This window comes from Sander lucioperca, chromosome 16 (assembly GCF_008315115.2).
Source record: "Sander lucioperca isolate FBNREF2018 chromosome 16, SLUC_FBN_1.2, whole genome shotgun sequence".
Lineage (NCBI taxonomy): Eukaryota > Metazoa > Chordata > Actinopteri > Perciformes > Percidae > Sander > Sander lucioperca.
Genome location: NC_050188.1, coordinates 19,340,074 through 19,461,969, shown reverse-complemented (window position 1 = coordinate 19,461,969; position 121,896 = coordinate 19,340,074). Strand labels below are relative to the sequence as shown.

The 121,896-nt window shown below is 40.5% G+C and overlaps 5 protein-coding genes and 3 long non-coding RNA genes across 28 annotated transcripts; 6 read left to right on the top strand and 2 right to left on the bottom strand.

The window, feature by feature from the left end:
* The first annotated feature begins 1,373 nt into the window (after nucleotides 1-1,373).
* LOC116067032 lies at nucleotides 1,374-50,262 on the top strand. 6 transcript variants are annotated; one of them, XM_031323316.2, is made up of 50 exons: nucleotides 1,374-1,656; nucleotides 19,097-19,165; nucleotides 22,646-22,670; nucleotides 22,767-22,784; nucleotides 23,541-23,558; nucleotides 24,239-24,304; nucleotides 25,417-25,553; nucleotides 25,631-25,747; nucleotides 26,119-26,176; nucleotides 26,269-26,316; nucleotides 26,572-26,640; nucleotides 26,993-27,132; nucleotides 27,407-27,535; nucleotides 27,626-27,683; nucleotides 27,795-27,875; nucleotides 28,136-28,191; nucleotides 28,351-28,419; nucleotides 28,530-28,554; nucleotides 28,645-28,665; nucleotides 28,923-28,994; nucleotides 29,081-29,220; nucleotides 30,067-30,186; nucleotides 30,938-30,995; nucleotides 31,198-31,242; nucleotides 31,341-31,397; nucleotides 31,485-31,633; nucleotides 33,449-33,550; nucleotides 33,648-33,696; nucleotides 33,783-33,860; nucleotides 34,204-34,806; nucleotides 34,884-34,958; nucleotides 35,235-35,368; nucleotides 36,534-36,635; nucleotides 36,781-36,838; nucleotides 36,990-37,090; nucleotides 41,059-41,848; nucleotides 41,951-42,072; nucleotides 42,161-42,283; nucleotides 42,415-42,472; nucleotides 43,510-43,644; nucleotides 43,845-43,937; nucleotides 44,023-44,199; nucleotides 44,427-44,690; nucleotides 46,419-46,493; nucleotides 46,595-46,728; nucleotides 46,841-46,987; nucleotides 47,714-47,771; nucleotides 47,865-47,924; nucleotides 48,049-48,141; nucleotides 48,550-50,262. In XM_031323316.2, exons 1-50 carry the CDS (start codon nucleotides 1,630-1,632, stop codon nucleotides 50,190-50,192), a joined length of 7,146 nt encoding a protein of 2,381 aa, XP_031179176.2. In that variant the 5' UTR covers nucleotides 1,374-1,629; the 3' UTR covers nucleotides 50,193-50,262. The 6 variants fall into 6 exon arrangements, with proteins under 6 accessions (XP_031179176.2, XP_031179177.2, XP_031179175.2 ...); XM_031323317.2 differs by having other exon boundaries at nucleotides 35,235-35,371; nucleotides 44,430-44,690; XM_031323315.2 differs by having other exon boundaries at nucleotides 35,235-35,371.
* On the bottom strand, nucleotides 11,394-13,447 carry LOC116067036. The gene is made up of 4 exons (XR_004109094.2): nucleotides 13,177-13,447; nucleotides 12,715-12,885; nucleotides 12,294-12,428; nucleotides 11,394-12,189 (listed from the first exon to the last, which is right to left on the bottom strand). It is a non-coding gene; the product is annotated as an uncharacterized LOC116067036 (long non-coding RNA).
* Nucleotides 14,142-16,210, bottom strand: LOC116067034. Its single transcript, XR_004109092.2, has 6 exons — nucleotides 15,937-16,210; nucleotides 15,378-15,843; nucleotides 15,163-15,254; nucleotides 14,965-15,081; nucleotides 14,316-14,391; nucleotides 14,142-14,216 (listed from the first exon to the last, which is right to left on the bottom strand). It is a non-coding gene; the product is annotated as an uncharacterized LOC116067034 (long non-coding RNA).
* A 2,986-nt stretch (nucleotides 50,263-53,248) lies between the features above and the next one.
* LOC116067035 lies at nucleotides 53,249-68,273 on the top strand. Its single transcript, XR_004109093.1, has 3 exons — nucleotides 53,249-53,259; nucleotides 61,126-61,145; nucleotides 67,742-68,273. It is a non-coding gene; the product is annotated as an uncharacterized LOC116067035 (long non-coding RNA).
* On the top strand, nucleotides 58,356-68,273 carry LOC116067033. 2 transcript variants are annotated; one of them, XM_031323322.2, is made up of 12 exons: nucleotides 58,356-58,441; nucleotides 61,712-61,758; nucleotides 61,848-61,925; nucleotides 62,014-62,156; nucleotides 62,242-62,364; nucleotides 62,462-62,519; nucleotides 62,655-62,942; nucleotides 63,621-63,757; nucleotides 63,872-63,988; nucleotides 64,117-64,174; nucleotides 65,610-65,675; nucleotides 65,776-68,273. In XM_031323322.2, exons 2-12 carry the CDS (start codon nucleotides 61,734-61,736, stop codon nucleotides 67,107-67,109), a joined length of 2,427 nt encoding a protein of 808 aa, XP_031179182.1. In that variant the 5' UTR covers nucleotides 58,356-58,441; nucleotides 61,712-61,733; the 3' UTR covers nucleotides 67,110-68,273. The 2 variants fall into 2 exon arrangements, with proteins under 2 accessions (XP_031179182.1, XP_031179181.1); XM_031323321.2 differs by having other exon boundaries at nucleotides 58,377-58,528.
* A 1,630-nt stretch (nucleotides 68,274-69,903) lies between these two features.
* Nucleotides 69,904-82,222, top strand: LOC116066979 (regulation of nuclear pre-mRNA domain-containing protein 1A). Of its 2 annotated transcripts, XM_031323228.2 has the most exons (7): nucleotides 69,909-70,324; nucleotides 72,866-72,995; nucleotides 73,826-73,932; nucleotides 74,145-74,239; nucleotides 78,328-78,454; nucleotides 79,132-79,307; nucleotides 81,135-82,222. In XM_031323228.2, the coding sequence occupies exons 1-7, from the start codon at nucleotides 70,174-70,176 to the stop codon at nucleotides 81,231-81,233; spliced, it is 885 nt and encodes a 294-aa protein (XP_031179088.1). In that variant the 5' UTR covers nucleotides 69,909-70,173; the 3' UTR covers nucleotides 81,234-82,222. The 2 variants fall into 2 exon arrangements, with proteins under 2 accessions (XP_031179087.1, XP_031179088.1); XM_031323227.2 differs by lacking the exon at nucleotides 81,135-82,222 and having other exon boundaries at nucleotides 69,904-70,324; nucleotides 79,132-80,175.
* Nucleotides 82,223-82,359: 137 nt separating this feature from the next.
* Nucleotides 82,360-92,883, top strand: si:ch211-13c6.2 (uncharacterized protein LOC100000125 homolog). 4 transcript variants are annotated; one of them, XM_031323136.2, is made up of 13 exons: nucleotides 82,361-82,714; nucleotides 83,140-83,208; nucleotides 85,698-85,722; nucleotides 88,584-88,670; nucleotides 88,982-89,121; nucleotides 89,216-89,335; nucleotides 89,440-89,485; nucleotides 90,025-90,988; nucleotides 91,109-91,229; nucleotides 91,382-91,447; nucleotides 91,551-91,652; nucleotides 91,779-92,037; nucleotides 92,283-92,883. In XM_031323136.2, exons 1-13 carry the CDS (start codon nucleotides 82,658-82,660, stop codon nucleotides 92,537-92,539), a joined length of 2,313 nt encoding a protein of 770 aa, XP_031178996.1. In that variant the 5' UTR covers nucleotides 82,361-82,657; the 3' UTR covers nucleotides 92,540-92,883. The 4 variants fall into 4 exon arrangements, with proteins under 4 accessions (XP_031178997.1, XP_031178996.1, XP_031178999.1 ...); XM_031323137.2 differs by lacking the exon at nucleotides 91,551-91,652 and having other exon boundaries at nucleotides 82,360-82,714; XM_031323139.2 differs by lacking the exon at nucleotides 85,698-85,722 and having other exon boundaries at nucleotides 82,362-82,714.
* A 296-nt stretch (nucleotides 92,884-93,179) lies between these two features.
* On the top strand, nucleotides 93,180-116,985 carry nfyc (nuclear transcription factor Y, gamma). Of its 11 annotated transcripts, none has more exons than XM_031323378.2 (11): nucleotides 93,180-93,301; nucleotides 103,705-103,814; nucleotides 106,566-106,634; nucleotides 107,998-108,111; nucleotides 109,768-109,863; nucleotides 111,804-111,974; nucleotides 114,043-114,111; nucleotides 114,579-114,731; nucleotides 115,090-115,194; nucleotides 115,300-115,359; nucleotides 115,595-116,985. In XM_031323378.2, the coding sequence occupies exons 2-11, from the start codon at nucleotides 103,716-103,718 to the stop codon at nucleotides 115,712-115,714; spliced, it is 1,056 nt and encodes a 351-aa protein (XP_031179238.1). In that variant the 5' UTR covers nucleotides 93,180-93,301; nucleotides 103,705-103,715; the 3' UTR covers nucleotides 115,715-116,985. The 11 variants fall into 11 exon arrangements, with proteins under 11 accessions (XP_031179238.1, XP_031179237.1, XP_031179241.1 ...); XM_031323377.2 differs by having other exon boundaries at nucleotides 106,563-106,634; XM_035993472.1 differs by having other exon boundaries at nucleotides 93,217-93,301; nucleotides 103,708-103,814.
* The last annotated feature ends 4,911 nt before the right edge of the window (nucleotides 116,986-121,896 follow it).

The window sequence follows — 121,896 nt, the reverse complement described above, 5'->3', positions numbered from 1 at the left end:
TATTTCTGGACAGCAGGGGAACATTCTCAACATCTATCAGTGCAGCAATAGGTATGTGATCAGAGATGGCAAGTTCATAACAAATCTCCACATTACCCAGTGAGGCATGAGCATCAGCTGTGGTCACAATATGGTCTAACCAAGATGTTGTGTGCCACGCTTCACTAACGTAGGTAAAACTTGTGTCAAGCAACAGAGCTTTACTCGATAAAATTAATTTAGACTCATTACAGAACTGCTGCAGGTGTGCTGCAAATAAGGATTTGCTATCAGACATGTCAGCATTAAAATCACCCATAACATAGACACAGGATGAGCTGTTATCCTCTATGAATGAATGAATAAAAGCTAACCTGTTCAGAAATTCATCCTCATGCTCATATGATTCATACGGAGTATAAACATTTAAAACAGTAAATTTCTTTCCATTACAGTTACACTCTAGTCCAACGGCCCAGTCAACATTTAAACGCACCACCTTCACCATTGAGTCATATTTAATGTTCCACAGTATAGCTACACCACCAGCTATCCTACCACGAACCAGCCTCGTACTGAGGTCGGTAGTGGACTCTCCAGCCCCATGGAAGTTCATGTGTATAGTGTTCAACTTATCTAAATCTTGTTTCGCCAGCCAGGTTTCTTGCAGGCACAGAATATCACATTCGTCCAGTATTGTGTTCACAGCCAGTCGTCTTGATCTATCAGAAGCAGAATGTCCTACTCGCAATCCGCGAGTATTGTAAGACACAACACGCATTTAATGTGTATTGTTTTTGTTTTGTTATTTAACATTATAACAAAATAAGGAATGTAAAATGTTTCTGTTTATTACAGTGTTTCTGTTTCTTAAACTTAAAACAAACAGTGGGTATTTGTGGCCATCGGTATTTTGCCTACCTGTTGTTCTTTGCTAAGCCAGTAGGCTACACTGTTGGTTCCATTTAAGGCTCTGGTAAACAGGATTTGGTAATCCTGAAATTTGGTATTTGGATCACAGTGATCCAATCCAATGTTCCTTTAAAAAACTGGCATAAAAGTAAGATGGATCAGGTGATCCTGGATAGCAAAACATGGGATTTCCAAATCCGGATCAATTTGATCCAGATTACATTTTTTGAAAAACTGGGCCCAGGGGATCAATAAAGTCCTATCCTCATTTGTAATCATGCATAAAGAAAATACAATCCCTCTGAAATGTGGTGGGGTAGAAGAAGCATGACAAGTATTTCACTTGGCTCATTTTCCTACATGTTTGTGTCCATGCAGCACAGACAGCATGTCTACTGCACGGTACGGGGACCCTAAAATCAGATGAACTGAGAGGAGGGAGGAGTCACTCCACGACCTCTCTCAATACCACCGTCCTCAGCAGCTGCTGCAGATCGCAGTTCGATCATTTGAGCACAAACATGGACGCAGGGCACCTGGGAGAACAAAGAGAAGAAAACAGACTTTTGTCCGGTTAATTTTCACTTGGACTCAAGCTCGTGGTCGACGGTTACACATCGGAGTAGTTTATCTTTTTCTCTGTAGCCATGTTTGCTCTTATACTTCTGCAAATGACAACTTACTATTAATTTCCTGTTGGGACAGAAGTTTTGCTAACGGCGGCTGTAACTTTGGATCATGGAGCAAACCAGCTTCGGCTGCCAGGTATGTGCTTATGGTTTCAACCGCGCATCAGACTCACTTGTTGTTGCACCATGTGCATCAGGGAAAAAAACGTCAAAGCTGCTCAATATAAGATTATTTTGTTGTGATCATGGTAAGAAGGCTAAAGCATTTAGATGTTGATAACTTCACACCTACATGGAAGAATCTGCATTATACAAGTAGATCCGACCAGGCAATTTGATTAGTCAACTTAACATTTAAAACGTTCTCAAAATGGCATGCTTAATTTGTAAAGTGGGAGGTCCCGGAGCGCAGTGGGGGTGGTGGATCCGGCGACTCAAAACGGGGGTTGGAGGTAACAGAACCAAATCAAATTACACTGCCTACGTAGCTTCTCTGACTAAAAAAAACTAAACAACGCTGTGTGTACATCAGGGCAATGTTTTTTTTTTATTTCAGAACGTGCACTGCATGGGTACGAAATGTAATGTCTCCACATTCTTAATTGGCGGAAACGATTTTTGCTTGTTTGGAATCCGACTAGCCAGCGTATTTGAACCGTTCTCTTAATACATCCATGATTTGAACAAGTTAAGGAAACTTTGTCTTTTTCACATTTTTCCCCTGAGTGAAACCATAGACCAGGGGTGACCACACCTTTTCAGCTTACGAGCTACTTTTAAAATGAACAAGTCAAAATGATCTACCTACTATAAAAATGCAAAACATATATTTATTTATACATTTATTTATAAATATATTAAATTATTTATATGTACAATATAAGTTGGTGTACCCTGCATAACTGCATTAACCCATATTGCACAATACATTTTTTTTTTGTGTCATCACCTCACTCTGATGACTTACACCGAATGGAATCAGCCAGGGATGCATAGTCCGGACAGTAGCTGCTGATAGCCAGCCTCAAGCACATTTCCAAATGATCATCAGTCATAGTGGAACGGTATTTGGACTTAATAATCTTCATGTGGGAAAAGGCTGACTCGCATAAATAAGTGGAGCCGAATAATGCAGTCAAGGAAGTAGCACATTTCTTCATGTTGGGGTACTTTTCCTCTGTGAGTAAGTTCCAAAACTGTCCATGAGCCCTGGACTTGAGCTCAATGTCAGCTTGTAGTGTTAGGATCTCGTCCTCCACTTCAGACGAGTTCAGGTGAAACAGTGTTGCAATTTTTGATGCAAGTAAATCAACCTCAGCATCTTCCCAAAAAGGGTAGCACATGAATGTAGCGACTGGCTCCAATAAAGCAAAGTCTTGAAACCGTTTGTTAAAGTCTGACAGACAGTTTTCAATCTGCTCTGTGTAGCATCCAATGTCAAGTTGCGCACATGCCTTCCCTTGCATCTCCAGTTCTGATACGAGGTTCTGGAAGTTTGCCAAATCATGGTGCTGCAGCTTTGAGGACAGATGTTGCATTTTTCATTTGAACGCATTAACTGAGCTGATCATATTGACCACTGTTTTCTTTTCCTTGCAGCTCAACATTAAGGTCATTCAACATGTTGGTTTAATGTTGGTGATTAAAAATGCTAAGTCTAGTAGCCACTGATCGTCATTTAGTTGGTTGTATTCTGTATGTTTAGATACAAGGAAAAACTCTTTAATCTCCGCACAGAGCTCTCGAAATCTTTGCAGGAATTTCCCTTGACTAAGCCATCTTATGTCAGTGTGTAGCAACAATTCAGTGTGGTCGCAGGCCGCCTTCTCCAGATGCACATGGAACAGCCGTCTTTGAAGAGATCTGGCGCGAATAGAACAGGCGATCTTCATTGCCACATCATTATCTCTCATGTTGAACATTTTTGCGCATAACGTTTGTTGGTGTATTATGCAGTGGTAATTGAGGAAGTCGGAAGGTATCATTCTTGTTACGGAACGGCACAGGAGGTGGAACCCAAAAGCAGACGAAAAACACAATAATCAAGATTAAGTGTTTTAATGAGTGAAATATATATACAATAATTGTGCTGGTGGCAAAAAGGAGGGTTGTGTCGAGGGAATCCAGTGGTGAGTGGTGGGTGCAGTGCGCTCTCCAGAGCGTACCCAGTGAAGTGGTGGCGTTGACCATGTGCTAAGGCCTCCTCCAGAGTCCAACAAACAATTGAGTTTGAGTCCAATCCTTACAGAGAGAGAGAGGAGCAGGCGGGGTGAGCAAGCAGGCAGGCAGGAGTACGAGCAAGCAAGGCAGGCTGCAACAAGAGGTAAACACAGAAAATACTTTAGCTACACAAGCTAAAACACCAGGATAACAAATAACACAGGGAGCCAGGAGTGCAACTATACCACACTGGTAGATGGTACGATCTGGCGACGAGTGGATCACAGAGCCAGCCTTAAATACTGCAGGAGGTTGATTAGGGAATGAGCTTCACCTGGTGCCACCTGCCAGCTAAGCCGCGCCCACAGCTCACAGTAATTGTCACAGGAGGGAGGGACATGAGAGAAAACAAACAAAAACACAGAACCAAAAAAGAAGCACGGGCTGCCATGATAACATCATGACAATTCTCCCTGCACTTGGCAATAAATCCATTTGAGCAGCCAACCATTGCGGGCGCACCGTCCGTGGTGATGGACACCAATTTGCACACTGGGAGCTGAGTTTTCTCAAAGTTTTTGAAAGACTGAAAAATGTCCTCACCGCGTGTGTTCTTTCATGGGCAGTACTGTTAAGAGCTCCTCTTTTGCAGTCATATCGGTAAACACCATACGAATAAAAATGCACAACTGGGCTGTGTCACTCACGTCTGTAGACTCGTCCAATTGCAGTGAGAAACACTCGCAGTCCGCGATATCCCTTCTAAGTTTCTCGGTCACATCCTCGGCCATTGCTTCACAGCACCGTGTAACTGTACTTCTTAACAGCTGGAGAGATTTGAGTGAAGATACTATGTCTGGTTTGTTTTTAAAGTCTTCAAACAACGATTCAGCCGCTTCAACGAATGCCTCTTTTAACATCTCTCCGTCTTGGAAGGATTTCTTGTGTTTAACGATGACGTGACTCACCCAGAACGATGCTTCGGTGGCGGTCTTCGCTTTTGTGGTAAGCCGTGAGAAAAAGGCCTGCTGTCCGGACAACTGGGATTTTAGTTCTTTCACCTTTCTCCTTCTCAGTTCGCTTTTCGGAGGGAAGTCAGTGTCGTAGCTTTTATGAACAGTCCGAAAATGCCGCTCCACGTTTCCCTTCTTCGGAATAGCAATGGTAGATTTGCAGATGAGGCAAACGCACTTCGAATAGGACATTGTGAAGAAAAAGTCCTCCCATTCTGTATGGAAGTGGTAGGTTTTTGGCTTCTTACTTGGTCCAGCTCCCCCACTCATTTTTGTACCCTTTCTTAAGTTTAGTAGAAATAACTTAGACTAACTGGGCAACTTGCTAGCTTGCTGGAATTTTGCCGCTGTTGTATGCACATGCGTGCTGACCCGTGTGTCAGAAAAGATCAGACGTTAGACTGGTTGTCCTGTATGTCAATCAAGTGACAAATGTCATAATGAGGATGGATGATAGGCTGACGTCTATTTTTTTTTTTAATGCCATGCGATCTACCCACACTACCTTTGCAATCGACCAGTAGATCGCGATCGACGTAATGGGCACCCCTGCCATAGACAGTATATAAACTGGACCAACAGATCCCGTTGCTCTGGACGGAGACCAGTGAAGGATATTAGAAGCACTTTTCCGGTGAGCGCTGAGTGTTACTGCGCAGCCTCCAACTGAGAGAGATGACGTGAATGTGACGTGAGCAACCTGTCTGAAAGTTGTAAGTCTTCTGGTAGCTGTACCAAGAGAAATCTCAATCATTCCCAATTTTGCAGAGATGGAGAGCGTAGGTATATGTAAGGAGATAACATGGGCACAGGCTAATTATTGCTAACTAAAATGCTAGTTAACATTAGTAATTAAACTTAAACAGCTAATATAAGTCGAAACTGCCTGCGAGCTTCTCCTGTACTATACGGTAATTCCTCTACTATGCGACAGTAAGTCGCGTGGTTATGACACACTCACCAAAATGAATGGCAGTCAATGGGATGCTAACGGCGGATGAGTGCTTGTTAGCATCAAAATGGCACCATAGGATCTACGGGTTGTTGACAGATGCTTACCCCCTTGAGTGAAAGGAGGCTAACAGCAATCTCAACAAGCACAAGCGCATGTGTCACTTGAAGTGCCTCCCCTCCCTCCGTCCCTCTCCCCCCTCTGTCTTACCCTGAAAATTCACCTCAAAACGCATCGAAAATGCAAACAAGATTTTTGTGGCACTTCAATGGAGAATAAAGACTAACAAGACAGATAACAAAATTGAACACTACACAAACAGTAATTAATTTTTTTCATTTAGGCGATTCATTTTTCATAGTGTCACTCGAGGTGCCGGATCCAATAAAAAAGGTTCCGGATCCAACGTTGGAGGTTCCGGAACATGTTCCGCCGTGTTCCGGCTCAAATTAAGCCCTGATGCTAACGTTAAGTTACATGTGAAGTTCGCAAGCGTAGCTATAGAAGCCAAAAAATGACATAACAAAACGGATAGAAATTAAGGACAACGGCTGCCTGGTAAAAGGAGCTGTAGAAACAGCAACTCTCCTTAACTCTTACTTTGTGAACTCTGTTAAGGAAATAGTAAACTGTAATTATCCTGCACCCCAAGATTTACCATCTATAGATGTCTCTCAACCGGTCTTTTCCCTAACAGATGTCTCTGAATCTGTAGTAAAAACAACTCTGAACTCTCTTAAAAATTCCAAATCAAAGGATGTTTTTGGACTGGATGCCATGCTTATAAAAAGTCATACAGATACCTTTATTAAGCCAATAACAAAGTTAATAAATGCTTCAATTACAGAAGGGAAATAAAGATTGGAAAGATTGGAAGTCAGCCATAGTTGTCCCAGTCTATAAAACAGGGGACCCAACTGATGTGAGCAACTACAGGCCTATTAGTATCTTACCAGTTGTCTCAAAAATTGCAGAGAAATGTGTTGCTGAACAAATGACCACTCATCTCAACACTAGCCCTTACACACTGCATCCTATGCAATTTGGTTTTAGAGTAAATCATTCCACTGAGATGGCAAATTGCTTCCTCCTGGAAAACATTAAACTTAAATTAGATAAAGGAGGTGTTGTTGGGGCTATATTCCTGGATTTTAAAAAGGCATTTGATACTGTGAATCATCAAATACTTATTTCTAGACTAGCCAATTTTAATTTTTCATCTAACGTGTTGAATTGGATTAAGTCTTATCTTCCAGATAGGTTTCAGTGTGTAAGAGTGGGTAATGAAACATCACCCTTTATGATCAATGAGATGGGTGTGCCCCAGGGTTCTATCTTAGGATCTCTGTTGTTTAGCTTATATGTAAATGACTTACCATCAATTTGTACAGGGTGTGAAGTTCAGATGTATGCAGATGATACTATAATATACGTCCATGCAAAAACTAAAAAAGAAGTAATTCGTAAACTTAATTTAGCAATGGAAAATGTAACTACATGGCTTCAAGATTCTCACCTGTGTCTAAATGCTAAGAAAACTATGTTCTTTTTCTAAGAAACACTCTACTGCAGATTGTGACCACAAAATCTATGTGTCTGGTGAGAATATTAAAGTTGTCTCTCATGTCAAATATCTTGGTATCATCCTTGACTCCAACTTGTCTTTCAAAAAACAAGTGAAAAAAGTAATCCGAATAACTAAATACAATATAGCCAATTTTAGATATATAAGAAGCTGCCTAACAACTTCAGCAGCAAAATTATATTTGGATTCAATGATTATCCCTCATCTACTATATTGTATGACAAGCTGGACGCAAGCAAAAGATACAACCCTTAAGCCTGTTCTTTCTTTGTATAAACAGGCCCTCAAAGTGTTAGACAGAAAACACAATACTTATCATTATTGTAAAATTCTTAACAAACATGGCATCTTTAGTTGGGAAAATCTAATTAAATATAATGACACCTGCCTAATGTTTAAAATCCTGAATGGCAAAGCTCCTCCACCACTCAATAATAATTGTATAAAACAAAAAAATTCTAACAATAGAACCACTCGGTCTGTTCTGAGAGGGGACTGTGTAACCCCTTACAGGTCCAGCTCCTTCAGTCAATCGTGTTTTTCTGTTAGAGCCTCTAATAGGTGGAACACTTTACCAAATGAAATAAGAAACTGCACCACCTACCATCATTTCACACAAAGTCTCAAGGCCTGGCTCTTGCATAGTCAGAGTTGTGAACATTTTTAAACCAGTATTTTTTTATTAAAATATTATATATTAATATAAATTTATTATTGTTATTACTGATAAACTGCTGCTAACATGTTTGATGTGTTGATATCTTGCCCGGTATCAAATTTAACTCGCCCTGCATTTTTTTTGGGGATGTATGAAAAATTAAATTGTATTTTAAATATTTTACCGTCTTAACAATCAGTGTAATATTAACGCATACCTAACGACTGATGTAGCCTAGTATCATCTTTTCATTACTGCTGTTACGGCTTTGCATGGTTGAGCGGTGTTAGAAGATGGATTAGGTCTATGTTACTATGTGTTCTGATGTTTGCATGGCTTCCTATGCTGAAGGTGGATACTGTTTGATGTGTAGCTGTGCTGGGGTTTTGATGCTTCCTGTGGCACTGCATGGCAAGCTGAGAAAGCTTTTCTGTTGTTTTAGCTGTCTGTATGGTGTCTTGACTCTTGCTTGTGTAGTTTAATCTGTACTAATGTCTCGTTGACTTCTGTCTGTGTAGTTTAACCTGCACTAATATCTTGCTGCTTCCTGCTGCTCTGGTCTAAAATCATCTGGCCAAAGGACTATAGTTGAAAATTAGCTGGCTGGCTAACACTGGCACATTTACAGAAATGTTGATTAATGTGTGTTGTCCTTTTATAAATAAATAAATACAAATACAACTCTGTCGATGGACAGTCTGCAGATGTTTTAGTTACAAGATTGAGCTAGCAAAGCAGTTTTGTGTTTTATATGTGCGGTATTTATTCAGTTTGGGAAATCCCACGATCTCTACAAAGCTCACGTTAGCTTAAATTGGCTGGCTGACTAAAACGGGGAGGGATTAGAATTTTTTTATTTTTATAATTAATCGCAACATACACTAGAGGGTGTGATTTAACGTCATATTATTGGTTACGAACCTTGGTGCAATAAAGCCCCATTGGTCCTAGCCGCATCACTGCAGTGCCAACAGGGGCGTCGGACTGGGGGGAAAAAGGGGACTGAGTACCCAGGGCCCTCATGTGAGGAGGGCCCAAAAAGATGCTAGAATGAATAGCCGTGGATGCGGGGGAGGGGCCCATAGAAAATGCCTTTCTACAGGGCCCAGAATTTTGTGCTACGCCCCTGAGTGCTAATAATGACGTTAAAACCTGATTGGGGAAGTGGTGGCAATCAGCAGCTTGCGTAAACAAACCACACAGGAACAGCATTTGTTCACTGCTGGGTTTCAGCTCCTTTTTTATTTGCAAGGCAAAGTACTGTGTAAGAAGCGCACATTTTCTTGCAGTAATATAACATTGGAGACTTCATCCTTAAAGAGCAACATGCAGGTTGGACACTCATATATAGTATAGTGTACATATTAATGATAAACAACTAGATTTTTAAAACTGGAGAAATATATAACTATGCCATAAACGATATTTTGAGATAAAATTGTGATAAAATAACTTCCTCACCTATAAATCACAGACCGGAAGTGAGTCTGGTAAGTTCAAGCTCAAATTACAATGGACGTGGATGAAGAAACCGAGCTCTCCAATGGCCTATAATTATGAGCCTCCTAGGCGAGATAGAGGCCAGGGGGAGATTAGGGGGGAGATCAGGGGGAGGAACAATGGGCAGAGGAGAAAGGTAGAGTTGTGGTGTCAACAAAAAACAGTGGTGAATCGGGCAAGTGACTTGGTGAGTTACTGTAGCACGGTGGCTAACGCTGGTTCATCTAGGGCTAGTACCTTGGTGTTATGCAATAAATCCGCTTTAGCAAACATACTTTCGACCTTGTACTTGATTAAACATACATGTAGATTGTCTTAATTTAAGCCAGCAACGTTTTGTCTTCTCATATTCTACAACCTAAGATTTTAACGCTGAGACAGGGACTGTGCAGTCCATCCAAGCGGGTTAGCACTAGCTACAGTGACTAATGACCATGCCATAACAACATAAATAAATAATGTCAATACCTAAGCTACAATAACAACAGTCTAACAGTCATCTCACGGTGTCTACAAAAATCCAGTGCAAGAGGGAGGGAGAAAGGGGCAGATTAGGAAGAGAGGCAAGGGTTTCTCTGATGGCTGATAATCGTTTTGTTGGCTAGGTGCTTGTGCGGACGTTGTGAGGCTATGGCGTCGGCGGTGGACAGCATGTGTTGTCGAGAGGTGGATGCCTACTAGGCACTAGTTGAAGGTTTAGTCCCGGCCACGGACATTACCTGCCTGACCAGGGCATGAAGTTAACTTTTTTGACCACTGGATTTAAAAATCCACCTGCCACAGGGACTTTTTACCAGCCAGTTTTTTTTTTTTTTTGCGTCATAAAGGTGAAAAACAGGAATTGCTGTGTCTCTATGATCCTATCCTGTCCTATTGATGGTAGCCTACTCGTGGACATTGCGCCATCATCACGTGCTGTAGTAGGGGGGCCCGCCTTGATAATCCTGCATAGGGGCCCGGTGTTGGCTTGTTACGCCACTGAATATATGAGATGACTGACAAAATCAGGAGTAGCCTACGCGCACCACAACAACAAAACACTGGTGAATGTGCACCATAACGCATGAATTTTTGTATAGTTCTTAAAAATAATAAAAAGGAAACTTGTTTTGGGGAGAATAATACTTATTACTATTAATTAATTACTCTGGGCTGAGATTAGGAACCTTACCAAAAAGGCTCAGGATTCTGCAAATGTTGGTAAAATATGAAAAAGGCCGGTGGATTTAAAACACAAAATAATAATTTATTGAATGAATCAAATATGAACATATCTGTCACTGTCGGTGGCTTTTTGATCTATACATTGTTAGTTAATTTCCTATCCTGGGCTGGGACACACATTCATATGGTTTAATAAAGTACTTATTGGACTTTAACTTATCATTGCACTTACAATAACGAGCGTAGTCATCCTGTAGGCCTCATCTGCGTTTTTTTTCCTGCATCCACCGCGCGTGCGCGTCAGTCGCGGGGGAAATGGAGCAGCCCAGCCCGCTGCAGAGAGCCGACAGATTGAAACAGCAGGCGCTGACTTTAGAGTGAAAAAACGTTACAGCGTACATTGATGTTAAAATGTATAGAGGTTGGCAGGACGGTCTGAAATGTTTTGCATGGTCTTTCGCTGTATGTTTTGTTGGTAAATGTGAGATGTTCGAGTCACACACACGTCTCGTCTTCATATCAGAAACTAGGAAATTAATTTCCCGTTCTCACTCCCGCTTGGTCAGTGGCTGCACGTGGGACTGCTGGGATTGTGTGAGTAATGAAAATGCGATAGGGGGCCCCGGCTGTCAATCAATGTCTTCCAGTGATGCGGGCCCCTGATTGGACCAGGCCCGTAAGCAACCGTGTACCCTGCTTACCGATAGTTACGCGTCTGAATCACTCAATTGTCATTGGCAACCCGCCAGTGTGGCAGGTAGATTGACAATGTTACCTGCCAATTGCAAAATTCACCCGCATTTGGCGGGTGGTCGGGTGTTAATTCCATGCCCTGTGCCTGACGCTCCATCCCGGCTTTGATGCCTGCTGCCTCAACCCATTCTCGCTGCAGGTAGCATACCTCAACTTCAGGCAGGAGCATAGCCCTCTCCAAGCCAACATACCAGAGTATGTTTAGACAAGACTAATTTATAACACTATTATATTATTATACACTTCTATTATAGTCGTCAGTTTTCTACACAAATAACATAAACTTTGTGTCAAAATTATGTGCATTATTGATGCTGAGGGTTTAGCAGATTTTTAAACTCCGATGTGCATACATACCTTTTATGGAATAGAATAACAGAAAATGTTACATCAAATACTTCTATCACTCTTGATCGTATTGACTATGTTAACAGGATTATCAATATCAAGATTGCACCCCTATCATTACTCTAGGCAATTCCGATACACACACAGTTTCTGGGCAGGGAGATCAGGAAGGCGATACCTGCTTGTGTTGTGGCCGCAATTAGGAGGCAGTTTTCAGAGGAAGGAGGGACATACAGAGGCTTCCAATGGCCCCATATGGGAGGCAATCAATAAAAATATTTTTTTTTACAAAATGAACACACAATCACACAAAGTGTGTTGTATAAAATGTATTTATAATTTCATTGGTAGTAACTAGGACTTAAAACGTGAATGACGTTCAAGATGGTGACCGACTGCCTCATCCTTGACGATCTTGTGATGCGTGGAAAGAGGGGCAGGTGCAGCTGAGGACAGGATGGTGCTGTCTTCTTTGAGAGCCTGTGGTGACCTTATGTATCCCTCTTTCAGTGAGATCATCAGGGTCGATGCATATTCTTGATGAGGGAAACAAATATTGAGATCACATTCAGTGAAATAGTTAATTCATTGACTGAGTCACCTAAAAATGATCTTTTAGAAACTGAATGGAACTGCTCACCGTATGATGGTTTCTCTTTTATGGGTGGAATGACCCAGCCACCCTTACGAAACCGGGGGTAACGAACTGCATAGCGTGCCTCACCATTATTTGTTTGGGCTACGTCTGTGGAAGTGGAAGGACGCTAAGAGAAGTCTGTAGGAAAAAGGTACACTTTGAGTATTATGTACCACAACTAAACCAATGTGGTGTGATACACCAGCAACACATTACATTCCAGCATGAGGTTAGTAAGGTTAAAAATGTTTCAAGAGGCGATGATTCGATTTCATGATTTTTTTCTTTTTTTTTTTCTTCTTTTCTACGGACAGTAGGCTATGTGATGCTGTTGTAATGATGCTTTTTCAATGAGGTTTTGGCTGCCGTGTTAGACTGCATTAGCTGTAGCCATATTCATCCATTAACCTTCATCAACATTTACCTGCTGTACATTCCAAGAAAAGAGTAGCCGGTGTGCTTTGGCGCAAAGTGCAGGATTAAAGAATGGAATGCCTCCAAGGAAAATGTTTGGTGTTCCTGTGAGAGCCGTTGAATATCCTTCAGCAGGGCATTCTGGAAGCAACACTTTCCAACTTCATCGCAGCTGTTGATCCTGTATAAAACAGTGTATTATTATTATTATTATTATTATTATTATTATTATCACAAACACTGGCAAGGCATGATTACATTTAGTTCACTTTTTTTTTTTTACTTTTCATCAGGAATAAGGTTGTTGAACAAATTTAGAATTCAGATGTGATGGGACCTGCAGAATTTGTCATTCTTCCTCTACAAATGGTTATGCGTTACATCTCTAAGGCAATTGGTAAGCATACTCAAACAAATCTTTGACACGCACAATGAAAATTTGACCTCTGACCCCAATTGTACACTATTGTACCTGGTTCAAGCCACTGCTTGTTTCTTCCCTCTCCTTCCAGAGGTGGGTGTGTACATTGCGGAAATGAAGGGTAGCTGTGTTCATGTATATCCTGAACATGGTTCAGCATGCTCTGCCACTTGGCCTCCATCTTATCGGGATCGCCATTTGGGGTGGAAGATGCAGTCCAGTATTAAATGGTTTATGGTGGCGGGCAGGGCTTAATTTGAGCCGGAACACGCCGGAACACGCCGGAACATGTTCCGGCACCTCCGACGTTGGATCCGTAATCTTTTTTATTTACCTTCCGGCACCTCCTGTGTCACCATGAAAAATTAGTCGCCTAAATGAAAAAAATAAACTACTGTTTGTGTAGTGTTCAATGTTGTTATCTGTCTTGTTAGTCTTGATTCCCCATTGGAGTTCCACAAAAGTCTTGTGTTTGCATTTTCAATGCGTTTTGAGGTGAATTTTCAGGGTAAGACAGAGCGGGGAGAGGGACGGAGGGAGGGGAGGCACTTCAACAGCGCGGCGCTGCACTTCAAGTGACACAAGCGCTTGTGCTGGTTGAGGATAAAAATGTCAAAAAGACAACAAAGTTTGCTTAACTTTTTCGAATACGCCGACTGGCCAAGTCGGATCCCAAACAAGCAAAAATCGTTTCTGCCGATCAAGAATGTGGAGACCACGGTGGGTTTTATGTTTTAATTGTCCGATGGATAGTTGCTGCTTTTGAAAACGATCGTTGCAGTGTATTTTTAATTTTTTTTACATTTCGCACCGATGCAGTGCACGTTCTGAAATAAAAATAAACATTGCCCTGATGTACACACAGCGTTGTTTAGGCTTTTTTAGTCAGAGAAGCTACGTAGGCAGGTGTAATTTTTGTTTTGGTTCCGTTACCTCCAAGCCCCGTTTTGAGTCGCCGGATCCACCCCCCCCCCCCCCCCTGCGCTCCGGGACCTCCCACTTTACAAATTAAGCACTGGTGGCAGGTCTCCATAGCTTCAGGTCCTCGCAATCCTTCTCCTTGGCCACAGTATCCAGTGCTTTTTGTAGACCTGTTCCAGAGCAGAAACATGAAATATCGAACAAGCTAATAGAATCACAAATAACATCCAAACTAAGCAAAACTACGGTACCAACATTACGTTACATACTTTTCCCAATATGCCAGATGTCGTAGAAATGGCTTGTTCCTTCTGGACACAACTCCTCACGGACCCACTTAGCAAACTAAAACATGCAACGCATAAAGAATGAGAATATTTATGTACTTCAAGTGATTCTGTGCAAGTCAAGATTGTCGGGTGTAAATGTTGCATGTTTGTCTTTTTTTACAGTAGATGTTATGGTATAGACGTCTGATAGGTTGGGTATTTCAGCAGGCAGGTGTTAAAAGGTTTTTCATCTATTCTAAGGAGCTTCCATATAAGGATTAGTTTTGAAGGTACCAGTGTTCCACAGAAATAACTAGACTGGAATGTGTGAATCTATTAGAAGTAACTTCCATATAAGTATTAGTTTGAAGGTAAAACTGTTCCACAGGAATAGATAGATTGGAATGTGTGAGGACAAAAGAGTATAAAACGGAATTATTCTGGTGTTCAAGTCAGTCATGCTTGTGCACGCAGCAGTGTGTTAACAAAAGGTGTCTCCTTGTCATGAGAGTTTGTTTGCTGTTTGAATAAAGCTGCATTTGATCTAAAATCCTCGGAATCGTCATCTGTTGAAGTCTCCACCAACATTTCCATATCAGCCCGATATCGAAATCCATCTATCTATATTGGTCTGTCCAAGCATCTTTACCTGGCGATTTCTGTCGGTTATTAGGGCTGACACCTGCATGCCTTGGTCCTTCAGGAACCGCACACTGCGCTTCAGACCTTCTATCTCACACCAGTTGCTGCTTGGGACTTCTGAGCTCTCTAACAAAAAAAAAAAGATTTGGTCATATCGGTAGCTTTTAAACCTGACACCTGATTTGTGTCTAGGATATTAACCTACCTGGACAAGTTGAAGATCCAAAACCTTGTTTATTTGGTCTTCAATCAATCAAATACGTTCCATATTTGGCACAATGTCCTGGAGAGTCTGATCTATGAATGTCAAAGACAGGTATTTTTAGGTTAATGGAAACAAAAATCACAGACACTTTATGTATCCGTTAATACTGTTTTGGCCTGTTTTCTGTATCAGCAATAGACGCTGAATCGTACTACCTGCAGTCACCAGAGAGGATCAGTCCACCCCCAATCTTCTTCAGCTCTCTGATGATCCCTCTCTGCTCATTCTGCCAGGCCTGCATGATTACAGGAATTGTGTAGCGGTGCTGTTGGCGGAAAAAAGAGCTTGCACTGATGCACTGCAGGCCAAACAGCTTCAGTGTTCTGATGGTCTGAGTAGCCATGCAGCCCGAAAAGTGAATGGCACCGCCGAGTAGAAGATTGCAGGCTGGCATGTTTCGGTGCAGCATATTTTGATTCTGCTATTAACGCTGATAGCCAAATGCTGTGCAGGCCTGACAATGTATATGAAACAGGAAATGAATACAACTACTAATACCAATATTCCTCTGGAGTTGAATCATGGCCTTCCTGGTACTCTATTTGTCCCTGGGTTTTCCCACAACAGACCGAGCAAATGGTGAACAGGTGGCTTAGGCAAACAATGAACTTGTCAGCCACACTGGAAAAAGAAAAGGAGAATGCTCATTAATGCTGACTATGACACAATTTGTGGACACACAATCAAAATAAAAATAGGTATTCATTGTTTTACTTGGGGTCATTGAGAGATTCCTGTATTGGCTCTTCTGGATTCTCCTCATCAGATGACTCACTACTCATCTCCTTGTCTGGGATCCATGACAGATCAGAACATGACATCAGAGGATGATTCGTCCTCACTTTGGACAGGACTGGGCAGTGGAGTTGATATTTGTTGCTCAAACCATTCAGTCTGAGTCCCCACCCTAACCATTTCAGCCTTTACCTGAACAGCAAAGATAAAAATAGATTCATGTTGACAGTTGTACAACATCATAGTCAGTGGTCACAACCAGTGTTGGGGAAGTTACTTTTAAAAAGTAGTGTTTACTCGTTACTTCTTAAAAAAGTAATCCGTTACTTAGTTACCTCCTATGGAAAGTAACTTTACGTTACTCGTTACTTTTACGTTACCTTTTAAAGCAGGCGTCTCTGGCAGAGACTGAAGTTAGTTATACAAAAACTATCTTTGACCATAAAGCCAATCTCTGGTTTATCAGTGAAGTGTCTGAACTCCACTGCAGACTGGATTCTCTACTCACAGAGTGACGGCTGACTCATTATGAACGAGTCCAGCGCGGGTCATCGGCGTTACACGGTGTTAGTGTATGTAATGTCTGTATCGACTTGCACAGCCACGATGGTCCGTGCATTGTCGTAGACACATGCAGCCTCTTTTCTTGCATGTCCGTGCAACCGACACAAGTCCACAGCGGTCCGCTGCGTGTATGTATGAGGCCATCTCCACCGCATCCATCTGTGAGGTTGTCAGCTTTGTGTCTGCCTGGCTCAGAGCGCCGTCCAGCAAAAAGCCACGAAGCCTAAAACGCTCTCAAAAGTTAGCTTTGGCTGCTAACTCGCTTGCCATGATTACTCTGCTACCAGCCTCTGTCACGTCCCGTGTGGAGCTTGTGAGCGCGCAGCTGAGAAGGCTGTCGCTGTCAAATCTGTCCCTGGGAAAAGTAACGTTGCGCCGAATTGAAAAAGGAACTACGTTTCATTACCAAATTTTCAGTAGTAGTACACTACTTTTTACCCGAAAAAGTAGTTGCGTTACTGTAACACGTTACACCCAGCACTGGTCACAACGCATGCACAACCTAATACAGTCCAATATAAAATGTCTTCTTTCTACCATTAGAAGTAATTTGTAAACGTTTATGTGTCATATACAGCTAATGATAAAGTTACACTACCTGATGAATGTTGCACTGTGACCCACGATGAAGCACTAATGGTCCAGGATCCTGTAGAGAGAAGCCCTCTGTATCTTCAAAATCTACAGTGCTAGGTGAATCTGTCCCTTCATTGCTGGCTGCACTCCAAAATCTGAAAACACAGAGGTTCAAAATCACACCCAAAAATAGGATAAAAGCTTAGTTACCAACTGGATCAGTAATAAAAAGAGAAATAAAACCAAAGCAGACTCCAAGAAATCTCCAGGTCGATAACTCTCCAGAGTGAAATGAGCGCCACAAATGACGGAGTGTGTGGTGACAGATGCGGCAGCGAAGTCTGCTTCTCTTCACCTGCACAAAACGCACCCAAAAAACCGAAAAGCCTTGCTTTTCCTACAAAGAAAATGATGGACACAATGTCCTGACAGGCTGGAATTTGTGCAACCAGCACAAACAATAATCTACCATTATGGCTTCTCTAAAACTTCCTCTATATCTCGCTCTGTATCTCACCACTGCTCTAACTACATCCACAAAGAGAGTAGAGCGCGAGCTCTTATTTGCCTCTGCCTATGTCGCGTGACGCGTTGCTAGCGGGAAAGGCGTATTTCAGAGCCTAGCTTAAATGGTTTTAGGTTTTGTGTAACATTAATTTCTACATACAGTATGTATTTTTAAAATACCTCTTCAGACAATATTAAGTATAAATTCAGTTATAAATTCAACCTGCATGTTGTTCTTTAAAAATGAAACTTCCTGCCCTCTAACTAGAGCCATTGCCAATTAGACAGAAATCAACTGTAGTATTGTCAACCCTAGTGCAAGAAATGAAGGTAATTTTGCAAATGAATACATCAAAGTCAGAATAATGAAATGTAATTATTTTTATTCAAAAAACGCCAGAATTTGAGTAGAGTGAGATCTCTTCCTTAAGCTCATCCCTCTCCCCTCTTTGTCGCCCAGGCAGTGCATGTACAGAAAAAACAATAGGAACTCTTTCTCTGAAATGACCCGTCAAGGCTAGATTATCTAAAGTCCGGAAACCGAGCTAAGAGGAGGTGCAGACACCTACTTTTCTCTCGGACCACTTGAATTACAATATGCTGAAAGATTATTACGGAATTTTTGCCCAACAATGCCAAAAAAAGTGCCTACCACAGCTTTAAGTGGGTACTCCAGCAACTTAGTATCACACTTCCATGAAGTTAAGATACTCACGAGAGACATCTTATAACAATAGTCAGAAGAATCAGAGCAGCATAGCTGTCAGCTCCACCCTAGTCTCACATTGCCAGACCTTACTCCACAGTGCTGTGGAGCCTAAAATTCTAAAGTGAATACATTTGAAAGTCACATTTCCACATTTCTTTTTCATTTACTGGGCTGAGACTGAAAGCCATGTGAAAGACCAGCAAAACCAACTTCCCCCCTCCCTTCCTCTTTTTCTACTTTATCCTATTGTTTACCCACACACACACACACACACACACACACACACACACACACACACACACACACACACACACACACACACACACACACACACACACACACACACACACATACACACACACACAGTCTGCTTTATAATGAAACGTACACAAGTTGAAACTTGGAATTTAACATTTACAATTGTACCTCTTTAAGTGTGACACATTTGTTTTTGAATTTGGCTTTTAATTGGTTGTTCACTGACTTCTTTTAACTCAATGGATGTAACTCAGTGTTCAGATGTAGCAACACTCTACTGTGATGGGCCTAGGGTTTCACTGGACCTTGAGTTTCCTAAACAAAATAATAAATAAAAGTGTAAGGCTATTGGTTATACTGGTGGAGGTTTCCTGGTGTGCAGTACCAAATAACAAACATTTATCCATTTTGAAGTGAGGTCTGGAAGAATATTTGTTTACATGAGCCAAGATTTGTGGATCGTATTTATCCACAAATGTCCCTTATTCTGTTTCGCAATGCTGATGCACTTTTGTTGTCTTCTAGGTCTGCCTCACCAAATACAACAAGGTGTGTAATTTGAAGAGTCATGTGCACTCAAGCCAACATCGACAGGTGAGCACTTAACCTGGTTATTCTCAGAGTAGTTTCTGGACACAATTCCCACTCTGCACTATTCACCAACCAAATTAAACACAAGGATTTTGATGAGGAAGGAAGTTTCCAATTTTCTTAAAGAGACGGGCGCTAAAACGGAGCGTTTCAGACAGGGTGAATACAGTGAGGAAAATAAGTATTTGAACACCCTGCTATTTTGCAAGTTCTCCCACTTAGAAATCATGGAGGGGTCTGAAATTGTCATTGTAGGTGCATGTCCACTGTGAGAGACATAATCTAAAAAAAAAAATCCAGAAATCACAATGTATGATTTTTTAACTATTTATTTGTATGATACAGCTGCAAATAAGTATTTGAACACCTGTCTATCAGCTAGAATTCTGACCCTCAAAGACCTGTTAGTCTGCCTTTAAAATGTCCACCTCCACTCCATTTATTACCCTAAATTAGATGCACCTGTTTGAGGTCGTTAGCTGCATAAAGACACCTGTCCACCCCATACAATCAGTAAGAATCCAACTACTAACATGGCCAAGACCAAAGAGCTGTCCAAAGACACTAGAGACAAAATTGTACACCTCCACAAGGCTGGAAAGGGCTACGGGGAAATTGCCAAGCAGCTTGGTGAAAAAAGGTCCACTGTTGGAGCAATCATTAGAAAATGGAAGAAGCTAAACATGACTGTCAATCTCCCTCGGACTGGGGCTCCATGCAAGATCTCACCTCGTGGGGTCTCAATGATCCTAAGAAAGGTGAGAAATCAGCCCAGAACTACACGGGAGGAGCTGGTCAATGACCTGAAAAGAGCTGGGACCACCGTTTCCAAGGTTACTGTTGGTAATACACTAAGACGTCATGGTTTGAAATCATGCATGGCACGGAAGGTTCCCCTGCTTAAACCAGCACATGTCAAGGCCCGTCTTAAGTTTGCCAATGACCATTTGGATGATCCAGAGGAGTCATGGGAGAAAGTCATGTGGTCAGATGAGACCAAAATAGAACTTTTTGGTCATAATTCCACTAACCGTGTTTGGAGGAAGAAGAATGATGAGTACCATCCCAAGAACACCATCCCTACTGTGAAGCATGGGGGTGGTAGCATCATGCTTTGGGGGTGTTTTTCTGCACATGGTACAGGGCGACTGCACTGTATTAAGGAGAGGATGACCGGGGCCATGTATTGCGAGATTTTGGGGAACAACCTCCTTCCCTCTGTTAGAGCATTGAAGATGGGTCGAGGCTGGGTCTTCCAACATGACAATGACCCGAAGCACACAGCCAGGATAACCAAGGAGTGGCTCTGTAAGAAGCATATCAAGGTTCTGGCGTGGCCTAGCCAGTCTCCAGACCTAAACCCAATAGAGAATCTTTGGAGGGAGCTCAAACTCCGTGTTTCTCAGCGACAGCCCAGAAACCTGACTGATCTAGAGAAGATCTGTGTGGAGGAGTGGGCCAAAATCCCTCCTGCAGTGTGTGCAAACCTGTTGAAAAACTACAGGAAACGTTTGACCTCTGTAATTGCGAACAAAGGCTACTGTACCAAATATTAACATTGATTTTCTCAGGTGTTCAAATACTTATTTGCAGCTGTATCATACAAATAAATAGTTAAAAAATCATACATTGTGATTTCTGGATTTTTTTTTTTAGATTATGTCTCTCACAGTGGACATGCACCTACGATGACAATTTCAGACCCCTCCATGATTTCTAAGTGGGAGAACTTGCAAAATAGCAGGGTGTTCAAATACTTATTTTCCTCACTATACATTCAGACAGTATGAGAAAAGACAGTGTTTTTTTGAACATTAAAGCATGTAAACTAGGGCTGTCAAAATAACGCAGATTAATCCATTCCAGCCGTTCTAGCCACCATTGGACTGTAAAATGAAGGAGGGAGACGAGAATGTGCTGCCTGGATCATTGATTGGAACATTTACTTGTAAAAATCTTCTTCCTGCCAACCCTGGCTACCGAAATCTGGTGCCACTGATATGTCTGCGCTTCTCTCTGATGCTCTGAAACAGACGGCAACACAAACACCGCTGCACGTGACGCTAGTTAACACTACTCGACAGCAGCTAACGTTAGCCTACCGCTAGCTAGTAGCTGGATTAAAAACGGTTAAAATGCTGACAGAATCAGAATCAGAAAAGCTTTATTGCCAAGTACGTTTACACACACAAGGAATTCGTCTTGGTGTTGTAGGTGCATGTCACATTAAAGCAACACGCACAGACACACCGAGTCGCCATATGCGGCGCCATCTCAACTCTCTAATGCTAAACGGTGTAAAGTTTGACTGTGTTTTAGCCATCGGAAAAACAACACAGACATTGTGTTCATTGAAACTGGTAAACTACAGCCTCGTGGTGCATTTGAAGTTATTGTAAATGTCCTTTTCCCACCTGGTGGTTGTTTTTGTCGTTCAACAGCAATTTACTAGTGAAATAAGTTATTGTTATTGTTATACATTATTATTAAATCATTTCATTTTGACCATATGGCCTTAGCAATAAACAAGCCGTTCTTTAATGTCACCAACTGTTGTTTAGTACCCTTTTTTTTTTCTTTTCTTTTTTTACTTTCTTAAAAAGTATCGGTCCAGGCACAGTCAGTTATGTATGCGATTAATTTCGATTAATTAATTACAGAGTATGTAATTAATTAGATTAATTTTTTTTAATCGATTGACAGCCCTAATGTAAACATGTTCTAGTAGAAACCCCAAAATACACGTAGACCTTAAAATGAGCATAATATGGGACCTTTGACCGCATGTCTTTGGCCTGTTGGTAAACAACATATGTAGAACAGGCAAACTCTGTCGTGGCAATCAGAAAACCTAATGCTGTCTAGTGTTGGTGAGATGATGGTACTGAAATACTCAACACAATATCTGTCTTTGTCCCTAATTCCTGAGAATACTTTTGTATCGCCTGCAAGCAAGAGTCACTGCATAAGCATGTGGGAAAGACTAGATACGTGAGCACTTAACATTACATTTTATAGTGTGAAATAAACAAGTCACAAATGTCCCCACCTTCTGCCATGCCCCATCCTTTTTGCTTATCTAGTGGAACAAGTTTAGCTTTTTTTGTTTTCTACCTTATCAGGCATTCTGCCACTTCCCTCGTGGGTTAGACTTCCGCTCACACCTCACGCTTTTACATCATGGCCAAGATTGTCATGTGGTGTTATGCAAAATAGGACACAAAGGAAAAGTACTTCTCCAGGCTTTAGGTCAATACTTCTGTCTAGATCTGTCTGTAGATCGGTCTCATGAACCACATTAGAAGTAAGCTGGCTAACTGTTTAGTTAAATCTGGAAGCCATTGGAGAGAAAAGACCAGTCCTGTGTTTGACTCAGTTAGTCCAGTTTCCTGTATCATAAGGCAGTCTCCATATTTCTTTTGCTACATTTGCCTCAGCAATAATACACCACCTCTGCATGTTTCCTCTGTTTTTTACCAACAGAAAATGTCAGAGGTCTTCCAGAAAGGTAATTCATATTTATATTTCTTGTTTCCTGCATGAGGAAACGTGTTACTCAAAATTATTTCCATTAATCTTTTTTCCCCTTCCTATTTCTTTTTAGATACATTCAAGGGTCGGGGTAAGCCTGCTTCTTCTTTTCCCTCCTGTTTGTTTGGCAAAGGATTCAGATTCGATAAAATGCTATCAAACCCCAACCCTGTTTAGCATCACCTGTTGATCACTGGAATATACTGAAACCACCTTCATGGGTGTCCTAATACGCAAAACGTGTGTCGGAAACTTGTTCCTCAGATTAGGTCAAGTTAATTGAGCGTCAGCGTCAGTTCTGGCAGGCCAAGTAGTCAAGACGCTGCTAACCGCTATTGGCCAACAACACGGTCGCATCAGCTGAGCTGCAACAGCTGATCTGCATCAGCGCATCAGCTGGTCAACTCCCCTCCCTACTAAATAGCTACACTCAAACAGGGCGCCCTACTTAAGCTGCTTTAGTTTGCTCCTAACTGCTTGCTGCTCGCATCTATGCTACCCACCTCCTCCACTTCTCCACCTTGTCGTGTATAATGTGGCATTTGCTTCTATGTCATCGTTGCTGCTCTGTTCATATGGGGGAATAGTTTAGCTCTCCCAGTCTTAAACTGTGTGAGCGTCCCCTAATGCTGCTGCTGCTGCTGTCCCCCTGACTCTCTGCTTTTTCATGGTGCTCATGAAAGGTCAGGGGACTCCTGTGAACAGAGCCATACCGCCGAATTTAATTTGTAATTTATTCAATAAAATTTCCTAAAGCATTTTTATTGTCTGTGTTCTTGACTTTAATGGACCTGACAGAATTAATATGAATCTTCTTTTTTTTCTTACTTGTTCACTTCTTCTTTAGATACATTCAGGGGTCTCGGTAAGCATGCTTCTTTGCACCCTGGTGCTTGCAAACAAAACTCCTGTTTACATTCAGTGTTTTTTTTTTTTGTTTGTTTTTTTTTTTGTTTTTTTTTGTTATTGTTGTAAATATTGAAACCTGCATTGTTTACATTGATATTTTCCTTGCTAACGGCCTTCTTCTTCCTTGCCTTTGCTAACACATTACTGCATTGTTTCGCACATTACCCCTAACGATGGGTTCTAGCAAAATACCTGGATTCGTTAATGAATCTCATGTTTAATCGTTTATCTTTCCTTGTTGTTTTTTTCATAATATCGTTGTGTAGCATTATAGGATTGTCTAGCAATATATTGATTATTGCAATTGCTGTATTGTGAAATTATCGGTACCGTGAGCCATGTATCGTATCGTGAGGTAACCTGTGATTCCCACCCCTAACGGTGGCTACATCCACTTCTTTTATATAGTGTATAACTTAGGTTGTTGTAAGCATTCATATACCTTTGGCCTATTATTTAGACTGAGAAGGTTAAAACACAAATAAAACGCACAAATTAACAAATTCGAATGTCACATCAATGGCCAATGTACATCACTGGACCCATTTATTTAAAGTTAAGATTGAAGTAATGTAGGCTGTCCTGAGTAGCTCAAGCGTAATCATCTTTCCTTCCATTGTTATGAATACTCTACAGGCTTCTTTCCCTACCTAATTATGATCCATCCACGTGCCAGGCGTGACATCAAACAACCCGTCATAGGTTAGTAAAATGTATTTGAGTTTGCTGGTAGTTTACCCTTTTTTCTCATGCATCCCAACAGGAGACCAACCACTCCTTTACTGTTGCAGAGTATGATTGACAGCAATATGAGAAATATGGCAACATTGTGCACCTGATGAGTAAAATTTCTGTTCAATTTTAGTCTTAGCTGAATCTTTGCTTCTATATTAATGTGGCAACATACTTATATTGTATACTCTACATTTTAAAGCACAGTCTTTTATTTAACAAACTAGAAATCTATGTTGACACAGTATTACATAAGTTATTATCATAGCTGAAGGGAAAAAGGACACATTATTCTCTGTGCTTGTCTTTATGACTTGTAAATATTTGTCTTACTAATAATATTTTTTTTTAGTTGGTGGCTCATAAAAATGTATATCATTTGTAGCTTAAAGCAGTGTATCAGGCATCAGATGGACATTGGACCTATAGGATTGTTCTCATTAAAACAAATGTAAACCTGTGACACAATGTATATTACTGCTGAAGATTGATAGGTTGAACATTAAGTCTGCATGCTTTCAAAGATATCTTATACAATATATTATATAGGGTTATTATGTGTGTGAACCTCACTTGCCAACTGATGTTGATGTGAGGGACCCGAGTGGTGATGATCATGGGAAACCTCTGGGTATGACACCATGACGGTATCGAATGCCATGAGAACTCATATTCTCCAGGTGTAATTATGTTTCGTGCGGAGAGCTGAAAAACAAGATATGTAATCTTCACCTAGGACCTTAGAGGTGGTCTAACTGACATCAGAGACCACCTTAGGATGGGGCCCTAAGTTGTTATGATTATGTGATTGACAACTGCTTCTCCAGATGTGAGGCCAAACAGTATAAAGGAGTCTGTTAACTTAGTGTTCAGTGAGAAACTGGTCTGTGCCTGATCTGTGTATGAGACGGTTTCTCCCACTTGAGTGTGCGTGTTATCTATCTGAATAAAGCTGCATCTAATCTGAAGACCTCTGAATCAGTCATCTGTGAAGTCTCCTTGATCCATTTTCAGATATCAAAGATGTAAAAGATGAATTATGTTTGAAATAATTATTCTATTTTAAATGTACTTTCTTCCAGGCTTGTCTCTGATGACTCTGTGTTTCAGTCCAGAGACAGACAAACATTTTTACCTGTGCCATGTCTGTGGGGAAAAGCGTCCACCAGACATGATTAAACACCACCTCTCTTCTAATGACCATTTCAGAAACTACTTTGTAAGTGCTGAACATCATAAAAATGAACCAATGCTTAACATTTGGAACCACATTTTAATTAGTATTTTGTATTTTAGAACTACACAAACCCCAACATGCTGAATTTCGGCTGGATACCCAGCATGGATTCGAGAATCTTTCTGAGACCTGAGGTCATAAAGGAAGTGAAAGAAAGGGGGCCCGGACAACTACAGGTTTGTACCTGGAGCTCTGGAATCATACAGTAATTTTGAATGACTATTGAAACGTAAAAGCAGCTATATTTAATAATTTTATATCAACAATGGATCACATAACTACTTGTATGTGAAAGGAGTCGCTCGAAGTGAAAACCCACAAAGAATAAACGCCCAACTCTGCGGTTCCTCTTAACTCTATGGAACGTCATATTTTCTTTAAGCTCATTGTTTTGGTTTACCTGCCCACAATTTTAGTTGAGTTTTTTTTTTTTAGTCTCCTCACTCAAAGTGTTATTTTGGACTACAGCAGGCATATTGTCTGCTATGTAAAGAGACTGTTGCAATATTTGTATTGGTGGGATGAAAGCCTAATTTTATCTCTGCAGTTGTTGGATTTACCTGAAGATCTGTTGAGTAGGCTTGAAAGATGTACCTATGCTGAAGGTAGGCGATTCTAAGATTTCCCTATGCAATATTTGTTTGCGACTTTTATTAAATTGTATGTTTAATGAAAATGATCTGCTCCTACTTTGCAGTGATGCACACTCTCAGTGAAAATGACAAGCTTCTCAAGCTGCTTGAAGGTGTGTGTACATTTTTCTCAGGACTCTTTATTTCTGCTTGTCCGGATATTGGAGTTCAACATACACTTAAGACCCTACCCATTTAATACCCATATACAAAAGCAATGTTTTATCAGTCTGTTACATATAATCAAATCAGCAGCCCTTTGTTTCTTCTACTTGTAATGATACTGTTTATCTGCATATGTTACATTTAATTTTACTTATTATCCTTTTAGTCCATGCTTCATCGCTGCAATCTTTCCCCCCCTCTAGTTACCAAGCCAAAGAGGACAATGATACAAACATACCAAAGAGACAGCAACAGGAAGCATCCACTTCTTGGTCAGTAAATGCCTCACGAAATGCTCTGGATGCAAATTCTGCTGGTAATGAAATGTTCCTTAGTACAGAGAACAGGAAGGGCATGAAAAACAAGACAGACAGGGCAACGTATATTTTGTCTCGTAGAATAATTTAGTTAATAATTTGGAGAAATGTTTTGTTATGGGATTACCTTGTCACTACTCTACAGAGATAATCGTATAATACCAATTCAACAAAATGAATGATCCAAGGAAGGATTTCACCAATCCACGAGATGAAATTCACATCCATACGCTGCAAAGTTAACTACATTGTTGGCCTTCCTCAGCTTTCTCTTCTTCTTCTCTCTTCTCTGGTCATGGTCTTGTAGGCATGCAGCACCTTGTTGAATGCATTTGTGTTGGGCCGACGGAGAAGAGATACTACCTCTGCACGCTCTGCAACCTACCTTTGGCGGCCCACATGATCATCAAACATGTCCTGAGCTTTGACCACATCTTTTGTTACTTTGTAAGTAGCTTTGACATTAAAAGAGAATATTTAAAAAACACAATCCCAGAGACACAGGGAATATCTACAATGCCAGGTTTTATCCAGGATGTAGGTCATTCAGATGGTGCATCTGTGAGGGAATAATGGAATCTGTGTCATTGACTATAAGGTGATTAGCTTGATATCTGCTTGGCTAGATCTAAGTGTTTTAAAGTTTGTGGAAAAAAATGCATAATTCCTTACTTGGTTTTCTCCTTGTGGGGCATTTGTGTGATTCACATAATCTGTGCAGAGAGCGTGGCATCCGTCTACTTTGCTGGCAAAGGAATCCTACATGGATTACAACACGTTTGCCCCCATGTTGCTCAATTTTGCAAAGCAGACGGAGGAAATTCACAGTACTTCAGACACTGATATGAAGGTAATATGGTTCACAAAGTCACTAGTACAGTTGTCCCAAATGTATGCTTTTGTCCGTATTAATGTAAAACCGTATGACTTTTTGTTACAGCAAGTGAGCCTGGAGGCTGCCAAATTCACATCGGTGAATTTCGCTTGTTATGCACAAGGTTGTTTTTTATTTTTCATGTCTCCGTTTATGTTGTATTTCTCTGAATGAACTAGACCTTCAGTTAAACGCAGTATTATGTTTTACTAATTGAACCTTTGGTGGCTTGTAGCATTGAAGGCACTGGAATCCATCAGGAAGGAAAACGATGAGAGCGGCTTGATTACAAGCGTCAAACCAGGGAACAAGCTGGGTGTGTATTATCAGTGTGAACTAGTTAGGCCATTTAAGCTGTTGGTCGTACACTGGTTGTGATAATGTGAAATGTCAATTAAACTCCATTGTTTTTAAATTGCTAAAATAAAAGAAATTAGCCAGACATTTGATACATTCCAGAAAAAGAGACGGTGTATTCAATTTCTTCTTTAAAAAGCAAATCAGATATTCTATTGAACGTGTTTTTACAGTTAAGAATGTGGAATTAACAACTCAATGCTGTTTTTATCTTTGCAGTGTATCGCGCTGCATCTGTACCGTCAGCAGCATTATCGTACAAACTACACTGTCAGGTGATAAATTATAAATATCACAATTATAAATTTCACTACAATAGCCTGGATATCATTACTGTATCTAATACTATCTATGTTGTAGGGAACATCAAGAACACAAGTTTGTTTAATGCAGTGAACTTTGTGTATTTATTTTTTGTTTCTCCCTTGTGGCAGAACTGCAGTATGAGCTTTGACCATATAGGTCATTATTCCTCACATTTGTCTGAGTCGATACACAAAGAGGTATATCAACATTTTCATAACTTCCTACAAGTATTTGTGATTATTCATGATGTGCTACACAATGTGACATTACATACTCTCTAAGATCTGTCCCTAATGTTTTTCCCTAGATGGTCACTAAACTCTTTGGTGAAGGTATTGTGTACTTTCCTCTCATTTCTCATATAATGGTGTTGTATTAGGCTCACTTAAATGAGAGATGACGATATCCCTCCTTTCTTACAGGTGCTGATGGTTATTTCCAAGGTACACTTTTTTCCTGTTACAACATGCTGCAACACTTTAAATCAGTTTGAAACTATATTGGTCAAAAGGTCTGCCAGCTATTTAAAAATATAAACATATAAATATAGAACTGATTTATGTTCACACAGTAAGCTCTGATGGTATCCCTGTCTCCAAAAATTGGCATCCATCTTGGAAAGTTCGAGTTGATGTTCACTCCTGCTCTAACCTAAGAAAAATTGCAATTTAATCTCTTAACCCTCTTTCCTTTACGTTAGGATGGAAAATCAATCTGGGTTTATACCTTGAGTACCTCAAAAAGCGCTCGGGGCAAAATCAACCAGTTATTGGTGAGCGGACCGGACCCACTTGTTATCATTGTCCTATTTTAAGGCGTTAAACTGAAAAATGTAATATTTCTTATTTGTTTGTTTAGGTGTACCCCTGGTTGTGACGTGTATCAGCACTCAGCTTCAGGAGGAACCTATTTATGTGTGCTTTGCTTGTGAGGACTGTTTCCCCCAGTCCTTTCTCAGGCAACACTTTGACTCCCCAAAACATCTCATACACACGTTGGTGAGTTTTAAGTCATTACTGTGGTTTGTGTTCAATGCAGCTGGAGGTCCGCAGAACACCTGATGCATGTGAGGAATTGCAAATTACGTGTTTTTTTTGTTTTTCTTATCACATTAAATAGCTGCCACATTGTTTGATGTCCTTTTTGTGAATTAAAGGGATCAGAATTTTACTAATACTGCTGGGGAGTGACCCACTTTCTAATAAATTATGTACACGTGTTCTTATTAAGTAGCATATAAGTGATCGCTCTATCCTGGGCTACGCTGGATTGGGACAAAAAGATCGGCCGTGTGTGTGTGTGTGTGTGTGTGTGTATATATATATGTGTGTGTGTGTGTGTGTGTGTGTGTGTGTGTGTATGTATATGTGTGTGTGTGTGTATGTATATATGTGTATATGTGTGTCTGTGTGTGTGTGTGTGTAAGTGATGGATAGAAATTTGTCAGAATGCAGAAAGTACCTTCTTCTCGACCTCAACAGGGAGAAAACGATGTGACCTGGGTGGTTTTGATCTTTAATGATTCTCATAGCCTTTTTCTTGCAGCGCCTAGAGTAAATATCCTTTAGGCAGAGTAGGGAACCGCTTATTATACGTTCATCCTTGCGGTTCTGTTTGGTGCTGTTTTCAGGACCCTCTAAATGATCGCCTCAGTATTTGAGGGGATACGGTCATAATATGGTTTACGGGAATTGGAGACACCCCCTCCTGTGTGAAGTTGTGTCCACCCAAAGGAAAGTGGCCCGTCTGTCGGATGGCCAATCCAGCCCTGATCCTGGGAATCCATCACAATGTTTATTTTGTTATGGTGGATTATAATAACCAGCTTTGTCTTAAATTCTTAGCTGTACCAGAATCCCTGGCGGCTGCCTTTTGCGTGGGAGAAACATCTGGATGTGGAAGTCTTGAGGACAATGGCATGGGAAGAGGAAAAGGAAAAAGCACCAAAGCAGACGATGCTGAAGGTAAAATGCCAAAGAACTTGGAACAGACCTGTTTTTATCCCCCTCTCACTAAGGTGTTCACATCTGTTTAGAGATAGTGTTGTGAAAAATACTAAAAAAGCTCAGATTTTAGTCTAGAGACGAGAGTTGGTAAACAAAATGCCAGCATACACAATATTCCAGTAAATTAATCTTTTATTGCTTGTAAGAGCCATCATCAGCATTACACCGAGTTCTTATGATCATTTGAATTAACACACATCATCTGTAACAAACGACAGGAGTCACATGATATCCTTCAGGATGTTATGACATTTCTTAACATGGCTTGAAACTTCTTGGCTTAGGATGCATTGTTCTTCTCCTTCATGTGTCAAAACACCCGCACATCTGTGTCTACCCCTTAACCTCCACACACATTTTCAATTTTCAACAAACTTATTTCTCTATGTATGCATGTCTTCAATTTCTTAGAACACAGTTACACATTTCAGGCTAAACTCTTTTACAATGAGTTTACTTGTTTTTTAGTTTCCCAACAACTAAATGTAAAACATTTCATTATCATGGTCGATACATAAGATGTATACAATTGTAATTGCAAGAGCATGATCATAATTGAAAAAGCAGTATAGCAGGGATTTCCCTCACGGATATATAAATGTCATTCTTGCTCCTTTGCTTGATACTTGTGCCATTATGTCTGGTATCATAGCATACACACTAAAAGTCAGTTTTAGTAATTACTAATTGAGAATCTTTCCTTTCTCAGGTATTTGATATCTCCCACAGGGTGTTTCAGAGCCTCATCCGACTGAGTTACTCAAAAGGTAGGAAACACATACATCGAATTATTCAGAGATAGCTGGGGAGACAAACTTCCCAAAATTGTGAACCCTGCTCTGTGAGATTATTTGAAGTGGTTCTGGTCATACTTGCCACCAAGCCAACTCGAACAACTTTGAAATCCAAAAATGAGACCTGGAGCAATTTAACCTAGTTGTGTTGTCCTATTTTTGATTTTGTCTGCAGTGATGGAGAGACTAGAGCCACACCGCACTCACTTAAAGTGTGACGGTTAGTAACAAAATACTATCTTGGCCCTAAATTAATTAAATGAAATTGATTACCGTCAGCTGACTGGTCCATGTTGGACTGTTTTTATATCTGTGCAGTTCCACAGCGTGAAACTTACAGCAAACTCCAACAAAACGAGAGATTTCCTCTGCTCGGTGAGTACCACCGGAGAGAAAAGGTCTTGCCAGATATCTGAAATGCACTGTGGGAATTTTTGACTTTTCTTTGCCTTATCATGGTAGGTTGTCAGTTCCTGGTCATGCACGACGTGTGTGTCAAACGGGATCAGCTAACAGAAGTGGGATTCCTGTGTTTGCTCTGTGAGAGGCGGTTGTTAGACAATGAATGTTACGCTCATGTGTTCAGTCGGGAGCATGTTGCAACATTTCTGGTAAGTGTTTTTATTCACATATCTTACTGCATTATTTTTCCATTAATGGTGACTGTTATGCTCTTGTTGTCGCATAGTATCTCTTGTGATTATTTGGGGTGTTGGGGTAAAGGCAGGCAAACAGAGGCACAGTTGGAAAAATCCAATGCAAGAAGCACCGTGTCTGCAAGCTGTTAAATTATTACTGTTCTTCTGTATCTGTGAGATTTAGAATTTGTTTGGGCAGTGAAAAGAAATACTTTCAAATGAGAATTAAATGTGGTATTTCTTACTGCAGTAGAGTTATTCTCCAGATATTTCTCCAACTATTTTAAACCTGGAATAAGGTATCGATTTTATTATTTTTTGGTTGCGACTTTTTCTAAATGCATTTAGAATAACGTGACCTTTTTTGCCTTTTAACTTGGCATTATTGTAGAAGCTACAGCAAGTTGCTGTAGACTTGCAAGGTATTCAGGCACTTCCCTTAAGCCCCTGACACACCAACCCGACAGCTGACCATCAGCAGAAAAGGCAGTCGGACTGATCAGTCAGCTCCCCGAGGTAAAAAAAGTGCCTCGGAACACACCGCAGCGACGCCGTCTTGAGCGTATGTTCTGCGCGTGCGCGAGACGCAATACAAAAAATTACGCGTCGCGTGGGTCTGGCTTCTCCATCCGATAGTAATGGCGGCGTGTTCGAAATACAATCTCATATTTTACAAAAATAGTTCACTGAAATGTGTTTCTAAAAACATTTTAAGCAAGAAATAGGCCATGCAGTTGCTGAATCTGTCTTCATTTCAGATCGACAAAGGTCAATTTAAAAGATTTTCGTCAGATTTTGAGAGGTGTCCGTCACTCATCCCGCTCGTTATTTCCGGGTTAGCACTCCACCAATCACATTGGTGGAGTGAGTCCGACTGCCCGCCCTCCGACCCAGCAAGTCAGGTCGGTCAAAATGAAGGCCGACGGCCCCTCTGACTGATGACGGCACGGAACACACCGAACAGACTCAAGTCACCGACCTCGCCAGACTGTCCAACGGACGATTATCGGGTTGGTGTGTCAGGGCCATTAGTCATTTCAGAAAAGGTGCCAGCCACATAATACTCATAGTACCAGAAGCAGCATAATCTTATAATACATAATTACATAATTATATAAAGTTAATACAGCACATCTTGATGGCAGGAATGTGCTGTCAGGTAAAATCAAAACATATCATGCAATTTGTTTCTAATTTGAATGTTTTATTGTTTGTTTTATTTCTTATCACTCATTCATTCCTCATATTCAAATACTTTTTTTTAATAACTAATTACATTAGTTCAACATTTGTTAATCTCACTGTTATTTTAATTGCCACTGATTTAAATCTTCAGTATTTTGTTGCAGTCTGGATAGTACTTAAATATTCTATGTTCATAATTTTCATTTCCACATCCATAGCTGACTTTATAATAATCTGAGTAATGATGATGATGATGTTAAAACTACTGCTTTACTACTACTTAGTTATTTATTATACAAGACAGAAAAAACTACTGTAATTAGTTCTGCAGTCATTTTAAGCATACTTTGAGTATTCACAATTTGTTAAGTAACAAATTTCTACATTGTAATTGTTAATCTGTCTTAAGATGCATCTGTCAATACTGTTCGTTAGCTTTAGCTAGTTCCTTTTCATCCTGGGGACCATGAAGCCACACAAATAAGTACAATAATGTCAAGAAAGGAGGGTCTAAATATTTGGTGTATTAGATATTTTTTACATATAAGTGTAGTGAAAAACAATACCTGTTGGCTAGACTAAACATTTGTGCTTTGTGTGTAGGACCGTTTCCACCCAGGCTCCCAGAATTCAAGCACAGATGCAGAGACCTTATTGGACTTGGCAAAACAGGCAACGCGTTTTCACTCCATATCACATGTACAGGTATTCTATACCAGAAATTAAGTTTCTATACCATCTTCATGTAGCCTCTCCAGCCATGCACCAATGCTTTTGTCTCCATATTTTCTGCCTTTTAAAGGTAATAAAGTTGAACAAGCCCATTTGGGAGCCCTGCTCGTATTCTAAAGGTGAGTCTTTGTATTGCAATGAATGATCCATATTGGCATCTGTAACTGAATTGATTTTTTTGACTGATTATACTATTTTATTCCAGCAACATTCATCCTGGCAGCTGCAACTAAGAGAGCAAATAGATACTATAAACCCCAAATAATGCCTAAAAAGAAGCTGGGTAAGTCGAGCAGAATACTCATTTTGAGAGTAATGTTGATGTTTTATGTGCAGTATGACAGTAGTACCAGTACGACTATGGAAACATTCATATTTGGAGTACTTGATGCTTGGGTTTCCCTGGTGGGAGATTTGTTTGTTGTTTTTTATTTTATTTTATTTTGTGTAGAAGTAAAGAAAAATATAACAAGTGTGCATGTTGCTTTCTGCAAATTGGCTTTTATGTTCACCTCATCCACTATTTTCTTCATCATTTATTGCATTTGTATTATTGCTTACTCAGGTGATACTTAACAAAACAGTGTTGATACTTATATAATCGAATGCATTTTTTTGTTTCTCAGTCCCCAGACAAACCCTGAAAGACGTCGACAAGGACAGTCAGAATAACAGCAGGATGATGGAGGGGGATGAGAAAACGTGTCAAAAATCTACAGACAGTAGTGAGATGACCCTGAAAAAGATTTCAGTAGAAGTTGGTGCCAATACACACAGTGTAGAAACTCCTACACCAAGTGAAAAAGAATCAGAGCAGAGAAGAGAGGTGTTTTCAAAAACTAGTTCAGAGGAGATAAAGAATGCAGGAAGTGAGACATGCCAGGCGATAAAGGTGAAGATAGAAGACCTAAAGGATAAGATGGAAGACCATAGAGTGAGAAAACCAAGTGGACAGACACTAGAAAGCTGCAAGGACACAGACAAGAATTTGAGGACAGATAGCAAAGATGTCCTGACACAGTTGACCCAGAAAAGGAAAATCTCACAGGACACCTGTCCTGTTGAGAATGCCAAGCAAGAAATGAGCCATAAAAGGCAGCGGCTCACCTCTAAAGAAGACGCATTCTGTAAAGAACCGCAAAACTTGCCAAGTAACGAACACGAGGAGGTAACCACCGCAGACAAGAGTGAAAGTGGCAAACCAAGTCATGAAACTGCAAAGGACAAAGGTATGTAAATGCCATATTGAGGTTCTTGGAAGATTTTTTTTTTCTCAATATTTCTATGAAAATGTTTGTTGTTACAGCATCTTCTAACGTGAACCACCAACAAGATCAATTGTGGCAGTATGTCAAGAGGAAGAGCCGAGATCCTGTGATTGGTCAGTGCCTTTTTTTTCTTTTTTTAAAGAATCTATGCTCGAGACCTAATGAAAAAGAGAGTCTTGTGTGATATACTGTATTGTAGAATACTTGGTCAGTTCGGTCTACTGTTAATGTTGTTTTACTGATAACAACTGATCATATTTTGATTCCCCATAACATTTTATTGTTTTACGTTTGCTTGAGCTTCGTTCATTTTCTAATTAAATAAGAAAAATTCTATCCAGGGAGGAGATTTCTTACGCAATATTAATAGTTAACAATATATCTTCTAGGCTTAAGTGCACTTCTTGAATGCCATTGCGATGAGCGTGACCCCATCTACTTTTGTGAGTGCTGCTCTCTGAAGATCCCAGAGAAGGACATCGTCACCCATGTTACTGGACCCTACCACCAGAAGATCTACCTGGTGGTAAGTAAATGTTAAAGGATAGGTTTGGATTGTTTTGAGTCCATTTTAATGGACTTCTCATATGACATATGTACATTGAAAGGCTTAATGGTCATTGTAATCCTTCCTCCTCTCCATACTGGCCATGAAGAGATCCCTTCACAGAGCGAAGAAGTGGGGGACAAAATCCACAGTGCTCGTTCTGTCCGATAAAGGTTAAGTTGAATCAGAGTGGTAGAGAAGTTTTTAAAATAGTTGATATATTATAATATTAGAACATCATACCTCGCTACTACAACTCAACAGCTAACTTACTTTCATAGCTTACCATAGTAATTTAACATCTTCATTACCCATCAGAATGTTTTCTAGGGGCCGTATTACAGAAACTTCATTACTTGCAGATCCTTTCCTAAGGATCATTACTACTACTTTCATAGTTTGTTAACTTGTTTATTTCATATGGCTACTTTTTTAAATTGCTTTTACACAACCAACGAAATGTCGACGGCAGACCCTAACGATGTGTTTTGGTTTGATGAAGAAACGGTTATTAAAAGATACCAGAGATGTTGCGCTTGAGTCGCACACACAGTGACTTCAGACATGACCTGAGACTTTTCCTCGAAAGACTTCAGACTCGACTCTGTAGTGGACTTGTGGGACTTGTGAACAATCTTTATTTTTAGGAAACGTCTGATGAGCTTAATTATTATTCCCCCTACTGCGTAACCTTTAACATAGCTACTTAACATGTAATACGTGACGTGCGCTCAGCTACACGGGAGAGAAGACAACAAACATGACAGGACGTTCACCATAAGCTAACAAGTGAGTACAAGTGAGGGACAAGGACTGCAAATTAGCGGAGGCTAGACGTCCTAAAAACCCTCGCATCTCTCACATTTGGTTGTGACGTTATAGGTAATGTCCCTGATAAATAAACAATAAATAAAACAATTGAGTATTTAGGATTTCCTAACCTGAGATAAAAAGTTAGTTCCCAATTTGGAATTACAGACGCAAATCCTAACTTAGACTCTTCCTATCTTGACTTAAGATTGGAATTTTTCTTTAATACGGCAGGTATTTAGTTTTTACCACATTCACTACATGTGTATATATAAACACGTGATCTGTTTTGTAGTAGTAATGTCTTCTGACAGAGCGTTTCTGACATTAGGGGTTACAGAGACTCCCACCCCCACCATTGACTCACCAGAGGGAGGAGATCAGACGTTCGGCTGCTTTGTTTGAACAAGAAAATGGATATGGAGAGGCTCAGGTTTGGTCCTTGTTCTTTCATTTGTGGAAAATTGTTATAACTGTCACTTCATAAACTGAGATAGAAAATAGAACCATTTTCCTTTGGCCAGCCCTGGATAATGTATAACATAACGTTTTACCAATTGTTGATGTCTGGACTCCAGGTTGTTGATCTGGATGAGGAGATTTACAATAACCTCTCAAAGCAAAGCTTTAAATCAGGTAAGGTTACATCCTACCTTAATTTTGAGACTGTTTTTTTTTTTTCATAGTAGTTTTGGTTGAAGCTAATTTATTTCAATTAACAGGTGAATACGAAAGTCACAAGCTTTACTGTACAGTATTTCTTCTGTATTTCCCATCATCTACACAGCCATACAGACAGTGAAGGCACTTCGGGATCAGCAGCACAGTGGGCGTGAACTTCCTGTGGACACCTCAGTTACCCTTGATGCTGAAAATGAGTTCTGTCAGGTCAGACGATTTGGCATTATACAACACGTAGATCAACCAGGCAATCTGATTGGCCAACTAGACATTGAGATAGTGATCAAATCAGAATGACGGCACACCACGCTCATCACTATAAATATTCCTCTGGCATTTCCATGGCAACACTGTAACTTCCAGAGTTGAATCAAAAACTGTTTTTTAAATGTTTTTATTCATGAAAATAAATCCCAAATCTCTTTTTTTTTTTTTTTTTTTTTCCTTCGAGATCTTAGCTCAATAAAGATTGAGAAGCTCAGATTACACCGATTACCCTAAAAGAGGCGTTAGAATGTTTAAAGCATAACTCTCGCCAAAATGCAACCTAGGGTCTTTTTGAGAATGTACCCGAGTCAAACTTGCAAGTCAAAAGTAGTCGTTCTCCGAATGCAACGTAACAGGGAGGAGAGTAAAGATGGAAAGCTCCTAAAGCTTAGTTCCATATAAATGCACGGATAATTCGTTGTTTTGTCGTTAGTGAAAAACAATATTGACCTTGTAATTGAAAAAGGAGCCTTATATAAGAATGACATTTCCTCCTATGGAGTCCATTCATTCGCATTCGGAGGTCGACACTTTTTGACTGGCAAAGATGGCTGCGAGCGGAAATAACAGCTCAAGGGGGTAATCCTCTCTCCACAACGCATACCTCCTATGGCGCCATTTTGATGCTACCTAGCCCTCACCCGCCGTTAGCATTCCATTGACTGCCATTCATTTTGAGCGTCACTTTGACAGCGAATAACTTTACATCTGAAGCGTTTAAATACTTTATTTGTCCATTGTTTATTTCTAAAGAAACACGACAATGTATAAAAGGCTCCATTACCTTGTACCTCACGTTATGGCTCTGTAGCAGACGTTTTTGTAAAAATAGGCTAACGATTGTGTCATAACCACGCGACTTACTGTCGCGTAGTAGAGAAATTACCGTATAGTACAGGAGAAGCTCGCAGGCAGTTTCGTCTCACATTAGCTGTTTAAGTTTAATTACTAATGTTAACTAGCATTTTAGTTAGCAATAATTAGCCTGTGCCTATGTTATCTCCTTACATATACCTACGCTCTCCGTCTCTGCAAGATTGGGAATGATTGAGATTTCTCTTGGCACAGCTACCAGAAGACTTACAACTTTCAGACAGGTTGCTCACGTCACATTTACGTTGTCTCTCTCAGTTGGAGGCTGCTCAGTAACGCTCAGCGCTCACCGTAAAGTGCTTCTAACGGCCTTCACTGGTCTCCGTCCAGAGCAACGGGATCTGATGGTCCATTCTTATATACAGTCTATGGGCTAAATAGGGAGTGGAACGGCTTTCCGTAGACCGGCTTTAATGTTGTTACCGGCTGACCCTTCCCCTTTAATACAGGTGGTCATGTGACGTAACATAACGTTAGTCCGACGGGGTTTGTTATGGGAAGTGAGGCTCTCCGTGTGTAGAAAAGTACCGTAACTGTAGGGTTCCACACAGCGAAACATACGACGGAGCATTAGGGCCACATCAAAGGAAAAAAAATAAGGAGGAAGATATTTTTTTTATTTATTTTGCATTTCGAGAATAAAGTCGAAATGTCGAGAATAAAGTCAACATGACGAGAATAAAGTTGAAATACTTTTTCGAGAATAAAGTCGAAATGTCGAGAATAAAGTCAACATAACGAGAATAAATTGAAATACTTTTTCGAGAATAAAGTCGTAATGTCGAGAATAAAGTCGACATGTCGAGAAAAAACTTGATATTTCAAGAATCAAGTCGGACTTTTGAGAATAAACCAAACTACTAGCTATATTACCTATAGTATTCTACAAAATGCATGAACTCTTTCTCTTTTAGCACATAAATACAGTATGATGATAAGTATTAGGAATTTGAAGAGATTGTGCCGAAAATTGCGTCTGTTCAGAAGGAGAAACCACACAAACTTGGAAGAGGTGACTAACTGAAATAGCTTGTAATGGACAGATGCGAGGGTATCAATGGTTACACCTACGTATATGTTGTATCACAAGACACAATAAGACAATTGATTTGTCTGATCCTGATGGAGTGGAGCTCAGGCGAGCGCGGCACTCCAAGGACGTAACCCATATCTATGATGTTTCCTACATGGCAGCTGGCATGACGGACAGTCGCTCTATTAAGTGATAAAGGAGCTGAATTTATTCTCGACATTTCAACTTTATTCTCAAAAGTATTTCAACTTTATTCTCGAAAAAGTATTTCAACTTTATTCTCGAAAAAGTATTTCAACTTTATTCTCGACATTTTGACTTTATTCTCGAAATGCAAAATAAATAAAAAAAATATCTTCCTCCTTATTTTTTTTTTCTTTGATGTGGCCCTAATGCTCCGTCGTAGAAACACCTCGCGATTTTCGGCCAGCAAAGTTTTGACTCGGAGGGCGTGGTTGCGAAAACAACACGCAACAGAACCTATGAACAGAACCATAGACAGTTTATAAACAGAACACCGGCTACTAGGCAGCTAGCGGAGAGGGTTGAAGCTAGGTAGCATAGGTTGCTAGTTTGCTAGCAAGCTATCGTTGCTATCGTAGCTTGTGAAATGAACCACTCATGTTATAGGCATGAGGCTCTCCGTCAATTTAATGATCTCCCGTTCATGTTTTCAAACGAAGTATTTATTTAAAAACACTTCAATGGTATAGATCAGTGTTATGTTTATTGGTGTGTGTGTGTGTGTGTGTGTGGGGGGGGGTGATTCCCCATCACCGTCACTTGCCAGTCCTTTTAAATAGCCTGGATACGAGGCTACATTTTTCTTGAATGTGTTGCAAAGTTTATTCTGTTCATATTATGTTCTGTTCATATGTTCTGAGATTGTATGCTGCATTATGCACAAATCAAATGGCCTCCCGCTATTTTACAGTTCATGTGTAGTATCTGGAGAGACGACCGACCTGATCTTCAAAAAGTGTCACTCTCCCGTTCTATTGTTCAGACATGGTATTTATCTGTGCATTTATGTAACATAAGACGTGGTATGTTGCCATACTCCGTGAGACATAGACATCCTGTAGGCCCCACCAAAGGTCATAGGGTCATAGGTTAACTGTGCCTTAAGTTCCGCTATAGAATGACAGAATACATAACTTCTGGACAGATATTTATCATGGCCCCTTCCTGTTATTCTCTTCAGACCCACCATCTGGACCCTCTTCAACTTTTTCATGTATAGGGCCTCTTTACATGTTATTACATCATTCTGACCTTCTACCTAGATCTCAATAACACCACTTCCACACATCGGCAACGCAGCACTGCAACTAAAGATACAACACATGCTATGAATACATTAATTTATACGGAACCCTACCGTAAGCGGCAGCTGCCACTGACACAGTGATGCACATATACTTCCATGGGTAGTGAAGCTACAGTAGTCAGTGTTTTTATGTTCGCTGCAAAGACTAACTAAATCACCTGATTAATGCAACGTAATCACGACATCTCCCGGCCATTTTTCACCGCAGAAAGCTGCTACCAGCCAGGCTAAAGCTAATATAGTTAGCCTAAAGAAACAAGGCGTCTGTCTCAACTAATGTTATGGTTCGGAGCCGCGACACTGGAAACGTACTAATCTACAACAGCAGTCTGTGTTTGATATACCGTAATGTACACTGATTTAAGTGCTCTTGGATTTTTCTATGTAGATGCTCTCCCCTACAAAATCACCCCAGTAGTTGAAAATGATTTAGTATTTCTAAATAGGCAATCTTTTTTTCATATCACAATATATATCGCAGGAAAAATATTTTTTTCCAATATCGTGCAGGCCTATAGGGAAATAAGTTTGAACCCAAACAACTGCATGGTGAGCTGATGAAACGAATAACAAGGAAATGCAGCTTGATGTCAGCCTGATTAGTTGTGTAGCTCGTTGACAGCTGAAAAATGAGCGGTGTACTTAATACGGTTGTTTCATTTAATTTCAAAGGTGGTGAAGATGGAGATTGATGAGGCAGGCACCCCCCTGACTGTTTCAAGTAGTGAGGTCAAAACCGAATTAACTTCAAACACAACCGTTGGACCATTACAAAAATCAACCACTTCCAAATTAAGGGGGCCATCTCCAACTACAGCAAATCTGGATTCTGCTGTAGCTAACTCCACCATAACCATGACGGCCATCTCCAAGCTTCCAGTCAAATCTTCCAACTCTACTCCAGACACCACCAAATCGACAGCACCCATCTCCAAACTCTCAGCCGCCACCTACAGCTGTACTACAGCCACCAACAAATTGAGACAAACTGCCAACGAATGTACAGCAACCACCTCTAAATGTACAGCATCCTCCTCCACCCCTAGTGCCACCATCTCAAGCACGACCTCAACCACAAAATCTGCAACATTGTCCAAACCACCGGAAAGAACTGGAGCTGCAGCCAAAGTTCCAGAGACTTCATATAAAGCTGCCACCGCCTCTAACATGGAATCCACAGTATTGCCTGAAGCTGCCTGCAAAACTGCACCTGTCTCTAAAATGGAAAATGTCTCGAAAAAATCTGTAGCCCCTGCTAGAATGACTAAACCATTAGTTAAATGTGAAAACACTCAAGCCTCTGTCAAGGCTGCACATATAAGGAGTTCTGTGGGATCAACTGTTGCATCAAAGATTCATAAGAGTAAGGCACCTGCAGCTCCCCACCTGCACGCCAGGTCTGAAAATAAGAATCCACTACATACCTCCGCAAGTAAGACAAAGGAAACCTCTCCTAGAGTTGGTAAGTATTATTATTTTTACAGGAAAAATTCCTCAGTAAGTCTCTATGAATTGGTCTCTTTTTGGTTTAATCAGAGGTTTGCATTGTTTTTTTACTTTATAGGCTTAGACCAGCTGATTGTAGTGAGATGTGGAGAAAGGAAGCGAGTCTACTGTCAGCTGTGTTCAGTCATGTTGACGAGTTCCAGTCACCCAATGGAATTCATCCACCAGTTTAACTATGTGGTACGTGCTGGCTGTAGAAAATGTATGTAGCTTGTAAAGCAGGGCAGTATTACAGATGCTAACTGTGTGCCCTTAATGATCTTACTAGAAAAAGCAGCACCCTGGGTGGAATGCCACGAAAGACAAGTCAATCGAGCTGCGGAGCAAATTGGCCAAGATAGTGAGCCACATGGCTGAGGTTGAGAAAGATGTAGGATCCCCATCCAATAAGGTGACACATTCAAAATCACCCAAAATTGACAGTCTGTGTGGTTGTTAATCTGCTTTAAGGGTGTGATGCAGTGTGTACAAAAATTATGGCTTTTAATTGCATGAGTGTTTTTGTGCCTTACTTTCTGCTAGGAAGTGGAGTTGAAGATTGAGGAGTACAAAGAGCTGGCAGATCTTCCAGTGGTCGAAGGTAAAGATATCCTAGTAACTCACCAAAACATGACTTACAATATAAAAAAAAAAAAAATAACAAAGAGCCCTCTGCTGTTTGTTGAACTGTTCAGCAATATTAGCGGAGAACTGTCTGAGGAATTATCCCTGCAAAAGTACAATACTGCAGAGGTTTATTTTTATCTAGAGAAAAACCCTTTTACTGTAAAACTATAATATAAAGTATATCTGTAAGTTAAAGAAAATTGTTTGGAATTGAAGAGAATCTTTAAAAGCATCCAGTTGTATACATGTATAGATAAATAAATATGAAACAAAAACAACTTTCTAAGCATACTGAGGTTTTAGTTGGAGAGGGAATTCCATGTGTCTATTAGTAAGAAAATAACTATCAGAGTAGCACTCAAGAAGAGGGAAGAGTAGGTTTGTAAATGTTCATCAGGTGAAGAAGCAACCAGTCAATCAGGCTGCAAGTTGATCTCAGTTTCAAGGTGGTTTATTGAACATATAATATCCCTGAATCTGCCCTACCAAAATGAAGACACCGTTATATAGCCTAGATAAATGTACGGGAAATACATATGCAATAAACAATAGTTTCTTTGTTCACGTTGAAAAACATGTCATCAGAGATATATGATAGTTATTGTGTTTAGCTTTCCTAAACAGTGGCATCTGCCTTTCTACATCTGTTCTCACACATCCGTATAATGGACATGCTGGACTCTTATACCCCTTTTCCACCAAAGTTTGCATGTATATGTGGGGTTTTTAAACACAGGTTAACCTGAAAATAGTCGATAGACTCCTTTCCCGTGGTCAGTGGACGAGTATGCCTATCTGTAAGATCTGATTGGCTTAAAAAAAATATGGTCTGATATGATAGTGATGTGTTCCGTCTTTAGCATACACCATGTAATTTCATACCATATCAACCGCCTCTATTTACAGTCTTTTGTATCCAGATGAGCGGAGTCACAGTAATCAAACCTGAATAAATGATAAATCATTCATGCCAGTTTATATTCACAATTGTCTTATTATATTGATTCTCAGCTATTGAAAGGCTGAAAGAAAAATTGGAACTGCGAGACTCGCAGGTCTTATCACTCCCCACAGCCAGTACTGCACAGGTTTTGAGACCGCGATTTCCTTCCGCCAGTCCATATGAAGCTTCAAGCCCAGATGACGGTAAATTCAGGTGTCCTTTCTAAACACCATTTTAAATGTATCTGTATTTTTAAGCCACATGGATTTTTGTTGTGGCCCCATCTGAATTTTATTCTGAACTTGAGAAAACCCATGTCTTTGGGATGTTATTAGAAGACCTGTGAATGAGGCCCAGAAGTATGTAATTATATTAAACCAATCACTGCAATTTTGTATCTCAGATATGTACATGCAACAGGAAGAAAAACGTTCTGATAACCAATCGGAGCAGGAGAAAAAACATGAGCTCAAGGCACTATTGATCCAGATTCCAGGTGAGAACCCACACACAAGATTGGTTCCAGAGACTCTACTCTTATAAAATTCACACTTTTTGATATATTGCTGTTCTTCATTCAGAAATTGAATCCAGTTCAAAAGAGGAAGGAACTCTTACTGTGGGTCAGTCGGACAGAGCTCAGAGCGTAAAGAGTTCAGAGCCAGAAGCTAATGACACAATTTCAGACCAGCTTCATTTGTGGCAGATCTTGAATAAAAATAAGCCCAATTCTAGCATTCAAGACGCAGGCATTGCAGGTATGTTGGTTGTGTGTCATACTCATGACATGACATATTTTAAGTCACTATTATCATTTGCTATTTGTGTATCATTTTGTAAAATTAACCAATTGTAGATTCCACTGTTCATACATTTAAATATACAGTGTCTTGTCATTGTTAGTCCTTGCAATCATGCTATTGTTATGTTTTCTCTTCCTTCTCATTTACACAAATCCACCATCTCACTCATCCCTACATCCCAGCAGTCCAAATGCAGAAGCCTCAGGGTGCCGCTGACTCCACGGGCAGGTTTGCCCAAACCTTTGATCCCGAGAAGAGACAACAGCAGGAGAGAAGTGATCCAAAGTATCAGGACACGTGGAAGATGCTGGAAGGCTCTCAGGAAACATCACTTGTAAAATTCTTCAACCAGGACCCGCCCTCTTATGCTACAACGGTGAATACAGAACAACAGAACCAACTAAGACCCAGCGAGAAAGCAGAACGTGTATCAAAACACTCACAAGGTAGGTGTTACACGTACAGTATCTTATTTGAAAGCCGGTAGTGGTCTCTCAAATGAAATCTATAAGAAAAGACGCAGTTGGGTGATGTCATGAAGTAGCGTGCGGTCAGGGGAGTTGTCCTCACCACCACTGCAGTCGGCTTCTCCCGGTTAGGATTCTGGGATCCAAATTATCCACAGAGGTCTCCCCTTCTCCAAAACAAAGGGACCAGGTGATGAAAACTGGTAAAAAAACACTGAATGAAGCAGTTTTGTGTTAGAAATCCGTGTTTCTCTGATGCTCGTCGGCCGAGAGATTGCGAGCCGAGCCGAGCCGCCGGATACATTTGCCCAGCTTGTTTCTCTGATACCTTTTAGGTCCAGACTGTCCGATGACTAAAATCCTTTATTCGGTTAAAAATATAGTTAAAGGCTGAAATACAAAGTTGGTGTGCAAAGGCCTTAATGGACCTTTACCTTACATTTATTACATAATCACATTTTTCTAACAATTTTCAAACCCGAGAAATGCACATCTCAACAAAATTAGAGATGCACCGATTACAATTTTCTAGGCCGATTCCGATTTTTCATTGAGTTTGACCTGCCGATACCGATTTTAGCCGATCATTTTTCATTTCATATTTTCTAACCACTTTACAGCACACACAAATATTTATTTTCTATCTTTTCTTTAATGGAACATTTTACATTTTGCATAGAACATAGATCATTTTTGGACTAGATAATCGATCGTTATAAAATAGAACTATATAAATTACTCCTGGTGTGGGAAATTCACACACCTCTAAAGTGCAATGTTATGGAAGAACCATTTCCTTCTTTTCACATCCAATATCCAACTTAAAAAAAAATAACAAATAGAAAAATAATAAATAAAAATAAAATAAATATAGCCTTGCAGTATAAAGATATAACAGGCCTGTTTGAACGTCAACAGTAACGTTACCTGAAAACAGCATGTAGTTCATTTTTTTTAGCTTAGTTTGCTTTATTTGTTATTGTGCATAAATATGAATAATACTGTTGCTGTCAACGGGCTTATCTGCTAACGTTAGCTACCGACGGTTACCTCGGAAACAATCCAGCAAATCGACGGTACCCTAGAGTGCCGTTACCTGAAACGGATGATTTAACGTCACCGCTCATTTTACACACAGTTTAGCAACAAAACTAAACGCTGAGGGAATATTACTACGTTTATTAATGTTGGTTTTGAGCGGTATGCATCCCCACTAACCTGGTTAGCATTTTAAACAGTAACGTTAATACAGCATGTCGGAGTAATACAGCATCTCCAGCGGGGCGTCAGAGGCAGAGGGACCGCAGCGTTCGCTAACGTTAGCTTCTTGTCTCATCTGGGGTCTGATAAACAGTAAATTCATCAAAGGCAGTGTGCCCATCGCTTATGAGTGCGGTTTTCATGTTCCAGCTGTTCAGCCTCAGAGGAGAGAGAGAGAGCGGCTGACCGTTCGCCTGACATCAGTAGAGCAGACTGCTCTGCAGAGCCGTGTATAATTACGACTTTATGACATTTCATAAACAGCTGATTGAGCGGCGGTGCGCTGATGTTGCGCGATGTTAGATTAATCTAACATCCACATGCCCGGCAGATCACGTGAAAATCGGCCAATTCCGGTCACCAGCCAGTCAATCGGTACATCTCTAAACAAAATATATAACATAGGTGTAGTCATTTTTGGACAATAATTTTGTATGATTTTCACAGGGAAAAGCACACGGAGCTGCAGTAATTTGTCTACATACTTGAGGGTGTTGGAATATGACCTTGAACCAATCATAGGTAGGGTGTGTTTCCTTCCACAGCAAACCTTATTCACTCCCATTAGTTCATGTAATTTCACAAAAGCATACAATATGTTAAAGACAGCATGTCGTCATCAGGTCTGGGATCTGTGTGGGAGTGTCGAGGGATAAAGCAGAATTCGTTCTACCTTTGTGAGAGCTGCAGGGAGACGCTCTCCGTCGGTGACATCTGTCGACACATGCTTAGCGATGAGCACAAGCTCAAATGCACAGTGAGTGTTGTCTCAAAAATGCAAAATCCAGTACAACAACAATACAATATAACGACCAAAGTATTTAACAATTGCTTCCGTGTTTTTTTTTTGTTGTTTTTTTGTATGACAGATGCATGTGTTTCAGTGGAGGCACTACCCTCTGGATCTGCACTTCTGGCTGGAGGAGGATCTGCTCCAATGGATGAAACTGGAACTTTTAAAGGAAGTAGCCCAGATGCTCTCAGAACAGGAGCGTTACAACAAGATAGATGCACAGGTAACATGTTAGGTCCATGTATCATGCATGTTATCTCAAATGCTCATGGGGTAAATTTGGCAAGATATGGTTATTAATGTATCTGTTGTCTTTTTAATAAGCACTGTAAATTGTGTTATTTAGGGTGTGGCAATTCCACTCTGACAAACAGGACAAACAAAAATCTCTTACAGTGTTGTCACACATTAATGCTCAGAGCATGGTATCAACCTTGGCCTTTTTTGGTCATTAATAACTAACTAACCCTCTGCTAGTTCTCCCAAAGGTCAAGGCTTCACCCTTTTTGTTACTTTTCCACTGATGCGATGGGACTGTTCCCCCAGAGGCATCTTAATCTGGTCTTAATTACAGATTTACTAGCCCGCAAATATCTTTACTTCTACTGCGGTGATGAATACTAACAAACATTTTTCTCATGCACATTCCAAGAACCCTCGTGTTACATTTATGATACTCTGGGGAACAATCAGGTTTGCTTGGATTAAAAACGTTACATGGTACAGATTCAAAATGATCAACAGGAGAAGATAAGACATTACTATGCAATAAAGAAAGTCGACCATGATGCAATATGTGTAATAAAGATATTTAAACATGATTATACATATGTGAACTTTCCCTTACAACAAGATATGTTTCTTACGCATACAACTGCTTTATTTGTCTTAAAGTGGAAACACACATCCATCATGCTAATTGTTGCCGTTTGTGTCTTCTCTTAAAAAGGTTATAATCATGAGAGAGGATCTGTATGAATATGTCCGGACAGCTTCGTTCGATGAAGGTAACAGTAAGCTTATTTTGCAAAGTGTACAGTGTGTATGGTCCATGGGAGTATACCATATTTAGTATCAACTGTGCTATTTGCTTTTTGTAGCTTTAAAAGTGGTGCAAAACATCACCAAAGGTCTACACATCTGTACTCCACAACAAAAAGGTGAGTCCCATAAGCCCAGTTACAGGGTTATTTACTTCTCATTCTTATACATAGCCTGACTAGAGTGACCAATACAAGCAGGATATGGGTTACAAGCTATGTGTTTTTGGTTTCTGTTGCCCAGACCAGCAGCCTGAGGCCCAGCAGAGTCCAGAAGAATCTCTTCCCATGAAGATGCAGCCAGCACAGACACCTGAGACGGGCCACAGTGGCACAGGTTGATGTCCACTCTTGTAAACAACTTGCTTGACTGTGCACACAAAATGTATTTTGTTACTAGTTAACCAGAAACTAGTATGACTTGCGTAACACTTGTAGGTTTGTCTTGATAATTATCCGTGTATTATAAATTTAAAATGATGTATTCATGTTTTCCGGTGCCTTAATTGTTTGTAACATAGTGTGTATTTGTGTCTTTTAATATGTTATGTTAATTCTGATGTTAACAAAATGTCTGAGCCTACTTTGTGAATCTGACACCACTTTTAATAAATCTTTTTTTATATATAGTGTATAATTTATCGAGAACTCAGAACTGGTGCTTATCATCTCCTGTCTGTGCTGTAATAAATTCAAGGTTTTTTTTTCATGCGTTTTCTTATTCCTCCTCCATTGTCTCTCTTAGGAGCAAGACAAAAAACTGAGAAACATAATTTGGAAGAAACGGTTGAAGATTTGGATGGGGTCAAACAAAGCACAGTCTTGAGTCTGGATGTGACTAGTATCTCCTCAAAGCCTGCTTCTGTTGTTTCTCATTTCCCTGGGGCTGCAGCATGTCTCAGTCCCCAAGAGCAACCAGAACCCAGACACCCAGTCTCACAGCACCAGAGGTCTTTCCCAGAGTTGCAGGTGAAACAGGCAGAGGTGCACTCAGAATCTCCATCTTCCTCTCTTGTTAGTCCTAAAACAAGTCAAACCCAGTCAGTGTCTCCTAGAGATAAATACCTTCCAACCAGCAAAAATGGAAGAAGAAGAAAAAAAAAAAGAAAAAAAAGGAAAGGACCAGCTGTTGAAACACTGGCCAGAACTTTCCCCAGTAACACCCAACTTGAGGATCCTTTCAGTCAGCCAAACCCCCAAGTAGCCTCTGAGTCCACTTCTGTTAACCCTCCTGCAACCCCCACCCTCCTGTCCCCTATGGACAAAGACACAGGACCTGGATTTGATGAACGGGACACATCCATTGTGGACTGGAAAGCGTTTACACAGCTAATGGCTCTGGTGAGAGAGAAAAAGTCTGAGAAAAATATGTCCTCTTGCACGTCCGCTCCAGGTTATGGTGAGACTAATACCTCCTGCACTAACAATTCATCTGAAAGTGGTATGGAAAGAAGATGGGATCCAAAGTCTGTGCAGACTAAAATGGCCAAAATAACAACAAGATGGGATTTAAAGTGGCATCCATCCTGTGCTAACTCAGTGGAGAAGTTTTCAACAGCAGCTCCTGTGATCTTGGGCAACAAGAACCAACTGTGCACCCCTAATGCCAACAACTCATCTCTTGAGGGCTCTGTTTCAACGAGTGGCGACCTTTTGCTCGGCACGACAGAAGCCAGTGCAGTCGGTACCGTGTTACCTTCTGCCAGCATTGCTGACCCCAGTGGCCCACAACGCCAGAAGAGTGTCGATGCTCAGAGCACTTCTGGAAACACAAGCCAGTTAAACCCTAGTTCCATCTACTGTGAAGTCACTCACGATAACCCAAGAACGATACCACAGCCAAGAGGATACACAGAGACTGACAACACTGGGGTCCGTCAGTTGCCCATTAACACAATCGTAACTGTCAGGCAAACCCCCCATCAGCAGCAGTTTATGGTTGGCTATAATGGACAGGAGGACCACACTGAGGTGAACAGGGGCAATCGGGTCATTCGCATCGTCTCCCCAGTTGGAACAGTGAGCCTCAGTGATGCTTCAGGAGGATATGGTCAGTGCAGTCAGATGGCCTATGTCATAAATGGACAGTTAGGTTATTTTTCTTCTGAGGCTGTTAGTTACACAACACCCGACAACCCTCCTGTATACAGTGGGAGTTCCTACCAATGTGAGGGGCGCTCTACAAGGGAGTTCTGTCCAAGCCAGATTTACCCAGAGCAGGAAGCAAACAGCTTCAGGCTGCAATCAATTGGACACGGTATAGCAGCTCCACCGCTCCCAGAATGGGTAAGGCTGGGAATGCAGCAGCAGTGGCTGTTACAGCAGCAGTACTCCTCATGGACAAGTGGCAACTTCCCTGACTGCTGGAGATGGCAAAGTGACCAATGATGCTGCCTACGTAGGTGCTGTTCCATTCCCGAATCCAGCCAACAATTCACAAATATCGAGTTACCTGAACAAATACAGCACCAACAGTATTGCTCCAACTCAGAACGCCTTAAGTTTACCTTAAGGCTCTGACACATCAACCCGATGGCCGACCTTCGGACTGACTTCCTTCCCGAGTTGGTCAAAAAAGTGCCTCAGAACACACCGAAGTGACGCCGACTTGAGTGTACGTTCTGCACGTGCACAACATGTAATACGTCTCCATAACAGCAGGTGGCGCTAATCTGTATTGTCGCCCAAAAAATGATAATTGTGGGCGCCTAGATAGCTCAGTTGGTAGAGCGCGCGTCCATATATAGAGGTTTACTCCTCAACGCAGCGGGCCGGGTTCAACTCCGACCTGCGGCCCTTTGCTGCATGTCATTCCCCCTCTCTCTCCCCTTTCATGTCTTCTTCATCTGTCCTGTCAAACAAAGGCCTAAAATGCCCCCAAAAAAAGAAAAAGAAAATGTGTTTCTGAAAACATTTTAAGCGAGAAATAGGCCATGCTGTTGCTGAATCTGTCTTCATTTCAGATCGACAAAGTCAGTTTAAAAGATTTTAGTGAGATTTTTTTATGGCCATTTCTGCCTTTAATGATAGGACAGCTCAGACATGAAAGGGGAGTGAGAGAGGGGGAAGACATGCAGGAAAACCGTCACAGGTCGGACTCGAACCCTGGACCTTCTGCATCGAGGAACAAACCTCTATATATGTGCGCCTGCTCTACCAACTGAGCCAACTGGCCACTTTAGTTAGATTTTGAGAGGCGTTAGGCTCATCCTGCTCGTCATTTCCGGGTTAGCGCTCCACCAATCAGATTGGCCATTGAGTCCGACTGCCCGCCTTCCGATTCAACATGTCAAATCGGCCCAAATGTAAGCAGACGGCTCCTCCGACTGACGACGGCACGGAACGCACCGAACAGACTCAAGTCACTGACCTCGCCAGACTGTCCGACGGCCGATAATCGGGTTGGTGTGTCACTGAAATCATATCCCAGGCATCTGCAAACTCCTTTTTGCCTCTGACTCCTTTTTTGCTTCTGGCACAGAGTTTTTTGTTGGAGCTCCCTGTGTGGTCAATGCCACTCATCCATGAAACTACCTGTAAAATCATGTGAATCAGACCTAAGTTATTTCTGCTGTACGCCCATTAACTAATGCTTTGTTTCTAGTAGACATAGTCTAGTTTAGACATATGTCTTTTATCAGTAAGATGCTGTACAGCATGTTCGGCACAATACTGATCCTCCTAGCAAGAGACGTCTCGTCTCGAATTAGGCCACAGTGGGGAAGATGTATCAAATCGATTTAAGTTCCTGCACCATAAAAAACTTTAATAGTCCTTAATTTTTATGGATTTTGTGTTGGAGTAGCAACAGGCTACTCCTAAGTAAATTTAAAACTATAGCTTGTTTTACATTGCTTTACATATGAAAGATGAGTTTGGAAACCTTTTCAAAAAACATTCAGCTTCTGTTCAGTTTTGAACATTTCTAATATATATTATATTATATATTATATTCATGTTATTTTTTTATTTACATTTCCTGTAAAATGCAGTTATTCTGTTAAATGTGAAATATATATTGTATATTTCTTCCATAAATCTGTCTTAATTTCCTATTTGGCTAAAATGAGTTTACTTGTTTTGTTTCTTGTTTTTCGTTGAGAAATTACTTTATTAACAAAGATTGAATCTAACGGGTCAGTAATCTACGCCCTACAACTCTTGGTACCTTGGCATCTCTAATATCCAAATTAGACCAGGGCACAGTTTAGGGATTAAAAAAAACTGTCGATGTAATCCAAAATCAATTTCTGGAGAATTGGGTTATACACTCACCTAAAGGATAAATGTTGTTAAATTTCTTGTTAATGCAATTATCTAATCAACCAATCACATGGCAGCTGCTTCAATGCATTTAGGGGTGTGGTCCTGATCAAGACAATCTCCTGAACTCCAAACTGAATGTCAGAAAGAAAGGTGATCTAAGCAACTTTGAGCGTGGCATGGTTGTTGGTGCCAGATGGGCTGGTCTGAGTATTTTACAATCTGCTCAGTTACTGGGATTTTCACACACAACCATTTCTAGGGTTTACAAAGAATGGTCTGAAACTGGAAAAACATCCAGTATGCTGTAGTCCTGGGGGGCGAAAATGCCTTGTTGATGCTAGAGGTCAGAAGAGAATGGGCCGACTGATTCCAGCTGATAGAAGATGAACTTTGACTCAAATAACCACTTGTTAAACTGAGGTATGCAGCAAAGCATTTGTGAAGCCACAACACACACAACCTTGAGGCTGATGGGCTACACCAGCAGAAGACCCCACCGGGTACCACTCATCTCCACTAAAAATAGGAAAATTAGGCTACAATTTGCACCAGCTCACCAAAAGACAGTTGAAGACTGTAAAAATGTTGCCTGGTCTGATGAGTCTCGATTTCTGTTGAGACATTCAGATGGTAGTCAGAATTTGGCGTAAACAGAATGAGAACATGGATCCGTCATGCCTTGTTACCACTGTGCAGGCTGGTGGTGGTGGTGTAATGGTGTGGGGGATACTATCCTATCAATATGGGCCAACATTTCTAAAGAATGCTTCCAGCACCTTGTTGAATCAATGCCACAAAGAATTAAGGAAGTTTTGAAGGCGAAAGAGGGTCAAACGTACTATTAATGTTTTTTTTTTTCTTCTTATAATTAGGTGAGTGTAGATGGGGCACTAAATTTGACATAATTTTTCCATGTTTCAGGGTTCGTTAACTATTAAGCCTATCTATCATTACAGATGGTTCTTCAGAGATAAAAATAGGTTCTGTCGTCACACAGATTTTCTCTCTCTGACTTTTTTTACCGACACTCACATCCCTGTCTGAGTGCACTTAGTAGAACAATGCATGATTTCACAGTTACTCATTTGGTTGGAACATGTAAGTACATGTTTTCTGGTTTCAAGTTAGATCAGACACAAATTGATGTTTTCCATTGATTCTTTGCAGTAAAAACCTTTTAATAAAAGCAGTTACTTCTGATTAGAACGTTGGCCTCTACAACTGGAGTCTTTCTTTCTCCCATGTCGACAGTGATTCTAAAACCCAGTTGATTGATTTCATTGTTTTCTTTTTACATACTTTCTTACCTGTGAGCTTCATGGCCCCTTGAAAGAATGAGAGGAATTCATGGTCACAGAACCAAGATTTAAAACCAATGAAAAAGCAAAGTTTAGGCTATCATAGTTAAAGGAGTCCATCTGTGGAATTATTTAAAGGTAAAATGAGAATGTGTAGTACTACTCTATAAACGGAACAAAAATATACATTTAAAGTAAGAGGATTAGCAAATAGAAAATTAACACTATTGTGCCTGTGAATTTCTGTTTTGACACTGTATTTATTATAATATAGACCTACATACAGTGCCTGACAAAAGTCTTGTCGCTTACCTAAGTTGTAGGAACAACAAATAATAACTTGACTTGTAGTTGATCAATTGGAATCAGAAATGGTTTATATGAAAGGCAAAGGCTTCTGGATTATGCTTATTATACCAAAATAAAGTTTTGTATCATTCATTGAGTTTTATCATTGAATTAGGACAGAAAGGTCAGATTTGGCTTGGACTTACTGGTCTTACTTCTGAGTCTTTGGAAGGACCAGATATCAGGGCTCTTAGCTCTAGCCTAGTTGTAAATCACTAAATGTCTTTAGGTAATTAAAGTGGTCATCACCACTCTGTGGATAAGAACATATGTCACAATGTATGTATCCTTGAGCTGTCGTGCCAATCAGACAACCTAATGCTGTCTGGAGTTGGTGAGATGATGGTAATGAAATACCTGGACAATAACTGTCTTTTTCTGTGAAGATTCTCAGGTTATGGTTATCCAAGAAAGGTGTTAGGATAATTGTTTATCAAAGAATGGACAAGATAACTGGAGTTCTCTTAAAAGTTTGTTTACTTGCAGCAAGTAGAGTCAGTTTACAGCACTTCAGCATAAGTACAAAAAATTACTGAAGATTGTTCACAGTGTCTTTTTAAAGGAGTTAGGAGTCAAGTTAGTCATTCGGTTCATGCAATCAGTAGCTTTTCTTCTTATCTCTGGTCAGGCCCGGCATCTCCTCCACATTATGCGCTCTGCCCTCAGGGATACATCCTGTGCTCTTTGCAAGGTCACTCAGCTTTCATGATTAAGACACGAAAGACAGAAATACTAAAACAGCAGTTGAGATGCAAATGGTTTAACAAAGAAACTGAAGCAAAACTGTTCTAAGCATAATTTTTCTAACAGCTACAGAGCATGAGAAGCAAACTACTTCTCCAGTATAGTGGTACCTATGTTTCACAACAATCACTAAGATTATACTTCAATACATTTTACCGCTTACAAAGCACATGAGCATTTTAATACAATTTCCATAATAGAGCCTATGCAATGCTGACCATGTTGTCTCTGTCATCATGATTTTTTACATTCCCTTGCCTTATTCTGGTCTGACTTCAGCTGTAAAAACAAAACAATTACGCTATATAAAATAAAACGGCATAATCAGATAAAGCCAAATTGCAAAACTCAAAGGATCAATTTCATCCTTGAAATACCAAGCACAACTGAATTTCAGCAATCTCACCCAAGATTGTCCCTGTAGACTCAGTCACCACTGTCTCACGATTGATAATGAAAAGGGGGTTTCTGGTGCCAACTGGAGAGGAACCCAGTATTGAAGCTCTAATTTCACAGACCAGTACCCATCTGATAAGGGCTGGTCTGGCAAAGAGAGATTAGATAAGGGCTATCCTCATCAGGGGCTACTCTCGGACCCAGGGAACAAAGAAACTGATTATTTAATACAAATTGAATGTATGCCAATTAATACAGTCATCCACTTGGTGGTCTCCTATGTTCCCACAAATTAATCTAATCTTGCCAAGATACCATTTACGGCTTTATGTGGTACACGTTGGTCCTTATTCGTTAATTACCTACCGCTGTATTAATGGATTCATTCATCATTACATTTATTCATTGGTTAATAGTTGTCATTAGTTGTTCAATAAACATTTAATTGATAAAGAATTTGATTAGTATGATTCTCATTATGAGTGAGTATGTGCATGTTAATCAACACAACTGTAAATTCTCAGAATGTGTCGGGTCAGACGGGCCCAGGTTTGTTTTAGTTATCCCCCTAAGTTTAATAAGTTTCAAATCCACAGAGGTCAAGACATCGAGGTTATTGACTGTTCAAGAGACAAGGAACAGACACAGATGCCTGAACACAAACCTGCCAACTGCAGCCATAAATCCTGCGAAACAATGAGAATTGTTATTCTGTTGTAATCTTACTCTTTTTGTTTTCGAGACTTAATCAGTCTCGAAGGGGGGAAATATGTAGTATCTGAATGTTTATAACTTTAAGCTTTAAGAGGTTCAGATGCACCTTTGGCCCACTTTTGCTGAAACATCTGGAAAATGTTAACATTAACAGAGGGGCCCCTAAAACAGAGGAGACTCTGTTGGAGCTATGCCATGTGTAAGGCATCAATTGGTCAGTTCCCTGTTCCAATCATATACTCGCACATATCAATTCTTCAAGTTAAACAAAGCATAGGGAATATATATATACTCCGTTACACCAGCAGAATTTTAGAGTAGCCATTTTGGGATTGACTGAGGTGCTCTCCAGATTTCCCATGGAGTCTGTAAATTGATGCTGAAATTTTTGATGTAATAAAACCTTTTATAATCAGTGTCGGCGGTGTCCTCTTCCATACAACATCACAGCATCAACACTAAAGATACCACAGGTTATCTTCAATCTAGTTACAATACAGAAACTTGTCTGCATAACAGAGGCTTTGGGGCTCTGTTTCTTCTATTGTTTGTCCTTTTTATCTAAAAATCCAAGTGATCATGGTAAACACAGCAGCAGTTTGCTGAAAATGACTTACTTTACTGTTTACGGTCTATAAAGATAGAAATAAACTATCTAAGTAAACAGTAGAATAGCTTATGATAGACTGTGGTTGTACAGGATTTGAAGGGATATTGACTGAAGTTATCAGAGAGATCTTATTCTGCTCTTCATATGATCAATGGCTCTGCTTATCGCACTCCCCTAATAATTTCCAGACGGTCTACATGTAAAAGGAGGACGGCACCTTTACATCATAATGCTTGGATTTCTAATTGTGAGTAGGTCTGTTTGTTGTGGGTCTTCATGGAAGACTTAAACCCTGTAAGTTAAAGTGACCACCACCAACTGCGGCTCATAACCTTGTGTACTTAATGCAGCCAGCATTAACTTTATATTCCACGTTACATACATATCCTAGTTCATGAAGAGACATGATATCATAACATCAGGATTTCATATGTACATACATAGCAACTCTTATATCTTCTAAGTACAGTAGGATGTTAAGGCAAGGCAAGTTTATATCTAATGATATCTAATGGTGTCAGTCTCAGTGTGTTCAATTACCAGACAGAAACAGTTATTCACACAGCAACAGAGCCCATCCTCAAGGTCCAGTTATTTACACAAGGTGATATCAGGAGGAGAGCATATCATCAAGGTCTCTCTAATCTGAACTGCCGGTTAGCCTGCATCTCCCCACACAAAGTTGGCCATGTGTGAAGGCCATTGTGACCCCTCCTGTTACCTAACCATGACAGGAGAAACCATCCATTCTTTCATGTACATTTCCTACTACCAAATAATTATTTTCTACCACATTTGTAGAGCACCTTTCAAGAACAAAACACTTCAAAGTGCTTTACATAAGACACAAAGGCATTAAGAAAGGATATAAAAGAAACACACGCAAGCCAATATAAAATATGATTTTAAATAGACTAATACAAATAAAATAGAAACTAATAAAAGACAAATTAAACAGGAGAATAGAAATTACAGTGCAGTTTCATTCAGAAGTTCTGGAATAATACTGACCAAAAGTCATGACTTCATACCTGTGTGTGTGTGTGTGTGTGTGTGTGTGTGTGTGTGTGTGTGTGTGTGCGCATGTCAGTGGTGTGGAACCTAGCCCTAACTTACCCCCTAATGTCCCAAGTCACAAACTTCTATTGACCTAATCTTAGTGGTGGAAAGTAACTAACTAAATTTACTCAAGTACTGTACTTAAGTACAATTTTGGTACATTACTTGAGTTTTTGCTGCTTTATACTTCTACTTCACTACAATTCAGAGCGAAATGTACGTTTTTCTCCACTACATTTATTTGACAGTTTAAGGTAATTTAGTTACTTTGCAGATTCAGATTATTACAAAATGTAATCAACAAAATAATTATGAGGTATTATTATAAGTTAAGGTAATACTTTATTGATCCCATTCACAAGCTAATGTGGAAGAAAATAGTTTTTGTCTTATTTTCTCTTTAATTTTGTCTTTGTGTATCCTGATTGAATGACGTGTCTGCCTTTCTAGCTCTGTGTAGAGAGAAGCTATTTTACATCGATTAACAGATCTCTGTGAGTGTAGTCTCGCATTGCCAGACCTTCCTCCAGTGAAACCTTTTGTTAGTGAAACCCTTTGTTGTATTGTGAGGAGAGCAAAAGCTACACCTTTTGTTTAGCCTGCTATTTCCTGTAACACTCCTGGCCAGAAACTTCACTATGTCTGGTTTTATACAGAATATATATAGAATTATACAGCTTTGTTGTGAACTTCGGTCTCCACTGTACAAAACTAATCTGAACCAGCCACAGAATTGGACCTGAAAGATCGTTTTCTCTTCTACACTAACGTTACCCGGCAGTATAAAAATTAGGCCCACTTTTACCAGCTACCATCTGAAATGGACTAGGCCTACTCTGCATAATGAGTAGGCTACTTTTACTTTTTGCACTTCAAGTATATTTTGATGATAATACTTCAACTTTTATTTACGTCAAATTTTGCAAATGCAATACTGCATTACTTGCAATAGAGTAATTCTACACTCTTAAATTGACACACACACACACACACACACACACACACACACACACACACACACACACACACACACACACACACACACACACACACACACACACACACACACACACACACACACACACACACACACACACACACACACACACACACACACACACACACACCAAACTAAGATAACTTGTTGCGCCGCCCACGGCCACTTCCTCTTGGTACAACCATAGACCTGCAATCAAACGTGGGTAAGTGAGCGAATTCAGGTTTCGATTAACGTCACTTGGGACCTAGCTAGTTAGCAAAAACGAGTCGGACACTAACTAACTTTCTCGGTAAGTTAATTTAACGTTACAGTAGGAAGTCCGTTGTCTTTAACGTTATCGTTAACTTACGTGGTTAACAAATGAATTAACGCTAATCGATTTGTTGGCACGTCGAGCTCAAGCTTGTTTTGGTCACTTAAAGTTAGTCGTTAATCACAGTTCTCAATCTGTTGGGGGGAATTAACGTTAACGTTTCTGACAGCAGATGTAACGTTATAGTCAATTGTGACTTCACACATTAGACCTAGCTAGTTTAACATGATAGAACTTAGGGTAACATCACGAGTAACGTTAAGAACAACAGTTACATGTTTCTTTTTAGAGCTAAATGATTTAGTTAGCTAACGTTAGCGGCTGTTAGGAATGTTAGTTTGCTGTCTCACTGAAAAAATACCCCCCCCCCCGCTCGACTGGAAAACACAGTGAATGTGGTGAATATTCTGCCTAAGAAACTAAAAAATTAGGAGCACTGAAACAATAGCAGAAATTCACTAAAGTTAAGTCCTTAGAATAGCTAGATGACGGTTTATTATGGGGTTTAGTTCATGTCTTATTTAGATTTAAAAACGTTAAAAATCACTTTGACCTCATTGTACCCTGGCGTAACTTCAAAGGGCGGATCTTGAAGGGCCTTGCGGCCTGCAAACGGACTCACTTGGGTCTGAACAGTGATGATATTGCAGCGCTATCTGGTGGTTAGTTATATTTATTTTTTTCAATTTTATTGAATTAGTTGTTAGATGTTTTTATGCAGTTAATGTGGGGAAACTGGAGCACCCGGATGAAACTCCAAGAGCTTAAGTCCTGCCCCACATCCAGGCAACCTCCCGCTCCACTGGCCCCCGGCCCTCCATCACAAAGGGCGGAGGCCTGTGGGTTAGTTTAATTTAAAGACATAGTTTACATTAGTGTCTATGGTCATTTTATCCTAGTGCCCCATACACTTGGTATTAAAATCCGATCTGAGTGATCCAATCACAAGTGGGCAGCTCTAGGTACATTTGCAATCTGGCCTTCCTCAGGTGTATTTGATTGCAGTGAGTCATGACCCTTATCTGTTGTCATCACATTACATGGCAGAGATGGGGACTCAAGTCTGAGACTCGGACTCGAGTCACACTTAAGTCGCACAAACAGCTGACTTCAGACTTGGCTCGGACTCGACCCAAAAGACTTCAGACTTGACTCGGACTCAAGCTTCGAGACTCGTTAACAGTTTTCATGCAATTATTGCTTTTTAAATCTCACTCACCTGTTTGAGTCTGTTGGCTTTAAACAACTACATTTTAAACAACTGATTTTGCGATTATATCCGCAAAAATTGTGCGATTTGAGTAAACAGAAAGGTGTGGTGTGTGTGAGTGACACTCTGTGTGCTCTACACATCTCCATGTTGTAACATCCTTCACTTGACCAAAAGTAATAACGGATGAAGCCACTGTCTAAAAAAAGCTTGTTTTATTGTTCACTGCTAACTCACTTCACTTTGCTGTCTTTTTCTACTCGCTTTTCCCTCACACAGCCTCTACGCTAACCTCAGACACCACTTACTGTGACCAGTCACTCACTGACTTCACTCACTCAGCGCACCTACCATTCTCGCTCTTACTTACATCGTAACAGTCCATAAAAGATATGACCAGTCAGTCTGTTTAGGCAGTAGCGCATGTTTCGTGTATGATCACGTGAGTATCAGAAGTGTAGAGGGGTTCAGAGCATGCATACTTTAAGAAGAGGCTGTACAAATTATATTTTGTAACTTAATCACTAGTTATTATATAACACCCATCTTTAATGTCATTGTTTATCAGGTCATACAAAATGTATTTATTAGGATCATTTATCAAAAAATGACTGGAAGGAAGGAATTAATACATGCACCTCATGAGTAGAGAATTGACTGCAGATCACACTCAGCAACGGATTTTTAAGCAGTAGGTTAAACCCTTGGTTACACAACACACACAATCAGTAAAAATATTCTTATTATGACAGTCATGTGCCTCTCCAACACATCACCACAGGCGCTTCCTGTTCTTGCAAGTTCACTCAGTCCTTCTGGTCTCTATCATGCACAGATAAAGTTGTATTACATTTTCATGCAACAGTTTAAGTATAATTTTTCTAACAGTATTATTTTAATAACTTATTTATGGTTCTATTTAATTCTTTGTACTGTTGAGCAAAGCAAAAATGTCTTTTGAAAAGATGTTTTATTTTTGTAAAATATTTATAAAACAATATTGCACATTTTTTGTTTATGTATTTCTTATGTTCATTTAACTTTGTATGTCTAAAATGTTTAGTATTTAGTGTATTTTCCTTGATAATTAAGCAAGTAGACTCATGATACCATTATATTGCAATTGCAGTATTATAAATTGCAATCGCAATATGACTTTTTCTCCAAATCGTGCAGCCCTGAATAAGAAACGATACATGGCTCACGATACCGATAATATCACGATACCGCAATTCTGCGGTAATCAATATATCTGTCTAACTTTGAATACAAAATGCCAGTGAAAAGGTTAAATGCAGGTTTTTTAATCTTTAATCACTGCAAGTCCAAACTGTTAGAAAACAGCACAGTTCTGCAGCATAAGTCTATCTTATATAACCGTATGTCTGTAGATTAAAAATACAGAACTGTAGAGCAACTATGGGTCCAGACTTTCGACTTTAACGTGGCTGTGGCATCTGTGATTTTCCTCCAACTGCTGTCCGCCATCCCGATGAAAACATCTTTGGCTAATTAACTAATGTTCAAGTTTCCCTCATTCATGTATCGAGCGCCACCTCAAGGAGCGATGAAGTAGCGACTCTGGGAGCGGGGAAATCTATTTAGATCGCCTTATTTTATTAATTAAAATATTAATATTTGTTGCCAGCGTATTGATTCTTGTAGCGCACGAAGAAGATAACGATATATTGCCGTATCTAGATTGTGTCCCTCCCCTAGCTCTTACATAAATTGTACATAGAAATGTGCAATGACTTATGAAAATGCATGTCATGATATGCACAATATTGGCTGTAGGCACAAAAATAGAGGTTTACCCTGCCCATTACCTGTTATATCTTCACGCTTTCATGCTATTTTAGGGAAAACTTATAAAGTTCAGGCATCGAAACACAAGCCCACTCAAATTATAATTACTTACTGTAAGCTCCAACTCCAACTGTATGCAGGTGGTGATTCTACAGCTGCATCATGCAGCCGGCTGAAGCACAAAAAGGTATGTCTTTTACTCTTACATGAGGACTGCTATCATGCTAACGCCATTTTCCTATAATTATGTTTTTCTGATTCCTTCTCTAATTTTAGGATTTTCTACCAAAAGCCAGCTGTTTGATTCTCTGAAGGTGTATCTGAACAACAAGAACCGACTACAACCCATTATTGGTCTGTAGTAACAAATTGTGTGTGTGTGTGTGTGTGTGTGTGTGTGTGTGTGTGTGTGTGAATAATTTGTCATTTTATGTACATTTAGGCCTGGGCAGTATTATAGAATGTGTGAAGGCGGGTACACACAACAGAGAAGTATTGTACCTGTGTGAGGTCTGTGTGTGTCGCCTTAGTAAAGCTGACATGCGGAACCACATTATGGGAAGTCTCCACAGATACAGCTACATTGTAAGTAGTACTGTAGAAGAAGTCATGATGGCAAGTTTGTGTGCTGCCTTGGACTTTAGTTTATTCACAGGTGTTGTGTTGACAGAAAGCCTGGCACCCCCACTTAGTGTCTGAATGGAAGGAGAAGTCTGACCTGTCCAAGCTGGCCTGGCCACTGATGGAGATGGCCAAGGCGCTTGAGGAAAAAGAGGGACCTGGAGATGTCCAGGTATGCTATTTTGACCTTGTATGTCTTTGTTTCTTGTTGCAAACAGATGAGTGTTTTGGATACAAGTACTCACGTGTTTTTGCACCTTCATATTAAGTGGTTAGAGTTTGAAGACGTTTTATTCCAGAAGATGGCAACACACAGTGAGAATGACGGTCAGTGACTATTCACTTGTTTAGAACAGTGGTTCTCAACCCCTTTCCACCCCTACAATCCCACCCTGTCTTTTCACTTTTTTTGTGGCATAATTTCCATATGTACATGTCCCTTTTTTACTCTTAACACCACAGCAGTAACTCTGATGACTATCTTAAGAGATGGGCAGTGCCAGGGTAACCCTGAGACCACATCTGTGCAGCTGGAGCACTATCCCATCCAATCGCAGAGGATTGTACTGGTTTCCAAGAACCAACAAAGACCGTCCAAGAAATCCCTTGAGACCTCAGCAGAGACAAACGAAACTGTAGCTTTTATCAAATCGGAAGACTTGTTAAAGAACACATCTCCCGAACCCTCTGTGCTATCGGAGAACGGCAACAGCTTTCTCGATGGCTACACGGGAACCAAGCCACTTATTGGTGAGCACAGATAAAGAAAAGCAACAGGTGCTATAAAATACAGAAAATGTCAACGTTATGTCACATTTACAGGCAGTTGTAGGATAAGACATTTCTGCAGATATTAAGTGTTGTAATGCACTTTATAAAATTAAACCGAATGATTGTTACTTGCGCCATAACCAATGATAAGTGCTGGACGCATCAGTAATTCACAGTGGATCTTCTGGTGAGAATTCTACTGATGGGTGCTACTACATATCTTATGGATATGGATCATTTGAAGGAGTAGTTCAACATGTAAGGAAATGTGTTTATTCATATTCTTGATGAAAAGATCGATACAACCTTAATGTCCGTTTGGTAAATATGTAGTTTAGCTTATTTCTTGACTAGGACTTCAAATGTCCTAGAGTTGAATTGTCATTTTTACACTTTGATTTTTATTTTTACAAATCAAAGAGATAGAACATGTTATGTATTGAGCTTAAGAAATACTGGTAGGTGGATATTGTTACCTTTGGGCAGAGCCATGCTGCATGTTTCACTCAGTTTCCAGTCTTTGTGCGAAGCTAACCGGCTGCTGTCTGTAGCTACATTTTATCATGCAGTCCTGAGAGAGGTACTGATCTTATCTAACTTATGTCTGTTGCTATGACTATTGCTTGAAAAGAAGCTGCTTATGCATGTTTGCAACAGGTCTTTTCCGCGTGGTTGAATGTAGAAGTGACGATGGCCACACACACTGTTTCCTATGTCACTGCTGCCGCATCAGATCCAACAAAAAGGACATCATTGATCACCTAACCACATCTTCCCATCTCATAAACTACTTGGTCAGTTTGTTGTGGATCAATAATTGAAATGAACAAGAACACAAATAATTTACAGAAACACATGCAAAGGCTCTAGAAAACATGCTAGGTTTAACTTGGAACCTCTGTGTGTAGATGGAAGCTTATCCTGAGCAGGTGGAGGTAATAATGGCAGATATTAATGAAAACTATCAGCTTCTTCAATCACTGGCAAAGAAAGTGGAGCAAGAAGAGGGCAGAGGAGAGCCAAAGGTATCCTATTTACTTGATTATCATGCCTTAGGTATGCTAACCTAGGTGTAAAATGTTGTGTTACCAGAAAGTAGAGTTCACTTGTACTCATCTGTCCATCCAAATGTTAAAACATCTCATGTTCCCAGGTGATAAACGTACCAGAATCCCTCTGTAACCTAATGACTGGCAAAAGTTACCACTGGTGTAAGTACAGATGCATGCCCATCCACTATTTTCTTGTTTGGCCATGAACTATTCACCTCTTTAGCTTCAACTCTCTTCTCTTGACCAGTGATTTGTTGTGTAAGTATAAAACTTAGTTAACTCTCTGCCCCATCACACTATTACAGATTATGTTCTTGAAGAGGTGTAATACTTGACACTGCGCAATAAAAAAGCGAAGCTCCAGAAGGCCTTAAGTTGGCTGTAAAAAAAAAAAAAAAAAGTAGGGCTGTCAAAATAACACATTAATTTCGATTAATTAATCTGAGAAAAAAATAACGCGTTTAAAAAAAAAACGCAGATTAATCTATTCCATATTGACGTTTGACCCGGAGCCGTTCTAGCCACCATTGGACTGTAAAATGAAGGAGGGAGACGAGAAGGTGCTGCCTGGATCATTAACTGGAACATTTACTTGTAAAAATCTTCTTCCTGCCAACCCTGGCTACCGAAATCTGGTGCCACTGATATGTCTGCGCTTCTCTCTGGTGCTCTGAAGACGACACAGGTAACACAAACACCGCTGCATGTGACGCTAGTTACCGCTAGCTAGTTAACACTATACTCAACAGCAGCTAATGTTAGCCTACTGCTAGCTAGTAGCTGGATTAAAAACGGTTAAAATGCTGACAGGTAACGCTAAACGGTGTAAAGTTTGACTGTGTTTTACTGTAGAGGATTCAACACCGGTATGTAACAATCTGCAGCTGCCGAGCTGCTGTCGGAAAAACAACACAGACGGTGCGTTCAATGAAACTGGTAAACTACAGCTTCGTGGTGCATTTGAAGTTATTGTAAATGTCCTTTTCCCATCTGGTGGTTGTTTTTGTCGTTCAACAGCAATTTACGAGTGAAATAAGTTATTGTTATACATTATTATTAAATCATTTCATTTTGACCATATGGCCTTAGCAATAAACAAGCCGTTCTTTAATGTCACAGACTGTTGTTTAGTACCCTTTTTTCTTTTCTTTTCAGGCACCGTTAATTATGTATGCGATTAATTTCAATTAATTAATCACAGAGTATGTAATTAATTAGATTACATTTTTTAATCTATTGACAGCCCTAAAAAAAAAAAGTAATGCATGCAGAAACTGTCCAAGGTGACCACAGCCGATTCTCCACAATGGAGCAAAGTAGGAACCTGCAGCCATTTTTTATAGTATAGGGTGTAAGTTTTGAGAGCAATTTATACTTTGGGACCTAAATGGTCTGAGTTTAAAGTTATTTTATTGTCTACTGTATTATTTACCCATTTCTATATACTTAATTCTTTGTTATTCTTTTTACACTCCCTAAGTCATTTATTTAATCTGTGTTCTTAACTCCTTTTGCTTTCACCCAGTGCATTTTTTGTGTGCAAAGATTTATGTATGTTTGTATACCCCCTGTGTTGTTTTTCTTTTTCCCCCAGGTATAAAGATGCTGTGTAATGGAAGGACACATACTAACACCCAAAAGCAGAAAATGGCTGTCAAAGGTGTGTCTTTTTAACAGTGCACTTGAAGGTGACCAAATAATTTTTTGTCTTTCAGTAATTCAATATTTTTGTAATTTCCAATTTACACTTTTTCTTTAAGGGCTAAGTGTAAACAATACTTCAAATCGAGCCAGGACAGAGAAATGTGCCGTGTTGCTGTCACAGTTGGCAAAAAGGATGACCGCAAAGAGGAAAGTGAAGAAAGTGGATAATACTGTGTTCAAGGTAAGCCTGCCTTTGACCAAAGGTTCAATGCTGCTGGAGAGGACCTCTTTCAGCATGGACAGCCTCCCGGTGTCATCTGCATACTCCCCTTCATCCGACTCAGATCTCATTCCCTCGCCAGAGTCCCAGTCAGAGGACTGTGAGTTGGACTATAACACTGGATCAAGTAACCACACTGAACACACCTCACAACTTCAGCAAGACCTCTGTAGTGGAGATGCAGACGCAGACGCTGGTCACTACAAGGGACCAGAAAGAAACGTCCCAGTCACTCAGTATCAAGAGGTGGATGGTTATTTCACTGACAATGAATACTTCAACCAGTCAGAAGACATAACTGGAACAAAATACCAAAAGGTTTATGGGGACGATAATTACAACAGACAACACAGTTCTCAAGAAAGATCAAGTAAGAGGTTTTACAATGAATGGCAAAATGAAGGCCCTCAGACACAAAACGAGTGGCTGTCACCTGCTGTGTCCCACACTCAGGGCTGGCCAGCTTATAACTCTTCCTATAGACGTGAGGCAGGTTGCACTGAGCAGTGGTACAATTCAACCTCACAGAGTAAAGTTGGCACAAGAGTGTCAAGAGAAGAGCGACAGAATGAGATGAGCATAGATGCCACTCAACATTATTACCAACGACAACCACAAAATCAGTACATGGCATGTCTTCAGACAGGCAGTGCGGGACAGCATGGTTTGTCTGATGAATTGGCTGTGCAGTCAGATGCTGCTAGGATTGGCATGCATCCTCACTCAGGAGATCCCCTTGCTCACAGTGGCAGCACTGCACCAGAGCCTAGAGTATGGTTTCCTGAGATTGAACAGAGACCATTGCAAACATACATGGAGTTCGCCATTGGTCATGTCCACACAGCTCAACAAAGTTATATGACACAATCTAAGGCCCAACAAGCCACCCAGGTAGGCCATGGGGTGATGTCTAACCCCAACTACAATATTGGACCTAGGACAAACACTGACCAGCACTTTCATCATCCAGTCAGTGTGGGTGGGGGTATGTCCCAGTCAAATGCTTCCATCCCACCTTGGCAAGCTCAGTGTTATAGATCCCATTCTGATTTTGATTTCAGAGCTGCTGGTTTGTCAGATTTAACGATTTCAGGAAGTTCAGATGGACCAACTCCATTTATGTTTGCACATCCCAATTTGAATTCTGGATATATTGCCACACCTTACTGAGACCACATTTTTTTTTTTTCTAATGGTTTGGTGTTCCCATTTAATGAAATCCCACTCAGATGGTCCAGCTTGGGTTCTTACCGTGCCGTGGCATTTTTGATGTTCTTTTAAAATAAATGCATCTGGTCTCTGCCAGAAATGGGAATCTCCTAATGGAGGGATGTTTTGCCTGTAGCGATACAACTTTCACAACCTCTGAGTTCAGTATTCAGCTTTGTCCCCTTTCAGTTTTTCTTTCAATATTATTTATATTTATATCACAAAATCTTTTTTATATGAAACTGTCAGTGATTTTGCATTTTCTTTCACTCTAATCAAAAAACGATTGTGGACCATTAAACTAAAATAAGGCTAAATTGTGACATATTTCCTCGGATGAGCTTGGCCATAAAGGTATTATAAGTAAAAGTATCTCGGTTGCATCTGGTTAAAAGGCTGGTGCTTTAAAAAAGAAGAGCTAATGCTTTTTGATTTAGAATTAGGGTATTTATGATGATAGGCCATGTTTTTGTTACCTCAATTGTAAAAGTGACTCAAGAATATTAGGGATAATTACATTGATTAATTGTACAAGCATTTATTCATTCATATATTTCTAGGTTTTACATGTATCCTAAACAAGTGAGGGTGAGAAACATGTAGCTGGCAGTTGTTTTTATAAATGTATTGGTTCAGAGCAACAATTGAGAAATTGCAAAGGTTTCAAATCACACTGAGGCTGTGGTTTGTAGTTGTCACTAAATATGTTGAACTTCAAATACTACTGATAACCTATATTTGCTATTTCTTTTGGACCATTATGCCAATGTGACTGCATATGTATGTACAAGTTGTTTCTGAATAACTTCAAAGAAGAATTTGCTTTAATATTAATACAATGTGTGATGGCGTACTTTCGGTTTGTGCTTGAGTGTATTTTGTCAACGTTTTTTGATTACCTCTTTTTGCTTACTTTGTGCACCACTGAAGATAGTATATTTATGTTGACTATGGTGTATAATGGAACTGATATTGACACTAGATTTGGAAAATGAAGTGATAAATTGATCACCCGTTGATAATGTTAGGCTAGGTAACGTTATTATATATTGTATGTTTAAGTGTATGTTAAGTTTAACAATGCAAATGCCCAATGCTGTGATGCGTAATACATTTGTAAATGTCTTAGTTTCTTCATTTAGGAGGTTTAATCATCACTGTCATGTCTTACTTACATAAAACTATTGACTAGTAATTGCGTATTACATTTGAACAGAAGGGAATTAAAGGATGAATAAGGATTTGCAGTCTCTTAATTTGAAATGTTGAAGTGTCAAATTTAAGATTGAAATTAAAGTTCACATTATGAAGGGTGGAGAAGGTTCACTGTAGGAGAGATTTGAGAGACTGTGTGTATGTCGGCAATATCTCAACCAAAGTCAAATTCATAAATTTTGTCTTCAGACAGGAGAAAGAACCACAAACGTGTGGTGCAATCTAGTGCAGTGTGCTGCAAAGCAACACTCCTAGGATAAACACATTGCAAAGACTATTTTGTGTAATTCAGAGGGAAACGGCATAGTATGGAGAAAGACAACTCAGTGGCAACAGCATTGGGATAACAATTGCATTTACATGCAATCCAAAAAGGAGTAGGTATGTTAAGAAGTAGAGAAACAAAAAGGAAACGCAGCACACAACGCATTATAGGGAAGCATCCAACTGTTTTTGTGATTGTTGTGAGGTACCAGATACTGTAGAGCATGTGCTTGTTAGTTGTAGGAAATATGTATCAGAAAGTGAAGGAAAACCGGTTCTGGTCTGGCCCCAATGGCCAGAGTCGATCTGACTCCAATTTGGTTACTTCACCTTTAATCTTGTGTTCGTTGAATGGTAGACCAGAAAATCGATACGCAGGATTCGCTCAGTCAAGTTATAACAAGCTTTAGTAAATGATATTGCAAGTAAAATACATATGCATATGGATGCAGTTCTCCTTCAAGACTATCTCACCCTACCACCAACAAAGTTTGTTCAGGAACTGGGTCCCGATTGACAAATCCCTACTGTCTTTATTCTCTTCAGACTCTGCCTTCACCATCAGTTGTTTGTCTTTGCTTATCAGCTGGAGATTCTCCAGGTCAGGCCCTTTCCCAAGAAGGCCCTAAAAGGAGGGTCGCGCTAGCCGTAGAATATACCCTTTTGTTCTTTCCCCGCTCCCTCTGGCTGGAGGACAGTTGTTACTTTTAAACCAGATTGGTGACAAGTGGTTTTGAAATGTTTTATGCTGTGTATTCTGCTCGAGACATGTTGCATGTCTTATCCTTCGCAGACACAGAGAGAGGGGAAAGCAAGGTCATTCATGGCTCAGTCTTTTACTTCTACTATTACGAAATACACTTTACACACAACCCCTTTGTTGTCTCTGCTCCCCTGTTCATGAGAACATTGGCTTCCAGTGTTCATTATTTTCCTGGGTAGTGCTTGATCCTGCACTCCCTACAAATGTCTTATCACTCAATATGAGCAGAGAGGACAAAGGCCAGTTCATGACTTTGAGACCCACTCACTACTATGAAAATATATCCTACAAGAGAAAGGACATTATGGAAGAAATGAAACGATTTGGGAAAAGAGGAGCAGGAGTAAAGAACATACTGGGGTGTGGTGGAAGGCAGAACATGCTTGGTCAGCTTCCTAATGAGAATAGATTGGATGAGGAACATTTGACATTGTGCACTGTAGGAGTTAACTACCTCCAGAAGATGGCAGCAGTGCAACATTAAGGAATACAAGCTGCCGTTAAAACCCGAAGAAGAATAAGCAAGCATCTCCTGCAGGCTGCTGTGGTTTGCCCCTAAGCTAGGCAGCAAGCAGACACCCCTTGCATTACTGAGAGGACGACGGTAGCTAGCTAGCATTAACAACCAGTATTTACATAGGAAAGGTAGTGTATGCCATTTAATTCGAATGGCTAACATGAATATTGTGACTGGCTAACTTGCTGCAGATAACACATCTGGGAGAAACCTTAAAACTGCCTCTCCCAGTGTCTCGTTAACGTTATCCCTCTAATCACGTCAAGATGTCAGCTTTCTCTGAGGCTGCTTTAGAAAAGAAACTATCCGAGCTTAGCAACTCACAACAAAGTGTGCAAACGTTGTCGTTGTGGCTCATTCATCATAGAAAACACTCGAGGACAATTGTCAGTGTTTGGATCAACGAACTGAAAAAAGGTAAGGTATACAAGAGCTAGCTAGCTAGTTCCCCATAATGAAGACCGCTTGCATGCTTTTACAAGACACAAACAAGTTAGGTTTATCCTTTGGCTAACGTGCAGGAGCTGGCTAGCTCTGGCTAAAGCGTTATTGTAAATGTTCAACTATTTTAGCAGTTTAAAAGGTTTTGACTCCCCACTGACAGTAACGTTTCTTAGCCTTAAACCACGTTATATATCTAACGTTAATGTTAGTCTGGTTATGTGTTCGCCATGTTTGACAAATAAAGTTAACGTTAAGTTGCTCTGTAAATTGATGCTCTGGCTTTCTAAATTTGTGAAATTAATGTTACCACTGGTAAACAAGATAATAGCAGTCTCTCAGTATTTTAGCCCTGATACAAGGCCGTCATACTGTGTATTACTGACCTTTAGTGCAAATTGACCCACTCATGGCAGCTATTAATGCGCATTACGATAACATAGTGGAGCATTTAGCAACTATAGATAGAGCCAGATAGTTCCCTCAGAAGGCGGTGGAGACCAAAACAGAGCATTCAGGTGGCCATATTAATCACGACTCCAAATGAATGCTAATCCATATCTGTAAGCAATTGTTAGACACGTTTACCATAACATCTTTAAAAGATGATAACATAATTATGTTTACAGCTTGTTCTATTGCCACCAAGTGGCCAACAAATTAATCAGTGCAGCTTTAAAGCGGTTATAACTGATGTGTTTATAATAACAAAATCTAATGACCGTGTGAAAATCAATTATACAATGCGAAATACTTAACAGTCTCACAGCTCTCATGCTTAGCACCGAACAGCAGACAGATAAACTATAAGAGTGATTATTGGACTTAAATTTGCCAGGTGGACACGACTCTAAATGAATAATGTTGCTCAAACTGCTGGATGTGTAAATAAGCAACTGTTCTGTATCAACCTAAAGGCTGGTTAAATGTCAATGTTGAGTTCACAACTTGTTTCTGCTGCTCCTGAGTGGCCCAGTAAATAAATGAAGTTATTGCATTATTATTAGGTTTAAGTACACCTGACGTCGACATTTTTCACCTGATGGATTGCTGAGATGTTCACCTTTTCATACTTAAATTATTCTTCTGTTAATGAACACTGGTGGATCACATGGGATAAGTGGATGGTCAGTCAATAACTTAACCTCAAATGCAGTTGGCCAATGCTAGTGCTAGTTAGATATTTTAGCTACTGCTGTCTGTAGCTGCTGGGATGGGTCTGCATTTTTACTGGAATGTAAGAAAATTTAGCTAGGGCTAAAGTGGTTTCTCAATCAGTTTCTTTCGATATTCAAGACATAATTTCATTTTTGATTCATTGTCACCATAATAGGGTTTATAAAAACATCACGATAAAAAAACAATACTGAATTATGGCTGCACAATTAATGGCAATTGTATCGAAATCGCAATATGACTAGTGCAATATCCAAATCGCAAGGGGGTGCAATATTTGTCAAAGGCAAAATATGTCTTAAACCATTCTAAATTAAGTATTGTGCTGCGGCAGAGACGTCCCGGCCTACAAATCCTATCCAGACTAAAGAAAAAAATCTTTGTTTGGTACATATCTGCGCAAAAATCACACTATAATAATTTTTTTCATTGTGTCAAATCACTAACCTGCCACTGATTACTGTAAGCAAACTTGTACACAATAAACCATAACAGCAAAGATGAGTAGGTTCACTAAAATAACTGGGTAAATGCAGTTACAGCACAAATGCATAATTGAGTTGTGAATATTTTGTGGAATTAGTTGTTGCAAATACATGTTGTATAGATGTCTGGTATTACTATAGTTATAGCTAATACTGGCCCACTTTTCCTTAGGGTGCTAGTCAACAACCTAATGATATCTCAAGTGGTTGATGTATTTTAGGAGATTTAGGACTGAGAGGAGTGTGCAGTGTTAATAGCAATGGGGACAGAGATGGCACATTTCTCTGGAGCTTTATGCTCAGCTCAGTGTTGACTGTTACCTGTCCAAAAACAACAAAGAGATATGCACCATTACTTGTATGATGTGACTGTACCATAAAGTACATGTTAGTGAATAAATCCCAAATGGAATAGACATACAAAACAAGTCGTGCGATGAGAGAGAAAAAAGTAAAAATTACATATTAAAGTCTTAAATGCCCTAACCCTTGGGGCTTATATGTAGTTCTAGTGAAGAATGAACTGTGTGACTAATTGGTTGTTATGGGACAGATTTTGTTATTGGTTGTGGCTGATAGCTGTGAGGTGACTTGCTGTGTTTGATACATAGAAAAGAGTGTAACTTTAATTTATAATGGCCTGTCTTGGTGGGAAAAACATGGCATTGTATTTACATTTGGTATTTTGTTCTTCTAATCATTTCTCACATGAAGATTTAAATCAATAATATATAGGCTATAGTTTTAGCAGGTTAATTTACCTACCAATGTGTTGCTCAGCATAAAGTTCGGTCATGTAAATCATAACCAAATGCTTCACTGTTATATGTGTATGTGTACATTTGATTGCATGCAGCTCAGGTATCACGCAAGCTGACCTTCCTTTACTTGGCCAATGACGTCATTCAGAACAGCAAGAAGAAAGGACCAGAATTCACTCAGGACTTTGCACCGGTCATCGTTGATGCATTCAAACATGTATACAGGTCAGATTTTATATTACAAATCATAAGTGAGTCTATATTGTCAACATTTCGGTTAATGGCTCAGAAAAATGCATTGTGGAGGTCATGTTTGTTTATTGTTAGTCTGTTGCTTAAAGGGATGAGGATAGGATTAATCCATTGCAGTTTGTAAACACAACTATACGACACCAGAAGTGCACACGCACACAGCAGTGACTCAAGAGTCACTCTTGTTTTCCAACGAGCTTTGTCCGCTTGGCTTTTTTTTCATATATTTGCGTTTTCTTCGGTGCTATGTCCACCATTTACGTAACATCTTCTTGGATGCGTGCTTGCGATCTGGTCGCTACATTTTTATAGAGTCCAGCCCCCACACCCTGCATGCTGTGGATGGGTGCTACACACCCAGTGGTTACAGAAAAGAGAAAACACAGACAGAGGGCAGGGTCTCTGCAGATATAGTCACCGCCACACACTTCTAGTAGGCCATATGTTATGATTGAGAGTGATTATTTTTTTGAGTTTATACATTGTTTTTTAGGGAAATCCTTCTTGTTCTGCCCTTTTAAGTAGTAATACTATTTATATAGTGATACACAACTTTGAATAAAAATACAAGAAATTGTAGTCAGATTTCTGCAAGAGTGGTTTTGGAAACACTAGAGAATTGCATCTTAAAATGTGATTTATATCACTTGGACTACCTGATGGGACTCAAATAAACATATATTCACATTGAAATAAATTCTTCCAAAGAACACATTTTATTCCTGTGTTATCCAGCCCTAACATCAGCTGCATTTCATAAAGGAGTTTAAAGTACATGTTCTGTCTTGTGTTTTCCTGTCCAGAGATGGCGAGGAGGGCTGTAAGAAACAGTTGGGTCGGGTTTTGTCTATCTGGCAGGAGAGAGCTGTGTACGAGAACAACCTCCTGGATCAGCTCTCACAAGTTCTATGCAAGTTTACACAACACTAACACTACTTCAAACTATAAGCTAATGTGACTGCTTACTCTGCCATTCTGCAGGTTTAAACCGCTTCTTGTAAGGCTTCCTTGCATGGCTTTACATTTTAAAACGACGCACAGGTCTTATTAGTAAATTGTAGGACAGGATGAAATTTGACTTCAATATGTGATGTTTTCTTTGTCTTTTGTTGTAAATCCTAGATGGAGAAAAGAAGGCTAAGAAGAGGTCGTATGAGGAGATCCAACCAGATGATGAGGACTTTGCTTCCCAGAGCTCCCCAGCCGAGCCCCCACAGGTGAATGCCTAAACAAACAGTGTAGGCCTGTAGCAAAGAGGTTATAATAATATGAGGCGACACAAACAGCGTTTTTGCGCAACAGCCGGTGTGGTCGCCATTTTGGGCTGAATGCTGTACCGTTAAAGGTCCTATGACATGCTGCTTTTTTTGATGCTTTTATATTAGGGCTGTCAAACGATTAAATTTTCTTAATCGCGATTAATCGTTGAATTTCTATAGTTAATCGCGATTAATCACATGTTTTATCACATGATTAAAATTCTATTATTTTGCATTTCAGAACTGTTTTTAAGATTTGTATTTGGTTATTATATATTTAATCTAGTCACACATTTGAATTTAACAACAAATTACCAGTTTCATTGAACGCACCGTCTGTGTTTTTCCGACAACAGCAGCTACAGATTGTTGCAGCGGTAAGCTAACGTTAGCTGCTGTCGAGTATAGTGTTAACTAGCGTCACGTGCAGCAATGTTTCTGTTGCCTGTAACGTCTGTTTCAGAGCATCAGAGAGAAGTGCAGGCATATCAGTGGCATCAGAATGAGGCACCGAAATCCGCGTTGCTATTCCTACAGCAGCAGGATGTGTTACGAGGAAGTACGGCAAAATAGTAGCCTGTTAGGCACGACGCGAAGCCGAGTGAAGTGAAAATAAATTAATAAATAGCGGCATGCGATTAATACGATTTTAAAAAAATTTAACGCATTATCCTCGACTCTTAATCGCATCGCGATTAACGCGTTAATGCTGACAGCCCTATTTTATATAGGCCTTAGTGGTCCCCTAATACTGTATCTGAATTCTCTTTCCCGAAATTCAGCCTTGGTGCAGAATTACAGCCACTAGAGCCAGTCCCACAATGAGCTTTCCTAAGGACGTGCCATTTCTGTGTCTGTAGCTGCAAATGCTATTGAGGAGGAGAGAGGGGGGGCAAGATGGAGGGTGGGGGTGTGTCCTTGACCAACTGCCACTTTGCTTGTTTGCAAGCCATGATGTCTCTATTTCTCATGGGCGGGCCAAATTCTCTGGTTGGGCAAAGCAGAGAAAGGGAAGGTAATCTTGCTCCTTATGACGTCATAAGGAGCAGATTCCAGATTGGCCCATCTGAGCTTTCATTTTCTCAAAGGCAGAGCAGGATACCCAGGGCTTGGTTTACACCTATCGCCATTTCTAGCCACTGGGGGACCATACTGCCCTACAAAGGCAAAAGACCTTAACTCGCCAGAGTGTGAAACTGAGAAAAATGACTTTAAAGTTATCTTAATGTCCTGACAATTGAGTTATAGGTATAATATTGTAATTTTTACATTTTGTAGTGTATACCTGTATTAATCTATCTACAAAAAAAAAATTGAACTCAAATTTGACCTTTGACCCTTTTTCGGATCTTTTCGTTACTGTATTCTGCCTTAGCATCGCCCACAAAATAACAATTGGTCATACCAAGGCAAAAGACCTTAACTTCTATTTTATAGCACAATGTTATGATAACAATGATAACTTTTACTTAAAATGTAAGCAATATTAATCATATTGGACTCACTATGATACAAATGGCTTCACATTTATCAACATCATATGAAAATGATCAATAAGTTTATAAGATCAAAATAAGTTTTTTTCTGTATTTCATACTCATACTACCACACAGGCAGTCGCATGATTGATTCACACACTCTGACAGACGTCAGAATTAAGCATGAGAGTGTTTTGATGTTTTAATGCATATAAAGCATGTTCTTCTGTTTGGATATGAGGCACTAATTTAGACTCATTGCAAGAATGAAGATGTGAACATAAAGATGCCGTCATTCACGTGCATATTAAGTAGCCACGTTGGTTTGTTTTGATCTTATAATACATCCATAGATGCTCTGCAGAGAGGATGGTTAGTTTAGCCAGCAGTTAACTTCACAAGAATTTGTCTTCAAGATTTGTGGCAAACTAAGATAAACAGTTAGACTACAAACCGACAGGTTTTGTTTTAGCTTGTTTGTCAAAATTTGCTATTTAGAGTAGAGTAGAGCTGTGTTTGTGTAAACAGCGCGGTGAACGAGAGTGGACTGCCGCCAGACAGAGATTGAAATATATCGCTTCCTACATGTGTATGCCTGTAGACAGGTGAGTGGGTATTGATACGTATTTACTTTTAGGTTTTATTGTAGCCTACTTAAAGTAACGAGCGTAGCGGTATTTTTCCCAGTCAGGTACATGTGCTGCGCGTCAGCGTCGTCCTCTGCTGCGTGCGTGCGTGCGTGCGTGCGTGCGTGCGTGCGTGCAGCGCAGGCAGCGCATTTACAGAGTACCTTAACTCAATTTGAGCATTCTGAAGCGCCATGAAACAGACAAAGAACCGTAACTGATGTTACAGTATTCTGCCTTGGGTTCTCTACAGCTTTTGAAGTTACGGCAAAGACAACACACAATTTCCTCCCCAAAACAATAAAATTGACTCAAGATATTTGTCCACATGATAAAGCAGATCTTTAATATTCGAAAAATGATAATAATAACTCATTTTCGACCAAAATTAAGTTACGGTCTTTTCGCTTTGCACGGCAGTATAGGCAGGCTGGGGGAACTCATTAATGTTAAAAAAACCTCATAAAGTGAAATTTTCATGCCATGGGACCTTTTTAAAAGCATAACGCATCAGTTTCCTGTATGTCAGTCATGAAGAACCACAAGCAGTGTTCTGCTCAAATAATATCAACGAATAGATTAAAATGAAGACAGACTGAACTTGTTAAATTGGCTTGCAAAAATGCTAACATGCTAGCTAATGCTACACAAGTTTTTTTTTATATAACCTATGTCCTTTACAAACTATAGGCTTTAGCGTAGACCTCTATTCCAGTAAGTCAGTTCAGACAAGACTGTCTAATCGCCTCGAAGAGTCCCTTTCCATGACAAATTATAATTCAGTTCCAAATATACCTGTCAAATCAAGGCTATATGTTCATTTATTGTCAGGGTTGCACAATGAAATGCTGTAAACAAAATGCAGCAATTTTCTGGCGAGATAATATCGCCAACATCCTAAAAAATTCAACATCTAAACATTGTCCATTAACTTTGACTTTGATCACTAAGCATCACGGATGGAAACAGTCCACCTCCCCTTGTCTCAACGGACTCCTGGACTCTGTCAGCGTGGAACACAGTCCTGTCAAGGGCAACAGCTCTGTCCAGGATGACAGATTCATCCCCTCTCGTGAGTGGGAATGGCAAACGCCAGCAGCGTGAAGAAGCGCTGAGTGGCACGTTTGCCGTTTTTTTTTTTTTTTCTGGTCGCCGAGAGTTTAAAAATTGTCAACTTTGGGTAAAACGCTGTGCTTGTCACCGACACTTTTTACTCACCTTCCAATCACAGTGGTGGAAGGGTGGGAGGAATACCATAAAGACCAACCATCACATGTACATGTGCTAAACAACAACAACAACAACAACAACAATGGAGGAGAAATGAATACTGCTGACCACATAGACTGGCAGGTCCATCCTCTCTACCTATGTGCTTCAAGGTCATCTAGAGCAAACACTCTACCTTGTGTAGACATTTTTTACTTCCACTGATATTCCGTATTATAGCAACCAGACGCAACCAAAGCATCTCAGCTGAAAAAATGCTGCTCCTCCAAAGTGCTCTCAAGCTCTCCCAGTTGGGTGCCAGGCGTTTTAAGCTGGAAAAAAATGCTTTGGTGGACACTTATGAAAAAAGGTAACACCAGCGATTTGTCCGACCAATAAGAATTTGTTTGGACAAGAGCATATTGACCAACGATTTGACCAAACGACCAGAAGTTGTCATCCCTAGAACAGTGTAGACATAAATACAGTGTGTAATTAAATAATACTCTGAACCACATAGAGGTACTTATAGTGATACTTTTTTACAATTGATGCAGCTTCCTCTGGATGTATTTGTATCCTAATACTTACTTTCTCTGCTGCCTCACTAATATTGTTCTTATTTGAAACATACTGTTAACTCCTAATTTTACCATACATTCTTCTTTAACTTCTCTCCTACCTTTGCATCTCTCACTTCCCTTCCCTGCTTATCATCCTCCCTCTACCTCAGACAGCAGAGTTAATTCGAGCCCTGCAGGAGCTAGAAAACGCAGCCTCTGGCGATTCAGTGCTGCGTCAGCGCATCTCCTCCCTTCCTGCTGAAGTGCAAGACACGTCACTGCTTAATAGGATCACAGGTAGGAAGTAGGACACAGAACACTATTGTATACTGTATGTACACACACAAGTCCGTTCAAAAGCTCATTAACACATGCACTTATTTAATAAAATAATTAATGTCTTCATAAATAGCAAGCTGCGATTTAATATGGAAGCCCAGGGTTCACATCTATGTAGCAACAAATACCTGCCCAGCCAAAGTGCCCTTATTTCCTAAAAAAATATTTAAAAAATTAACATTAAAATATACTGGAGCAGTATTATAGTATACATTGCACATTTTACTCCCCCTTTCTTACTTCCTGCACAAGACCTTATTTGTTCCCCAACTATCACTCAACTTAACCCTGCAAGATGAATCTTCTTGAGACAACACGTTTAAGTCATTTAACCACTTTACATACTATACATTAAAAGGCTACGAAGCATAGCACCCTTGCCTTCATTCACAACAAACAAACATTACAAACAAACTGAAGTGCTCTTGAGCAGTACACTGAAACTACAAAGATAAAAAGTGCTAAAATGCCTCTGTTTACCGTAGGAAACAATGTTTGATTAGTCAGTGATTATACAGTAGCTATTTACATTGTACCAGTATTGATGGATAACTGAATGACCTCCAGTTGTACACTCAAGACTGGTTATGTTTAAACATTGGGCTTTGCTCTCTGTGCTCTCTTCTATGCTTTAGATAAGGAATCAGGGGAGCGGCTTTCCCGGCTGGTGGATGAGGCCTGCATGTTGCTAGCAGACTACAGTGGCCGCTTGGCGGCAGAAATTGATGATAGGAGGCAGCTCACACGCACACTTACGGTCTTCCTGCAAAGCCAGAAGGATGGGCTAAACCAGAACGAGCAGAAACTAGAAGTGCGTAAATCATTTTTTTCCTTTCAATTACTGTATGTCTTGTCTACCTCACCTTTGTCATCATTATTGATTCTTGGTGTTCAGCTGTCTTATGTAGCTGTATGCGCAGACTTCTTCTGTATTAACATTTCTTTTCATGTATTTCAGCATGTTGCATACTTCTGCAGAGTGCTGAATCAGACTGTAATTTTCAGACTGTAGATTCAAATTTGATTATCAGGCCTGCTGCTGGCGTTACAAACAGGAAAGAGTCCTGATTAGATACACTCGAAAACCCATATAAGATTTTCCCTTCTCCCTGGGAAATTCTTGTTCTTTTAGATTTTGTCATTTAACTCAGTTTAATCTTAACTCAATGTATACTTACTTCCCACAAGGTAAGTATCGACCAAAATACTATACAATAATAAAAACTTAACAACAGATTTTCTTGTTCTGTGCTGACAATAACTGTCCAGCCTTTATCCACAGGATATCAGGAGGATAAAGTATTTCATATCTGTATCTTCACTCAGTCAAGTCTTCTGTAATAAAAAAAAATGAAAATAAAAAACAAAACTGATTTTGTGAGTGCTTTTATTTTACTGTTACACTTGGCAGCTCCTGGTGGTACATGCATTCTACACACATTCAATTTCAAAGACGGTCTATAATTACAGTATTTTTTGTTGTAGTATTGACACAGTATATGCTAGCTAGATCAATTCATGGTCAAATTGAGCTCAATTCAATACAAGTTGCAAATGTGCTGAAATAGAGGAAAACTCATAACGTTATTACACGTCAAACCAAAACTAAGAGGAGACAAAAGGTTTTAGGAATCTTGGTATAGAGCAGGATTATTTTGTCTGTGGTCAGTATTTGTAGCAATGTGATATTAGCAAAAACATTTTTCAGTGGTGATTCATACTGAACTTGTTGAGGAAATGAGCTCTTCTTGCACCACACCTACATGCATCAGCTGTTTTGCAAACATTTACAATAAGCACATGCAGGCAGCAGAGATTAAACATTTAAGTGACACTAAATTTTACTGTTTCTTTGATTTAAAAATGGTGCATATACATGATCGCTTGTTCCTTTGCTGACTGACCTTCAGTTGTGTGTCCGAGCCATTATTTCTGTGAAATGTTCTTATAGTCTAAAGGGCCACAAGGACATACTATAACTTCTCTGCAGTTTTGTTGGTTGTCTTTACTACAGAGAGTTACCTTAATAAACCTTAATACTTCGATCAATGGGAAGAAGAAATTTAGTTTTGTTTTTTAATGATCTTTCATGTTTTCGTGGATGAAAGTTAAAGTAAACCATGTAGCAAGTTGGCCATGAAGCTATGGCAAAAGTAGTGATACATTTTTTTTCCTTCAAATCTCATACATTTAGTTGTTTGAAAGAGTTAAATCCGTTGCGAGCTTAACAGGCAAAAATGTGTATACATGCTCACACAACCTTTTTCATATATGTGGTGGTGCTTTCAAATTAGACTTAATTGTAAGGGACAAGTATTTTGCCAGAAATCCAAACTTGTGTTATTTAACTTCAGTTGAACGTTTAACTAACACCCCGTTCTGTAATGCATAATGTAGTACACCGTTGTCATATTCATGACATAATTTTACTTCCACTTCTATGCAGTCTTGATATCTTTGATTCAGTCTTATTTATTACTTGATGTCAATACCTTACTGTACCTTACCTAACTGTCTACTTGCCACAAATTGTGTTCCCAAAATTGTTGTTGAGACTTTGAAAAATTCACAATGTCACTTATTAAAAGTATAAGATAGTTGAGCTCTGATGGAACTTCTCTGCTATGGACTTTTTCAGGAATACAAACGCAAACTGGCGAGGGTGACCCAGGTCCGGAAGGAGCTGCGTTCGCGTCTGAACAATCTTCCAGGAGGACTCTACAACTCTTCAAACTGACTCAAGTTTCACCTCCTGACCCTCCTGCCACTAAAACATCTCAACCTGTCTCTTAGATATTTCATCAGTCACATTGCCATACTTTTTTTTTTTTATTTTAGAAAGTGTCTGTGGTTCTCATTCTGTATTTAAAAGATTATTTATCCACATGGACTTTATTAACAGAAATGTCTTCTGTTTCTGTGAGCTCATCCCTTTGTGCTGTATGTTATCATTGGAAATTAAGATTCATAATCATCAGACACAAGCCCCTCACATTTTGGCCCCTGCCCATTTAAGTTTTATAGCTTTAAAGTGGCATGGGTGATGCTGGTGTGATATTTTTGTATTTATAGTGACTTAAGATAATGCACCAGAGAATATCCACTTATTGTGATCATTCATAATTTTCAGTGTTTTGGATTTCTGGCATTTCTTTTACTATATCTGTAAATGCATCTGTCTAACTCTTGGTTATAGATAATTGTTTTTATGCAGTGTGATAATGGCCTGTGAAGAGAATGGTACACTTGTGAAATCTTTAGGAAATCATATTCTGAAGCTGAGTACTATTCCATGTCCCTGAAAGCAACTGAAAATGTGTAATTATCATTTACATAAAGCCTCTTTGTGAGAGGGGTGTGTAAGTCATGCCTCAGTGTACATATTCAAATTTGCATGTAAATATGATGGGAATTCTACCTGTAAGTGCTTAAGCTTAGTATCCATGTCAACATGGCTTGTGAAATGGTCATTCAGACAAATTACTGAGGTATCTCTGTAGATCGATATCTTCATAGTTGATCAGACATCCACTGTACTGAAATAATGAGTAAAGGAGTCCGTTGAGTTGTTTACTGTATCATACTGCTTCATAGATTTATCCTTGAGTCTACTGAATGCTGTGCATATGCCTCACACAGCTTAGGTGCCCCAGTTTCCAAAGCTGTTTGTTTTTGTATATGAAGCAAATTCTTCTTAGAACCAAATAAACACAAAATGTATAAATATTTGCAGTCCTGTCTGCATATATGCCATTTAATTTGATAGCTACATGCGTTGGTCCTGGCCGACAGGGGACGTGAACGGACATCCATCAACCAACAGGCACCGTACTAGATGACCCCGTTCAAGTTTCCTACGGCGAACTGTGCACAAACACAAACACAGGAAGTAGCCATCAGCAACATCCCCCACCAACTTTCGTCGACTGTGTATAGAGTAGCAGCTGAAAAGCTATGAAATATATCACACAGACGCTAACCTTAGTCCATTAGTGTAAGCAAGATAACTAAGCGAATTGCTTGCTACTAACACCCATTAACGTACTAACTAGCATTAGCTTGGTTACGTTCGCAAGCCTGTTATGCTACACGTTTACTAAGCTAAGCTACTAGCGGCTTCTTGAAAAGACAGCGTTAACGCAAGTCGTAAAACATTCAACAATGGACACCAATCTCGAAACACCATACGAAGATGAGGCTCAATTCATCGAATGCACGGTAAGCTTACCGTTATGCACTTCAAGTTGGCGTCTGCATGGTTCAATGCAGAAATGCAGCATGGCTTTCACATAGGTTGTACTGCTTGTTTACACTTAAGATACACCTAACTATACCTAATGCAGTCTACATTGCATACAGTATACAGGAAATAAACCCCTCATTCATGAAGGTTATAATCAGGGACTGCTGAAACAGAGATATTGTAACTTCAACTCAATGGTTGCTGTGGAGGGTGTAGTTTCTGTTCACTAGAAATGCGTTATACAAAGTTGTTTCTAATATCTTATCCATCTAATGTAACGTTATAGCTATGAAGAAAGACTAACGGCTGCATTAGTTAGACAATGTGTACCTAATGTAATGGCAACTGGCTGTATATCATACGCAGCTGTGCATGATTTATGTTTTCTCTTGAAATCCAGGTCTGTGATAAATCCATAAGCGGTGATACCTTGTACAAGATACATCTGACTACACCAGGACATATAAAGGTACACAGTGTTAAGTAGTAGTCTGTGATAATGTTGTTGAATACTAATGTAACAAAAACATTTAGTGATAGACGTTTAAGTTGATAGACAGTGAGCACTTCATTTTGTTTTTTCCATGGCCTCTTTTTATTCAGTCACAGGTCTTCCACAGATTCAAGATAACTCTCACAGCAGGAAATGAGGAGCATCCAAAAGTGATATTTCACTATCTTTTCAACACCTGGGGACTTTTTTTCAGAAGAAGTATTGCCTGCTTGAATATCGACCTTACTTACTTCTGTTCTTCCAGCCAAACACCATCCATCTTGGTATGCCAAAAAGGTAAATATTGTGGTGGTACAATAAGTACCAGATCAGTGACAACAACAAGCAAGACGTTCCACATTTCTTCTAGGTCAGACTTGAAGCTGAAATTCTGGGAACATTGACATTTTGTTCATATGTGCTTAAATGTAGTATCCTGGCTACCATGATGTATTAACTGAAAAGGGTTCTTTCACTTCTTTAAGCATGCTTCATACTTTCTGGGTGTCCATGGCATAAATGGCTCATCTGCCCATTTCCGCGAGGGTCCACACGGACCCCTATGTGGATGTCCGTATGCAGCCCAAAATTTGTGACTGCACGGACTGTAGGCATAGCAAGCACGTCGACTGCACATGCTCCATCTCATGTTCCACGCTCCAGTCTAGTTGGTGGCGTATGCACTTCTAGCTTGTTTGCCAAGAAGAAGAAAAAGAGGAGGAAGATAACATAAATCAATGCTTGTTTTGAAGAGAGGTTGTGCAAGGTGATCTGCCATTACCCACATTCATATAAATTTGTCTTTTAAGGAATACAAAGACAGCCAAATGGCATTGAACTCCTGGTAAAAAATTGTGCAAACGGGAAATGCGCATGTGGGAATACCAGACCAACGCGGACACCCAATTGTAGTATACATGGAACCGCGAGCACCCACGCTCAACCTGACATGGAACGTTGAAAGTGTGGCAAAACCTTCAGCAACAGACAACAAGGAAAACAAATGAATGCTTGGTCTTTGACAATCATGAAGACTATGTCCTGGTAATTTTGGAGGAGTGCCGTTTATGTTTATGGCACACAAGAAAGCAACATGTTAACACATTTAGGTCAGACTGACCAATACAACTTTTTTTTCAGTCCAGTGCTCTACTGGAAGGCACAGAGTCAGTCGCCTCAACGTCAGCTCTGCAAAATGTATGAATGCTGAATTGTTTATCTTACAAATATTTGGTGTGCTTTGGCTGAAAAAAGGTGCTCTGCTTCACAAAATGTCTCCTTTTGATTCTGAAGCCGGCATTTGTTTTCTGGAGGTTATCGCCTATAGTTAAACCTGCATTTTTCTTGGTCCACATCAGTCAAGTATTGAGACTCAAGGCAACATGGTTGTTGATGATTTTGCACATGACAACCAGAACTCCTGCATACTTACACAAGAATATTGGAATGATTTAAGCTTGATAACTATCTCCAATGTAGACAGGTCATCTGGCCAAATGATCTTTGTCATTCTGCAGAACAGTATTTCGTGAGAGAGCAGGTCCTTTTTCGTGGTGTCACATCGATGTCCTTGATCCTCTGTCTCACATGCACTTCAATGCTAACATGCAATTTCTGTGTCTGTCTTGTATATACAAATATGTTTTACAATTCCTCCCAGGAACTTGCCAGCTCAGTGCCTTGTAAGATTTCTGGAAATCTTCCGCTATGGCTTTGACTTGTGCAAAGCTGCAACACTCCTAGGCAAAGCACATGAAAATGTCATAATGTTCTTGCATTAGACGGTTTTATGTCTAATGACACTCATGTGTTTGTGGAAAGGTTCAACAACTGACTTCAGACTCAATACTTTCTCACTGTGTACTGCTGGAAAGTCATATATGTCAATAAATAAACATGGACAATACTTTGACAACTGAGCTTTACAGATGCTAACGCATTGTCCACACTGTGTAGCTACAGGATCCTGTCAGCTGCTTCAGTCCTTTGTCAGTGTCACACTGGATGTGTTCAGACACAGTTCTGGCGTGCTTTTTGGCAGAGCTCACTGCCCAATACACAATCACTAGTTTAAGCGTAGGCAAAAGTTGCTTGAACATTGGTCCATGTCTTTTGGTAGTGTTGAAGAAAACTGGATACTTGTTCTCTGCATACAGATACCTATTTCACAATACATTTGGCCCTAAACAGTTAATATAACCTTTTACCAGGAAGGCGGCTTAATATTAATATATTATATAATTCATATTTTAATATAATTTGCAGTAATGTGTAAAGAGAATTTTCTGGATATGTATCTTTACTGCACCTCAAGTGAGCTGTGGTTTTGGTCAACCTTTTTGTGTTTAAAAAATACGTTTCCATGATATAACCCTTTCTCTGTTTGTAGCAGTGGTGAAAAAAGTGTCCTGTTTATCCAGCACTGATTGACTTAATATTTATTGCTCTCCTTTCGTTCCTGGCAGAAAGAGGATGCCTTGGTTGCTGCGGGTAAGTAGACTTCATCTTCAGCCTTCTCATTTAGTTCTATTCTGGCCTTGAGTATATTTGCTGTCTATTTTGGCAGGTAATTCATTCCACACACAAAGGTAACAGAGGTCACTCTAAACCGTTGCCTGGTTTTAATGGACATCATTTTAGTCTAGATCCATCAAGGGCTATGATCCTCTAAGAATGGTTATGAACTCAAAGGACATGTCATCGTTTGGACTGTATTGTACTGTATTGAAAATGCGTGCCAGCGCTTTACAGTCAGATATAAAAACTTGAAATTCTTGATCTTTACGCTGTGCAGCCTAAAGTATGTCTACACACCTTGGTGTGCTTTCTGTCCTGGGCTGTTTTCATGCTTTGGCTTAGACCCCAGTTAAGGGGAATCTTGAATTCTCTGCACAGAGCTCTGACCTTAGCCCACAACACCTTTTGAGATGAATGGGAATGCCTAATGCCTTATTGCCCAATATCAGCGCCCGACCTCACTAATGCTCTTGTGGCTAAATTGGAGGAAGTTTTCTAGCCAGGTTCCAAAATCTTGCAGAGATCCTTCCCAGTGCAGGCTTCTATAGTAGCAGATTAATGCCAATGCTTTTGGAATAGGATGTTCAACAATCGCAAGTGTAATGTTCGATTGTCCATATACATGCCATATAATGTTTGACGGTTATTCAGCACAGTTAAGAAAGAAAAGTGTCCAGCACGTGTGATTGCCAGACTAAGGCTGCGTTTAGACCAGGAAAACAATGCGATTTTCCGCAGGGTTGTGCGGCGGTGGGAGTGTCACTGAAATGTGTGACGTCTTGTTGTGTTCTTTAACACCCCAATGTAGCACAAGTAAACTTTATATTTCACAATTATTGTTTTCCTTCAGATCCTTTTATAGATCTCAATGTTTTCGACCGCACTTGAATGCAGCTTCATTTCACGGAGAAAGAAAAGAGACGGAGGAACTGTGTCTTTGTGTGTTTGTTGTCTGACAAACCTTCAGCTGCTACACAAACTCCTGGGCAGTTGAGTGCTTGTTTCTTTCTTTTTTTTTATCCTCATAGTGTTTTAAAACTTTCTTGTGGCAGCGATAGAGGAAGTGATTTTTCCTGTTTCCTGTACAGGACTCTTCTACCGCCTTAAACCCCCCCCCCCCCCCCCGCGTCAGCATAAACGCAACCCATTCGGAATGAATGGGCAGACCTGCATTTTCGCCACATCAGCCGACGCAGGCAATGTGAATGCAGGCTAATGCAAGTCTCGTAATAAATGATGTGCCACTCATCACTGGCACATAATTCTATGTACTGAAACCGGCCCAAGCTAACTGTTGCTGATTGTCAGTTGAAATGTCAACATGGTTGGCTTGTTGTGTTTTTATCTTGTTAATGGTGAAGGACAGGAATTCCACTGTGCACCTTGTCTTGGGCAGCGAAATGACTGCTCTTGGTATTTGAATCCTGCTGCCATTTAGCTGAGAGGGTGCCCTTTGAGTCAAAAGAAATGTCACTCTTTCACCCATTATTTAAATGTGGCACAGACCTACATGGCTTCCACAAAACTTTTTGTCGCCAAATTTGGCGGCTATATAAATCATTGTGGTGCTGGAACATCAATGAGTGTGCCAATGCACACCAACATCTTGTTATGGGTAACGGTAAGTCGCAGAGGCTTGCAGAGAAGCCGAAGCACACGCCAAATGCCAAACAACGTGTTGCGCAACCCTGCAGATCAGACAAGCTGATTGTTTAATCCAACTTTCTGTTGGAAGGTGGGTTCAAAACCGGAAAAAGTGCGTCCATGCTTCTTGCGTGTATAAAAGAAACAGCCACAACATTTTCCAAACAACTCCTGTGCACATTTGATAATGTGCAGCCTGTGGAAGCATGGTCCAGTGTCACTTTTTGTAGAATGGGGCGTATGCTTAATTATAAAAAGGTGGGATTTTGTTTGGTTAAACTGAGAAAAGAGCTGTGGCATGCTCATACTTGAAGTCAACATAAATTTTTTTGCAACTTCTTTTGGGGATTTTTTGGGGATGCTAGGATTCCCCCCCCCCCTCTATTGTTGGTTATGTAGGTAACATCAGCATTTAGCAGCTTTTGTCTTTTAAGATATCACAGTAGGCCAAGGTCATTATGCCTCCCCAGTGTAAGTGTTTATATAGCAGGAGATCATCTTGGTCAACATTGCTTTACCTGAAGACATTTGCACAGCAACATCCAAGAATCATGAGACACAGAAGATTGCGCATTGTTTCAAAGAGACAACCTCCCTGCTGATGTAAGTAGAGCAGAATTGGAGGACTTAAGTGTTCAAAGGTAAAAACTTGCGAGATCATACATAAAAACGTGTTTGGTTAGTCATTTGCAGCAGTCAGATATCTTATATCATGTGATGTAGAGAATTCAACCCTTTTGGCTGTAGCTACAGTGGATCAGTTTTTGCTTAATGGCCATATCAGTCACTAAACAGGCTTGATGGAGATAGTTGTGACATTAAGGGCATATTGAGGCAATTCATTTTGCAAAGTCATAGCTCCTTTCTCAATAAATCTCATGTAACTAGTCCTCTGTCTCATGACGGTCTGGAAAAAGGTGAACACAATAGATGGTTGGAAATGTGCGATGATACAGTGGGGTGTAGCTACACCTAAAACAAATAAAAGTACATGAAAAACAATAAAACATTGCACTGGTGTTTGTACTCTACTGTGATCTAACCAGCAAAGTGAGTTTATCTCACAATAGGATGTAAGGTAAACAACACCCAACGTGCATTTTACACACTACACTACAAGTTAGACTTTGCACTGTATGATACTTTATTATCTTCACAAAAAACTAACTACCAGTGTTTGGGTTTCTCAGGGCTTGCTGTCAGACACCACTGTGTACCAGTATTCGAGGACATTTTACAATATCTGGATTACATGAAGCTTGATGAGCCCATTATTGGTGAATAACTTAATACCATTTTTTTAAAACAATTTTCCATGTTAATTTGATTCCTATTTTTTTTTTAGCATCAAAATAACATAGTCATACATACCTCCTCCACACACACACACACACACACACACACACATACACACACACCCCGCTACCTGCAACATAAAATATTCAGCAAAAAAATAAAAGTGAGAAAAAAAGATAAAAATATATATAAATAAAAGGTATAGTATGTTTTTATTGGTGCTTGTTGTTTTATGTATCAATTTCACATTTGATCCCTTATTTAACTTTTTTTTTTCTGCCTTATTTCTTAGGTTTGAACTATTTGGACGAACTGCCTTGTAATGACTTACAAGCAGGCCCCAGATACACATGTAGGCTATGTCATCAGAATGCGAACCTACCGGAAATGGTCCGTCATGTGATTGGACGTAAACACCGGCAGAAATATGTGGTAAAGCATTGTGAACTTTTTCAGTGTCTGCGTCTGCTTTTTAATGAAGAAGGCGAAACAAAGTGAGAAAGCCTTACCTTTTGTGCTTATGTAGGAATTGAAACGGCCAGACTTGGTGACCTGGAATAAACAATCCATAATAACCCACGGAGGAAAGATCATAAGAGCCAGAGCAGAGATAATAGAGAGACAGGATGGACGAGGAACTCCAACGGTGGGACATACAGAGTTCAGTAACCAGACGTGTTGAATATTATAATGTACAATTAAAATCATAATAATTTTGAGAGTAACATATGTTGTGTATATGTGTTTCAGCTAATGGCGAAAAAGGGGATAGAGGGCAAATTAAACATCTCAAGAGGTACATTCATACTGTGAATTCTGAATAATAGATATTGGATACGATATTGGCAAAGTTACATAGTATATTTCCTATGTTTTTGTTGCGTGTTCTCACTTGACTGAGCATTGATAAATGCATAGAAATGTCAGGTTCAGAGTTTCACTGAAGGTTTTAAAGGATGGATGTCGGAGGGTTTTTTCTTAATGATTACAGCCTGATACGACGATAGGACTGATACTTAGGCTGATATTGATAATCATGTAGGCCATTAGTCTTTTAACTTTATTTTTGATAAGAATGTCTTTAATTTTTTAAAGGTATTTGACACTATATATGTACTGAGCAGGATCACTTACAGAACTTTACACAGAACAAGTCTCATTCGGTGCTAAACTGTCTGACTTGGGTGTTTGGGAGTTATTTCTGTTACATGTATTTAATCCTTTTCAGAGAATCAAATGTGATACGTCAATGTCACTTTATTTAAAAACAGCTCATATAATGAATATTGTATGTCATATTTTTACTTGAACTAAAAGTTTGATCTTGTTCCCTAGTTCCCCAAAGGCAGAAGCAAAATAGGGGCCGCAACATCTCACAGAGTTTGACCCAACGAGATGTGCCGTCACACCTACCAGAACTCAAGGACTACCAGGATGAGTACTCTCACCCAGGGAGGTATCCCCCAAACACACCCCCATTCCATCCAGAAAACCCTTACATGTTAAACAGAGACAGATCAATGTACCAACAGGAGGACACTCTCAGCAGTGACCGCATGGAAGAGGAGCTGTGGAGGGACAATTACAGGGAAAGTGATGTGGGCAGACGAGAGTATATGGACCCTGATTATCGTACGGAGTATGAAGAGGAATATGTTGAAGATCCACAAAGAAGAAGAGCCGTACGAGAAACAGGTGGTGTTCCTAGGTATGATTCAAGGGAGGAGATGCCCCATGGCCAGGCTCAGCATGGAGAGTCTTACCCAGAGGAAGCTCCTCCCTACAGGAGGCCCTACCCAGAAAGAGATCAACTGAAGGAATTCTTCAGTGAGGAAGTTAGGCGTGGGCGAGTTCGTTCTGCCGAGTGCCAGCCCTTGCAGCCGGTGTACCCAGAAGGCGATGAACAGCGGTGGTCTCTGGACAGGGTATCTGGTAGACATGACAGTATGAATAGAGCAGACAGGCAGGGATCGAGTGAACCAGAGGCCAAGAGGAGGAGCTTTCCCACACCTATGGAGAGTGACCGTTCGCGTGACCATTTGTTTAATGTGATCAATGATTATTGTCATGAAATGGGAGAACCACATCGAGAGGAGGCAGTCGCCAACCCTGGCCCAAGCAGAACAGGACCCCCTACCTCCCAGAGACGAGAGGAAGCTACCAGGGCCATCTCTGACATCCCAGAGCCATTCAGGCGTTTCCTGAAAGGGTCCGCTAATAATGAGGGACGCGGTAAAAGAAAAAGAAAGAGTCGTTTCTCTGATGCCACTGCAGAGGAGGTTGAAACGACAAAAGAGATGTGAGTGATGTACCTTGTCGTTTATCTGTATAGAATGCTCTCCGTGATTTTGGCTAGCTGATACCTCTTTAAAAATGTTTTATATTATTTGACTGAATGCTTTTGGATTTCTGCTTTAAGGTTCAGTGAGGAGTATAGACCTCCAAATCCAAAGTTTGGCGGTCGTCTTAGACCAGTTAGTGTACCATTGGGACCTGAAATGCATGGAACACAACATCCTGACTTCTACATGGAATCACAGGTAGTTAGTTGTGAAATCAGGCTATTTGTTGTGATTAACTAGTAACGTGCCAATATGCCATACTTCTAGATACATACTAATCTAGAAAATGTACTCTCTCACAGTATGTCGTGTAGCTGCTGTAGTGATGTCAAACCTGTTGTTTTTTTTAGAGCCCACATCATAATGAAAGCTACCAAAGAGGAGGCTCTGAGCCAAGGGACGTCTTTGATATACTGGTAAGTTTGTGAAATTGTATTTGCAACGCACGTAGCAGTGATACGTTTGCTGTGCAGCCATTCCTTGAAAGGGGCAGCTTAACAACGTATTTTCCCCTACTAGAAAAACGTTGAAATTAAAAATGCAGACGAGGCTAACTTCCTGAAGAGCAAACTCTGCAACCTTCTAAAAGAATTCAAGACCAAAAAATCGGAGAATGCTCTGGTATGTTTCACTCTACACAGGATCAGTCTTTCTAACTGAACATTTAGTTTAACTGAACATGTAGTTCAATTCTCTGACTTCAAAGCACGAGAAATCAATTAAAGTAATGTGTTTTTGTTGCTGTAGCAAAATAGCCATGGTCGAGCAGCCATCTCCAAAGACTACAACAGCTTGAACCCAGACCCAGAGCTTTCTCCAAGACACCAGTATGACACTACCCTAAGGGAAGATTCAGACATTAGAAGACCAGAAGAACACTACTTTAAAGAAGATCACAGAGGAAGAGGCTGGCAGCAGCGTGAGAATGTAACTGACGAGTGGCGCCAAGAATACCACCATCCTGTTCGTGGGGAACCCAGACAGTCAAACAGAAGCCGTTATGAAGGTGTATATATGTATATGTATGTGTGTGTATGTGTATATGTTATTTTTTTCTATACACTGCATACCAGTCAGATTTGACAAAATATTATTCTTTAAAAGTATTAAAGAATTGTGATCAAATCTGAAAACTAGATCTGAAAACTTATTTGAAATTTGTTGTCTCATATTTGTAAAGTTTTCTGTCAAAATAAGTCTGCATTTTCCCACTTTCTTTCATTCAAGTTCTTTTCCTGTTTTTTCTTTCAGAGGTTTTTGGGTGGCCCGGGATGTCTCAGCCGCCAGATACTACCCACTCAAATGAGCCAACACGTTATCCTGAAAGGTTTCAAGAACCCATGCAACCTCGTGACTACCCACCTGCTGCCGAGGAGTTTCTGGACTCCCACTCTTCCGCACCTCCGCACTACATGGAACGAGGACCCAGGATGGACAGGGGCCCTCGGTACTCCAACAACCTGGAGAAAATCACTTCCACCCTCCTGGAACTTGTGGCAAGGAAATAATTGTCAGATTTCTATACTTTTAATGGGATACTTTGGTTTGAGAACATGATTAGACATTACATTTCTTTCTTCCTTATTTGTTTTTTAGGTTATTTGGCTTTAGACACTTGTTAATAATTTGATTTGTGAAAAATGTTAAGTCTGAGTGTCTATGTTAACATAAAAATATTTGTCTACTGCAGCTGTCATGTCTTTGTATTACTATTATCACCAGCAGCAAGTAGCAATATTGTTATTGCGATAAGTCTTAAATTGTGCCGCAAACTTAATTTAAATTAACCAAACTGCAGACATTTGTGAATAATGTGATCCAATGTTGGAGTTTAATAAAAACTTTAAAACATGTTGGTACTAAATCAGTCATATTTTTCCTGTTATTATAATTAGCAGCCGCATTTATATATTTTACTGTATCACTGTTGTGCAATTTGACATTGCGTATATATCATTCAACTGGCTGACGTTAACTGCCACATAAAATTTGCTCTCATTGTACTTTTTACTGGTTCACTTATGTTTCACTGTGACTAATATTACTTTGTGACTTAATATATTAATTATATTTTCAATATCCCTTTTAATTTAGCGAATGTAATGATCCAGACTGACGCCGTTGCTCGGGGGAACGTAACCGTTACGTCATCACGTTCCTACATTCAACTCTTTCCGGTTCCCGGCAGCCATCTTGTTTCCCTTTGCAAGCTAGCTAAATAAAATAAATAATACGCTGAGCCGGACTTCACTTCGAACCCGTAAAACAAAGTGAGTAAGAAATTAAAATTCGTTTCTGTGTAGAACGTTTACAAGAAAGCAGTCCGTGTTGGGTGGAAGTAGGAGCAATTTCTTCGCTTCTTTTCATTTGCTGTTCTTAACCAATAGACGATTGTTTTGGAAGATGAACATAGGCGCCATTTCCCTCCCCGCTCTCTGAGGCGCTTATTGGTGGCCCGCTGAAAGGACCACGGGCAGTCAGGAAACTGATGTTTGGTGTACACCATGTTGGCTCTTGACTAAGTAATTGTCAGACGGACTGGCCATTTCTACCAGACCCCGAATGGCGTCAGTTGCAGAACTAACTTAGCCCTAAAAACCTTGATTGGTGGAATCTAGTCCGAGGTTTGATTGGTCTGAAGGACAGATCCAAACGTTGTCTTTATTGGTTAGACTGCTTCTTCCTAGCTTTGGAAAGCGTTGCAAACTTTCACTTGATGTCATGACTCGTTGTTTAGTGGAGATTATAATTACACACTGCGGATGTTCACCTGTGCTGCAACAGTCCCCAGTGTGCACCTCCAACAAGCTAATATTATTAACAAGTCAGGGCCAACAGTGACTAACGATATCATAACGTTAGCTACTAGTGCTAAAATGTGTGTGTTGGAGGTTGATGTCATAACGTTAAGTGTTTAGCAGAAATGTCACAGTTTAGCACTACAGTGTATTCTAATGTTTTAGTTTATTTACACGACCTTATAATGGATGTATTATAAGGTCTCACTGATAATTAAATACTGACTTCCGTCTGCTACCCTGGGATGTGGCTTTGGTTTCTCTCCTGCTAGCCGCTTTGTTCGTCTAACTGGTTTATAATGTATGCTGTAGCGACCTAGTTAAAGTGCAACATCGTGTTTAAGGCTAACGCGTTAAAGAGAAAGTTGCCGTACTCCTACTGTAGATGCATTGTGCTATCTATATGTAAATATGAATTTATTTTATTTTTATTTTTTTTAATTTATCTTTCCTTACTCAGGTCAGTGTAAGCAACACACCGGGTATTTAAATAATGAAAGAGAGAGCTTTAAATTACGCCACAATATCTTAACAGAACACATTCACCCAACGTATAGATGTACTTGTGTTTAGTTAATGTTAAGTATTAATATGCTTTCATCTAAAACAATAACATTTCTCTGCTATATATCCCAGTGAATTTATGAATTTCAAAGGTGCTTCAGCATTTTCTATCCAGTGTTAGCAGTTGAGACAAATAGCATCTTCTGTTTACATTATTGCAACCTTAGCTTACTTTATTAATATAAAATGGATCACTTCACATACTTCACTGAATGAGTGTCGGTCATGCCTTTGAGAATGTAATCTGAATAACCTGTGTGCAAGTCAGTCAACTAACCATTTATTTATGCAGGTGTGCATGTGTTTGTGGGTAAATTCATGGCTCGGCCTGACTGCCCTGAGGGTGCTGTGTGTTTATCAAACCCGCAGTCTGGCTGGTGTATGTTTATCTCTAAACAGGGCCAGTGAGAGCAAACATGTCCCTGCTAGGCCCTGCAGGCAGCACAGGTCATGGGAAGGTCTCGTTTGTACAGTGACCTTGCCAGGTGTCATTGCTGAGGCATTTTGTCAGAATACATCTACAGAGAGAACTGCCCAAGAGATTAATCTTTGTACAACTCCACTCTAATCATTAACTAGATGGCTGTAGTACCTGCTCTAGTCCCCATGCTCCTCAAAAATAGAAAAGGGAACATTTAGCGTTGTTTCTCTTGAGTCTCTATCTTGTTCTCTCGCCCTCTCTCCACTTGTTCTACCCCTCCCATCCTGTAACAACTCTCCTCTCTGTCCTTCTCCATCCTTCCGGTTCCCCTCCCCCTCTAGATTTTTTATTGATGGGGCAGGTTTGCTCTCTTTCTCTCTCTCAAGCTTTTTGTGTTCCTTAATACAGTCAGGATTTGCAGTAATATGCAGCATAAAGCTTCAAGTCTTCCTTTGCACAAGTTACCAGTTAAAGGCTACTCTGGCCAAAACTCATTACCATCACACCTTCAATTTCTGTCACCTCTCGACACTTTATTGTCTAAACTTTTACGTTTCTTCATGAGTTTGCATATTAGATGTGGAATTACTGATGCAGTCAATAGTGCAACACACTGAGTTGTGCGCAAGCAGCAGTGTCATGCTTTGGTGCTCTAAAGTAAAGGTTACTGTGTATAAAGTATGCACATTAAACCAGTGGTGGTGAGTTAACAAGAAGGGCATTGTATGACATTGCTGACGTGCTTTTTTTTGATGACGTTTTTATTGTGGAAGTTGCTGTGAGCGTAGTTTTTTGGGGTCAAGACAACACTGTCTTTGTTTACAGACTTTGACCCATATCTCTTAAGTCTTGTTTATCCACAAATAGCACGAGAATCAAATGTACTCTTTTTCCTGTTTCTGTGGCTGTTCACCAGCCAGCTGATTCTTCTTCATGTTGTACAAAGGCTCTACAATGATCCGTTTTGCGGTATTTTTTAGTGTAAATTTGATTGACACCGATATAAGGGTTTCATTGGAATAATGTTGTGGTTGCAGTAAGTTGCAATACTAATAGTTCCCATGAGTCATGATCATCTGTTGAATAAAGTCTTAACTCAACTAATTCATATTCTAAGCAAATAATCAGTCTCCATGCAAGGAGAAGCATAATATTAACGGTACAATGAATCTCATTATAACAAGTAGGCTGGTTAGAGGCTAGAGGTTTGCGGTGTGTGACTGTGAGCAAGGATGAATGAGAAAGCAAGGACAAAATGTGTGTTTGTGTGTGTGGATGTGCATGTGTACCTGTGCACACGTATGAGACAGTGAGTCTGCCTAGTATGCTTTTGTACTTTAAATCATGTGGATGCAACATGCAGCATCCGTTCTGCCACTTGTTTTAGCCAGTGAGGGCCAGCGTGGCTGCCTGCATCACTGTGTTGTCAGCCTGTAGCAGCAGAGAGGAGGCGGGGCGGAGGGAGACATTTAGTTTGACATTGTAAATAAGCAGAGAGCAGTTGTCAGAGAACAGTCCGTGAAACCTTTCTCATCCGTCCAGCAGCAGGAGAGGCAGAGACCACCCGAGGACAAACAATGCCGAGGCAAGCAACCACTAGCACACCCTCACACAATCCCAGAAGAGCCTTCCACAACTTTATTTGGTCTTTTTTACCTATTCTCCTCCCTACTCTCTCTTCCTCTTTTCTTTTCCCTGACCCCTATCCTGCAGCTCAAGGTAACTTAGAGCCGGAAGTTGGTTGTCGGTAAAAAGAGGTTGGGCAGAGAAAAGGGGAGGAACAGGGGATGTGTCAGAGCGGATTGGTGTCTGCAGCGTCCAATGGCATAGGAGGACCTTGTCTTCGCATTGGTTGCAAGCATCGGAGTGAGGCGGGAGCCGGGTGTGAGGCGGGGTTTGAGTATCATGTAGCATGCTAGATTGATTACTCTTGAATGTTAAAGGGGAAGGAGGCTAGAGATTTTTGTCTGAGTCTGGATTGCCGCTGTACTGTTTGCCTGCTGTTGCCTGCTGCTGTGCTGGCTTTCTATTCCCTCTCGCCCTCTTCTCTGTGCTGGGCCCGGGGTCAGCTCAAAGACAAACGCACAGGTCACTGGCTAGAGAGAGGGAGAGGGGTGAGAGAGTAAAAGAGACAGAGAAAGAGAGAAGGTCAGTGAGTTAAAGGGACTTGTTCAGAAGAGAAACAGGAGAGACGGGGCTGTATGTTTAGGCTGGAGGAGGACTTTGGGGTGGCTGCTGAAGGAGACGGGGCAATGTGTAAAGGGAGAGTGGAAGAGAGAAGGGGGGAGGGGTAGAAGAAGGGGGCTTGCTCTTCTGTGTGTCCAGGCTGAGAGCCTTTTTAAAGCCGTCCAGTGGAGCCAGAGTGCCTTTTGTCTATTAATACGATCAGAGGACTGGAGGAAGTGAAAAGCTTGAGAGTTTTTCTGTCAACCTCTGTGCCTCTTCTTCCTGCTGCCGCTGCTGTTCTAAAGGAGCCTTGAACAGGGCTATCGTTTCCCTCTATTCTCCTCTGCTCCAGCAGGGCACACCGTTGACCATGAAGAGCACAGGGGTAAGTTTGACCACTGAAAACACACGTAGAGAGAAGAACTGGCAAGTTGGTTAGGCTGTGAGTTTCTAAATAAATTGTTCATCTCTGTTCACTTTCTGATGTCTCTGTCTCCATCATGCTCTGCAGTGATGAGACAGCGTCTGTCCTTTACAGCCGTCCTCAATCCCCCTCCCCTTCCTGTCCTGTTCTGTGTGTGTGTGTGTGTGTGTGTGTGTGTGTGTGTGTGTTCCATCCATGTCCTTCAGTTGTCACCTCAACACAGCATTGATGCTTTTTACAGAATGGACTGTGCTAAAAAAAATACTATGACAAACTATGACAACCATGTCGCATATTTGTATTTTTTTAATTCTCAAAGTAACAATGTAGAGTAAAGTGTCTGCTTTTGGCTGTCACTTGTTGTGTTTTGACTTTGGACCACCATCACTTACCCAGTGCCCTTCTATCGGCTGCATGTAAGTGCATGGCTGCCTCACTCTGTGCTCAGATGTTCTTCACTGTTTCGGTGTCCTGGGGGCCTGTGGCCGCACTGCCTCACACTGCCCGTCCAGGCCATGTTTTTTCCCCCTGATGTCCTTGTTTACACGCTAGTATCCAGACAGTGACGCAGAGCCGAGAGGCAAAGATGGCATCCATGTTGAAAAGAGATTTGTTGTATATGGAGGGCTCTGATAGGAGATCTATAAGTGTTGTTGTCGCTGTTAGTATTATGGGTCCCCAGGGGTGGAGGTGCAGCTGGTTGCAGTGACCTCAGGACCCTCCAAGCCCCCGCCTCGACAGTACCAGACGCCCAGATGGGACAGACTGTCAGCCTGTCAGCTTCAGGGACAGAGGAGGCTAACCGTTTGATCTGATCTTTTATGATGGAATCTTTGGAGGGCGCTTCTACTCTCACTTGCCTCTGACTGTCTTTCTTTCCCCTCCCTTGCTCCCTAATTGAAAGTTTCCATTGGTGCCTTTAACAAAACAGAAAGAGTGCGAGAGAGGGAGACTAAAAATAACTCTTAAGTTGAAGCCCTTGCTGCCAAATCCCAGGGTTGGCTGCTGTCTGCATGAGATTTGAATATCATTTGTGCCCCGTACTGTACCATAGGCACACTGGGGGAAGGAAAAAGTAAACGAAATACGCAAACCACTTAGACATAGCGAGGCCTTTCAGCTTATCACTAAGGTGACCACTACCACCATGCAGTCACTCTTTTGCCCTTGCCCTCTTGTGTTTTTACATGTGTACACTGTCACTAAAGACAGTGTGGACAGCTAGGGGGAGTCAGCTGTGTTCCAGTGTGTAATATGCAGGTAGCTTTAGCCCTGCCTACTTTGACGCCAGAGACTGGGCCTAGACATTGGATGAAGGTCACAGGAATGTGAGATTGGCTCCTGCAGTCTCTCTGTCAGCAGTGAGAAGGAAACATGTAACGGGAGATGAGAGGAAGCGAAACCCAAAGGGAGATACAGAACATAGCTAATTTGTACAGGAGGTGATGTTTTTATTAAGCTTCTTAGAAAGTACACAGCCCAAACCACTGGGGTCACTTAAGTGCTGCAGTGAAAGTTAAAAAAACTGTAATTTTCTACCCCCCACCCCCTCTCTCTCTCTCTCTCTCTCTCTCTCTCTCTCTCTCTCTCTCTCTCTCTCTCTCTCTTTTCTGTTGAATGACCTTGGAAGATCAGTGACTAGCACTTCCTGGAGTTTGCTTAAAGCAGAACCAAGGGCAAAGTTTGCAGGGTTGGTCGGTCGGCTGGTTCGGTCCAGCCATACCAAAGGGATGTTGCGCTGCAGGTCACACCGAGCATGTCCGTAATAAACCTGTCTGTTCTTTTTTTTTTATCACAAAACAATTGCACCAACATCTGTGAAAATGTTGTCCATGCGTGTCCCAGTAGTTAATCTGTAATTCCTGGCTGGGAACTTCTTGTTTTTTTGTTTTGCCTGAGTAGATCATTTACCCTGCATGCTTTAACCATGCCAGTTTATTTCTGTGTGGTACTTATGATTGGGTTCATTAAGGTGAATGCTGTAATTTGATTTATGTCCGTCTTTTAAAATGAATGTTTGTCTGGATGACATTTGTTACCTAGGCTGTATTTACTCCATCTATTCAGGTATAGTAAATCAGAATAAAACGGACATACTGAGTGTTACAACATTAGGTAACGATTCTCAGTGGTCCAATGCATTTGTTTGTCTGCTTAGGAGACTTTAACCTTTAGTGACCTTCCTGCATAACTGCCCATTCTGCATCGTTGACAGTTTCACACAGCAGAATGTAGAAAATTGACCTCTTGCTAGACTTGTCAGTGAAGCAACATCATCCCGTAGTTGGTAATATTATACAAAAAAACTTGTCTTCAAGTCTTTTAGTTGATTTCATCATTTATAGTGAGTGAAACATTGTGGTAACCAGTACATGGGATTACATGTTTGCACTTTGTACAGCCTGATGTTTGAACTGTTAGCAAGCATAAAGAGTAACAATGTGTAAGGTCGCTTTATGGTCATAGTATGGGGGAAAGAAATAATCTTTCTCTTTTAGCCCTTCCTCTTTTGTTGTCACCTTTCTCTATCATTTGTCAACACAATTTATCCTAATTTGTCTACATCTATGTTATATGCTAACAGTCATATTGAATTGAAAGGGAATTATAAAAAATCAGTTTAGTTTTAAAACTATCTGGGATTACTTGAACTATATTCTCATAAAAAAAAATTCAGAGCTTTTCACACTGTTAGATTAATAAATTAAGATTATATATTATTAGATTACAACACTTGCCCCTTTATTTGTGTGTGGGTCATGCCTCTCATTGTACATCTGCTTCAATGTGAAGCATCAGCTCTGCTTCAGGGAAAGATCTGGGATGAGGTGAGTTCTTCTTCAGCACAATGACGTGTTACTGAAACACCTCGGGGAAAAATTCACTCTTCTGCCTCAAATTGGCCTTCAATTTGTCCTAAACTGCCTTGCCTCATTACCGTTCAACTACACTCAACAAAATTAAGCTCAATTTACACCAACCGTCAGGTCATTTAGGGGTCAATTAACTGCAGAATTTCACCTTAACCAAAGGCCAATTCCCTCAATTGTACTGTCTCTTTTACAACAATGCCAATGTTGGAGTTTGACGCTGAAAACCTTGCCCATTCCTTGTTCTTTTACTAATCTTAGAGAGCAAATGGATAGGCATAAGGCTTAGTGATACTATCTTGTTGTTTTTTCATGTTTTTCTGCCTCCACTGCTATCAGGTTTATTTGGACAGGAATTGAAGTCTTGTGTAAAGTGGTGTGATGTCAGAGTTAGAGCGAGTTGCTGATGCTGCTGTGAGTGGCCACTTGATGTGACGTGCCAGTTAGCAAGAGAGGGAGAGAGGGATGAGAGCTGGAGAGATGCGGGGTGGCAGAACAACATTAGCGCTGATTCAGCTGCTGCAAGCGGAGCAGCATTGGCTTTCTCAGAGAAGTTGGAAAAAGGGGATCAGGTGAAAGTAAGTAAGACGGAACAAGAGAGATGGGAAGAGCTGGAGAAGAGACAGGAAGAGAGATGTAGAGCCGACGAAGGAAGATGAGCAAGTTGCTGTTTTGGACAATGTCGGCAAAGCATAGACATCACATTTGTCCTCAAAGACACACACACACACACACACACACACACACACACACACACACACACACACACACACACACACACACACACACACACACACACACACACACACACACACACACACACACACACACACACACACACACACACACACACACACACACACACACACACACACACACAGCAGTGTTGGTAGGAAACCCAACACCGGCATCTCTCTGTCTCAATGACCTGATGAAGGACAACAGCCGCAGGCGAGAGGAGAGGAGAGATGAACAGCGCAAAAAACACAATGTACCCTAATATAGCATACAGTAGCAGCTTAGAACAACACAGCTAGACTAGACCCAGACCATAGAAGGTGTTGCAGAAGTCAACAGAATCCATTATATTCTGCACTTGTGTGTCATACATCAGCAGGTTCACACACAAACATTCCATTGACGCAAAGCCTTGGGAAATATGGTAATATCGGTGTATTGTAGGTAGAGCACACTAGCTAGCTGGAGGAGCAACATTTAAGGCATGTTGATACTTAACCCTTCACTTCTTACTCACATACTGCATGTTCTATTTCTTTTTTCCCTTCTCACGCTTAAGCCTGCCTCTCGTCACACTTGCTTTCTCATTTCTGCTCACATATTGACTTCCCCTCTGCCCCTCCTCCCTCCTGCTGCTGTGGTTAATGCATGGCTGTGTATTTAGATTGAGGGTCACAGGGTCAGAGAGAGGGGGTTGGGGTGTAGCCTATGTGATTTAGTAACAGCTCTCTCTCTCTGTGTTTTCAAAGCAATTGCAGGAGTTTAAGAGAAGTGTGTTATGTGCTGGGTGGCCTGTGTGTTTTACTTTTTTATCAGTTGAATCATTTGCTATTTTAACTTCTATCCTGCTCTGTTTCCTCTGGGCTACAGCGTTGTTACCCTGTCAATTAGCCTGATGGTTGTCTGTAATGCTGTTAAGTGAATGGCCTAATTATTTGTTTCTTATCAGGCTACCAGTTGGAGAGTACACACAAAGATCCAAAAAGTTGTCTTGTTTAAACCTATTATAAGATCAAGTGCTGATATGTGTGGTAAAATGCTGCTTAGCTGGAAAAACAAATGGCTGAGGCCATGATAGAACTGGCATAGGCATCAAGCAGAGGATAAAAACTACACTTCCCATCAGTCATTTGTGCCCCGTGGAATGCTGGGATTGTTTCAGTAACTGCAGGATTTCAATCAACCTTGAAATGCAACTGGACACTGGAGCGTCAGACAGAGAAGGGGAGACAAGGTCAATCACTAGCATGGCATGCCATAGCTACATGCTGCCCGATTGATTTATATAAAACCAGCCCCCCCCAACCGCTGCCATTCTGTCTCATTGATTTAGGCTACTCTCTGTCGAAAACAGAATGAGTGATCAGGATTCAGCAGTGCTTCTTCTATATTATTCAGTAACTCTGTAACTGCCAGAGAAGCAGTCTTTCCTGTCAAAAATCAATCAGGTATTCTGGATTAGTGATTTATCGGTTCTAAAATATTTACAACTGCACTTAAACGGTATGAATAAAGGAGCTGACTTGGACCCAGGGTCAAAACAATCCCCTACAACACTGCTGTAACAGGGGAGACACTAGATGGAGTGCTTGAAAGGCTGTCTTTTGTTTTGCATTGGTCTGTCAGCTGGATCAGAGTTGGAGCCATTCATGGTTGTTGGCCCACAGTGAGAAAAGAAAGAGACGATAAAGAGGAGACCCCCTTCTCCAAACACTTTTTTTCTTTGTTTTGTCATGTCTCTCTCTTTCTCTCTTCATCTCCCTCTTTCTGTTACGTTTGACCCACATAGCTAGTTTGCACAGCAGTCTGACTGTGGTCTCTAACATCCCCCTGTTGAAGCCTTTGGCACTTTGTCTTAGTGCTGGCTTAATGCTGAACTGGACAAGGCACAACTACCCCTCCCTCAGCAACACACACAAGTACACCCCGTCTCTCTTGAGTAGCTCATCTCTAGTTCTGGCCCCCCTGTGTTCCATTTTCTTCTCCCTTCTGGCAAATCTTTTCACTGAGGTAGGGAGAAAAGGGAGAGATTGAAAGAGTGTGATCCAGACACTCCAAGCTCTGCATGCTCAGACAGGCAGGCCAATATTCCTCCAGCAGATTCCTGGCATGCCATAGTAACCTGCTGGCTCCTCTTTCAAACCGTCAGACCCCTTGTAGAAGCACTGGCTTTTATGTCTCAATGCTTGTGTGCGAACAGTTTATTTCACTTTACAGCCTTGGTTAGTTTGCGAGCATGTGTCTTTTCACAATGTGTGCCCATCAAAAAAACTGGAATTAAGTTGTTTTCAGGGGATTGTTTCTCTGTCCCACATGGTTGACTTGCACATGACATGCTTATGTTTGCAGAGGAGCTGCATCTTTGTGCCCATGGTAAGCCATTCCTAATCAGGGAGTGTGCAGCAAGTCTGGTGGTGGGTTCTTCTTGGGCAGGTCAACATCCCACAAGGACAATAATAGAAGCCTGTTGGGGCTCTACTTTAGATTTCACTGTATTATAATTATAGGCCATACTAGGATATGTGGTTCTGACACACGGGAAGAGCTCTGGGCAGCGCAGCCTTGGCTTGGACTGACTTGACTAATGACCTGTCTTGAGTGTCTGAATCATCATCATGTCTTTGTTTTTGTGTTTGCTAATAATTAACCTTTTGCATCCACCTCTCTCCTCCCCTGTCATTCCTTGATGCAGCAGAGTAGAGGATGTCCGCAGATGCGTTCGGAGCCGGTGGCAGCGATGCCCAGCAAACCCTGCAGTCCTTTTGGCCTCGTGTCATGGAGGAGATCAGGAACCTGACTGTGGTACGCTGTCCACTGAAACAGACAGACAAACATCCAACAACAGACAAATTAAAACTAAGATTCAATGGGTTTATGTAGGTCTGCACGATTAATCTAATCGCAATTGCGATGTTACTCTGTGCGATTACATAACTACGAAAATTGTGCGTTTTGAGTAAACAAAAAGGTCTGCTGTGTGTGTGACACTCTAGTCCCTGTGTGCACTGCAGTCTCCACGTTGTAACACCCTTCATTTAAGCAACAGTATTAACAACAGATGTTTTTATTCTTAAAGGGAGCAAGAAAAACACACACATCCAGCATACAAGTAGTACAGAGGATATACAATAATTGAGAACATTTTGCACCCTCCTCGGTGGCGACCCCCAACCCCAAGATAGAAGCTTGATCTTTATATTGTTCACTGTTAACTAATTTTACATCGTCTCCTTGATTTCATGTTGTTCATGGAGAAGGAAAACCCGGAAATGAGTCTGGGGAGATGCGACGCTACCAAGCCACGCACAAACGGACCAATCACAGTTGCGGTCTGCGTCACACTAACCATTAACCATGTTCGAGATTAGCATCGCCACGCCTGTAAAGTGGACTGGAGCAGGCAGCAGCAGCTGGGGGCAGTGACAAAAAGCTGCGGTCAAGTCAGACAGTTTCCAGCTGTTTCCAGCAGCCTTCAGTCTGAACAGAAAGTCATAGAAACACTCGTATCCTGTTAGGTCCAATTTATTAAAATGTTATCAGACCCATATATCAGCTTGTACGCAGTCTCCTGTTGTTTTTATTATGACAGAGTAGCTGTTAAAATGCTCTACATGCAATCTGTTGCTAATGTTAATATACAACAGACTGTAAATGATCTGTAATCTGAACGTATTTAGCCTCTAACTACTAAAATTCACCATCAGCCACACAAGTGTTCTGTTAAGAGAATAAGCCTTCAAATCAGACAAATATTTAAAAAAAAGAAACATTTATATGAAACGTAATAATGTTGAGTCGATTCTGAACCAATCAGCTTTTAGATTAGCTGAGAGCCATGCTTTTCCGATCATGTCCTGGGTCTTGTAGTGGGTGGAGAGCAACTGTGGCACTTGGCTCTAAAAACTGCGGCCACAAATCTAACCAGCATGCATTGGGCGGCGATCGCCAGTGATCGATATTGCGTAGGCCTGGCTTATCTCGAACAAGCCTAACTTTTATTTTCATCTCCCCCCTGCGGCACCCACCGCAGGAGCCGAAACGCACTACACCAATTCAAAAGAAATGGAAAGACCTGCGCAGGCTGTTTGAATGCAGAAGTCCGACACCACTCACCGGCGGTCGCTCTCCTCGCTTGCTTCACCAATAACACACTGATGTCATTCACACAACACACCTGCCATTCTCGCTCTCACTAATGCCTGATTGATGCTTCTGTGTTGAATCTACGTTGAATCTGCCCTCTGAATTACTCTACCCCATGGTTGTATTGAGTCAGTCAGTCAGTCAGTCAGTCAGTTTAGGCAGTAGCACGTGTGTCGTGTATGATCATGTGAGGATCAGAAGTGTAGAGGGGTTCAGAGCATGTAGAGTTTAAGAAGAGGCTGTATTATTATTTGTTGCTCTAGCTGTCTTTATGGTGTCTTGTTGACTTCTGTCTGTAAAGTTTAACCTGTACCAATGTCTCGCCAAATGACTATAGTTGAAAATTAGCCAGCTGGCTAACACTTATTACACACATTTTAAATGTCATTGTTTATAAGGTCATACAAAATGTATTATTTGAATTACAATTTGTATTTTTGTTATTTGTTGTTCCATTTATGTCATTTTTTACTGTTCAGCAAAGCAAGAACAAAAATGTTTTTTTATTTTTTTTTATTTCATTTTGTAAAATATTTAGTTATTGCACATTTTTTGTTTATGTATTTCTTCTTATGCTCGTTTAACTTAACTCGTTTTCAAGTTAAGAAATACACATTTCAAAATGTTAGCATTTGGTGCATTTTCCTTGATAATCAAGCAATTACACTCATGATACCATTATATCGCAATCACAGTATTGTAAATCGCAATGTGACTTTTTCTCCAAATGGTGCAGCCCTCGTTTTATGTGGTTTCAAACATAAACACATGCAAAATATGAAAGCACAACTTTCTTGTGCCCTTTTCTGTATCTCTAATGTCCCTGACACACCAACCCGATAATCGGCCGTCGGACAGTCTGGCGAGGTCAGTGACTCGAGTTTGTTCGGTGTGTTCCATGCCGTTGTCCGTCGGAGGAGCTGTCGGCCTTCATTTTGGCCGACCTGACTTGCTGGGTCGGGGGGCGGGCAGTCGGACTCACTCCACCTATCTGATTGGTGGAGTGCTAACCCGGAAATAACGAGCGGGATGAGTGACGGACGCCTCTCAAAATCAGACGAAAATCTTTTAAACTGACCTTTGTCGATCTGAAATGAAGACAGATTCAGCAACTATGTGACCTATTTCTCGCTAAAAATGTTTTCAGAAACACATTTACTATTGCGCTATTACTATCGGATGGAGAAGCCAGACCCACGTGACGCGTCATTTCCGGTTTTCATTTTTTGTATTACGTCTTACGCACGTGCAGAACGTACGCTCAAGACGGTGCCGCTTTGGTGTGTTCCGAGACACTTTTTGGACCTCGGGGAGCCGACTGATATGTCCGACTGCCTTTTCTGCTGACGGTCAGCCGTCGGGTTGGTGTGTCAGGGGCTTAACTGACCACACATCCATTTTTTCTAGAAGGATTTCCGTGTGCAGGAGTTGCCTCTGGCTCGAATCAAAAAAATCATGAAGCTGGATGAGGATGTCAAGGTAAGAGGACAGTCTAAATAATTGACCATTTTGAGAAAAATAATTGTTATGGGGTAAAAGTACGTAAAATGAGCCACAGAGCTCTAGTGTTATTCCTTACATAAAACTGAGAAATTAAATCCACTACAAGTCAGAACAAAACCGTAAGAGCATATATCACGTTTGTGAATTCTTAGTAGTTTCTTTCATCATGATCATTTCATGTTATGGTTAAAATTGGTAATGCCTTCTATTCATATTTAGCATTCTGGTACGTTTTAATAATTGAGATAGGATTAGGGAAAAAAATAAGCGATGTATAGCTTGAACCAGTTTTAAAAAATACATTTCTGAATTTACTTCCATTTTTAGACAAAAGTTTGATTATTTTAATGCCTTAGCCTGGCGGATAATATTCTCTAATTTGGTGCCTGTATTTATCAAGTTGTTGGTTTGTGGCCTGCTGTGCTCAGACAGCTCAGTGCCTGTGAATGGCCTGTTGGACTTATTTTATAATGGAAAAATATGATGAGTGCATTCAGCAGTGTCTGTTGATAAGAAGTCCATTATTTATATCAAATGGGTTTACATCAAAACGTATTAATAGTGTGCATACAGCATCATTAGGTGAAATTACTGATTGTGTGTCAAGTAGCTGGTAATACCACTTTGTGAAGCACTGACTTTGTATCCATAAAAAGAAGCTATATGTAGTATAGGTGTTTCGCTTGAATGTGTTGTGTCAAGAGCACTATCCCTTTAGTTAAGCTGCAGCTTAAAGTGGTAAAGAGATCAGGACTAACGTATCTGAAGACAGGACCGTTCTGTGAGTCGTGACACAGCAGCTTTCACTGCATGTGTACATGTGAATGGTGTGGCATTATTCCAGTCCATCTAGTACATTTAAGCTTCACGTTTATGTTCATATACGTAACCAATTACCGTATGGCTTGGTCTGAGATTTCAATCGATGAAGAAGTGGAGTGTGAAGCTAAGCAATTTGCCACCAGAGGCGTGCAGACCAGTGATTTTACAACTGAAGAGACATTGTTAGGGACAAACACAGGTAAACAAAGGTAACTCACAGCTGTGATGAATAGTATAGAAATGTTCAAGCTTTTTGGTGAATAATGACTCCTTCTCCTGCTAAGCATAATAGTTCTGTTTGAGTAGTGTCTTGAGCTGACACATTAGCACATACAATATGATGTGATCTTCTTAAACAAATGAATGCAGTTATTGCTTATTTTGCAGCACCTGTGACCGTGATGCAGCCATTTGCCTCTCAGGTCCTGAGTGATTCATGTTAAAGCTGAAATGTGATTGATGTTAAATAGTCTGTGGTTGTATTTAAGCATACGTAACTCCCATATCCTCTGTACAGATGATCAGTGCAGAGGCTCCAGTCCTGTTTGCCAAGGCAGCTCAGATCTTCATCACAGAGCTCACCCTCAGAGCGTGGATCCACACAGAGGACAACAAGAGACGTACGCTACAGGTCAGATACACTCATAGAGGCGTATGAACTCTGTTCTTGTCACTCTTTTATGTCCTCCCCGTATGACACGTTTTACCTTGATCAGATCATGCTCCAGTTAAGGAAGCCAACTGAATTGTCAATTGTTGACATCTTGTTAGGATTATCACATCTATAGTAATAATTACATTACCTCTTTCGTCCTTCCGTACATTTCTTCCACCTTTTTTTTTTATTTCCAACTCCTCTTCCACACCCTTGCATAATTTGGGGTGTCTTTTTGGTTTATTGCTTTCTATTCACTGAGTGCCTGTGTCTGTGTGCATATACAAGCCGAGACCCCATACCAGCATCCCCTTGAGGACTATCCCTCTGTTTAGTTATTTCTCCCTCCATTGACTTTGAAAGCAAAGCCAGGCGGGTGCCGTTGACCCACTTTTCCCTCCGGTGCCATTTTGCCTGCTCTGCTGTCCCAAAGTTGAATAAGATGGACTCTGGAATGATGTGAGGGGAAGCTGAGAATGTGAGAGTGCTGATGGGAACAGTTGGGAAAATCAGACAAGAGTCTCACCTGGATGTCAAGAGGGGGAAACTGTGGAGCACAACATGAAAGCCCTTAAGTCCACTTTATCCCTTCACATTCCTCTGAGAGATTAGCAGCCCATGGATATGCCAGTGCAGGTAGAAAAAGAGACTGGAAAAAAGACAGTGTAATCGCTCTCATCGTAGTTAGTCTTAAATTGAAGAAGTGTGTTTACTTTCCTGTTGTCTTGACTTATCTTTGTCTCAGAGTCCTTTTAGCATTAACTCCCAGGTGTAAGACCTCTGCATGCTTTAAATAGAAATTTCATTTACTGCGCAGGTTTAGATGTTAATTACATTTAACACCACAGATGATGCATTAGGTACGTGTGACGATTGAACCCCATGTGATTTTCTTGTCAGGAAGAACGGCATAGTCTGTTTTCACATGTTCATACATACACACACAGAGCTCGAGTCCTATTGTGAAGAGGGCATGCCAACTGAGGTCACCATAGCAACGCACGCCAATAGAACAGATGTGTAGATGTGACCTGGTGTTACTAGATATTAATCAAGCTACTATAAATAGCCTCTAGTGCAGATATGGCCACAATGGGGGGTCCTGACAGCCAATATCCTGTGGAAAATTCCACAGAGAGGGCACACTGCTGTGGATATAGGAAGGGAGTATAGCAGCAGAGCCTGTGCTCATGAGGGCAGGAAAGCGTCATTCCTGTTCATTTGGACCCATCACACATCACCCAGGTGTATGATTGTGATACTAGGTTGATTGTTTTTTTATTACCTTTACTGACTGTTGGTTAAAAGAAAAGTTATTGAACAACAAATCCTTACACTTGAGAAGCTGGAACAAGCAAATGTTTGGCATTTTTTGTGTGTAAGTGATTCAAATAATCAATTAATTATTAAAATAATTAGTAGTCGATTCAGCTCTAAACTTATCCTCAGTTATCAAAGCTAATACCTGGTACAGTTTGTTTCAGGTTCACAGTAGCCTCTTTGTGTGACTATTTTAGGAGAGTTGACCTTAGGCCTTGAGCCATGTTTAAACATAGGTCGCTGTATATATTGAATCAGCAGAATTAAATTCTGACCTAATCTCTTGACCCTCTGTGTATGTTATGTTTACAGAGGAACGACATTGCCATGGCCATAACAAAGTTTGACCAGTTTGACTTCCTGATTGACATTGTGCCTCGAGATGACCTGAAGCCACCTAAAAGACAGGTAGGAAATCACACGCTGCACAGTGACGGGGCAAACAGCAGATGTCTCGAAAGGTGTTCGTGGAGGAGTTTTTGGAAAATACAAAGGAAAAAGAGGATCTTCATCCCAGGGGTCCGTTTCAGAAAACAGGTTTAGTGAAAACTCTAAGTTTGTTAACCCTGAGATGAGGGAAACTCTGGGTTTTCTGTTTCAGAAAGGGAGGTTAATCAAACCTGAGAGAGAGGGGTAACTCCAGCCCGTTTCAGAAAGAGAGGTAACTTCACCTCAGAGTCAGTTACTATGTTAACTGAGCCTGTGAACCTAAGCTGGTCGGGAGCAGGTTTTCTTCAATAAACCTCTAGTTTCTCTCAGTCTCCTCCCTCTGACACAGTGCTCTTTCATTCATTCATTCATTCATTCAGTCTGTGTCAGGTGCATTTTAGCGCAGTTTGTTATCTGCATGAATTAAAAAAAACAGGCTTGGTTTATTAATAACCATGTTAGGCAGACTATAAAACGTTTCCTTTCTCAAAACATGGGAAAAATTGGCTTTTTTTTAACGAAATACATGTTCAAACTCGCTGTATGTGCGCATGAGTATTTCCGTCAACCAGTTTGTTTGTGGTTGTTACCATGGTGAATCGTAATATCATGGCTCCATTCATGCTGCCCTTTTATAGTGGCGGTGCACGTGCTTAACTCTGACTGAACCTACTCTGAGTTGATAAAACCAACTTAAATCAGCTGTTCTGGAACAAAAAAACTCAGAGTTTCCCATCTCAGGGTAAATCAACTCAGAGTTCAGGGTTAGACTCAGAGTTTGTTAAACCTCCTTCCTAATACGGGCCCCAGGTGCTTTTCCATTGTTGGCAACCTCGAAGTGCTGTAAACATCCTTGACTGGAAGCTGGAGTTTGTATAGCGAGGGCTTTCAGTCGGATGTTTGCAGCATCTTATTGCCTCTGACAGCCAACAGTAACCCAGCAATGACACTAGTTTGTACAGTTAGTAACAGAAAAGTACAATTATAGCGACTATTCGGAGAGGTCTTCTAACAGGGACCAATTCAATAAGGATATAATCGAGTGCCTTGTCTTACAGAAAATTGCATATTGCATTAACTTTTTGCTCAAACAAGAGCTTGATATACTAGATACAAATGTAGGATACCAGATGGAGGAGTAAGATATTTAAATTGGTCGTCAAGTAGACTGTCTCCAGGCATGTAAACATCCTACACTCTCAGCTGTGTTGTCATGGAGCTGGGAGAAGGTTGTTTACGCTTCTGGTGACGGAGAAACCTCATCAACATGAAGCCCTGTTCATTAGTCAGTTATTAAGCAGAATGACACAGGTCAGTGTTTACTGATAATTTAATTTGTGATTCAAGCCCCCATGCCAGCAAGCATCTGACCTGCTGATCTGAGGAAACTGAATGCCAACTAACTCTGATACTGCATTTATTGGTCAGAGAGAGCGTTTACATACATACATCAATAATTGTCTAATTATTAATTTTTAGTATACCTATATTGCAGTAGACTCACAAATGTTTGATACTGTTTTTTTGTGTAAATCGTTCTGGCTGATGCCAGGCCTGCACCTGCATTGACCAGTATGGTGCTCACAATGGATCTTATGCCCAGATTACATTACTCCTCCACAGCCACAGCCACATCCTATCAGTTATTTATCAGACCTGCCCTCTTCTACCGTTACACCTGCAAAAATAATTCATGGAGATGTAATGGACTGATGGGCCTTCGTGCGTGTGTGTGTGTGTGTGTGTGTGTGTGTGTGTGTGTGTGTGTCTGTCTGTCTGTCTGTCTGTCTGTCTGTCTGTCTGTCTGTCTGTCTGTCTGTCTGTCTGTCTGTCTGTCTGTCTGTCTGTCTGTCTGTCTGTCTGTCTGTCTGTCTGTCTGTCTGTCTGTCTGTCTGTCTGTCTGTCTGTCTCATCTTCAGGAGGAGATGCGTCAGTCAGTAGCTCCAGCAGAGCCGGTGCAGTACTACTTTACTTTGGCCCAGCAGCCCGGAGCTGTACAGGTGCAGGGCACGCAACAGGGCCAGCAGCCCGGCGCACAAACGACCATCCAGCCTGGACAGATCATCATCGCTCAGTCACAGCAAGGACAGGTATTATTAACACCTTGTTTGAAGATCTCATAATAGGGTAACAGCTGGATATAAGAATTCTAGGCAATAATAAGGTTAATGTGGAGAAGCACACCGACTACAGCTTTAACTGCCCAAACAGAAACACAAATTACCAGTTAATGAAGCCTGCGCTGAACTTCAAGAAAAGGATATTGTGTTTGAGTGCATGTGTGTTTCTGTGTCTCTGTGTGACACCTGAAGATTACATCTCCCAAGTAGTTTAAGTAGCACATATTAAACTCCACCCCCGTCCCAGGAATTACGCTTCAAAAGGTTTGTTACTCGGGTCATCATACCTAGCTTTATTGATATTAGTCTTAGCTCAAATTCAATAGCTGACCACTCTCCCACCAGCAGGAATAACTGCACCTCAGAACACACCCAGGGCACATAACTATACACACATGCACACCCTCCCTCTAAAACCCTTTCCCTGAGGAAACATTTGATCTGAACAGGATATTACCTTATTTGTTATTTAGTTATATGAATTTCAATGAAAATGAAATAAAACGTTTTATAAACACAAAAAAAACTTTCTGTAACTCACTGAAATTTCTGCTATCAGTCCTTGTCTATTATTGCAATATCATAGCCTCTAATATTTACACATCACACATAGTGTCTGAATCATGGTTGAGTTTCTGAAATTGTATAGGAAGCAGTGTACATGTTGCCTTATAAGTGAAATACACTTAACTTAACTTAAAAAAATAGAAAATAACTTAACTAAAAAAAATCATTATCAAAGGCTCGTTGAACACTTCATGTACGCTTTTTCAATGTTTCTTATCCTCACTGTTTCAGTTGCAGAGAATTGAGCGGAAAGAAACAAAAACTGGGAATCCGTAGCTGTTTTTTTTTATTGGATTGAAGTCCCTAGCCCACACATACAAAAACACACTCTGTTTCTCTCTCACACACACACACACACACACACACACACACACACACACACACACACACACACAGACACACGCACAGAGTATTGGGGAGAGTGAGTTTCCCCTCTGGATCACAATGTTTTTACCAGGCAGTAAGATAACAAACATGCAATTTTCGGACATCTTTCAATTGTCTCTCTTTCTAATTATCTCATTCCTACTTTTTTTTGCTGCTGAGCGCTCTCTCTCTCTCTCTGCAGCTTGGTATCTGCATGTTATGTAGCCATGCTATTGGGCTGCAGTGGTGCTTCATGCTGCTTCAGCAGACTGCCTTTAGCTGAGCTGTCCTACTCGTTTAGACCTGGCCTGATTCACTAGCACTGCTACTGCTGCAGTCCCTGCTGAGAGCAGGGAGGTCACAGTTTGACACTCACCTTACGTAGACGCCATTGTAGGCGATTTACAAGGCAGCACAGGGAATAAGTGCAAGTCTTACATTGGACTTCCCAAAAAAGCTATTTGGTTTGTTGAGGTGCTTAGATAAACACATTGAATCTTTGAAGCTTCATCTCAATCTCAAGTCAATGCAACCTATCTATTTAATTTATTTCCCCCAGTTTGCATTGCATGTAAAATGTAACCCTCTTGATGGTATTTAAGTCATATCACAAGTGTTTTCTGGTGTAAAACCGAGCTGGTTAGCTTGCCACTAATTATCAGGCACATGCCATGTTTTTTTACAACAGTTTTGGTCTATGGTGTAAAGTGTTGGCAGGAAATACCCTTTATTTATGTGTCTGTGTGCAGAGCTTTCAGTGTCACTAGTTGTCACTTTACCAAGTCTATTTTCTTAGATCACCAACTATCACAAGTGCTTATGAAACCACAGTTGACATTACTTGAGCTGCTGTAAATGTCACCGTGATGTACATGCATTTAAAAAAAAAAATGTTATGCACATTTCTGACATTTCATCTCAGCTTCTTTTATTAATCATATAATTAATTGTCATTTGCTGCTCATATGCCACCGTTTGCTGCTCTAACATTTAAGCTTTCTACACACTCCACACATGCTTACACTCACGTGTTAAGTTGTTGCAATCGCTGCTTTCTCACTGTGTCTTTCTCTCATTTCCTCATTCTATTCTATTGGGCTATCAGATGCTGCAAGGTGCCACCATGCAGCAGTTACAGCAAGTGCAGGTGCAGTCACAGGGCACACCCATCACGGTAAACACACATGCACGTTTGCATTTATATGTTCATTAACCAGGCACACAAACAGAGGCCATTACTTGGTGCCACAGCCCTGTAGGTGACTGCTACCTATGAGCTTTGCCTGCTCAGGTGACTGAGGCCTGTAGGGGTGACTGCAGCATGAGATCAGGTGGCCTCTCCTAGATAGTGTGACAGACAGAAGACAAAGAGAGGTCACGAAACCTGCATTGTCACCTCATGTTCCCACATTTTTTGTGCCTGCCTAATGATCTTGAACAGACTTTTAAAATCTAAGAATACTCAAGTTTTATGGTGATGGTTAAAATCTTATTCCAGGGAAGTTAGTGATTTCCTGGTTTTTCGCTTTGTGTCTGTCAATCATAAACTACATGTCTTTACCAGTTGTTGTTGTTGTTGTTGTTCAACAACTAAATAATACGTTACTTCTGTTTTTCTCTTTCTTCCTTTCTCTCCATTAGAGCGCGCCTGTGGCCATGCAGGTGAGTGAGGGCCAACAGGTACAGATTGTCCAAGCTGCCCAGGGTCAAGCTCAGGCAGGTCAAGCCCAAGGCCAGACCATGCAGGTCATGCAGCAGATCATCACCAACACAGGAGAGATCCAGCAAATCCCAGTAAGAAATAATATCAAGCTGAAAAAAAAGTTATGGGAATTGGGAGAGATTAGTGCCAGAGCAAAGAAGCTCAAACAGTGGATGAAACCGCTAAAGTAGTCTGTGTTTGCTGCATGTTTGACGTGGCGTTTGACATTGTGTTACTGCACAAACACAATGTTTTAGTGAATGATCCACCCTTCACTGTTTTGATGGGGATCATCAATCATACGTTTTACAAAGTTAACAATTCACAAGAGGAAAGTGAATGATTCTCGTTGCTGTTGTCCAAAGTGGGAAAATGGCTGTGACCTCTGTGTTTGAATGACCTTTTGCTCCAAACCAAAATCTGTCTCCCCCCTGTGTTGGTTGAGTGTAGGTGCAACTAAACACAGGCCAGCTACAATACATCCGTCTAGCCCAGCCTGTGTCTGGAGCGCAAGTGGTCCAAGGACAGATTCAGACTCTCGCCAACACCCAGCAGGTAATCACAATAGCAACAGAAATCTCATTCATAAATCAAATGATCTTATATCCAAGCCTTAGCATTCTTTATTTGTTTCTTTAATCTAACTTGTTTTGTTTTCAGATCACACAGGCAGAGGTACAGCAAGGACAGCAGCAATTCAACCAGTTTACTGATGGACAGGTAAAAAATGTCATTAATATATCCAATGACAGTTGTATATGTCTTTTATTTTGACTCATTTGCTCTTTTTATTGGCTTGTTAGCATTTTAACTAGTGCACACAGCCAGCTGTGAACCAGCTGACGTGCCCCTTGGAAAAAAAAAAAAAAGCCTCAATGAGAATAAGGTTTTTTTCAAGACTGTGCCAGCCAAGAAAGGTAGCAAATAACATCAGTTGCCTCTCTCTGTTTTACAGCAGTTGTATCAGATTCAGCAGGTGACGATGCCAGCAGGACAGGAGCTCACCCAACCGATGTTCATACAATCCACCAACCAGACGGTTGACGCACAAGTCACGCAGGTCAGCACCGACTGAGCCCAACCAGGAAGCTTTTCCCCACACACACACAACATGCATACCAGTCCATGTGATGCCGACAGATGCCACCAACTTCGACAAAGGACGCTGCACTGCTCCTATAGACGAGGGACCCAAAATCTTGTAACACTCTTTATTTGTAATAAACTTAGTACACTGGACAACAAAACAAAGGGACACTGATTGACTTTCAAAAGTACATGTTAAGTTGCATCCATGCTTACACACTGTTGACCTCTTGTACTTCTGTCACTCACATCTGTAGCAGAAACATGCATCCACTGCCACAGTCCCTGACACCAGTCTCTCCACAGACCAACTCAACTATTCTTCCTCTCGTCTCTCATCTCCTGCCCAAACCTCAAGGATTTAAAAAAAAAAAAAAAAAAGTGTATGCTTTATTCTTGGCACTTTCCTTTCTGCTCTTTATTTGGAAATGAATTGGAAAAGTGTCCGTCTTTGTCTACATGACCTGCTCCTGGCATATTTGTGGCTGCAGGTAGCCATGGGATTCTTCACCTTTTGCTTTCCTTCTGGGAAAACATGAAGCATACTCTCTTTATTGTTTCCCATGTAGTTGATTGATAAAATGAAGCCATATACCTCAGATATCACCTTTTTATAGCAAGTCAATCTAAGGGATCTCGAGAAGAAGCTATAATGTTCAATGATAATTTTATGTAGTTTCTCTTTTGTGTTGTTTATCACATTGACGATGAAGCATGACTTTGTGTTTTAAGGGCTTCACACTATAGGTTAACCTTGTATGTTAGGTTGTGTGTGTGTGTGTGTGTGTGTGTGTGTGTGGGGTGTATTTCAAGCCCCCACACCACAGTCATCTTTACTCTTTGATGTTGTTCCTTTCATTCACTCTTTCTTCACCCCTCTGTCTTTAGAGCAGGGAATGTCTTCTCTGCCTCTATGCAGTTTCACACAACCCTCTCTACCCAGGGGGTTTTGGAGTCTTGTGCCCTGGTTGAAGTCTCATGTACAAACACGTGACTCCGCCTGAACAAAAAACCCACCCTTTTAATAAAACTCCCTTTTCCCAATACAAGTTTTTCTTTTGGTTTTGGGATTACGTTTGGCCTCATATCTTCCCCATCTTTTTTGTACAGTAATGATTATTATCAATGTTATTATTGTTATTTTTGCATGTAGTTTAAACTGCCAGCATGACATGCAATAGATAGGTACAATTTTATTTTTGACATTACTTTTTGTAAACAATTTTGTTTGTGAGAAAAAAAATAAAAACCATAACTAAGTTTGTGTCAGTGAGTACTAATCTTTGTTTTCGTTGTTTTATTTTAGGTGAATTAAGCACCTTACTTGTGTGTGGACTGTAGACAGGGAGACAGGAGAGAAATGCAACAGCACAACCAGAGATAAGACTTGAACCAACCCAGTCAGCATCCAACTGTATTTCCAGGTAGACACAACCCACCACCAGAGACCAGAATATCAAAGTCAACTTTATTGTCAATTCTGCCTCATGTTCAGGGCATATAGAGCAGTGGTTATTAACCTGGGGGGGACCCCCAAGGGGGTTGCGAGAAAATTTCTGGGGGTCGCCAGGTGGTTGGGGAGAAAGAAATGAAATAACATATTCTAGACTGGGGAATGTTTTTTTTTTTTTATATTACTGTGTGAGTTTGGTACATTTCATGTGTTATACTCAGAGCTTCACTTGTAAATCAGGAGGTCCTGGAACACAGAAAGAGGTCTAAGGGCGGGTCAGGGGGAGAGACAAAGTCACAAATGCATCACAAGTCCACAGAGCCTGAAGCACATTGGACAAGGCTAGGTACTAGGTACTAAAACTGTGTCGTTAAACCAAAGCATTATTTGTTTACATGTATTAATCAGAGCATTCACAAAAATCACTCAAAATCAGCAGGGGGAGGGGTGTAGAAACAGCAGTTTACACCGGTTTGCAGCGCTCCTTCTCTCATCGAGGGTGGTGGTGGTGGTGGGGGGTCGCGAACACCAACCTCACTATTCTGGGGGGTCGCGACTCGAAAAGATTGAGAACCAGTGATGTAGAGGATCAAAATGCTGTTTCTCTCAGACCATAGTGTTGGTATATACTGAATAACAAGGATTACAAACAACAAAGGTTTAAAAATACTAGGATAAAACTATAAATACTAAAAATGTAAATATTTACCAGTTAAGCTGGGGGTCAGGGTTTGTGGGGAGTCCGGTACCATAACAAGGTATAGAACACGAACAAAAAAAACTAATAAGTATAGTGGAAATGGAACAAATTCTGCACAAATATTGCACTTTTGCTTTTATAGGAACTTTGATTAAGAAGCAATATCATAAGAGAAAATGTATTGTAATGTATTTTAAATGTACAAGGCTCATTTTAATTATGGACACAAAATATTGGTGGTTTTAACTTGTGTGTGTGAGGCTTGTGTTGTTTTCCCAAATGGCCATAGGAGGGCAGCACTGATCTAACAAAACTGTAAATGCCAGTGCTGTCCTTTATAAGGGCACCTGATTTATTGCAGAAAACACAGGTCTACATTTTTTCACCTGGGGCATTGTTTAAGAAGCATAGACACTGGCAAAAACGTGCAATCAATATTTGCCCACGTTGCACCCAAACCAGACTATATGAACACCCATAATCTTATTTCTGCTGCCCTCGAGTGCTCGAAAAGCTTCATGTGCTACAAAGAGCAAGTGGTTAACAATAGAGTCACGAGTTATTTGGCTGGAGACTGCTCAGCTCCTGCGAGATCAGACTGCATTCCTTTTCCGACCTAAATCTTAAAAGGAAGAGAAGTAATTATGGTGGAACAGAAAATTAGGTAGGCAGGGGCTCATAATGTCCCACTTTACACCAAGTAAAATGTCTCACATTCAACATTGTGTCAGTGTCTTTGCAAGTCAAAGCTCAAAAGTTGCGAGTATCACTTTGTTTTTTTCCATATCCGTAGTAACCGCTAACTTCACAATTGTCTGGTTAAGCCAGAGTAGACACAGCCACAAGTAAACATGAGTCAAACCGGAGGGCCCTTACTTAATCGACTTAATCACTGAACAATAACAGCATTAATGAGTGCAGACTCATGCTCGGCTCTTTATAATAAGAGCAGTGAGGATTGTGAGAATGTTTGAGCTTAAGTCAAGCATGAAAAGGATTGTCTGGTGGTATTTTTCTTGGCTGGCTCATCTGGTCAGATCAAGGCAACCTGGGCCAGATGAATTGGCGCTGACTGCCATGGCTGCAGTCTGGACCTTGTGATTGGGCCACAGCACCAGTTGGACTCACCAAGTTAGAGACAAACCCATAACAGGAGTGGACATTCACTTTGTGTTTGATCCTCTTTTCTCTCTTGCTGAGGTGTTGGGAGAGTTTCTTTTAATCACCATCAAACTTTAATGCAAACTTTTCCCAGGTCCTGGCATTTCAGTTTTCTGTAAGAATAATGTGAATCATGTATCTCTACAAGGAGCAGCAACAAAATGGTGAAATATTCACAACTTTTACAGCACAGTCAATTCAGGAAAAAAAACAAGGCCTTAAATTGTATTACAATTCTCAACGTTTGTTTATAAGGGTATTAAATAGTTTGATTCTAGTAAAAAAATACTGATTTATATCCATGTATTAATTCAGAATGAAGATGCAGTCAGTTATGATAAAAGGCAGTTGTTCCCAACCTTTGTGGTCTGGGGTACCCCCACAGCCCTTTCAAATGAACTTGCGTACCCCTTCATCAATTCCCAATGTATGCTTTAAATGTATAACACTATTCATTATATAAAATTGTTAATTATTTCATACAATTGAACCGTCAATATTAAGGGATTGGTTTGATCAGCAATTGTACTACTAGCCTAAGGCTACTCTAGGCTACTACTTGGAGTGAAACTGAATGTTTGACCATTTATCCATTAATGTTACTTAAGCCAATACTTTTAGGTAACGATTTCAGCCTTTAGCTACAGTAACTATTTCAACTTTGAGCTATTTTAACCATTTGTCCATTGTTTAGTGATAACTTTAAGCTAGTTATTTCTACAATTTATTCATTTCTTTTAGCTAAACTTCTGTGCTCGCTTACTAACTAGTTTTCACACACTCTTACATAACTGCAACACTAGTGTTCAGGTGTTACAGTTGACTTAATGTTAATATGTGGATATCTTACATATGCAAAAACTACCCCAAATGAATCCTTCAGGAAAACTGTAGCCATACTTTCTACTCTGAACTCTTTCCTAATCTCTTTCATTTTGGCTTCAGACACAGAGGGACTTTTAGTAGTTAACAAATAACGCTGATAACTTGAAATTTTTGATGTAATGTTTTTTTTACCCTGATTACTAATCCAGCCTCACTCCATAGACTGGAGACTGATCGTTTCACCCTGTGGACCTTGACCTATTAGGTCATCTGGCCTCTGTATTTTTTTTTTTTAAATCAGCCCGCTTATAACACTTATCAATACTGCTACTTGTTTGTTTGTTAAATCTTTTAATAGCTCAGGGCTGTATAGGTTAGTGTTGTTTTTGCCTGTCCCCTCCACTTCTCTAAATGGTTGTTAGTAACATGCTGCATACTCCCAGTAAGACCGTGCTCTGTCACTGCTGTAAAAGCACTTAGAGTGGTACTAAGTTACAAAGGATCTTTTGACTGACCATGAATGGGCGACTGAGTGAACTAGTGTAATTTCCTGACTCAGTCACTGAATGTAGTGGTTTCCACTTCATGTTGCAGAAAGGCAGATTGATTAACACAGGAAAACTGCCTCACGTCAGTTGACATTTTTACAGCGTCTACATGATGGTTGGAGTGTGTTTTTCAGTGGGTGTTCTTGTTCCAAACACAGCAGTGTTTTGTCTCTCCAAAGACTATAACAACAGACTATATTAACAAGTCAGCCCTCCTCTTTCCTCTCTTGGTCCCTCTAATGTTTTCCTTTTAGAGAAATATGTCAAAGAGGACGAAACATTAAAAGGAGAAGACAAAAGAGATTAAATAAAGGCAAACAAGAGTGGGGTCTTGGAAAGCCATTAAGAAGTGTAAGTAAACGTCCAAGTGCGCAGAGGAAATAAAAGGTTGGTGGGGGTCGGACGCAGCGAGTTTGTACTGTACTATGTGTAGCGAACAATTGCTGATGTGAGTATTTTTAAGTTCCCATAGATTCCCTGAGTGGCTGCCGACTCCCGGAGCTCCGTGGGCTCTTTGGGGCGTGAGTGAATGCTTGGAGTGAGGAGTGCAGTGGAAAAACAACAGCGAGGGGAGAGGTGGGCGTGAAGAGAACACAACAGCCGCCTTCTAAACACTGGGCCCTTGTAGTCCGCTCTGGGTCATCCCTGACTGTAATTTCACCCTGACTGCCATCAAATCTGTGTACACAAGTGTGTGAGCCCTTCTTCATGGTGTGGTTGTATACATTTGTGCATTCAACCACCCGTTCCACAGTCACAATTAACAGTCTGACCTTGCTCAGCTGTTGTGTGTTGTCACAGGGCCGCCTTTCTCCCAGAGGCCATGTCCGAATACTCTGCCGAGCTCCAAGTGTTGATTACTGGGTGAAATTAACACTGGAGCAGGGCTGGTACTGTTATAGAAAGAGGGGGTGCATGGTTTTGCCTCGGTGAAACTTTGATGTAAATTCCTGAGGGTACGAGCAGGGCTGGCTTGTCCGTCAACACCTTCTTCCTGCATCGCCCCCTGGCCTGGTATGGACAGTTTAGCGGTGGAGAGGAGGGGAGGCCTGGAGAAATGGAGGAAGAGAGGAAACCAGGCTAACAGAGAGAGTTGTAGTGGGAGACACCCAGTACAGGATGCCGTTGTGTTGATGTTTAGATAGTACCTCCTCCTTTCATCATTGGGTGGTTAGGCTCCACAAGACTCTACTAATAGTTTACCTTCTTCCCAAATTAGATCCCCTGTGTTCTTTATCTTTCATGTACATTTACATCTACATTAGTATTCTAGGAAAGAAGTAAATAGATATTTCACCTTTGCTTAAAGGACCAGTCCTTAATTTTTTCACCATGTAAATTACACCTTAGTTCACTTATACGTCAAGAGGTTAATTTATAAATTCAAAATCAGCAGTTTGTGTGCTTCTCAACCGATCACAATCCAAATATAAGACAGTTTTAAGCCTATATTTTCAAACACTACTGAAATAAACAACCTCTTA

Excerpts from the sequence above, each read along its gene's own strand:
- LOC116067032 (XM_031323315.2), top strand. The coding sequence starts at position 1,630 with ATGGAGCAAACCAGCTTCGGCTGCCAG. Across the intron at positions 42,284-42,414 it reads TAGGATCCCCATCCAATAAG|GAAGTGGAGTTGAAGATTGA; the intron begins GTGACACATTCA and ends ACTTTCTGCTAG. Across the intron at positions 46,494-46,594 it reads TGACCTTGAACCAATCATAG|GTCTGGGATCTGTGTGGGAG; the intron begins GTAGGGTGTGTT and ends TGTCGTCATCAG.
- LOC116067033 (XM_031323322.2), top strand. The coding sequence starts at position 61,734 with ATGCAGCCGGCTGAAGCACAAAAAG. Across the intron at positions 61,926-62,013 it reads CCGACTACAACCCATTATTG|GCCTGGGCAGTATTATAGAA; the intron begins GTCTGTAGTAAC and ends ATGTACATTTAG. Across the intron at positions 63,989-64,116 it reads AGGGCAGAGGAGAGCCAAAG|GTGATAAACGTACCAGAATC; the intron begins GTATCCTATTTA and ends TCATGTTCCCAG.
- LOC116066979 (XM_031323227.2), top strand. The coding sequence starts at position 70,174 with ATGTCAGCTTTCTCTGAGGCTGCTTTAGAAAAGAAACTATCCGAGCTT. Across the intron at positions 70,325-72,865 it reads GATCAACGAACTGAAAAAAG|CTCAGGTATCACGCAAGCTG; the intron begins GTAAGGTATACA and ends GATTGCATGCAG. Across the intron at positions 72,996-73,825 it reads GCATTCAAACATGTATACAG|AGATGGCGAGGAGGGCTGTA; the intron begins GTCAGATTTTAT and ends TTTCCTGTCCAG.
- si:ch211-13c6.2 (XM_031323136.2), top strand. The coding sequence starts at position 82,658 with ATGGACACCAATCTCGAAACACCATACGAAGATGAGGCTCAATTCATC. Across the intron at positions 89,122-89,215 it reads AACACCGGCAGAAATATGTG|GAATTGAAACGGCCAGACTT; the intron begins GTAAAGCATTGT and ends GTGCTTATGTAG. Across the intron at positions 91,448-91,550 it reads GGGACGTCTTTGATATACTG|AAAAACGTTGAAATTAAAAA; the intron begins GTAAGTTTGTGA and ends TTCCCCTACTAG.
- nfyc (XM_031323374.2), top strand. Across the intron at positions 114,112-114,578 it reads CACAGGGCACACCCATCACG|AGCGCGCCTGTGGCCATGCA; the intron begins GTAAACACACAT and ends TCTCTCCATTAG. Across the intron at positions 114,732-115,089 it reads GAGAGATCCAGCAAATCCCA|GTGCAACTAAACACAGGCCA; the intron begins GTAAGAAATAAT and ends GGTTGAGTGTAG.